The sequence below is a fragment of the Panthera pardus genome, unplaced genomic scaffold, assembly GCF_024362965.1.
Source record: "Panthera pardus isolate Hobbes unplaced genomic scaffold, ASM2436296v1 HiC_scaffold_20, whole genome shotgun sequence".
In the NCBI taxonomy this organism is placed as follows: Eukaryota; Metazoa; Chordata; class Mammalia; order Carnivora; family Felidae; genus Panthera; species Panthera pardus.
In genome coordinates, this window is record NW_026526766.1 from 30,198,800 (window position 1) to 30,342,978 (window position 144,179).

Below are 144,179 nucleotides of genomic sequence, written 5' to 3' on the forward strand. Positions count from 1 at the left end.
TTCTACGGATGCAGATCATCCAGAAATGGAGAACAAGTTTTCCTGAAGAAACACAGAGAACAAACAATTATGTAAAAATTAGCTCCCTGAGGGTGAATTTCTTAAAAGTGATAAGGTTTAGAAAATCTGAGAGGAGAAAGGAACAAAACAAATTATCTCGGGCTTGGGGGTTGTGGATGGTGGAATTGGATGCTGTGTATCTAGTCAGTAATTGAACCGGAACCGTTTGACCAGTGAATCATTCTTTCCTTGGTCAAAGGTAAATTTGTCAGATAGACCCTCAAAGGGTTCAAGGATCCCAAGGGTCATAGCATATGTGTGTCCACTCCTCCTTCTTTGTTTTATAGAAAGAGACCAAGGGCAGGCTGCTCCAAGATGGTTCACTTTGGCATGTAAATTATTCTGAGCAGAAAATAATAAAGGCCCAAAAGTCTCAGAAAGAAACTTTGACCTCTCCCTCACAACTCTGCCTAGAGGAATTTAGAGAGAAGACCTGCTCCAGAAGGAGAGCTGTCACCACAGAGAACTATATCATGATATGAACTAGGTATGGTAGACAAGGAGGAACCTAGCAAGGCCTGTTCTTTAAAAGTTCTCTCTATGTCCCTTTGTTTCTGAGTGGCCCCAGCAAATATTTGGTTTTCCAAACATTTACTCTTCTTGTGAATTGCATTGCTTACCTTTGTAGTCCCAGACCTCTACCCCCTTCTTTTTAGTTCAGGATGGCATATACGGTTAATTTTGCCTGACAGTCTTTGGAATCTCATGTCTATATTTCCCCATACATACAGAGCTAAATTTGATTGTCTTTTGTTAATCTGTCTCTCATGTCCATTTTTTTACATTTATTTATTTATTTTGAGAGACAGCAAGTGTGAGCAGGAGAAGAGCAGAGAATCCCAAGCAGGCTCCACACTATCAGTGCAGAGCCCAATATGGGGCTCAAACACATGAGCCATGAGATCATGACCTGAGCTGAAATCAAGAGTTGGATGCTTAACCAAGTCACCCAGGTGCCTCATGTCTTCTTGGTCCAGCTAACAGAACTTTGAAGGGTAGAGGAAAACTTTTTCCTCCCCAACAGTATCAAAACCCCTCTCCCACTGTTGTCTGCAGGGCTACATTTCCTTGTTTGTGGGGCAGGGTATGGTTGGCTCTAGAGGCTGGAATCAGAAGAGACATTCCTGACTCCTACACACCCATGTTTCTTCCCCATCTTTCAGTGTTGGAAATCTAGGAACCAAATTCAAAATGGCATTTCTGGACTTTCCTGAAACTCTCTGTGCTGTTCTAACAAACAATATCACTGTTATATAGGTGATATAAGGCTGACACATACTGCCCAGGGAAGAAGTACATTTAATGTTTTGATTTCTTCCTTTCTTTTAACAAAAACTTGTTGTTCCCATCCATTTCTGCTAGGGCAGAAATAAAGTCCACTTGGGGAGGAGACCATTTTGTTTGCACTTTAGCCTGGTGCCTGGTCAGGATGTCCCATTGAGTACAGCATAGCCATGGTGGAAATGCACAGTGTGTGTAGGCCTAGGCTTGCACGAACAAGGTGCTCCAGCCTCCACATTGGCTCTCATAAGATTTTCAACCATGGCCAGGTCTTCTTAGTGCAGAATGATTGCAAATTTGATAAAACTTCACTGGATCACATGGTTAGTAGAGCCTTAAGTTAAGAGGTGAGTCTGAATTGAAGAAATACTTTTTGCCTAATAGAGATTACATTTATTATTAAACAGATTGTGAAATCAGTACCCTTTGTGGGATCAGCCTCCTTTCTCCCAGATACCCAGGCTGGAAAAATTAGAGTGCTTGGGAAATTTCTCTCTTTCCTTTATGCAGATAGAAGCAGTCACCAAATCCAATCTTAGAACCAATCTCACCCAGTGATTCTTTCCTTTCCATGCCCTGCCATCTCCATGGTGCAGCTCATGGTCTACAAGGCAGCTGGGAGGAAGCCATAGGCTCTGAGAAAGACATTCTAGATGTGCATTTTGGCTCTGTCATGTGAGTTGGACAAGCTCAACTTTCTGCCTCTCAAGTCATTCTTATAAAATTGATTGATAATACTTCTTACTTTGGAGAGTTATTGCGAAGTTTAAATGAAATAATAACATTATAGAAGTGCAGGTGACTAAACAGTGTAGTCCCAACTGTTCATTTAGACATGACAATTAGTAGAAAAGAAATTATAAGGTTATATACCAAAATGTTAACAATGTTTTTCTAGTGAGATGGTGGATTTAAGGGCTTGTTTTTTCAACTTGCATCTTTGGGCTTTTTTATACTTTTTAAATCTCCACAATTAAATCTCCACAGAGAACATGTACTACTTTTATAACTAAAAATCATAAATTTGAAAAAATAAAATTCCACCAAACCTTTAAGAACTAGCTGAGTTGATACTTCCTTTATTAAAACTTTCCAGATCTTCCCATTGGGAGAGATCCTTCTCTGAGCAAGTTACTGGATCACTCTGAGACATAGCTTGCTCAGCCACAAAATAGGGACTAAAACCTTTAAATGAAAAATATATATACACTATTATGTATATAAAATATACATATATATTATACATAAATATATATTTTATATATTATATATAGATTATATATTACATAGATTTTCAATATATATTTTCTCTATATATATTTTTAAATGTCTGGGCTATAAGAAGTACTTAATAAATGCACTTTTCTTTTTCTGAAAACCAGAAACAAACAAGCAAACAAAAACAAAAAAAAAAACTATGTGAATGTGTTCCAGTAAAATGTAATTTACAAAAACAGTCAGTGGGCCAGATTTGGACTACAGGCCATAGTTTGCCAACTCCTGTCCTAAAGACTTGATAAGATTTGGGGTTCAATTTTTCAGTAAGACTTCTTCATATTCAGTGTTGTGTGTTTCTAGAGGAGATATGTGATGTCCAGTTGTCTCTTTTTCTGACACTAGCAGTCACTGATGATCAATGCCTAGATCCAGTCTTTTTCTTTTTTTTAAGTTTATTTATTTTGAGAGAGAGACAGCACAAGTTGGGGAGGGGCAGAGAGAGATAGGGAGACAGAGAATCCCAAGCAGGTTCCACACTGTCAGCACAGAGACCTGTGTGGGGTTTGAACCCCTGAAACCATGAGATCATTACCTGAGCTGGAACCAAGAGTCAATGCTTAACTGACTGAGTCACCCAGGCACCCCTAGGACCAATCTTTAATTACGAACTGCAAAATGGTGATATTCTAATTCTATCATTTTTCTTCCATTGTTCTAAAAAAAAAAAAGAAACTGAGCTACAGGACTACACTGAACACTGAAGTATAGTTAACACAGAAAAGGTGAAGTAAATGCTTTATTCTTTCTCTTTATTTACTGATTTTAAAGTAATGAATTGGTTCCCTGGTATCCTCCAAGGTGGACCAAAGACCTGGTTGGTTATTTTTTGTGGTTTTTCTGTTTGTTGGGTTTTTTTAAATTTGTTTCAATTGTTTGCAGTTATTGTTCTTATCAGTGCTCAAAGTGGCCCAACTTTGGCCAGGGGGGCCTCTTCACATTCACTCCTAGATTCTTTAGGCAAGATTGACAAGACCCCAGCAGTCTTTGCTAGTGTCCATGTTTTTCTAGAATGACATCTTGTCTAGTTCCTGCTTCAGACAAGAAATGTGTTTTTTCTCAAAGAAGCCTGATCTTTTAGTGGAAAATGAGTATCCATCATTACTAAATTTGTCATTATTTCTAACCCTTCTAGGGCAAAACTGGGAACATTTTTTAAGCAAATATACTTCATGAGTCATTCAGAGTTAGGATTATATGAGTTTTACTTAATATCTTTGATGATTTTATATTTGGATTATTTTCATCTGACACTGAAAATCTTGATTCTTTATGTATTAGCTTTCTCCTCTTGGATGTAAATATACTTGTTTCTTTTGTTTTCATTTTTTCAGAGAGTGGATCTTTTTTAATTCTTTATGGTTTAACTTTATAAATGTGTAAAACATTTACATGGCTTCAAAGACAAATTTACAAAAGTAATTACATTTGGGAAAGTCTTGAGTCTATCCTTTTTTAAAATTGAAATATAGTTTACATACAATGTCATATTAATTTCAGGTGTACAATATAGTAATTTGACAATTTTATACATTATTCTTGCTCACCATGGTACATGCAGTTACCATCTGTTGCCATATAAAGTTACACAATATTTTGGGGTGCCTTGGTGGCTCAGCCGGGTAAGTATCCACCTTTTGGTTTTGGTTCATGTCATGATCTCATGGTCCGTGGGATTGAGCCCCACCTCAGGCTCTGCACTTGCAGTGTGGAGCCTGCTTGCGATTCTCTGTCTCCTTCTCTTTCTGCCCCTCACCCACTCACACAGCCTCTGTCTCTCTCAAAATAAATAGACTTAAAAACATTTTTTAAATTTGTTTTCAAAAAGAAGTTATTACAATATTATTGACTATATACCCTATTCTTCTGGATCACACATATCCTGAGCAAGTAAATGCCTTTTGGGATCCCAGTTTTACGGAGAGATGTTCTTATACCAGACTCTTCTTGAGTCAGTTTTTGTCCCCACACAATCAAAACTGACACTCAAAGTCACTCCATTTAACTAATGTGGTTTCAGTGCTCAGTATACTTCTCTAGACTGAAGCTTACTCCCACAGTGGAATATTTTGCTGTCTTGGTAGCTTTTGATGCTTTTAATAAGATTTTTAAGAATATATCTTCCTATACCCACAAAAAACAAGACTGAAAATCAGACATTTTGTTGAACAAAAGAAACCAGACATCAAAAAGTACTGCACTAGTTATCTATTTTGTAGGAAAATTAAGCCAAAACTTAGGCCCTTACAACATTACTTATTATCTCATGCTTTCTGTGGGTTAGGAATCCAAGCATGGGTTGGCTGGGTGTCTCTGGCTCAAGGTCTTTCACAGGCTGCAATCAAAGTACAGCCATGACTGCAGTCATATCAAGGCTCAGCTCAGAAAAAATGCATTCCAAGTTCACTCATTTTTGTTGTCTGGATTAAGTACACACACACACACACACACACACACACACACACACACACAGCTGTTCCTTGGCAGGTGGGCCTCTCCATAAAGCAGCTCACAAAATGGCAGTTTGCTTCACCAGGTCAGGCAAGTGAGTAGAGTCAGAGAGAGAAAGATAGAAGCCACACTCTTTTATGATCTAGTCTTGAAAGGAACATCACATCACTTTTGCTGTATTCTGTGCATGAGAAGCAAGCCCACATTCCAGCCACATTCAAAGGGAGATTATGCAAAGATGTAAATATAATGAGGTAGGGATCATTGAGATCCACTTTGGAAGCTATCTACCACATGTACATACTATAATTATGCCATTTATAAGAAGTTCAAGAACAGACAAATCTAATCTTCAGGAAATTATTTAGAACACTGCTTTCTTAGTAGAAGTGCAGGATTGACTGGTTAGGGTCATAAGGAACTTTTCTAGGTTGATGAAGATGTTCTATATTTTGTTAAGTGTATGTGTTTCATGGAGTATGCTATTATTAAAACTCATTGTACTGTACACTTAAGGACTGTGTAATTACTGCATGTAAATTATACTTCAATTTTAAACAAATGTTATCCTACAATTAATGGGCAGAGGAAAGATGGGGGTGGATAACTTAGCCTTCCATATTACCAGATATGGAAGCTGCAGCTCACTTCTGTACTTGATTTTGAACCAAAGTTCTCACCTTTACTTCACAATATTAAAAAATATATTCCAAGGCGCCTGGATGGCTCAGTCAGTTAAGTGTCCAACTTCGGCTCAGGTCATGATCTAGTTGTTTGTGAGTTTGAGCCCATGTTGGGCTCTGTGCATCCCATGATTTATTTATTTTATAGCTGGAACTTTGTACCTTTTGACCTCCTTCACCCACCGCCACCCCACCCCTCTAGCAACCACCAATCTGTTCTCTATAAAGAAATTATTTTTTAATATTTATTTATTTATTTTTGAGAGAGAGAGAGAGAGAGTGGCGGAGGGGCAGAGAGAGAGGGAGACAGAGAATCTGAAGGAGGTTCTGCACTGTCAGCACAGAGCCCAATGCTGGGCTTGAACTTACAAACTCCACAAACCTCACAAACAGTGAAATCATGACCTGAGCCAAAGTCAGATGCTTAACTGACTGAGCCACACAGGTGCACCTATAAATAAATTATTTTTTAATGTTTATTTATTTATTTTGAGAGAGAGAGAGAGAGAGAGAGAGAGAGAGAGAGAGAGAGCACATGCACAAGATGGGGAAGGGAAGAGAGAGAATCCCAAGCAGGCTCCACGCACAGCACAGAGCCCAGTGTGGGGCCCAGGTCCCACGACTGCAAGATCTTGCATGACCTGAGCTAAAATCATGAGTCTGACACCCAACTGAGCCAATAAATACATTGTTTTTAAAGCACAATAATTAGTAACAAAAAAATTTCCCTACCATACATATCTAGCAACTCTGCCTGGGTTAGACACAGATAGTTTGAAAATGGGCCTCTGCAACTAGGATCAAAAACTCAAATGCCTAAGGCCTGGCCCAGATAGGAGCCCAAAGGAGGCTCCAGGTTCAGGACATAATGTCGAGCCCAAAGGAGGCTCCAGGTTCAGGACATAATGTCGAGGGCAAAAGCCAAAGAACACCTTGAGGTAAAAGACGTAAACAGAAAATTAAATACAGAGGAAATACAATGAGTGTGCAATTGTGTGGGGTAATATTTAACCTCCTACATCATTAGAAATGCAAATTAAGTGAATAAAATACTACATTTATGTAAATTATTAAGTAGAACTTGAAGCTGTGGCTCAGAATTCATGAGGATGCAGTAAAACTGAACTTTTCCCTCATGTCCTAGTGGTGGTAGATTAACTGGCAAATGTTTTTGACATGTACTATAAACAAAGCAGGTCTGGGGCACCTGGGTGGCTATAGGTTAAGCGTCTGACTTCAGCTCAGGTCATGATCTTGCGGTTCCTGGGTTTGAGCCCTGCGGTGGGTTCTGTGCTTCAGATTCGGCATCTACCTCTCTCTCTGCCCCTCCCCTGCTTGCACTCTGTCTCTCTCTCTCTCAAAAATAAATAAACATTAAAAATATATTTTTTAAAATAAACAAAGCAGCTTAGTGGTTGTCTAGGGCTAGGGCTATGATTAGAAATTGACTGGAAATGGGATGAAGGCTCTTTCTGGGGTGATGATGGATACATTCTCAAATTATTTGGTGATGGGTGCACAACTCTATATATTTACCAACAAATCAGTAAACACTTGCAATTGGTAAATTTTATGGTATTTAAATAATACCTCAATAAATCTGTGTTTTAACATTGACAGAGCTAGGATGTAAACCCAGGCCATCTGATTCCAGAAGCCACCCTCACACAGCTAGTGCCTTCCTATACAACCATAACAAGAGAATAATATCGCAGTTGGAAAATGCAAGTCATCTAGATGTCAGCAATTTCCTCAATTGGTTTCCTAAATAAAACGCACAGTACTGGACCATTCCATTCAAAATTACATACATGGTAACACTATCCGCTCCCTGCTCTTCAAGCCAATACCATGCCAATACCTCAAGTCTGAAACAGGAATGCATGAACAACTCAGTCTAGAAGAGTTGCCCAAAAGGGAAGTCCCCAATCCCCTGGGGAGTTCTGAAAAAAGAAATTACCACCCTCAAGCAATTTTCAGTATCCCTAAAAAGTCAATTGCTCAATAACATCCCATCACAAAGCTGTAAGGGCTAAGAGAGAGCATAGAGTAGAGTCTACCAAATGTGGAACTTCCATTATTCTCTCCATGGAGTCAGGACACATGACTTTCCTAGCATCAGTGTGCGATAATATGCATGGAGTATTGCCAAACCAAACCTCAATGTTCAGAGTTTTACTGGGGCTTCATTACATAGACATGATTGATTGCCCATATGGCTGATGTCAGTCTCCAGCCTCCCCAGGCCTCACCCAGGGTCCCCACCCTAAACCACATTGTTGGTCTTCCTGGTGTGGCCAGCCCCCATCCTAAATCATACTGTCAGACTATCCAGTATGACCCAGAGACACGAGGCAAACAATAACATTTCTATCAGGCATAATATTCCAAGGGCATAGAATTACCTAGAATCCAAGGGCAAAGGCCAGACATCTTTTTGTGTAAGGTCAAATTCTTCACTGCACAGACTGCCTCTTCTGGGCACACTGTCTGAGCCACTACTCTGAATGCTGGGCAAGGTGGTAGCCTCTGGTCTTGTCTGCTTGCCTCTCCCTACATCACACCTCTGCCCTATGATCAAGTTGGGGCAGGGTGATTGGGAACCCAATATTCTTGGCTTCCACACCTGGGTCGACCCTCCATCCTATGGGTGAGGGGTAGTAAATGGAGGCCCTTTCCATCTGCTGAACTCACCAGGAATTGCACCTCTTCTACTTGGAGAAGAGGAGAAACAATGGCGGCCTCCCCTCCTTGTCAGATATAGTAACCCTTGATTGGGAGCAGAGAAGAGAGGGAGCCCCATCTTCTTAGCCACACCTTAGCCCATCTTCTTGATGGATGGAGCTTCCATCAAGCTGAGCTGAGGAAAGGGAAAGGGAGAAAGTGTCAAGGCTCAAATGCCACATTCTCAGTGTTCTTGCCAAGTTTATTAGGCTTTCTTGAATCAATGTTTCCTCATTTGCTACATGCCCTTAGGATAGTTTCCAGAGACCTTAAATGGTTGTTTTTTACAGTTTTCTCTAGTTTTGTGTGTTTCACTGAAGAGTGGGTCCACAAAGCTCCTCACACGGCTGCTCCACCTTTGCATAGACCTTCAACATTATACTCCAGGTAAGCAGTCACAGGATTTGAAGAACAAGGTTCTGTACTGCGACACAATTGAGGATCCGCATTTCTGTTCTGATGTTCGAATGAGGAGGATATGGCAGTGAAGCCTAGCTGCCCTATTCCCATTGTCGGTCGCTCTCTGCTTCTCTCTCCTGCTCTCACGCTGGCCCTCCAGTTGCAGACAACTGACCACCACTGGCTGAAGGATGACCCCCCCCCCCCCACCAGCTGGCAGATACAAGATACCTCTCCTAGGTACCTCTACACCCATTTGGACAACAAACCTCCACTGGTAGAAAGGCCAACAATGTAACAATTTCCTGAGAAAACATAATCTGGAAATTTCTCTTTCCCCCTTTGGCAGGGAATCCTTCCTTTTTCTCAGTGCCATGGACCACAGCAGTAGCTTAGGGATGGTTACAGCCTCCTCCCCTAAATAATGGCTTTAAATGCCTAGAATAAAATACATAAAATTATAAAGGAAACCAATTTCAAAAAAAAAGTTAAATTTTCTAAATATGATGTACTAAAAATATGCTTCTTTATGAACGTATTAAACATCAAGAATGAGTGGAAGGTCTGATAACTTAGAATCCTCAGCAGGGCATAAATGATTTTTCTGCAGAAAGTGTAAGGTGATCTGAAAATATCTCCACTTCCACTGGTAACAAAATCAGAAATACAGCTAATACTACATTGTTTTGTCTACATTTTCAAATGAAAAATGCTAAATTTTGGTTAGGGAGCATCAGGATGTATTCTTTCCCTATCCACATTCACCAGCCCCCTAAATCCTGTGAATCCCTGTCTGAGAACCACCAGTACTAAAAGTATGGCCTGGACCAATAGCCTGGGATGGTGCTTCTCAAATCACCTGGGTCAAAATGCAGATTGTTTGTGTGCACCCCGACATTCCGAATTTCTGACAAGTCCCCAGGTAACGCTGATGTTCTGGTCCAGGCTGTGGAGAAAAGGCTCGGAGGCTTATCACAGGGGGAGTGGAGGTAAGAGTCAGAAGGCACACAGACAGTATTTCCTGACCCTGACCATCTGCAAGGGTGCCTTGGGGTTTCCTGGCTTCATCCCAAGGGGCATGCTTTCTTTTTTCCATGTATTTCAGTATCTTATGACAGAAAAGAAACAGAGATTCTGAACTGCTGGGCACTCTCAGCTTCATGAAAGGTGCCACGGAGCAGCAAGTACCGGTCACCTAGGCTGTTAACCCTCACCAAGTCCCAGCACCCAAAATGGATGCACGAGCACACGCATCCATTCACAGAAAGCAACAATGATTCACAAGTCCAAGTCACCAAGACTTTCAAGTTGAAGTGGTCTTCCACCTTCGTCCTCATCTGATAAATTCCTAGCCATCCTCCCAATACACCTTCTCTGTAGAGCAACACTCTCTCCAGAGTTCTTCCCCACCACAAATAGAAATAAGAATGGTAACAATAATAATCACAACAATAACAAATTTTATTGGTCACTAGGGGCCAAGTAATGCCAAAACATTCTACAGGTGTTATCTCATTGAATTCTAGAATAACTCTTAGAGGAAGTGCTGTCTTCATCTGGTGGATAGGAATGGCTGTGGGTTGAGGGGAAACAAAGGCCTGTGGCCTCTAGCTCGGTGCCTTGCATACCTGCTCTGTGCTGGCACTGACTGCACCCAGCTGGTCACCACCCATGCGCTTCTGTCCTGCATAAGCTTTTGCACACTGGCAAACTGAGAAGTTATCTTCTGGAACACAGGACAGATTACATTAATGCTTATAGCCACATCACGTCTGGGTGTGAGAGGATGACACATATCAGATAGACCAGGGTGCTCAGACATTCGTGAGGATCTGCTCAGAAGCAACTCAGCAACTTAAGACACAAGCCCACAAGGAGATACGTTTCCAGCAAGCACAGGACTGCTGTTTCAGTGTGTTGCACCACGGAGCCTGCTTGGGATTCTCTTTCTCTGCCCCTCCCCAACTGCTCTCACATTCTCTCTCAAAAATAAATAAATAAACTTAAAAAAAAAAAAAAAGACTATGTAAACTTTACTGAGAACAAAGAGCCACTAGAGTTAAACTAGCAGTGATGAGAAAAGATCATGCAAGTTGGAACCAGAACCAAATACAAAGACAAGAGAATTTATGTCTTCTGAGAAAGTTTCACAGAATCCTTCAAAAGACTATGAAAAAAAAAACCTGTCACTGAGGAATACCCAAAATAGACTCCGAACAAAGCACAACCTGAATTGAGCATGTGGGGAGATGGCAAAGGGGAAGATGAATTATCCCCAGAAGAAATACAAATGTTTGAACAAGAAAATCAATGCCTCATTGGTAAAGAGAACAGCCTGTTTGATGAACTGGGGTAAATCAAAGGAATAGTGGTTGAAATTTCCAGTCTCTAAGAGATAGTCACAGACAAGGGTTTACAACAAGAAGCTGAAACTGAAGGCATTCACCAATGGGTTACAGAAGTAACTGAGGATATCAAGGAAAGCGATGAAGAGCAGCCCTTAAGAAAAATGCTGGCTTCCAAGTGTGGGTGCTCTTCTTCTGGTGATGTGCTCCTTCTCCTTGCTCTAACTTGATATGCACCCACCATAGTCTAGGCAACTGCTATGGTGGGTGCTGCCCCATTACTCCTGGCACACGGTATGCTGTCCTGGGTCTCCAACATCAGAGTGTGGTTTGTGACCACATGTTATCCCAGAGCCACTGGGGGGAGGGATGCTGAGATAAATATGTACTCTCACAGAAGGTACACCAAAACCTGTGGTTTTAAGCTTATTTTGTAGCTGAAAAACAATGAACACAAATTGAAAAGAAAGGAGAAAATTAAGTGCAAATGATTGTGCAAAAAAAAAGAAACTAAAGACTATGAAATTATGGACATTTGTACCTTCACTATTTTCCTGAGGGCACAGAAAAATATATATAGAACACTTCTCTAAACTAGGTTCTATTCCCTAAGAAAACTCAGCTGTCCAAAACTCTAGTGCCTCTGTATTTGAGATACATTTAATATGCAGGCAAAATATTAAAAGAGCAGGAAAAAGTCTAAGTTAACAAATGGTGTCACTGTTATTTGCAGTACAACAGCTAGGAGTAAGCAAAATATCAAAGATATTAGTTTATTTTCTTTGTCCCACCCAGAGTGGCTTTTACAACTTCTTCAGTAAGAAAAGAGAAGTCTGAAGATCTGGGGCATTAGGCTGCATTTCCCCTTTAACCTCCTTGAGGCTAATGAATCCCTTTTGCACCACCTCTCTGCCACCCAGCTTCCTCAGCTAATCTTAATTCCAAAGCCAGACCGAGCTCCCACCAACCCCACAGCTGGAGAATCTGGGTCTTTAAAGGTACTGTGGAAATTGCTAATTTCAACCCAGCTACGAGGGCTGCTGAGCTGCTCTTAGGGTGCCCTCTGCTGGCCATGCATGGAAGCAGGAGAAGACGCCTCCATAGGAAGGTAAAAAAAGGGTCATATAAAAAAAGGCCAAGAAAAGTACTCAGGGTGATTACAGAAGAAAAAAAAAAAGTAAATAAGAACACGCAGGAGGCATCCCAACTATGAAAACAAAGGATTAATCATTTTAAGAATAGAAAAACACAAAATCATCTTCCTTTAAGAATTCTGAGAATGAAAATCAGAAAAAACATTTTGAAAGAAAGCAAAAACTTGCTACTTTTGGTTTTGTCACTGAAAACATGAGTTGATGTTTACAGTTGATGTTTTCAAATCTTAGCATTTTTGGCCTCTGGGTTTCAGAACTGGTGTTCATGACACAAGAAAGTGTTACAACAGCTTGGGAGCCCCAAAGGTCAGACTCTAGGAGCCTTTTAAAAGGAAAAGGGAAACAATAAAGGACTCTTGCAACTCAACAACAACAAAACAAACAACCCAATTCAAAAATGGGCAAAGGGTTTAAATAGATTTTTTTTAGAGAGAGAGAGAGAGAGTGCCAGTGGGAAAGGGGAAGTGGGAGAGAGAATTCCAAGCAGAGTCTGATGCAGGGCTCGATCCCAAAACCCTGGGATCATGACCTGAGCCAAAGTCAAGAGTTGGAAACTCATCTGACTGAGCCACCCAGGTGCCTCAAATAGACATTTCTCCAAAGATACAAATGGCCAACAACAGCAACAGAAAAAAACGTTCAATATCACTAAAAATTAGAGAAATACAAATCAAAACTCTTAGGTAGGAGATAACTACCTCACACCCATCAGAATGGCTACTACAAAATAAACAATAATAACAACTGTTAGACAAGACATGGAGAAATTGGAACTTCTGTGTGAATGTAAAATGTTGCAGCAGCTGTAGGAAACAGTAAGGGCACCTAAGCCATGGGGTTTGGAGAGCTCCAGGTTGGTAAACACATCGATGTGTGGGAGGGTGGTGCACCCAGAGAGGGGATGGATGCACCAAGCCCCTTCCCACACACCTTTTCCTACGTATCTCTTCTTTCTGGCTATTCCAGGGCTGTATCCTTTATAATAAACCCTTAAGAGAGAGTAAGGCACTTCCTCTGGGTTCTGTGAGCCATTCTAGCAAACTGTGAAACCCAAGGAAGGGGGTATGGAAACTCCTGATTCATGGCCAGTTGGTCAGAAGCACAACCTGGGACTTGGGATCAGCATCTGAAGTGGGTGGGGGCAACCTTGTGGGACTGAGCCCTTAACCTGCGGGGTCTGCGCTAGCTCCAGGTAGTTAATGTCAGAATTGAATTGTAGGACACCCAGTTGGTGTCCAGAGAATGGGAGAATTCCTTAATATGAGGTCAACACCCCACACATTTGATGTCAGGAGTGTTATGTGTACAAAGGAAATAAATTTTAATATCCAAAAGAATGGAAATCAGGGTCTCAAAGACACATCTGTACTCCCATATTCATAGCAGAATGATTCATAAATAGCCAAACGTCCATTGACAGACAAATGGATAAGCAAAATGTGGTATACCCATCCATATGAAGGAATATAATTCAGCCTTAGAAAGGAATTCTAACACATGCTACAACATGGATGAACTTTGGGGACATGAGTTAGCCTAACTAAGGTAAGCCAAGCACAAAAAGACAAGTACTGTGCAATTCCACTTATATACTTAGAGTAGTCATATTCAAGAGACAGAAAGAATGGTGGTTGCCAGGGGCTATGGGGACCTATTGTTTCATTGGTACAGAGTTTCAGTTTTGCAAGATGAAAATGTTCTAGAGATTGGTTGCACAACATGATAAATATACTTAACACTACTGAATGTATACATTTAGAAATAGTTAACAAATTTTGTGTTGTGTGTTTTACAATTAAAACTAAATTTTTTAAATTTTTTTTATGTTTATTCATTTTCTTTGAGAGAGAGAGACAGAGAGTGAGTGGAGGAGAGGCAGAGAGGGAGACACAGAATCCGAAGCAGACTCCAGGCTCTGAGCTGTCTCAGCACAGGGCCCGATGCAAGGTTCAAACCCAGGAACTGCGAGATCATGACCTAGGCTGAAGTCAGATGTTTAACCGACTGAGCCACCCAGGTGCCCCATCCCAGCTCATTTTTTGATGGAGATAAAAATAACACTCATCCATTCAGGGCTCCTTCCCACACACCACACATCTGGGAGGTTAGACGAGCCTGTGAAGAAATGTACCTTTGGTTAAAGTCCAAGTGATCTGAATGTCAAAGCCCCCTGAACTTAGAGAGATGGGAGAGAAATAAGAGCTACTTAAATGTTAACAGGACACATGGAGTTTTGTTTTTTTTTTCCTGTTGAGTTATTTTACAAGTTTTTTCCAGCATGAGCCTTAAAAGGAAGATCACCCTTGAAGGCACAGTGAATAATTGACTACCTTTCTGCCTATCTCCAATAATGGAACAGTATGAGACATGAGTATAAATTATTTTTTATTTTACTTTGATGACTGGGAAAAGATACCAAAATATAAAATGAAATCAGAGCTAACAAATAACTTGGAGCTAACTGGCTAACTTTATTAAAATAAAGACAAGTCTGCTTAAACTGAAAAAAAAAATGCTCTCACTGGCACTTTGCTTTGGCTGGGACCTTTGAAATTAAGGCCAACGTGCTGATAATAATCACACCATCGACCTTTCCCCTCCTCTTAGCACACATGGTACTGGCAAACAGCAGCACAGATATTTGGATGGGTCACCAACCGTTCAGTGCTCTGCCTGTGCAAGACCTTTGGAAATAATACCTTTAACCAATGGTTACTGTGAAAGATTCACTTTCAGATGGTAAAGCTCTGCCCAAATACATTTCTCAGGGCTGATGAGGGCTCGCCGTGCAGCAGCACGTGAGGTAGATTCTCTCTGCATTTTGCAGACGTTCCTGTGGTGCTTTAAGCAGGGGGGTGAGTGTTGCCCATGACCAGAACATCGGGATCCACATTCCTACATGTGGGAATGCCGCTGCATGTTCCCAGTTTGTAAGCCAGGCTGCGATTCTGCCCCAGATCCTAACTCTTTAAATCCAGAGGGATGCTTTCTTCGTCCACAGATTGTTTAGGGTTTAACTGGCTGCTCAGAGTTAAAAACGAGTATCTCAAGCCCCCTGCCATGCTGAAAGGAGAAAAAAAAAGTGAGAATAAATAAATCTCATAGGTGGTACCACCAGCAATTCCTGACATCTTTATAAGTATAGCCTGCTTAATGTGAAGGGAATTTTTCTCCTCAAGTTTGTGGATTACTTGATGAGAATCACTCCTCTAGAAATCTTTTGGGGAAGAAAAAAAGTAGATCAAATCTAATACAAAACTTTGGAGAGAAACAAATACTTTATTATTGAATAAACTATGCTATTATCTTAAAACAGCACTCCATGTGTAGGACCCCAAAATGCCTTTCAAAAGTATCTCAGCCACTCCTCCCAATATCCTTAGCGGATGGTGCTCTGACACAGCAGGACATCAGTGAGGCCCACTTCACAAGAGGAAGAAACATAATTTAGGAGACTTTTTTTGTGAGAAAGACACATGAATTAAATTTAGATCTCAGCCCCTTGAATTTTCATTATACACGTCCCCATGATCCACGTGAAGGAGCATGTCATTCAAACAGATGAACTGAGTGATTTAAGTAAAATTATCTTAGAAACTGAAATGTCAAAACATCTTGCATTCTTTCACTTATAAATCAGACTTTTTAAAACTCATATTTTACTAAAATGAGTTCATTTAGAAATCCCACTTACCAAATATTTAACCCTACAAAGTTTAACACAGAGAAAATGTAGTCTCCACCAACTAACATCCCAATGTAGGCAATGGATACATTCTGTAGAAAGAGAGAGAGGATTAGTCATTTTATTTTACTTTATTAAAGTTTATTTATTTATTTACTTACTTACTTACTTTCTTATTTAGAGGGAGAGAGAGAGAGAGAGAATGTGAGCAGGGGAGGGGCAGAGAGAGGGAGGGAGAGAATCCCAAGCAGGCTCCATGCTGTCAGCACAGAGCCCAACTTGGGGCTTGATCTCATGAACCACAAGATCATGACCTAAGCTAAAAATCAAGAGTTGGACACTTAACTGACCGAGCCACTCAGGTGCCCCGGATCAGTCATTTTAAAAGTGAAGAATTTAAGGGGGAAATACATGTATATGGTAAAATCTGAAACTAAATATTTTAGCTTTGCTCAGAGACTTTAACTTTGCTCAGAGACTTGTAAGTACAAGTGTTCACATAGGTGTTCACAGAGTGTTGAATGAATAAGTAAAAAACCATTACACATGGCTTTATAAAGAAATAAGGTAAACGATGGCATAATTACAGAACACTGCATCACACACAAAAAAAGATGTATAAGAGTTGACTTGTCATCAGCTTTTCAGATCCCATCTCTTTACCATCATTGGGTAGTGAATTTTAATCATACTGACCCTAAACTCACACAGATCAGACATCCAGCAAATTCCAAGTAGTGCCCTGCCCTGGGTATTCTAGGAGGGTCTGGGCAGCCAACAGACAAGTCAACTGTTAAAGCAGGCAGTCTTTCTCACTCATTTTATTCATGTGAATAGAGAAACAAAGCAACTGTATGAGAGAACACAGAAAACCCATCCTCTTCTTCAGGACTGTGTGGATTCAAACGCACACACGTAAAACACACCTACGCACAATCCATGAGTTTAGAACCTTTTAAGTGAGCATATACCTAGATTGAAAAACAGTTCTTCACGGGGCTTCCCTTTCTTACACATTTTTTAATGCTTATTTATTTGCTTAATTTTTGTTTGAGAGACAGAGAGAGACAGAGCATGAGAAGAGGAGGGGCAGAGAGAAAGGGAGACACAGAATCTGAAGCAGGCTCCAAGCTGTCAGCAGAGAGCCCAACATGGGACTCGAACTCACAAACCACGAGATCATGACCTGAGCCAAAGTCAGTCGCTTAACTGACTGAGCCACCCAGGCGCCTCACCTGGGCTTCTCTTTCCTAGTCAGCAGGCTCTCCCAGAAAACCAAACCGTACTAACAAGGTACCAAACAAGGTATCTTGCTGAGCGCAGAAATTTGGAATTTTTCTCAGTTTTACGTCATTTTCCCAGACCATCCCCTCTCACCACCCCTAACCTTAAAGTGATAATTTGTCTCTCCTTTTTAAATCAACAAGCCCTCCCTCTGTTTTACAGATTGGGGGATGAGAAGACCTAAGAAAGGATCACCCAGGTGCAGCTGAAAATGCCACAAGCCTCCATGCTCACTATCCCACCCGTTAACAACAATAAAATCAAACTCTGTTTCTATCATGAAGACTGGATTCATGGCTGATTTCCCAATTCCCAAGGTGTCACCCCCTTACCTTGATGGCTCCAACCACTGCCGTAGTGAGGGCTGAATTGTAATAGCTGCATAAAACTGTGGAGTACATCAACAGAAACCTGGGGCAAGGAAGGAAACGCTTGGATGTGTGCCTTACTGTGCTGGGTATAATAACAGATTAAGAAGAGTCCCCGTGTGACCCACCCACAAATGCTTTAAACAAATAAAAAAGAAAAACGTACAATAAAGATTTTATAACCTACATCTAAAAACATCCCCTTTGTAACTCCAAATTGTTACAGGAAAATCATCCAGTGGTGAATCAGCCAAACTTTCACCCTTAGGTATGCTTTTCATTCTATCTGTGCACTTCCCATTATATTTCCATGTAAAGGGGGGTAAGGACTGGGAAAGTTTTTGTAATGGTCTGAAATCTTTTGTTTAACAACTATGTCACAACAGTGATCTCTAACCTTCTGTGCATCGGAATCAGCTGGCACACTTTTAACACACAATGATGCCTGACAGAAGTTCTCCTTCCGTTGATTTGAGGTGGGGCCCTTGGCTGCATGCAATATCAAAGCTCCATAGATAATTCTAATGTGCAGCAGCTGAGAACCACTGGTGTTAGAAGGGAAAATCAGGGAAGGGTCACTGGCTTTGGATGAAAAAGAATGAAATTAATGGATCCCACAGCAATGAGACAACAAAAAGAAACAAAAGACATCCAAATTGGTAAGGAAGAAGTAAAATTTTCACTATTTGCAGATGACATGATAATATATAAATTAAACCCAAAAGACTCCACCAAAAAACTGCTAGGACTGATCAACAAATTTAGTAGTATACAGGATACAAAATCAAAATGTATACAAAATGTATAGAAATCTGTTGCTATTCTATACACTAATGAAGCAGCAGAAAGAGAAATTACAACAACAATCCCATTTACAATCGCACCAAAAATAATAAGATACCTAGGAATAAACTTAACCGAAGAGTGAAAGACCTGTCCTCTGAAAACTATAAAACACTGATGAAAGAAACTGAAGATGACACAAAGAAATGGAAAGATACTCCATGCTCCTGGATTGGAAGAACAAATATTGTTAAAATGTCTATACTACCCAAAGCAATCTACAGATTTAATGCAATCCCTATAAAAACACCAACAGCATTTTTCACAGAACTAGAACAAACAATCCTAAAATTTGTATGGAACCGGAAGAGACCCTGACTAGCCAAAGTAATCCTGAAAAAGAAAACCAAAGCTGGAGGTATCATAATTCCAGATTTTAAGTTATATTACAAAGATGTAGTCATCAAAACAGTATGGTACTGGCACAAAAATAGACACATAGATCAACAGTACAGAACAGAAAACCCAGAAATAAACCCACAATTACATGGTCAAGTAATATTCCACAAAGGAGGCAAGAATATACAATGGGAAAGACAGTCTCTTCAACTAATGAAAACTGGATGACAATGTACAAAAGAATGAAACTGAACCACTTTCTTTCACTGTACACAAAAATAAACTCAAAGTGGATTAAGGACCTAAATGTGAGACCTAAAACCATAAAAATCCTAGAAGAGAGCACAGGCAGTAATTTCTTTGACACTGGTCATAGCAACATCTTTCTAATTAGGTCTCCTGAGACAAAGGAAATAAAAGCAAAAGTAAACTACTGGGATTACATCAAAATCAAAAGCTGCATGGCAAAAGATACAATCAATAAAACTAAAAGGCAATGTACTGAATGGGAGAAGATATTTTCAAATGATAGATCTGATAAAGAGTCGGCATCCAAAATCTATAAAGAATTTATTAAACTCAACACCCCCAAAATAAGTAATCCAGTAAAAAATGGGCAGAACACATAAGCAAATATTTCTCCAAAGAAGACATTGAGATGGGCAACAGACAGATTAAAAGATGCTCAACATCCTTGATCATCAGGGAAATGCAAATGAAAACCACAATGAGGTATCATCTCACACCTGTCAGAATGCCTAAAATCCAAAACACAGGAAACAACAAGTGTTGGTAAGGATGTGGAGAAAAGGGAATACTTGTGCACTGTTGGTGGGAATGTAGGCTGGTGTGGCCACTGTGGAAAATGTGGAGGTTCTTCATAAAGTAAAAACAGAACCACCCTATGATCTAGTAATCACACTACTATGTATTTACCCCCAAAATACAAAAGCACTAATTCAAAGGGATACATGCACCCTTATGTTTATTGCAGCATTATTTACAATAGCCGAATTATGGAAGCAGACCAAGTGTCCATCAAGAGATGAATGGATAATGGCAGTTGTAGAATGGGAGGGATGTCTAGCATATCAGGTATGATTGGTGAAAGGGAAATAGCATTGATTCTGATCACTCTTGGTCAGCTTCTTTCTTTTCTTTCTCTTTCCTTCCTTCCTTTCCTCCCTCCCTTCCTTCCTTCTTCCCTTCCTTTCTTTTCTTCCTTCCTTCCTTCCTTCCTTCCTTCCTTCCTTCCTTCCTTCTTCCCTTCCTTTCTTTTCTCCCTCCCTCCCTCTCTCTCTCTCTCTCTCTCTCTCTTTCTTTCTTTCTTTCTTTCTACAAAAGTTAGGGGCACCTATGTGGCTCAGTCAATTAAGCTCCCGACTCTTGATCTCAGTGTTGCAAATTCAAACCCTGCACTGGGCTCCACACTGGGTGTGAAGCCTACTTTAAAAAAATTAAATTTAGGGGCAGCTGGGTGGCTCAGTCGGTTCAGTGTCTGACTTTGGCTCACAGTTCATGGGTTTGAGCCCACAATGGGCTGACAGCTCAGAGCCTGAAGCCTGCTTCAGATTCTCTGTCTCCCTCTCTCTCTGCCCCTCCCCTGCTTGCTCTCTGTGTGTCTGTCCCTCAAAAATAAAAAACATTTAAAAAAATTTTTTTAATTAAAAATAAAAAAAATTACATTTAACAGTTTTGCATTACAGGCTCGTGATTCATGCTTGCTCTAACGTGAAGGTTAAGGTTGTTGTAGAACTTCAAGCTCAGGGGTGCCTGAGTGGCCCAGTTGGTTAGGCGTCCGACTTTGGTTCAGGTCATGATCTAACAGTTCATGAGTTCGAGCCCCTCTGTGCTGACAGCTCAGAGTCTGGAGCCTGCTTTGGATTCTGTGTCTCCCTCTCTATCTGCCCCTTCCCTGCTCACACTCTGTCTCTGTCTCTCAAAAATGAATAAACATTAAAAAAAAAAAGAACTTCAAGCTCAGTAATTTTGAACACTGAAATGTTCATCTGGGATGTAATAGCAATATTCAGTACTGACCATCACTGTTAAAACAATTTTTAGTTTTCCTCAAGTTAGTTATATTGTAGGAGTGTGCCTAAGCAGCAAGTGTGTGTAGGTTAAAACAGTTACACTTATGTTAAATGATGTTTTTTTTTCTTTCTACACCTTTATTTGCTTTTCAGTTAGTTTAAATCCTTGAGGGATACAGCATTACATGGATTCTGTGGCCAATGGCTTTAGCAGGAAGGTTGCTTTGGAATTTGGCACGAACCATGCCACTGTTTCCATGAGCACGAGTTACCTTTCCCCAGATTACTCTGGTTTTATTTGGTTTGCCTTCAGGAGTCACTGTGTTGTTCTTTGCTTTGTACACATAAGCATATCTCTTGCCTAAAGAGAATTCAGTTTCATCTCAAGCATAAAGACCTTCAATTTGAAGAAGAGCTGTGTGCTCCCTCTGGTTCCGGAGACCCTGCTTACAGCCAGCAAAAATGGCTTTGGACCACAGCCTTCCAGATATATTTGTCATTTCAGGAGTCCTGTTCCCAGAAGGCCTCCACAGGTTCCAAGATGGCAGAAAGAGCGAAATGTTGCTCTTATAGCACAATATTCTGAAAGCTTTGGATACATGTTGAGAAATACACTTTTCTGCCAAACTGAAATGTAGGAGCTGTGTCTATGATTCAGAGTGAAAACACCTGGCATGTTTGTTAATTCTAACTGTTTGGTTTAATATCCTATAAGGCATGTAAGTGTACACTTGTATTTTTTTTAAGATCTGGGACAATTTTGAAATTTAATACCAATACTGTAGGAGTTTGGTCATGTTGTTTGTATGAGATGCTGAGGCTTTGATTTAAAACTTTCCTTGTATTGTGATTTCCATTAGATGTACTGTACTAAGTGAAATTTATTAAATAAATCTTTCTTTTAAAAACTGGGGGGAAAAAATGAATGGATAAAGAAGATGTGCTATATACACACATAAATGGAATATTATTCCCCCATAAAAAAGAAAAAGAATGAAATCTTACCATTTGGAATGACATAGATGGAGCTAGAGAGTATTATGCTAAGAGAAATAAGTCAGTCACAGAAAAATAAATACCATATGATTTCACTCGTATGTGGAATTTAAAGAAAACAAGTGAGCACAGGAAAAAGAGAGAGAGACCAAGAAACAGACATTTAACTACAGAGACCAAACTGATGGTTGCCACAGGGAAGGTGGGTGGGGGGATGTGTGAAATAGGTGATGGGGACTCAAGAGTGCATGCGAAAAAGAGAGAGAGAGAGAGAAATTAGTGAATTCCATATGTCAGTGATAATCCTGTACCCTATGACCAAAGTTAATTCACCAGACATTCAACGTTGAGTACTATATTGAAAAGAAAATGACTACAGAACTGTGATCAAGAACCACACAAAAAGCATATATGTACAGGAAAGAATCCAATCAGAAGAAATATGTTCATTTCACTCAAGAAGTGAAGACAATTAGCTGAGGCGTAAGTGGGGTGCAAATTCCATCCACCCAAAAAGAGGGATCATAAGATGTGTTTGATTTTAAAGCTAAACCCCAGTTAGGAGGCATAAGCCTGGACTCCCAGTGACAGAGCAGAGGGAATCAGACTCTTCAGAAAGGGCTCAGCCTGTGTCCCTGTGTCTTAGGGAGGATCTTCCTGCCAGAATTTAGTGCCCAGCTCAGGGTCCAGGTGAAATCTCCAAACTGTTAATAACAGAATCCGGATCACAAATCTTCAACACAGTAACTGCTTTTGGCCTGAGTATGTGTCTTAATAGGGATAGTAGAGAAAAATATTAGAGATAAAGTACACCAGGCTTTCATGTTAAGAAATAAACTCAATTACAAACTTAAATTCTGTAATCTTCAGAATACCATGTCTCTGTTATTAAGATAATTACCACAATTTGACAAGTTAGAGGACCCAACATCTCGGCCTCTGTGGTTTGAAACTGAAATTTGCAATTGGGATTACACTTGCAATTTTCATTTGAAAGAAGTAAGAAAATCTGAGTCCATCTGAACACAGTATCTGATGTTTAAAAGAAGCTGATCTACCACATTTCTAAGTTTGGTTTATTAGATTTCAAAGAGTTGCTTAGGTGTGTTAAGCAACCTGGCTCATAAGCTTTGTTAGGGCTTTATTAGGGCTTAGAATAGCTGGAGAAAAATCAGGTGAATTGTATTTGTAAATGCAGTTTAAAATGCTTAATTTTTTTTGGTAAATGAGACCAACGTACAGTAAATTGCTTAGGAGGTTTTAATCAGCTAAACTTGAGTTAATAAACCATTAATAAATAATGAAAGTAAATGCTATGTTAATACAAAAATTAGTAACTTTATAAAGAGAGCAACAGTATTCATAAACTGAATTTAAAGGCTTAAAAAAATCTAAGTTTTTTATGTTTATAATTTTCATAAATTCAACATTAATTCACAGCCCCAGGAACTATAAATAATCCTATTCATGCGTAAAATAAAAAGATTAAAAAATTCAATATGATGTTACTGAGTGCCTACTCTGCTAGGTCCAGATAGAAAGAGTACATAACCCACAGCATCTGCCCTGGAGGAGGTGAGTCTAATAAAATACCAGAGATTCTAGCACAGAGAAGGGGTCTCACCCAACTTAGCGGATACAGAAAAGTTTCCTGCAGGCTTCCTAAATTAGTACAGACTTAAACCCAAAGCAGTCATAGTTTTTACTTTTATTTTTATTTAAAAATTCCTACCCCAGGGTTCTAATCATGCAACGTTTTCTCCATCCTAATTTTAGTGAAAACACCTCCACTTACATTCAGAATTGGAGAATACCTTGGATATAAGATCTCAGTATCCATGAGTGTGGACAACTAGGGCACAAACTCATCAGCTGGGCAGAGCACAGGAGGAGCTCCCCTCTCCAAGGTCTGGAGGAGTCTGAATTAGCCAATGTCCTAAGTAAAAGATGGCCTCTAGACCAAAAGGCTGCACTTCTCAGTATCACCACCAGGTGTCCCCAGAGGGAAGATAAATAGATACACATAGATCTATAGACATAGATGTATAGATATATATATAGATATATATCCACAAGGATCAAAGTAGTGTATCACAATTTTCTTTCTAAGAAACAATCCTTTCTATATGCAAATATGCACCCTATATAGTCCTTTGGCTAAGAATAAGGTTCTAAACTAAAAGAACTTCTATTAACTCAGTACAAAGGAAACCATACCACTTTTAACACTAAAAATGTCAACCTCCACTTGACAGTAGTTTTGCTTTTAGCATCCGTGGATTAACAAAATGCAGATATTTAAAGGCATTGCTGAATTAGCAGCTTCTTGCCATTCTGTATTTTTTAGATCAGATATCATCTATGTACATTTGAAAAATAATAGCACATATATATGATACACATTCAGACAACAGATGCCAACAGTATATTTGAGCTTACAGGTCTCCAAGAGATGGAGGTGCTCACATGGAAACCCTGGAGCAGAACTCCTGCTCCAAGGTTCTTACCATTTCTGAAAATGACACAAAAAAATAACTGATTTACCCAAAATTGTATGGCAAACCGGCGGCAGTCACAAATAGAACACAAATGATCTCATTTACAACTTGTGCTGGTTATCATTCCATGAATGAGCATATACATAAATTCAACACAAATGTTCAAATAATAATGAGCCACTTTTACAGTCCTTTCACAAACCATAGTGGTACCCTAGCACATTACTCTAATTCCAGATTTCAAAGAATTTCAAGTAATCTCATCTCACCCACCTCTAGTAAGAACACACTCCTACCCAAGCTCTCAGTGGTGTGCCAGGGATGCCAAAATCATGGGATAACTATGGTCCATCCTCCCAAAGCACCAATCTTACACTAAGATTTGATTTGTTGAGAATGTGCGAATATCTGCAGTCTTTAAAGTGCCGTCGCTCCTATGCCCCAGCTACCTGCAGGGTCCTGTTTTCTCTTATCTGTTACATCTTGGTGGGAGAAGTGAAGGTTCAAAGAATAAAACATTTTTTTATCCTGTGATTAGAAAATATTTGATACTTCTGTGTTTTCATTAAGGAATATATTACTGCTTCAGTGGGATCAAAAGATCTGCTACTGGGGCAGAAAGAGACTAGAATAATCACCTCCAAGGCCCAAGGGTTGGGCCAGCCACTGGTATGAAGGAACTGGAGCCTGTAATTTTTCAGCAATATTAAAAAGACTTGCAGAGCGAGCTTTTTAAAATCTAGTTTGTCAACTTAAATTTCAGCCTATATTTTACTTTTGCCTGCATTAAATTATCTTAGGTCCCACAATCCAGTTTACCTTCCTGATATAATTAAACTCAATCATATGTTTTATTTACAAACTCCTGATTACAAACAGCATTTTCAAGAGCTGAATCTTTCTACCATAATTCGAAAAAAAATTAAAATCCTCCCCTTTTCACCATTCCATTCATTTAACATATATTTTTTAAGTGTTATAATTCTGTAATTATATTTCAACAGGGTACAGAGGTTTGGTGGTTAGAAAAAGCAAGTTTGAAATGCAAACTTGAAAGAGTGAAAATAAGTAAGAAGCTGAGCATCATAATCCTCTGGAATCAAGGGTTGGGATGCATATGTATGAGCCCTAAGTCATTCCTTGAGCAGGGGCTAAAGAAAAGGGACAGATGAGCCCAGTACCAATTGTTCTGAAAACCAAGAATGTGCTCAGAAGCTTATAATGGCTTCTCTTACTGTGAAAAAATAAGTGATCCAATGCTTTGAGTGAGAAACTTCGAGAAAGGATTTTGAAAAATACACTATGCCAAAATTGGACTTTCCTTCAAGAGCAGTTTCAGAATTAAAATTTGACCCCTGAAGGTAAAGTAGAGCTGATCCCTGAACAACACAGAAGCTAGGGGTGCCAACCCCACCCCCCAGTCAAAAATCTAGGTATAACTTTTGACTTCCCAAAAACTTAACTGCTAATAGCCTACTGTAGACCAGAAACCTTACTGACAACATAGTCAATTAACACATATTTTGTATATTATATGCATTGAATACTGCATTCTTACAATAAAGTAAGCTAGAGAAAAGAAAATATTATTAAGAAAATCATGAAGTTATTGGGACCTCATCAAGATAAAAAACTTCTGCATAGTGAAGGAAACAATCAACAAAACTAAAAGGCAACCAATGGAATGGGAAAAAAATATTTACAAATGATATATCAGATAAAGGCTTAGTATCCAAAATCTATAAAGAACTGATCAAACTCAGGGAGAAGCCAAGATGGTAGAACAGCATGAAAGTTTTTTGTGTGTCTCACGTCCATGAAATGCAGCCAGATCAACACTAAACCATCCTGCACACCTAGAAAAGGGATTTGAGGATTAACACAACAATCTGCACAACCTGAACCACAGAACTCAGCAGGTACATGGCATGAAGAAGTGAACTGGGGGAGAGAGAAGCCACAGAGGGAAGGGAGCTGTTTTGCTTGTGGAGAGAGGACACAGATAGGGAGAGAGTTCGGGAAAAGTACCTCCCCTCCAAAAGCAGCTGGAAAGTGGAAAACTGGAAACAGCCACAGGGACTGAACTAAAAAGGGAGAAAGGAGAAAGGAGAAAGGAGAAAGGAGAAAGGAGAAAGGAGAAAGGAGAGGGTTTAAATTCCATTAAGACTCTAAAAACAGGGGGAGCACAGAGTCTGAAACTCCACAGCTCAATACTTGGCGGTGCTCTGGTGGGAAGGGCAAATCCCCAGAAGCAGAGTGGAGTCCGGGAGGTTCTCAGGCCACACGGGGAGAAACGGTTCCACTGCTGGAAGGGCATTTGGTAGAGGCTATGCAGCCACCCAGTCCCAGCAGACCCCAGAGAACAACCATATTCACTGGTGCTGGAGCAAGGTCATTAAGGGTGAAGCCTGGTGCCAGATGTGTGTTGTGATTTTCCATAATCCCTGAAACACTGCTGCTACACGATCACGTGAACTTTTTCTGGGGCAGGTTGCCACCCAGCCACAGTCTCTGGGAATCAGCAGCAACACGGTCCCGCGAACATTCCTGGGTGCAGCCGACACTCAGCCATTGCTTGGTGAGACCCTCCCCCCGAGGATCTGAGTGGGTGAAAGCCACAGCCCCTCAGAAGTGAGGGGTTGGGAAACACAGCCACATGTGAGATAAAACTCAGGAAGGAGGTGCAGCCTGACAACCTGATGGCTTGGTCACAGACAGTGTAAAAGCGGGGAGTAGACAGAAGCCGGAGAAAAAGTACAGGTGTGCAGTTGCTCATTGGGGAGAGCACAGAGTTCCAATACTAGAGATTGGGTAGCTGGGTGATGCCATTTTCACCCCTCCTGCACATGCTCATACATATCTACAAGCACCACAACAATCACCCCAGTAATCTAAGCAGCGCCATTTAGTGGAGAATGGAATTGTTGCAATAAGCCCCACCCAACTGGGCCAACCTCGCTCTTCAGGAACATCACAAATCTCTCCGCCTGCCTAGTTTGTGGACTATAAAGTGCTTCATAGTTTGACTTCTAGGGGAAACCAATGTAATTTCAATCATATTTCAGTCTGTTCAAGGGTCCATCTATTCAATTTTCTTTTTTTTTCTTTTTCATTTCTTTTCTTGAATACAGAGAGAAAAAAGTTATTTTTATTTTCAATTTTTATTAAAAATATTTTTATTTTTTTAACTATATTTTTTTACTTTTTTTGTAAATTTTTCAAATTCTATTTTACTTCCATTTCATTTTATTCTATTTCACTGTATTCATTTTCTCAAATTTTTAAACTTTTTTTTTCCTTTTTATTCTATCAAGCTCCTTTCAATAACCAGACCAAAACACACCTAGAATCTAGCATCATACATTTGATTTGCGTGTGTTGTTTTTAATTTTTTAATTTTCTTTTTTTTTTACCTTATCAATTCCTTTTCTTCCTTCAAAATGATGAAATGAAGGAATTCACCACAAAGAAAGAGCTGGAAGAAATGACAGCCAGGGGCTTAAGCAACACACATACAAGCAAGATGTCTGAACCAGAATTTAGAATCACAATAACAAGAATACTAGCTAGGGTCGAAAACAGATTAGAATCCCTCTCTGTGGAGATAAGAAGTAAAAGCTAGTCAGGATGAAATAAAACATGCTATAACTGAGCTGTTATCATGAATGGATGCCACGGCAACAAGGATGGATGAGGCAGAATAGCGAATCAGCGATATAGAAGACAAACTTATGGAGAATAATGAAGCAGAAAAAAAAGAGGGAGACTAAGGCAAAAGAGTACAAGAATTAGAGAAATTGGTGACTCATTAATAAGGAAAAACATTAGAATCATAGGGGTCCCAGAAGATGAAGAAAGAGAAAAAGGGGTAGAAGGGTTATGTGAGCAAATCATAGCAGAAAACTTCCCTAACCCGGGGAAAGACACAGACATCAAAATCCAGGAAACACAAAGGACTCCCATTAGATTCAACAAAAACCGACCATCAATAAGGCATATCACAGTCAAATTCACAAAACACTCAGGCAAGGAGAGAATCGTGAGAGCAGCAAGGGGGAAAAGGTCCTTAAACTACAAGGGAAGATAGATCAGGTTGCAGCAGACCTATCCACAGAAACTTGGCAGGCCAGAAAGGAGTGGCAGGACATATTCAATGTGCTGAATCAGAAAAAATGCAGCCAAGAATTCTTTATCCAGCAAGACTGTCATTCAAAATAGAAGGAGAGATTAAAAGTTTCCCAGACAAACAAAAATTAAAGGATTTCATGACCACTAAACCACCCCTGCAAGAAATTTTAATGGGGGCTCTCTGAAGGGAGAAAAGACGGAAAAAAGAAAAGAAAAAAAAAAAGACCAAAAGCAACAAAGACTAGAAAGGACCAGAGAACACCACCAGAAACTCCAATTCTACAAGAAACATAATGGCAATAAATTCATATCTTTCAGTACTCACTCAACGTCAATGGACTAAATGCTCCAATCAAAAGACATAGGGTAACAGAATGGATAAGAAAACAAGATCCATCTAAATGCTGTTTACAAGAGACCCACTTTAGACCTAAAGACACCTTCAGATTGAAAGCAAGGGGAGGGAGAACCATCTTTCATGGTAACAGTCGACAAAACAAAGCTGGAGTAGCCATATTTATATCAGATTATATCTAGGTTAAAATCTAGACTTTAAAATAAAGACTGTAACAAGAGATGAAGAAAAGCATTATATCATAATTAAGGGGTCTATCCACCAAGAAGATCTAACAATTGTAAACATTTATGCTCCAAATGTGAGAGTACCCAAATATATACATCAATTAATCATAAACATAAACTCACTGATTATAAATACCATAATAGTAGGGGACTTCAACATCCCACTTACAACAATGGACAGATCATCTAAGAAGAAAATCAAGAAGGAAACAATGGCTTTGAATGACACACTGGACCAGATGGGCTTAACAGATTGTTTCAGAACATTTCATCCTAAAGCAGCAGAATATACATTCTTCTCCAGTGCACATGGAACATTCTCCAGAATAGATTACATACTGGGACACAAATCAGCCCTCAACAAGCACAAAAAGATTGAGATTATACTGTGCATAGTTTCAGACCACAACGCTATGAAACTCGAAATCAACCACAAGAAAAAATTTGGAAAGATAACAAATACTTGGAGCCTAAAGAACATCCTACTAAAGAATGAATGGGTTAACCAAGAAGTTAAAGAGGCAATTAAAAAGTACATGGAAGCCAATGAAAATGATAACACCACCACCCAAAACCTCTGGGATGCAAAGGCAGTCATAAGAGGGAAGTATATAGCAATCCAGGTCTTCCTAAAGAAGGAAGAAAGGTCTCAGATACACAATCTAACCTTATATCTTAACGAGCTGGAAAAAGAACAGCAAATAAAACCCAAAGCCAGCAGAAGAAAGAAATAATAATGATTAGAGCAGGAATCAATGCTATTGAAAACAAAAACAAAAACAAACAAACAAAAAACAGTAGAACAGATCAATAAAACCAGAAGCTGGTTCTTTGAAAGAATTAACAAAATTGATAAACCACTATCCAATTTGGTCAAAAAGAAAAAGGAAAGGACCGAAATAAATAAAATCAAGAATGAAAGAGGAGAGATCACAACCAACACAGCAGAAATAAAAATACTAAGAAAATATTATGAGCAATTATATGCCAATAAAATGGGCAATCTGGAAGAAATGGACAAATTCCTAGAAACATATAAACTACCAAAACTGAAACAGGAAGAAATAGAAAATTTTAACAGACCCATAACCAGGAAAGAAATTGAATTAGTAATCAAAAATCTCCTTAAAAAACCAGAGTCCAGGGCTGGATGGCTTTCCAGGGGAATTCTACCAAACATTTAAGGAAGAGTTAACACCTATTCTTTTGAAGCTGTTCCAAAAATTAGAAATGGAAGGAAAACTTCCAAACTCTTTCTATGAAGCCAGCATTACCTTGATTCCAAAACCAGACAAAGACCCCACTAAAAAGGAGAACTACAGACCAATTTCTCTGATGAACACGGATGCAAAATCCTCAACAAGATATTAGCCAACCAGATCCAACAATACATTAAAAAAATTATTCACCACGACCAAGTGGGATTTACATCTGGGATGCAGGGCTGGTTCAATATTTGCAAAACAATCAATGTGATGCATCACATCAATAAAAGAAAGGAAAAGAACCACATGATCCTCTCAATAGATGCAAAGAAAGCATTTGACAAAATACAGCATCCTCTATTGCTAAAAACCCTTAAGAAAGTAGGGATAGAAGAATCATACCTCAAGATCACAAAAGACATATATGAAAGACCTACCACTGATATCATCCTCAATGGAGAAAAATTGAGAGCTTTCCCCCTAAGGTCAGGAACAAGACAGGGATGTCCACTCTCGCCACTGTTATTCAACATAGTATTGGAAGTCTTAGCCTCAGCAATCAGACAATACAAAGAAATAAAAGGCATCCAAATCAGCCAGGGGGAAGCCAAACTTTCACTCTTCACAGATGACATGATACTCTATATGGAAAACCCAAAAGATTCCACCAAAAAACTGCTAGAACTGATCCATGAATTCAGCAAAGTTGCAGGATATAAAATCAATGCACAGAAATCGGTTGCATTCCTATACACCAACAATGAAGCAACAGAAAGAGAAATCAAGGAATTGATTCCATTTACAACTGCACCAAAAACCATAAAATACCTAGGAATAAATCCAACCAAAAGAGGTGAAAAATCTATATACTGAAAACTATAGAAAGCTTATGAAAGAAATTGAAGAAGACACACATAAAAAAGGAAAAATATTCCATGTTCCTGGACTGGCAGAACAAACATCGTTAAAATGTTGATACTACCCAAAGCAATCTACACATTCAATTCAATCCCTATCAAAATAACACCAGCATCTTCACAGAGCTAGAACAAACAATCCTAAAATTTGTATGGAACCAGAAAAGACCCCAAATAGCCAAAGCAATCTTGAAAAAGAAAACCAAAGCAGGAGGCATCACAATCCTGGACTTCAAACTGTACTACAAAGCTGTAATCATCAAGACAGTATGATACTGGCACAAGAACAGACACTCAGGTCAATGGAACAGAATAGAGAATCTAGAAATGGACCCACAAACGTATGGCCAACTAATCTTTGACAAAGCAGGAAAGAATATCCAATGGAATAAAGACAGTCTCTTCAGCAAGTGGTGCTGGGAAAACTGGATAGCGATATGCAAAAAAATGAACCTGGACCACTTCTAAGAAAAAAAAAATTTTTATTTATTTACAAAAATAAACTCAAAATGGACGACAGACCTAAATGTAAGACAGAAAGCCATCAAAATCCTAGAGGAGAAAGCAGGCAAAAACCTCTTTGACCTCGGCCACAGCAACTTCTTACTCAACACGTCTCCAGAGGCAAGGGAAACAAAAGCAAAAATGAACTATTGGGACCTCATAAAAATAAAAAACTTCTGCACAGCAAAGGAAACCATCAGCAAAACTAAAAGGCAACCAACAGAATGGGAGAAGATATTTGCAAATGACATATCAGATAAAGGGTTAGTATCCAAAATCTATAAAGAATTTAGCAAACTCAGCACGCAAAAAACAAATAATCCAGTGAAGAAATGGGCAAAAGACATGAACAGACTCTTCTCCAAAGAAGACATCCAGATGGCCAACAGATACATGAAAAAATGCTCAACATTACGTATCATCAGGGAAATACAAATCAAAACCACAATGAGATACCACCTCACACCTGTCAGAATGGCTAACATTAACAACTCAGGCAACAAGAGATCTTGATGAGGATGTGGAGAAAGAGGATCTCTTTTGCGCTGCTGGTGGGAATGCAAACTGGTGCAGCCACTCTAGAAAACACTATGGAGGTTCCTCAAAAAATTAAAAATAGAACTACCCTAAGACCCAGCAATTGCACTACTAAGTATTTATCCAAGGGATACAGGTATGCTGCTTCGAAGGGACACATGCATCCCAATGTTTATAGCAGCACTATCAACAATAGCCAAAGTGTGGAGAGAGACCAAATGTCCATCCATGGATGAATGGATAAAGAAGATGTGGTGTGTATATAGTGTGTATATATGTATGTATATATATATATACATACATATATACACACATACACATACACACACACACACACACACACACACACACACACACAATGGAGTATTACCCAGAAATCAAAGAGAATGAAATCTTGCCATTTGCAACTACGTGGATGGAACTAGAAGGTATTATGCTAAGCGAAATTAGTCAGAGAAAGACAAATACCATATGATTACACTCATATGAGGACTGTAAGATACAAAACAGATGAACATAGGGAAGGGAAACAAAAATAATATAAAAACAGGGAGGGGGTCAAAACATAAGAGACTCTTAAATATGGAGAACAAACAGAGGGTTATTGGAGGGGTTGTGAGAGGGGGGGTGGGCTAAATGGGTAAGGGGCATTAAGGAATCTACTCCTGAAATCATTGTTGCACCATATGCTAACTAACTTGGATGTAAATTTTTAAAAATTTAATTAATTAAATAAAGACATAAAAAAGAGAGAAGAAAAATAATATAGATCAGATATTCAGATCTACATAAAGAGCATCAAAGAAAAAATAATGAAGGCAAAATAAAAACTTATTTTCCTATTTTCAATATTTTATTTATTTATTTATTTATTTATTTATTTATTTATTTATTTTATCTATCTATCTATCTATCTAGTTAGAGAGATTGTGAGCAGGGTAGGGACAGAGAAAGAGGGAGAGAGAGAATCCCAAGCACACTTCACACTCAGCATAGAGCATGATGCAGGGCTTGATCTCACAACCGTGTGATCATGACCTGAGCCGCAATCCAGGGTCAGACGCTTAACTGAGCCACATGGGTAACCCTATTTTTCCTATTCTTAGCTGATGTAACAGAAAAAAAATTGTTCAAATAATATTAAATAGGAACAAGGTACTCAATTATGTGTGTGTGTGTGTGTGCACTTATGTATGCTATGTATAAGTGAAATGTACGATAATGATACAAGAGACAAAAAGGGGGAGTTAGGATTATTTTATTATTGAATAGTACTCACACTATCTGTGAAGTGGTGTAGTGTTATGTGAAAGTGGATTTAGATTAGCTATAAATGTATATTTCAGACACAAAAGGCAGTAAAAGAGTGGAAGACGAAAAGAGCAACAAATAACAAGAGCAACAAATATAAAGCAGTAAGGAATATAATTGATATTAATCCAACTATGTCAATAATCACGTTGAACCTCAGTGGTCTAACTGCACCAATTTAAAGATACAGACTGACAGAGTGGATCAAAAAACAAGACTCAACTATATATACCTTGTCTACAAGAAACCAGCTTTAAATATAAAGAAACATACAGATTAAAACTAATGGATGGAGAAAAATATAACTAACACTAATCAAAAGAAAGCAGGAATAGATATACTAATTTTAGAGCTGGCTTCAAAGCAAGCAAAGTTATCAGGAATATAGAAGTTCATTACATATTGATAAAGGCATAAATTCTCCAAGAAGATATAACAATCTTTAACTGGTATGTGCCTAATAATGGAGTATAAAATTATATGAGTAAAAAATAACACAATTGCAAGGAGATGAATCTACTATCATAGCTGAAGATATGTCAACATCACTCTATCAGAAATGGACTGATCCAGTTGACAGAAAATCTGTAAGGACATAGTTGAACTCAAAAAAACCATCAATCAACTATATATATTGCCATTTGTAGTCGACTTCATCCAACCAGAGCAGAACACACATCCTTCACAATAGTTCACAAAAATGAACTATTGGGACCTCATCAAAATAAAAAGCTTCTGCACAGCAAAGGAAACAATCAGCAAAACTAAGAGGCAACCAACAGAATGGGAGAAGGTATCTGCAAATGACATATCAGATAAAGGGTTAGTATCCAAAATCTACAAAGAACTTAGCAAACTAAACACCCAAAAATCAAATAATCCTGTGAAGAAATGGCGGAAAGACATGAATAGACACTTCTCCAAAGAAGACATCCAGATGGCCAACTGACACATGAAAAAATGCTCAACATCACTCATCAACAGGGAAATACAAATCAAAACCACAATGAGATACCACCTCACACCTGTCCGAATGGCTAACATTAACAACTCAAGCAACAAGAGATGTTGGCGAGGATCAGAAGAGGACCTCTTTTGCACTGCTGGTGGGAATGCAAACTGGCGCAGCCAATCTGGAAAACAGTGTGGAGGTTCCTCAAAAAATTAAAACTAGAACTACCCTATGACCCAGCAATTGCACTACTAAGTATTTATCCAAGGGATACAGGGATGCTGTTTCAAAGGGACACATGCACCCCAATGTTTATAGAAGCCCTATCAACAGTAGCCAAAGTATGGAAAGAGCCCAAATGTCCATCCATGGATGAATGGATAAAGAAAATGTGGTATATATATACAGTGGAGTATTACTCAGCAATCAAATAGAATGGAATCTTGCCATTTGCAACTACATGGACGGAACTGGAGGGTATTATGCTAAGCAAAATTAGTCAAAGAAAGATAAATATCATATGACTTCACTCACATGAGGACTTTAAGATACAAAACAGATGAACATAGGGAAGGGAAGCAAAAATAGTAAAAAACAGGGAGGGGGACAAAAACATAAGAGACTCTTAAATATGGAGAAGAAACAGAGGGTTACTGGAGAGATTGTAGGGGAGGGGGTGGGCTAAAAGGGTAAGGGGCATTAAGGAATCTACTCCTGAACAATGAAATCATTGTTGCATTATATGTTAACTAACTTGGATGTAAACTTAAAAAATAAATTAAACAAAAATTTTAAAAAAAGAATTTATCAAACTCAACACCCAAAAAACAAATAATCCAATAAAGAAGTAGTCAGAAGACATGAAGAGACACTTTTCCAAAGATGACATCCAGATAGCTAACAGACATATGAAAAGATGCTCCACATCACTCATCATCAGGGAAATACAAATCAAAACCAAAATAAGATACCACCTCACACCTGTTAGGATGGCTAAAATTAACAACTCAGGAAACAACAGATGTTGGCAAGGACACAGAGAAACGGGAACCCTCTTGAACTATTGATGAGAATGCAAACTGGAGTAGCCCCTCTGGAAAATAGTATGGTGGGCCCTCAAAAAATTAAAAATAGAACTACCCTATGACCCAGCAATTGCACTACTAGGTATTTATCCAAAGGATACAAAAATGCTGATTCTGAAGGGGCACATGCACCCCAATGTTTTAGCAGCACTATCAACAATAGCCAAATCATGGAAAGAGCCAAATGGACATCAACTGATGACTGCATAAAGAAGATGTGGTGTATATATATACAATGGAATATTACTCAGTGATCACAAAGAATGAAATCTTGCCATTTGCAACAATGTGGATGGAGCTAGAATGTATTATGCTAAATGAAATAAGTCAGTCAGAGAAAGACAAGTATTGTGGAATTTAATTAACAACACAGATGATCACTGGGGAAGGGAAGGAAAAGTAAGACAAAAACAGAGAGGGAAGCAAACCATAAAAGACTCTTAAACACAGTGAAGAAACTGAGGGTTGGTGTTGGGATGGGCTACATGGGTGATGGGCATTAAGGAGGGCACTTGTTGGATAAGCACTGGGTCTTATATGGAAGTGATGAACCACTGGTTTCTCCTGTATGTTATGTTACTGTATGTTAACAAACTTCAATTTAAATAAATTATGTACTCTAAGAAAAAAAGAAAAGAAAAACCCTAAGTAACAAAGACAAGTCACATGCTGGAATGAGATATTTAAGTATATAAGGCTAATAAAGAGTCAATATCTATAATAAAAATAGAAAATAATAAGGAAGAGAAAATATACTTACAGTACTGTATGTATTTATTGAGAAAATTCACACATAAATGAACCCACACAGTTCATTTACGTGTCGTTCAAGGGTCAACTGTGTATGTAACAGAAAAAAAAACTATTGAAGCCATGCACTATAGGAAGAACCAATTCTCTCTGGGGTGAAAAGAGGTCAGCTCAAAAACAGGCTGACCTCAAGAAATAGAAATATTTAACAACAGTTAACATTACTGGGCATTTTCCGTGTCCAGCATTGTTCTAAGTGCTCATCTCTATTATCTCATTCAATCCACATCCTATGAATCAGATACTTTATCTCATTGTCCACATTTTAAAGATAAGGAAATTGAGGCTCAGAGTGGTTAAATAACTTGTCCAAGGACCCAGAGTTAGTAAGTGGCAAAGCCATGATTCAAACCCAGGCCATCTGATTCCAGAGTTCAGACACTTAGCTGCTGGAATAGTGCCATGATTTTAGTGTCCTCAAAAGACCCACTTAAAAAACAGACCTACCTAGTTTTCATCCTTAAAGTTGGGTAAAACCTGAAATCTTGATGATTTCATCATTTACTGATTTATTTATAATTGATATGCCTTTATGGCATTTTCATTTGCAAAGTGACTACTGATGACAAAAACCTTTATAAAGTATTTATTTTCTAAGAAACACATTATTAAAAAGGAAAAAATGCATGGAGTTATACACAGATAGGGCCAGGCCTATGGCAGGCAAGTCCCAGAGAGTGGCAGCTCACATCCAGACCCCCCCAGCACATCATTCACTAAGGACAGCTGACATTGGAGGGTTTACTTCTTGATTTCCTTCAAGGAATGACTAAGTGGTATAATGCAAGTAAAAAAAACCAAAAATTAAAAAACAAAATAGAAACAGTATCTCATTGAGTTTATAGTGAAATGAGAAAAACTTTGAAATTTAGCTCTGTTGTTCATAGGTGAATCTGGGATTAGCCAGGGAAAAGTGCTAGTCTGAGTTTGTGTGATATGGGTTGAATTTTTTTTAACCAGAGAGAAAAGATGGTTTGACAAAGGGTGATTCACAAGCATGGCTTAGATTTTGTTTTCAAAGTTAAATGTCAGCCAACAACTGGGAAAACTACAAATATTTCACTTATGTTTCTGACAATGGCTACCTAAGTGCCCTAAGGGACCCTCCCATTGCAAAGCAACCTATGCCTGGAAAGGACACACTACTTGAGAGATCACTGGTCTTGAAAGAGGCACAAGAGGTCACCCAAACCCTCCTCCTTTAAAAAAGGAGGAACTGGAATGAAATAAGTCAGTCAGAGAAAGACAAGTATTGTGTTAACAACAGTTAACAGTTAACATCAGTCTGTGGACTGATAAAGTATTAGGGCCAGGCAGGAGTCGGAGCAGAACACAACTGAAACAGAATAGGGGTGCCTTGGGGCAGAGACCTTAGCAGAACAGCACTGTCTGGAAACAGCCTTGAGCCAGACTCCACGTTGGGAGGGACACTTTAGCTCACTGAGCCTAGACCCTCAGAAATGCACACAGCGGTCCAGGTCAGGGGCAATGCCTGGCTGTCAGCAGGACCAGAAACAATTTGTCCCCACAGGAAGGTTTCTCAAATTTGCATTTTGTTATGAGCGTTCAGCCCATAACACTGATTAAGCACTGTGCTCACAATGACAAGTCACCAACCACACACAGTTTGACAGTCACAAACTATATATAACATTTAGATTCTTAAAAACTGCAGATAATTGGAATCATTAAATGAAGAATACAGAACAGCTATGTGTATAACATTTAAAGAAATGAAAGTTACTACAGTCACAAAGATCACCAATGAGAGAATGTTAGGAATGAATAAGTTTGTAAAAAAAAAAAAAAAAAACAAAACATGAAACTCACAAATAAAAAATTGTTAAAATCAAAAAGTCAATCAAGAGGCTCAACATTAAATCAGACACAGCTAAAAAGAGAATTAGTGAAATGGAAGTTATACATAAATGTTTTCATCGTGTGAGACTACATCACTGCAATTAAAATCAAGTTTGAGAATTTTTAAGTGTTGATCAAAGAGACTGAGGTGTTCTTAGCCAATTTAAACATAATGAAAACTGTACTATTGATGGTAAAAAAAAAAAAGGGGGGGGGAGGAAATTCACAGAATTACTTTTGATAAGTAATTCCCTGACATAGTCATTCAAAGCACCTTTCAGTATGGGATAAGATAGGTGTTCGTCTATGCATGTAGCCCCACTCAGGAAAGATATGCCAAAAACTTCAAACAGGGGTCACCTCTGAAGAAGAAAACTGCAGTGCTGGGGGACAGGGAAAAATAGAGTAGCTTTTGTTCCCTGTGAATTCTGTTGCAGTTCTTGGATTATTTAGTTGCGTGTATTACCTATTCATGAAAGGGAATTTTCAAGTTTTCAGAAGATAAAAGACACAGGCTGCAAGGCTTCTCAACAGGAAGACAGACGTAAGGAAAATTTTAAGACAAAAGCCTAAAATTGTTGGACAATACAATGGCTTGGACAATGCTCCTCAGAAATTTCCCTGAATACAGCAGGTACGGCACTAGAGTAAATGGTTGTCATTTCCACATATTTATGTGGGTGGAAGATCTTGAAAACTGAGGGACATTGTAGCAAAGACAACAAATAGCACTGAATGTAATACATCAGCGGACCTCATGCAGACTAACTTTCAGAAATCAATAGACAACATCATATTTTGGAGAAATGTGATGTTAACATGACTCTCAAAAATAACAGTGTTTCATGCTTGCTCCTGGTCTTTTGGGCTGTGTTCCCAGGGATCCTGGGTCTCACTCCACTCCTCTGCTGCAGGGGTACTTTCCAGAGAAAGCTGGAGAAGCATAGACAAAGGGATTTTAACAGAGCATACAGAACGTATATTTCGATTTGACTTGTCAAGAGATGTCATAGACCGAGCTTCTACTTGTCTATGGTTTCTTACCCCAAAAAACAGGAAAGAAGAAACTGTATGATAAATAGAACATTCTTCCATTCATTGAATTCAGTAGCCTATTACAAAAAAGAAAGAAAACTAATGGTTAGACTCATAATACTGCAGTTTAAATTTATGGATTTTACCAAATCGTGTTTTATTACAGGAACCACTTTCCCAAACAAAATACAACTTAAAAAATCCTAGCCAATACCAGCTGTGGGATGTTGGGCATATCACTTTTACTCCCTAAATCTCAGATTCCTTTCACAAAACAGGGATTTTTTTAAAAAAACTTCCTCAAAAAGTCCATGTGAGGATTTAATGAAACTATTGAGAACCTGGCGGGAGCCAAGGATCCAGTATCACTATTGTTGCTGTGACTTTATTAATCTGTAATTAACTCTTTATTAATCTGTAGTCACAAAATCAGGATTGGGTTTACTTTTTATAAATAATCTTAGAAGAAGGGTGCCCAGAGGGCTCAGTCAGTTGAGCACCCAACTTCGGCTCAGGTCATGATCTCACCAGTTTGTGAGTTCAAGCCCCACATTGGGCTCACGCTGTTAGCAAGAGCCCGCTTTGGATCCTCTGTCCCCTTCTCTCTGCCCCACCCCCACTCATGCTTGCTCGCTCTCTCTCAAAAATAAACATTAAAATTTTGTTTTTGGTAATAAATAATCTTAGAAGAAAGCTTATTAGAAAATTAATAATAATGGCTAAGTCCATGAAATATTTTCAAGAATTTACAAATGCTCAGTAAGTATTATGAACAAATAAACTAAATTATTTGCTTTTTGCAAAGCAAGGAAGTAATTGGGGTGGTGGAGTTAAGACAGAAGTTGGGTGCAGGAGTTTCAACTCTCAAGAACTTAGCTGAGAAGATGAAATTAACCCCCTTGAAATGACAGGTAACAATAAAAAGGAGCATTTTATTCATGATTTGCCCTTTGTCTACATCCAAAAATGATTTTAAAGTGACTCAAGACAATAAGCATGTGCTGCACATAAGCATGTGCTGAATAACACAGTTGAACATAAGCTCTATCCACTTCCTACTAGGCAAAACTTGGTTAATCAAGTTTTATAAGTTTACAGATTTAAAACTATTTAAATTCTTGTTAAGTTTAGAATTCAAAAAATTTAAGCCAATTAGAATGGAATTCTCCCCCCATTAATACAATCTTGCCACACTTGTTATTTTTTCATTAGTAAGACTCTGCCCACATCTCTTATCAAAAAGATACACGTTAAATATTGATGATAACTGTTGAAGCTGGTTGGTGGGTATGTGGGGTCTGTTATACTATTTGTTCTCCTTCTGTATAGGTTTGAAAGTTTCCAGCATAAAATTATTTTTTTAATGCTTACTTGTGAAAGGAAAATATAAATATAAAGCTGTCTTACTGTCAAAGGGGCAGAAAACATCCAAGGTAGTCAAAGATCAAAACCAAACAAAAACTATAGAAAACACTCTGTATCTAAAGTTAAAATAAAACTGGAAATAAGAGAAAACCATATGCTCCAAACTCCAAGCCACAGATAGAAAAACATTTATTTGCTCAACAAACTGGAAGTATTTACTCAACAAGCTGAAACTATTTCTGCAAACAGTAAATAAAAACTGTTCTGATACCATATAAACCACTGAGGGCTATGTAGTAATCTTCACAAAAATATCTGGATTCTTTGCCAATCTATATTTTAATAGATTTTAGTTTTATTTTGTTCCTTTAATAATGATGAGGCTGTGCTGGTGGCATTTTAAAAAATAATGTAAAAAATAATGTAGTATGACATTTATTTTAAAACAAATTAATTAAAGGTGAAGAATGATGAAGTGCTGCTTCCTTTAGACTTGCTATTGCTGTGCTCGCTTCGGCAGCACATATACTAGACTTGCTATTTCTCTAGCAGTATGGTGGAGCATGCATCTTTTTTATTTTGCATTTATGCGGTTTTTTTATCAGAAAAATAAATCCTATTATTTACCCTATTCATCAAATGCAATATACCCCATGTACTTTGAGCCTGGTGCAGCAATTCAAATGACTAAAAAAAGGTCACCCAAACAGTATTATCCAGGGGCCCAAACTGTTGACAAGAGGAGCTGGCATCATGGACCTGGACAATCAGAGACAGAGCCAAGGTGCTGTTACCAGGTTTGTTGACCGTGTAAGTCCAAGGTCCCAGAGTGAGTGAATCTCCATGCAGTAAGTCATACACATGAGTCTTAACCACAACTTCTGATCCTCTCCAGCCAACCAGGAAAAATGCTTCACCTAAGTACTTTTTCTATTAACAAGTTAATATTTTGCCCTAATTTATCAATCAATTTCTGCTATAATCAAACCAAACTTGGCAAACAAAATGCAATTTTATAGGCTAACACATCTAATTATATAAGTTCTCTTCTTTATTACATTCGGTTCACAATCTAAAACGGATTCACACATGGTTAAAAGTAACCAATTGGAAGAAGCTTACAATTCAATGGAACGAACACACAGCAGAACAATCTTACTAGTGAAAAATACATTATTTTTTTCCACAGGATTTTAAAAATCACTGATTATAGTGAGTGTCCCATATCTTCTGGATCTCCTATCATACAATACTTTTAAATTAAAATAGAGTCAAATTTTTAACTTCGTGATTTTGTATCTTATCATTTTTACAGAAGGCCCTTTTAACAGTTATAAACACATTCTATTTTTTTCCAATTATAAGTTTCTTATAGATTTTTAAATAAATCTATATATTTAGCTCTGATCCATCTGGAATTTCTGTGGAGAGTAATCACAGCTGGGGCTCTAAGGTACCTAGAGAAACTGTAGATTAGAAGCCTGGTCAAAAAAGAGACTAGATAGGGTACATATTGAGATAGTTCAGCACCAAAAACCAGGATAGGAGCATAACATTCTCCTAGAACACCACTACTTAATAAGTTAAAGTATACGTTAGGCCTCTTGTACTTCCTAAGATATAAGATATGGTTTTTCATGCATGAAGGCAAGAAACACTTTTCATGTACAATAAGGTAACTAAGATTGCAGTGGAGAATGGGTTCCAGAGCAAGACTGCCTGGATCGATCACCTGCTGTCCTTGGATGGTATTTAAACACCGTGCTCTAGATTCCTCATCTACAAGATGAATAGCAAACAGTCCCTTCTCCTCAGAAGGCTGCTGTGGAAAGCAGTGAAATCGTTCATGTACAGTGCTTTAAACAATGTCTGATACAATAAGTCCTCAATAAATATCAGCTGCTATTATTTTTATTATTACCTGAGAAAGTATAATAATTCTGCAGGGATAATCGTTACAAGGAAGAGAAACTTCTGAGAGCCCATGTTACAAGTTATAAAGCAATGGTTTGGGTGTGGGAACATATATTCCTATCAAAACAATGTTATCAATTATTAACATAATACATCTAGTCAATTTAATTCATAAGGTACCTAAACTTCAGTTTCTGGTCTGTTTCCTCTTCTGAACAGGAACTGTACAAATGAAAAGTATAGCTTTGAGAAAGAATATGAAACCCTGACATCCACCCAGGAGCCCACAAGAGCCTGCAGCCTTCTGGAAGTACTCAACCCCCTAAAAGGCGGGGGTTGGATGGGGGGAGATGGAATCAACTCAAACTGTTTGCACCACAGAAACATGCTGATTAGTAAACACAGAAATAACAGTCATGTGGCAGGATCGGGTTACTGCACAAGGCCTCTCTGAACACCCCCTCTCACCCCCACCCCTGTCGGTCCAGCAACAAAAGGGTTGCTGAGGGTTGGTTCTGTGGGTGGAGGCCAGACTGGACCACAATTTTGCCTAGCAAATCTTCTCATGCGAACTTAAACATCTCCCTTAAGATACAGGCAAAATTCTTAGAAGGGGTGTAGCTGGCAACTTTCTGAAAAAGTAGGGCTTGGCAGCGGCTGACACACCTCAAGGTGGCTACTGTGGATGCTACTGGGTGAACATCACCCTTCCTGAATGACTGGTCTTCACTCCCTCCAGCTGGGCCCCCTCTGTTTCTACTCATCTACCATCTTATTTGTCTCTCATGTATGTGCAGCAGACAGATGAGCAGGGCAGATACCAAAAGAGCAACACATTCTCAAAATTCAAATGTACATCCTGGAATATTTAGAGACAAAATCCCATGATATCTGGAATTTGCTTTAAAATATTCCAGAGGAGGGAAAAAATGAAAGCAGATGGGGACAGATGAAATAAGAATGACAAAACGCCGAAAAGTATTGACCCTGGGCGGTGGGTACAGGAGAGTTCATTTAATTATTCTCTGTACTTTGCATATGTTTCAAAATGTGCATTATAAAGGTAATAGATAAATAAATCCATTTTTAAAACTATCAAAATCCCCTTCTAAGTTAGTTTTCCTAGGATCCCCACATCAGCAAACGGGGATACGAAGGCTCAAACTCAGATTTTTACTGTTGTAGTTTTCCAAAATCTTCAAGTCCAGAATTCTTGTGACTACTTCTGCTGCTTGCCAGGTGTCTAAAGATAAACACCAAGGGGCGCCTGGGTGGCTCGGTCGGTTAAGCGTCCGACTTCGGCTCAGGTCATGATCTCACGGTCCGTGGGTTCGAGCCCTGCGTCGGGCTCTGAGCTGACAGCTCAGAGCCTGGAGCCTGTTTCAGATTCTGTGTCTCCCTCTCTCTGTGACCCTCCCCCGTTAATGCTCTGTCTCTCTCTGTCTCAAAAATAAATAAACGTTAAAAAAAAAAAAAAAAAAAGATAAACACCAAAGGAAGGATAGCATCAGAGGTATTACTGGTGATGTCACACATCTCGATTCCATGTACCCTCCTGGTAATCCGACTTACCTTTACGCTTTACACTGCAGTACAAAAAGTTAACTATTAAGACTCTCAGAGGCTGCTCAGCAGGAATGTAATGACTGTCACCAGCTCACCTGCTGAAGGTCTCCAGTAGAGACACTGATGATAAGAGTTGGTATAATCATGAAGCAGGCATTGTAGAAAAGCACTCCATATTTGCCTAACTCCTACAAAAACAAAGAAAACACTGAATTTTAGAAACACAAAGCATCAAATTTCGAAGACATTTATATAACTATGTATTTATGCAGAGTTAAAAATCTATTCTGACCAACTCTGTATTGGAATATTTTCAGTAAATTCCTAATGTAAAATGCTTCACCTCAAGCATATCATGATAGCAAAACATTTCTTTTAAACAAAAATGGCAGATAAAATGGATGAATATGGATGGACTCTGAGGCCCACCCATCTCTCACATTCTAATTGTTTTTTTTTTATCATTTTGTCTGCAAAATGAGAAATCTGGAACAAAATTAAGAACATTTAAAATGTTAATATAAACAGAACTCCTTAAAAACATCTGCTCTTTCTGGTAAGGAACAGCAGTGTTAAAATACAAGGTATCTCATTTTCTAATCTTGCATAAATTTACTTTTCATTAAAGTGGCTTCACTACTTCTCTACCATTTTTCATAAAGGGTGACATACTGTGACCCTCAAAAGGCAAAAAACCTGTTTTTGTAAAACCACCACCAGTAAAAAAACAAAGGGCCCTGCAGAAAAAAACAGTGCAGATAAAAAGCAGCTCACAGAAATGAGTCTGTCCATCAAAGCAAACTCCCTCACTCAACACAAAGAACTTGGAACAAAGCAACATATGCCTGGCTCATCCTCCAGAGCTTCCGGAACAGCTGGGGTGGGGTAAGCACTGTCCCCCCACCCCCACAGACGTGGAGGCGGCCACATGCAAGAAACGCCCATCTGCCCACCAGTCTCTGGGGAGACCGCTCAGTTACTGACCAGGAGAGGCAGTTCCTGCTGGGCAAGACTTTACAAATGATCCATTCCACAGATGATGAAACTGAGGTTTGGAGAAGTTTAAGGGTCCAAGTCACAACAACCAGTAAGCAGCGTAACTTTTATATGTAACCCATACCTTCAGACTCTTAAACTGGAGTGGCTCTCAGAATACCCCTGACTTTGCCTTGGTCACTGATGAGGATAGCAAAAAAACACCTTTTAATTTTAATCTGCCTCTCAAAATAATCTCTTTATATATTCTGACTTTGCATCTAAAATAGTGTCTTATTTTCAACCAAAACTTTGTAAGGTAAGGGATAACAAGAACCCATACAAACAAGATAACTGAAAAGAAATTAGTGACTTATAAAGCATATCATGTAAATTAAATTATGTGCCAACTTTACAAATCCATTTTATTTTTTCATGTAGTTTCAGGGGCCAGAGGACAAAGCCTAAAAATCAAAGGAGTGAAGATCTGGTACCTTTGGGTCCATTTTCTGTTTGGTATAAACTCCATTTGCTGCTGTGAAGATATCATTCAGGAATACAAAAATATAGCCTTCCAAGTTAAAGGCAAGGTCAGAACTGGGAGGGAGAACACAAAAGGATGATTATTCAGAAACTCACAACTTGGCCTTCAAGCCTGCCTGTTTTATCTTGCCCTAATCAAATCCACTTGTGATGCTAGTAACCACCTTCTTTTCCTCTGGCATATTTCCCCCCTGTGGTTAATTCCTCTGCTTTGCCTCCAGACAAAACAAAACCAGGCCATCAGGTGGCTTCAATTTAATCATGAATGGCTTAAAACCAGAGCAACATTAACCACCTTCCTTTAACTGCAAAGCCCTTTCTTTCGCCAACTGATCAAATGGCCAACTAATCAAATGGCGTAATAATCGGTGAGCTCTGTTTTTCTGAGGGGAATGATTTGTCCAACCCACCCAGTGGCTTTGCTTATTGTAATAAACAGGGCCATCTCCAGGGGAGATGCCCTGTGGGGACAGCTGGGCAGTGACTGGGGCAAGAGAGGTCGAAAGAGGAACTGACACCTCCATCTGGTGTCCCGCCGGTCACATCATCCACCAGCACGCCCCCACCCTGTTTGTCAAAAAGGCAAGGCAGCGATCCATTCCTTCTCTGCAATTCCTCTAAGGCTACCTTCTCCTCATTCTTTTGAACATCTTCTTTTCTACTTCCATTTTATATAAATAATACTGGTATAAAAATGTTCGGGGCCACACGGCACAGGGAGAGAAAGAACAGCTGAGCCATGGTATGAGTCACCTACTACGCTTGATCCTACAGACAGTGCCAGACCCATGTCATAATTCATAAATACATATCATCAAGGAGGTTTCCTCTACCCTCTTAGGTTCAGTGACTGGAGCCTGCAAATTTAACTGACAGTAGCTTAACAAGAAAAAAGGAATACAACTTTTATAAAACATTTCACATGTATAGGAGTTCACAAAAAAGAAATGAATCTCAAATAAGTGGTTAGACTCTGCGGCTTATATATCATTTTAACAAAAAAAGACATTTGGATTCCAAGGAACAAATAAATTATGGAGAAAGGACTAGGAAATGCATGGGGGAAACCAATGGAAGATAAGTGTTACTGTAGTAAGGTTTATCTACACAGACTCATCTCGGTGCAGGTCCTCTGTCTCCAGTGAGACCTGCTCTCCTACTCCTGGTGCAGGAGAAGGGGGGCACATTCACAAAGGGAAATTTATGGTCTGCTTTTAGGCAGGAAAGGGGAAGATCGAGAACTCTTCCTACATCTGTTGGTTCTCAATTGCCTTCAGCTCAAAATAATGTTTGTGCCCAAGTGGCATATTTTAGAATGGCATATCCTGATCTCCTGCAACATAAAAATTTGTTTTAAAGAAAGATCATTTCTAACCAAAGAAAAAGAAAGAGAGAGGCAAAAGTTGTGTCAAAATCTGAATGCAAACTAAACCAGATTTGCTTGAGGCTTCTGCCGGCATTATTAACTACAAATATATTTGTGAGAATGTAAATTAACTTTAGATCATCATAAATCAGAATTCTCTGGCTCAATCACACAAAAAATAAAATCTCTTAAAATAAGGGTCTTCCAAATCTCATCCCTACCCACATTTGGCTCCATGTTAAGAAGCGTCTGCTGTTCCGCAAAATGGCAAAGAGTCCAATGGATAAAAGAGCCAGGTTTCTAGGGGAGTGGAAAGGTGTTGCTCACTTCCTAGGAGAGCCCGAGGGAAATTCCCAGAGTTCTCAGATCTGCTCCGGGGGCCTCAAGTTTCCTAGCACCACTTGTTTAGGCCACTGGTAAAAGCACAGAAATTTGAAAAGAATTCATTTGCTTTAATAAATGAGAGCAAATTCATGGTTAACCCTTTAGTTGTCCTTTATGGCTGTTTACAGACATGATATTTTAACTTTATCTGGCCATGTAACTTGCTTCAGCAAACAAAATGTAAGAGGAAGTAATGCATGGCATTTCCAGGAAAAAGCTTGAAGAGCTGGGGCACGATTCCCCACATGCCCTTTTCCCTCCCTTTGAGGCAGGGGTTCCATCAGCTTGGGTCCCTGAGTAGCTACAATGAGCTGAGCACCCTCAGAGCGTTAACTAATGTTGGTCTGAGTAAGTAGTGTGAGCAGAATATACTTGGTATGTTAATGTGGGAGCTGTTTGTTACAGCAGCATAAACTGGCTCATCTGAGTAAATCAGCTCTACAGTTATTTGCATTTAGACGAGGTGATTTGAATGAGCAGAGAGAAGGTTGGGGGTCACAGCTAGCCTGCAGCTAAGAACTGTGCTTGGCACCCACCTAGATAGTATCCATTCTGTGGGTGCTAAGGATGGGAAAGTTTGAGCAGTACTGTTCCAAGCTGGCTCTTGGGGGAAAGTTAGATGTTTTGGGAACACTACCCTTTGAGCTCATTAGAATATCACATGTGCTAATTATGAGCTGAATTTCTATTCACTGGGTCTGGAAATACGCCTCCGTATACACAGCATCTGAAGCACCATTCCTCACGAAAGCCTTATAGACATTTTTATAAACCATTTTTGTAAAAGTATACAATTGACTCTGAGTAGTTTCCAAATCAAGCTCTAAGAAACTTACAAAAAAGAGGCTGCCCAGGGGACACCTCAAAGCACTGTGGGAGGAGGGCACTTTCAACAGAGCACCTCCCTCTTTTAGCTACTTTGCTCCTATGATTATCTTGGAACAAAATCTTCATGACTACAACAGGCTCTAAGTTCTGCTGTTTAAAGTCCACATACCAGAGACCTAAAACAGTGCTGAAAGTAGAGGCCAGCTTGTAGAGGGGCTGAACTCAGCCACAGATACGACTGGGGACAGGGATGTTACAGATGAAAATGTAAATAATAAACTTTGGTTAGGCAAGGGACTAAACACATTTATAATAATAAAAAAACAAAACAAATAAATTGCTAATATCTGTCACCATCTGGCATGATATATTTTCTAATCTGTTTCTTTTACTTATTGTCTGTCTCCACCAACTAGAATGGAAGCTCCGTACAGGCAAGGTTTCTTGTCTGTTTTGTTAACAGCTGGACTCCCCAGCACCTAGAATGATGCCTCGTGTATAGTACACACTCAACACATATTTGGTGAATTTGGCCACATGCTAGAGTAAACCCCAGTTTTCTATCTCATTTCATTCTCACAAAGACACTACTAGGTGGGTCTGTTCTAACCTCCATTGCATAGTCGAAATAACTGGGGTGAGGGCAGGCTAAATCACTTGTCCTGGTTGTACAGCTAGTAAGCAAGGAGACTAGAATAAGAGAATATCCATGCCCTTATTTAATTTGCAATTAATGATCCAGAACTCTTCTTTCTCAATCAGTTAAGGAAACTAATTTAACTGAAATTCATCCAGTCTGCATTCTTCCCTTCACTCAGGTAGGGGTTTGTTTTTTTTTTCTATTCTTTACTGTACACATGAGTAAAACTGAGGCACAGAGAGGCTGAGAAACGGCTGACAAGGGGCTGGGCTAAGTTTTGGACCCAGGGAATATAACTGCACATATGCTTTAAGCACCAGGCTATAAAAGCCAGGAGTCTAGGGCGCCTGGGTGGCTCAGTCAGTTAAGCATCGGACTTCGGCACAGGTCATGATCTCACAGTGAATTCGAGCCCTGCGTCGGGCTTCGTGCTGACAGCTCAGAGCCTGCAGCCTGCTTCAGATTCTGTGTCCCCCTTTCTCTCAGCCCCTCCCCTGCTTGCAATCTGTCTCTCTCTGTCTCTCAAAAATAAATAAACATTTTAAAAAAATCTATTTAAAAGCCAGGAGTCTGAGTGTCTGCTTTCAAATGCAAACTTGGAGTCTGAATTCCTGGTCTTACATATTAACAAAAATGATACTATAATTGACCCTGAACAACACAGGTTTGAACTGTGCTGGTCCATTTATCCATGGATTTTTTTTTTTTCAATAAATACAGTACAATATTGTATTTGTATTTTGTATTTGTATTTGTAAATGTAAATGTATTTTCTCTTCCTTATGATTTTCTTAACATTTTTCTTTAGTTTGCTTTACTTTAGGAATACGGTATATGATACATATAACATACAAAATATGTGTTAATTGACTATGTTATCAGTAAGACTTCCAGTCAACAATAGGCTATTAGTAGTGAAGTTTTTAGGGAGTTGAAAGTTATACTTGGATTTTCCACGGAGGGAGGGGGAGTGGGAGGGAGTGCAGTTGGCACCCTTAATCCCCGTGTTGTTCAAGGGTCAACTTAGTCATGCACTGGTATTGGCTCCTGTCCCAGATATACAAATACATTTAATTAGAGTACCCCACCTGGGAAACAGACTGCTAAGGCATCACAGGTGATAAAACAAATCAGCATACAAGGGCTTTATAAAGCTGTTAATCTTGACCAAATGCCCAAGAACTTTTCAAGTAAATTTTTTGTACTGAAGACAAACATTCAGTAATAAAAGCAAGTAGTTGGGGCGCCTGGGTGGCTCGGTCGGTTAAGCGTCCGGCTTCGGCTCAGGTCATGATCTCATGGTCCGTGAGTGTAAGCCCCGCGTCGGGCTCTGTGCTGACAGCTCAGAGCCTGGAGCCTGTTTCAGATTCTGTGTCTCCCTCTCTCTCTGCCCCTCCCCTGTTCATGCTCTGTCTCTCTGTCTCAAAAATAAATAAACGTTAAAAAAAAAATTAAAAAAAAAAAAAAATAAAAGCAAGTAGTTTACTCCTTTTTATGAAAAAAAGCTGTATTCATATCTTCTAATGTTCCCTTTATACATTCTCAGAAATGTTCCGGCCAAGTTAGAACCCAGTCTGACTTTCACAGGAACACATGGGGAACCCACTAACATCAACAGACTTGTCTCCTGGCTGCTCAATTCAACTGCAGCCAGATGGAAAATGGAAAATGAGGGCGGGGTGGGGCCTATTGTCAAAGGCACAAAGAAGTTACTGAACAGAAACAGTCCAGAGTCTTACCCAGCTGCTATGAAAGCGCCAAGTATGATGGTAAAAACACTGACGATGATGTTCAAGGAATAGTGTTTCCTGGGATAAATAGATGGATAGATGATAGAGAAAGAAAGAAAAAGGAAAAAATATAGATTATAATTCTTAAACTGAAAATACACATTGCTCACAGTTTTATAGCTAAAATCTAACGGACATCGCTTTACAGAGAGGAAGCACTGTAAGTATCTGTAAGAGGATTAATAAATCAGACCAAATGTCTTTTTTAAACAGTTGTCTAATTTAATTATAAGTGTATTTCTCTGTTCTCATTAGAAAGATGCTATGACAGAATGCAGAAGGGCTCCTGCCGACAATTCTAGATGGTCTTATATCAAGCATCCAAAGACTAAGATAAAATTCAACATAGGACTTAGAACATTGGGCCATCATCAAAATTCCATTGCTAAATAATCTTCCTAAGCAAAATCAGGAACTACCTTTTCTGATACTGGCCTGAGTATCTTTATGAGAAATTTTTAAACTAACATTATAAAAATTAATTTATTCCTATGTTCTATTGTAATCACTACATCAGAATGGATTTTCATGACTTCCTGCATTCCTATTCTATATGTACACATGGAGAATTTTTCCTCTGTATTCCTGTCAGGGTATATTCCAGCTAGCTCAGAAAACATACTTACATCTGTTTGGGGATTGTTGGGGTTTTTTTTTTTTATAATTTTCTATTATAAACACATATTATTAGTCTACTATAAAATCACAAGCAAAAAAAATCACTCATGTTCTTATGGAATCATGGAAACAGGAGACTGCTTTTAAATGAATAAACCATTTGTCCTTAAGTTATTGCTACTAGCAATTCAAATTGACTATTTGGAAAAACAATTAGATATTGAGAACTTGCTAAGCAAAAATAATATGGGATGAGGGGAAAGGACATGAGAGGAACAGAGGAAACAGAAAAATCACCCAAGTATGATGGTTTCCAGGAGTAAAGTAAGTGGAATGGTAAATTTCCTGAGCACGGTGAACATCGGCAAACTGTCGGGAAAAGATTCAAGTATAGTAACATCAGACACCAAGTATTTTTTTCACATGCTTTACATTTTTAATTAAGCCCACTAACTTTCCAAATTAAATATAAGAAATTAACCTTAATTCTCACATATAACACCAACAAATCACATTAAATAATAGAAATGGAGATTTAGTAGTTTCATGCCACTTTTGCTTATTAGCAATTTTTTTCACTTGCTAGCAATTTTTAAAAATCATGTTATCCAACTACTGCAAAGATTGTGCTAAAACTACAAAGACTATGCTAAAATACCGTATGCAGTATACACCAACACACCCTTTGGCAAATTAAGTTGGAATTATGTATCAACAGTCATTAAGTGCTAACCTTGGACCTAATGATTTCTTTTTGGGAAATTCAGCCCAAGGTAATAATACAAAAGAAAGAAAAAAACCAGGTGCGCAAATGTGTTCATTACAACAGTGTCTTTGGAGAAAACATCAGAAACAACCTAAAAGTCATACAATAAAGGGCGCCTGGGTGGCTCAGTACATTAAGCATCTGACTTCGGCTCAGGTCATGATACTGTGTTTGCGGGTTTGAGCCCTGCAGCAGGCTCTGTGCTGACAGCTCAGAGCCTGGAGCCTGCTTTGGATTCTGTGTCTCCCTTTCTCTCTGCCCCTCCCCTGCTCACTCTCTCTCTCGGTCTCTTAAAATATAAAATAAAACGTTAAAAAACAGTCACACAATAAGACAGTGATAAAATATATGATAAATCTATTTGAGGGAACATTACACATTAACTCTAGAATGTAAAACTTTATACCACTATTGTAAAATAAATATTAAATAAAACAAGGAGAATACATAACTATGTAGAAGCTACAACTGTAACATGACACATTGTACATATGGGGAAACACTGAAATCAATATTTAAAATAGTATGTTAGAAGATAAAGTTATGAGTTATTTTTTCCTCAAAACTTTATGTAATGAGGCTATATTCATTGCCTTTTAAAAATACTTAAGAACTTTCAGTGGGGCCTCAAAACTCAGAGATTCCAAAACACAGCTCAATGCACACCCAAAAAAACTGACTAGGCTGGAACAGCCAACCTCCACCTGCTTCCAGATGTCACCCTGAGAAGATGGTGACCTGGAGAAAGAAAGTCAGAACCACAGCCAGGACAGCAGTGACCATCTCCTCTGGACCAGACCTGTGGAGGGGTTCCATGTGATCAATGATGCCACAACCAGAGAACAAGTACAGAAAGAATTTTCAGGAACTTTATACCCACACTTAAAGATATCTTATGAGGGGTGCCTGGGTGGCTCAGTTGGTTAAGCGGCCGACTTCGGCTCAGGTCACAATTTCGTGGTCCGTGAGTTTGAGCCCCGCGTTGGGCTCTGTGCTGACAGCTCAGAGCCTGGAGCCCGTTTCAGATTCTGTGTCTCCCTCTCTCTGACCCTCCCCCGTTCATGATCTGTCTCTCTCTGTCTCAAAAATAAATAAATGTTAAAAAAAAAAAAAAAAGATCTCTTATGAGACTGATTAGAACTGCCTTTTTCAAAGCACCCAAAAAGTCAATTAATTCCAAAAAGTATTTTTAATGATGCCTTTTAAAAGCAAGTAAGTTATACTTAATGATGAAAAGCTGACTGTTTTCCCCTTAAGATCAGCAATAAGACCAGAATGTTTGCTCTCAACACTACATCAATTCAACATATACTTGGGATTCTAGAAGAGGCAATTAAACTGAAAAAAAAAAAAAAAAAAAAAAAAAAAAGGATACTGTTTAGAAAGCAAGAAATAAAGTTATCCCTATTTGCAAATGACACATAAAGAAAATCCTAAGGAATCCACTAAAGAGTTATCATAATGAATAGTTAAGTAAGAGTGCAGGAAAAAAATTGCATATACAAAAATCAATTACATTTCTATATATATTGCAATGAGCAATCCAAAAAGGAAATTAAAACAATTCCATTAATGATAGCATCAAAAGAACAAAATTCTTAGGAATAAATTTAAGAAAATAAGTGTAAGACTTGTACACTAAAAACTACAAAATATTGTTAGAGGATTAAAGAAGCGTTAAGTGGAAAGATATTCCATGTTTCTGGATCAATAGGCTTAAAATTGTTAAAGTATTGGAAATACTCCCAAATAGATCTATAGTTTCAACACAATCCTATCAAAATCTCAGTTGGCTTTTTTTTCCCCCCAGAAATTAACAAGCTGATGTTAAAACTGATATGGTGAGGCACCTGGCTGGCTCAGACAGTACAGCATGAGACTCTTGATCTCAGGGTCGTGAGTTCAAGCCCCATACTGGGTATGGAGCCTACTTAAAATAAAGATTGGGGCACCTGAGTGGCTCACTCGGTTGAGTATCTGACTCTTGTTTTCAGTTCAGGTCATGATCCCAGGGTCATGGGATTGAGCCCCACATTGGGCTCTGAGCTGAGCATGGAGCCTACTTAAGATTCTCTCCCTGTCCCTGTCCCTGTCCCTGTCCCTCTCTCTCCCCCACCCACCCCATGCCCCTTTCCCCAGCTTGCACTTTTTCTCTATCTAAAATTTAAAAAATCTATAAAAAATAAAGGTTAAAAAAATCAAAATATGGCCATGCAAGAAAGCTAAAACAAGAAAGCTAAACCAGAAAGCTAGAACAATCTTGAAAAAGAATAAAGTTGGTGGACCCAATGTGAAAACTTATTACAAAGGTACAGTAATTAGCACTATCTAGTTATTGATTATAGACATGTAATCAAAGGAATAGGATTAAGAATCTAGAAATAAATCCATACAATTATGGTCAATTCATTTTCAACAAGGGTTCCAAGACAATACAATGGGGAAAGAAAAGTCTTTTCAACAAATGGTGCTGGGACAACTGAATATGCATCCACATGCAAAAGAATGAATTTGAACCCCTTTCTCACACCATATACAAGAATTTATCACATATCAAAGACCTAAATATGGGAGCTAAAATTATTAAAATTTTTGAAGAAAGCATAGGGATAAATCTTCATGACCTTGGATTAGGCAGTCTTCTTAGATATAATACCAAAAGTATAAGCAGCAAAAGAAAGACTTGATAAATAAGACTTCATCAAAATTTTCAACTTTTATAAATGGATAATCAGAAGGTGATATATACAAACAATAGAATATTATTTAGCCTTAAAAAAGTAATAGGGGTGCCTGGCTGGCACAGTTGGCAGAGCATGTGACTCATGATTTTGGGGTTGTGAGTTCAAGCCCCAGGGTGGATGTAGAGATCACTTTAAAAATAAAATCTTTTAAAAAGAGAATAAAATTCTTATACATGCTACAACATGAGTGAACCTTGAAAACATTATACTGAAATAAGCCGTAACTTAAAAAAAAAAAGACTGTATCATTTCACTTGTATGAAATATCTGGAGTAGGGAAGTTAATTGAGACAGAATGTAATATAAAGGTTACCTGTGGCTGGAAGCATGAGAAAATTGGCAGTTATTTTTTAATGGGTACAGAGCTTCAGTTTAAGATGATGTTAAAGTTCAAGGAATAGATACTGAAGATGGTTGCTCAACATGTGAATATACTGAATGCCAATGAACCATATACTTAAAAATGGTTAAAATGGTAAATTTTATGTTACATATATTTTACCTTAATTGTTAATTCAATTTTTAAAAACCTAAAATTTTTGTGTTTCAAAGTATACCATTAAGAGAGTAAAAAGACAACCTACAAAATAAGAGAAAACTTTGCAATCTTGTGTGTTAAGTGTTAAGGGACTTGTATATAAAATATATAAAGAGGACTTACAGCTTAATAATAAAAAGATGAATAACCATATTAAAAATACGCAGAAGATCTGAATAGATATTTCTCTAAAATATATCTATATCTATATCTATATAGATAGATGGCCAATAAGCACATGAAAAGATGCTCAATACCATTAGTTATCAGAGAAATGGAATCAAAACCATGAGATACTACTTCACAACTACTAGAACAGCCATAATCAGAACAACAGACAATAACAAATTTGGCAAGAATGTAGAGAAGTTGTAGCCCTCTTACATGGCTGGTGGACTGTAAACTGGTATAGCTACTTTGAGAAATAGTTTGACGTTCCACAAAATGTTAAACAGAGAACTGCCATATGACCAGCAATCCTACTCCTAGACATAAATCCAATCAATGGCAATCCCATTCTTCAATGAAGTCATCCTTGTCTCCTTTCTTTCTCCCACACATGTTATTTATCAGGAAATTGTGTTGGCTGGTTCTTCACAATATATCCAGAACCTAGATTGTGGCCTGAACATAACCTTTACCATTAAAAACAACCAGGGGAGGGGTGCCTGGGTGGCTCAGATAGTTGAGCGTCCAACTTTTGATTTTTGCTCAGGTCATAATCCCAGGGTCATGGGATGGAGCCCTACATCAGACCTGCTTAAGATTCTCTCTCTCTCCCCTGCCCCTCTCCCCTGCTCATGTGCTCTCTCTCTCCCTCCAAAATAAATAAAATAAAATAAAATAAAATAAAATAAAATAAAATAAAATAAAATAAAAATAAACAGGGGATCCTTGGAGAATGGCAGGAAAAGTTCAAGACAAGCCTGGGACATCATGTGCCAGAAAGCAAGGAACTAACCAGAGCACTGGGGCACTAGAACATAAAAGCCAACTCATAGGGGCTCCCATTGGCCTGAGATGGGATAATGTGAGCATCAAAAGAATTATTTATATAATTAACTAAAAACATCAAGTAAATGAAATAGATCAATAGAATATACTAGAGCACCCAGAAATAAACCCACACAAATATAGTCAACTGACCTTTGACAAAGGAGCAACCATAATTTAATGGAGAATGGATGGTCTTTTCAACAAACCATGCTAAAACAACTAGACATCTACATGCAAAAAACGGAATCTAGACAGACCCTACACCTTTCACAAATAAACTCAAAATAGACCATATGCTTAAATGTAAAATGCAACCTATCAAATTCCTGGAAGATAGCACAGGACAAAATGTAGGTGATGGGGTACAGCAATGAGTTGGTTTTTTTTTATCTTTAAAGAAATTTTTTTATGTTTTATTTTATTTTTGAGAGTGGGGGGAGAGAGGGAGAGTGGGGGAGGAACAGAGACAGAGGGAGACAGAATCCCAAGCAGGCTCCAGACTGCAAGCTGTCAGCACAAAGCCCAACATGGGGCTCTAACCCACATACCATGAGATCATGACCTGAGCCAAAGTTGGACACTTAACCAACTCAGGCACCCCTAAGATTTTATTAAGTAATCTCTACACCCAACATGGGATTCAAACTTACAACCCCAAGATCAAAAGTCATATGCTCCACCAACTGAGCCAGCCAGACACCCCTCAACAATGAGTTTTTAAATACAACACCAAAAGCATGAACCACGAGAGAAAAAAATGATACGGAACTTCATTAAAATTTAAAACTTCTCTGAAAGATAACACTAAGAGAACAAAAAGACAAAACTACAGACTGAAAGAAAATACTTGCAAAACACAGATCTGACAAAAGACTTCTATCAAGTAAATGGAAATTCATGAGTTTATAATGATTATAGTAAAAAAACCAAACAAGCAAAAACTCCCACTGGTCACCACTGAAGGTGACAGGACACTAATTTATTATACTGAACATGTATAAATAAAGCTTACGCCCTGCCTTTCTTGTGTGAAATGGTGAAAGTTTGTATTTATTAAAGAAGTTTACATAATACATGAAGACAGGGTGATCTGCAACTTGTAATGAAATAATGGATCTAGAAAGTCATCATCAATGAATCTAAAACCATTAGGTGAAAGACTGATGGGAGTGCCTGGGTGGCTCAGTCAGTTAGGCATCTGACTTCAGCTCAGGTCATGATCTCACGGTTTATGACTCTGAGCCCCATGTCGGGCTCTGTGCTGACAGTCAGAGCCAGGAGCCGTCTTTGGATCTGTGTCTCCCTCTCTCTCTGCCCCTCCCTCACTCATTCTCATTCTGTCTCTCTCTCTCTCTCAAAAATGAATAAAACATTAAAAAAGGAAGGAAGGAAGGAAGGAAGGAAGGAAGGAAGGAAGGAAGGAAGAAAGAAAAAGAAAGAAAGAAAAAGAAAGAGAAAGAAAGAGAAGAAAGAAAGAAAGAAAAAGAAAGAAAGAAAGAAAGAAAGAAAGAAAGAAAGAAAGAAAGAAAGAAAGAAAGAAAGAAAGAAAAGACTGGCTGACTGACTGACTGACTGATGGGGCACTTTCTAATGAAGGGACCAGACTGACCCCTTAAAATCATTAAAAGGGGAATCGATCAATGTAATATCATTATAAGTAGGTCACTTGAGGAAATCTTTATGGGTGTTAGATACTGCAGTGATAGATTTCACAGACTTATACACAGGCCAAAACTTATCATTTGTGCATTATAATTATGTACAGTTTATTTTATACCAATTATACCTCAAAAAGGGGTTTTTTAAAAAAGTGGGCTAGGGGTACCTGGGTGGCTCAGTCGGTTAACAGTCCAAAGCTATGATCTCACAGTTCATGGGATCAAGCCCCATGTGCTTGGTATTCTCTCTCTCCCTCTCCCTCTGTCCCTCCTCTGCTCGTGCTCTCTCTCAAAATAAAGAAAATAAACATTTTTTTAAGAAGTGGGCTAAAACATTATGTGCCCCATGATGCAATAGAAAGAACCCAACATCACCAATAAACTGATCTTGTCTGAAAAACTGAACCTAATATGATCAAAGCAGTAGAACCAGCTACCAGTTTACAGAAAATATGAGGCACAGCAGAACACATTACATGACACCACGTGAACAATCTTTCTTCCTCCTTACTCTCATTTTCTGGTTAACTCTCTTCTCCTAGAAACCCCACGGCACTTGAGAAGCCATCTTCTCCAAATGCATGTAGGGAAGTGTTTAAGAACACTTGTAATAAAGATGTTTCTAACATTGCTACCTTGAGAACAGTGTTGTATCAATGAATGGAAGTTATACTCATTCCTCAATGCATGTAGAGCCTTTCAGAACACCTATAATAAGTATGCTTCTAAAATCACTTTAAAAAAAAAAGAAGAGGGGCACCTGGGTGGCTCAGTCGGTTAAGCGTTCAACTCCTGATCTCAGCTCAGGTCTTGAGTTCAAGCCCCTCATTGGGCTCTACACTGGGGGTGAAGCCTACTTTTAAAAAAGAAGAGGACGAAGAAGGTGGGGAGGGGAGGAGGGGGAGGGAGAAGGGAGGAGGGGGAGGGAGAAGGGAGGAGGGGGAGGGGGGAGAAAGAGGGGTGGGGGAAGGAAGAGGAAGAAGAAGGAAACAAAGCCTTCATCTGTGAAGCGGAGACCCCTGATGCAAGGAGTGAGCAGCTGTCAGTGTTAACCGAAACCATTCCCCACAGCTGCAGGTGAACTCACTCAGAGACAAGCCAATAAGATCCATGGTAACACAGCAATAGCACCTAACTCCGGAAGCTTTAATACAAATTTGATACAATTAAGGAAAACCGTCCCAATCCCAGAAAGAAACAAAACAAAAAAAAAAAAACTAAAATGTAGAACTAAAACCAGTATTTCACATTTTATTTTCTACAACTACAATCTGTCCTTTCCAAATAAGAGGAAAGAGGAGAGGTCTACTTTCTGTTGTCAGTTTTATATGTCCTTCTTCTGGTCTACCTTCCACCTGCCCCCTTTTTACTCTCACTATACAAATAGGGCTTTCCTCAATCTCATGTAATATTCTGAAAAAATCAAACTTGGTCTTTGTATTGTACCATTAGAAACAAACGAGTGAAGAACCTCCCATCAACCATTCCCCTGCACCATACCTTAATTTACTTGTGCTTGATAATCCACTTATGTGGTTTCCAACATAGAGGAGAGGCAGAGGAAACAGCTTCCATGAAGAAAAAAAAGAATATTTGATTAGAACTCCAATAATGATTTTCCTTCATATATATAGATGGTGACACTCACTCCCCATCAGTAAGCAAATCATTTCCCTGTAACAACTGTGAATTTTCCACAATCTAAAACACACCACAGGGTGCCTGGGTGGCTTAGTCAGTTAAGCGTCTGCGTTCAGCTCAGGTCATGATCTCACAGTTCGTGAATTCGAGCCCCACGAGCCCCACATCAGGCTCTCTGCTATCCGAGCAGAGCCCGCTTCATACCCTCTGTCCCCGTCTCTTTCTGCCCCTCCCCTGCTTGCTCACACACACACACTCTCTCTCTCTCAAAAATAAATAAAATTAAAACTTTAAATAAATAAAACACACCACTGGAATGTCACAAGGTTGGTGACCCTTTCAAAAAGTTGTGTCTACCACCCACATTACTTTGGAGTTACTTTATTTGTTTTCAAGGTCTAGAATGATTACATATCTACCAAGGTTAAACAACATACCAGTAGTACTTGAATTAGGTTTACTGAGCTCTGACCTCCTGAATTATTTTGTCAAGAGAAATACTGTTCAGAACATACTGAAGAAACATACAAAAGACCTACTCTTCCATAAATGAAAAAAATATATATCCTTTCATAAGGTCACACACTAACTGAGAACTTTTTGACTGATATACAATCCACAGCTATCAAGGGGAGTCCAACATTTTTTTCCCACTAAAAAGACATTAAGTGTGCAATTCAGATAAGACATCCTTTGAAGGATTTTGAAATACTAAGTGTCATTTACCCCCCAAAAATTAGAAAACGTTATTATCAGGAGATTTGTTCAAGAAAGAAAGAGAGGGCCTCACATCCAAGACCTTCCCCTTCATTCACAACATTCTGGTTGACAGCCTACAACTGGCTAAACAATAAAACTTCTGGGATATTACAACTTTAGAGGTTCTTAGGTATTGAAAAGAATCAGTTGCCCTCCTTTCCATGTATAATTCAAAATAAAAACAATACTGACTTCTAGTTCCTGGTAACGGTGAGCTAGATTATCTGTGTTAATCTCCCTGCTAAAAACAATTAAAAATGCTAGGTAAAATAACTTAAAACCTTTATAAAAGCATGAAATATGTGGGAGATAGTGAGTCTCCAAGCCAAAAACTAAAGCAAGAACAGAAACCCAGAAACAATGGAAGGCAGAGGGCAGCAGAACTGCATCATCTTCAAGGGTCTGTCAGATTAGAATGCTACCCCCCAACAAGAATGTCTTTTGAAAGCAAAGGAAAAATATGCAGTCTTTTTCAGACAAAAAAAAAAAAAAAAAAAAAAACTAAGGGAATTTAAGCAGACTATTAGTAAAGGAAATTCTAAAGGAGGTAATTTAATCAGGAGGAAAGTAGAAAGTGTGGGATGCAAAAAGGAGAGAAAAGCAAAGGGAGCAGTAAATACGTGGGTAAATATAAATAAACATTGATGGGTTTTTTTTAAAGAAAATAAAAATATATTGTGAGATCTACATAAAGTTATTCAAGTACCTGTTGAAAACAGCACATTAAATTGGGAGGAGGGGTAAATGTGTAAAAGTCCTTACACTGTTGAAGGGGAAGATACACTTATTTTTTTTTAAGTTTCTTTCTTGTGAGAGAAAGAGAGAGAGAGCATGAGCAAGGGAGGGGCAGAGAGAAAGAGCGAGAGAGAATCCCAAGCAGGCTTCGTGCTGTCAGGAAAGAGCCCAAAGTGGGCTCAATTTCACAAACCATGAGATCATGACCTGAGCTGAAGTCAAGATTTGGACACTTACTGACTGAGCCACCCAGGAGCATGAGGGGGAAGGTACACTTATTAATTTACAGTTTGATAAGTTAGATATGCCTGCTGTAGTTTCCAGGTACACTAAAAGAACTGAAACAGAAGTCCACCTCATATATAGTTGATCCTTGGACAATGTGAAGCTTAGGGATGCCAACACCCTACACAGTCAAAAATCCATGTATAGCTTTTGATTTCCCCAAAACCTAACTGCTAATAGCCTACTGTTGACTGGCGGTCTTAGTAATAACATAAACAGGCACTCATATTTTGTATGTTACATGTGTTATATACTACATTCTTACATAAAGTAAGCTAGAGAAAAGAAAATGTTAAAATCATAAGAAAAAACACATTTACAACCCTGTACTGTATTCATCCAAAATAAAAAAAAAAAATCCACATATGATGAACCTATGCAGTTGAAATCCATGTTGTTTCAGGGTGAGCTGTGATTAAACACTTTACCTGGAAGATTTAGCTAAAGTTTTAGGCACCTAACGATATGGCCTCAAAATAAATTAAACAAAACAAAAAACCTGACATCAATACCAAGAGAAATAGACAAATCCATAATCAGAGATGATGGCTACAATAATATTTTCTATTTCACATGCTCTTAAAATGTGACTTTAACACTTTCTTCCATCCAGAGGTATGATCTAGGTCCCTTCCTCTTAAAACTGCATGAGATTGTTTCAATTAATAATGTACAGATGAAATGCTGCTATGTGACCTTTGAGGCTAGGTCATAAAAAGCAAGGCAGTTTTGCCCTGCTTGCTGGAACACTCACCCTTGAAGAATTCAGCACCATGTGACCACTTTGACTCCCCTGAGCCTGCCATTTTGTAAGGAAGCCCAAATTAGCCTATAGGAGTGACCACACAGAGTGGCCTAAGATTATAGGAAGAGAGGTTTGTGACCAGCTCCCAGCTGCACTAACCAGCAACCCCATCATTGTTTCCACTCTGCTACTGTCTGTCCGAAACTATATAGAAGCCTTAAGCCAGAACTACCCAGTTGACACTGTCCTGAATTCCTGAACCACAGTTACTGTGAGAAATAACACAGTGATTATTATTTTGAGTCACAAGTTATGTAGCAAATGATAACTGGAATAGGCATATAAGGTATCAACAAAAAGCCTACAACAAACAACACAGTAAACGGTGAAATGCCAAAAGCTTCCCCTTGGAGATCAGCCAGTATTACCACTTCTACCAAATTGTACTGAGGGTCCTATACGATACAGTAACCGAAGTAAAAGAATAAAAGTTAGAATGTTGGAAAGAATGAAGCAAAACTGTCATTTGTTGTAGAAGATGACCTGATCGTGAATGTAGAAAAATCTAAAGGAAACCACAAATAAATTATGATTAATATTCTATAATTTTGCAAATATAAAAACAATATATAAATGCAATATAAAAACATATCCATCTAATTTTCCAAATTATATATACATAGATAAATATAGTCATTTATAATATATAAATGAGTAAACATCAAATATATATAAAAAGTATATTATTAAATATATATATAAATAAGTAAAGATTAAATTAAATATATATTTATACATAAATATATAAATAAGTAAACATTAAATATATATATACATTTTGAGAGTGAGCAGGGGAGGGTGAGAGAGAGAGAGAGAGAGAGAGACAGAGAGAGACAGAGAATCCCAAGCAGGCTCCATGCCCAACATGGAGCCCCCACATGGGGCTTGATCTCATGAACCATGAGATCACGACCTGAGCCGAAATCAAGAGTTGGATGCTTAACTGACTGAGCCATCCAGGTGCCCCCAAATAATATATTTTTTAAAGATATATGCAATAGCAAAAACTCAAAAAAAAAATGTTCACAACAGTATTCTCTTTACAGAACACTCAAGAATAGTATGAGTTCAGCAAAACATAATTCAGGGACACATATTAGAATAATTACAAAGAAAGTAAGAAAATTATTATTACGAAAGTCAAAATAGTGGGTAAGGAGGATTCTGTGATCCCATCTCATGATCTAGGTAATGATTACATGCGTTATTATTCATTCAAGTATACATTCATGTATGATGCCTTTTCCCTACATATAGATCATATTTCACAGTGCTTAAAGTGTTTTAAAACTATAGCATATCATAAACTAAGTGTAGCAAGGCCAACGATGTTCTGATTGTTCCTATGATGATTGGGTTAATAGCCTTCGTTATACTTCAATATTTTGTTTTTCTCTTTTTGTGGATGTCCCTGATGCTTAGTCAGACTGATGATTAATCTAGTGACAGATGCCAGCATCTTTCCAGGGCTTAGAGACATGGTAGTGAACAAGCCAGGAGAGGTTCTCACTCTCAAGGAACTGACAGCCTGATTTAACTTCCCTAAATCCAAAAATGTCATCAAAATACAGTTAATACTACCTGTTGTATAGGACTGCTCTAAGAATTAAATGGTTGACTTAAAGCAACTGTTTATTGAGCCAGCAACTGTTTAAAAAAGGTAGCTCTGTTCCTCATTCCCAGGAAGGTAAGGCAGGTTTTATGTTTCTAGTTCCACCACAGAAAAACCCATGTATTTCTATGTGCATCAAATTATATTTTTCATTCTACTCACAGCTTTTATCAATCCAGGCAAAAAATGAAAACTTAAAATAGGATCAGAAAAGAAGGCCCTATGAGCCAAATCTGGCCCATCTTTTGTCTATGTAAATAAAGTTTCATTAGAAGACGATGACAGCAATTTATTTATCTATCATGGTACAGTGGCAGAGCTGAATAATTGCAACAGAGATGGTCTGGCCCACAAAGCCTAAATATTTACTATCTGCTTTTTTACCAAAAAAGCCTACCAAATCCTAATACTATAGGGCTTTGCCATTTCAGAAGACACATAGTATTATTTAGTGTCAGTTGCTAAGCACACACTTTGACTATTACTACATTATGTTAATGAACAACTGCATGAATGATATAAAATCTCTGTTAAGAAGTTTCTACCCAGTGTAGGCAGGAAGCACAGTGTGTATGGAAACCGACATGCATTCTAAGATCAATTTGTAATTCTATAGTATTTTCATATCTTTCACCATAGTTATTTGTACTCGTCATCACATACCTTCACGGGAATTTTCTTGTCAAAATCAGGGAAGTGAATTATTTTATTTAGTTTGGACACATACAGTATCATTATGGTAGCTGCCATCTAAAAAAAAGGGAAGGAGAAACTTCAGCAAAATATCTGGAAAGACTGAGGTACAAAGACACCTTCAGAAGAAAATACATTCATCAAAAAGAATATATTATCCAAAAAAAATCCATTTTCTAGGTTCCAAAAAATAACTATTTCTTGGAATATCAAAATTGTTTTTCTTGCCAATGTATGAATTCTATCAGAACTATAGGCAAAAAGTGTTAAGATCAAATAGACTCACACACATATATGCATATTATCTCAAGGGGTTCAGAGAAAGAAATGGTGTCCCCAAAACTGGCCAGAGTAACCACAGTTGGTGAGGCCAGTCCTTGATCCTGGACCATACTTCCCATGTACTGAACATATGGACACCTTTCCACATAAAGTGAGTCTAGGGGTACTGCAAGGGGGCAAACTCCACACTAACACACTTTTTGTAAAGTCTAATATTCCTATAACACAGAAGACAAATTAAGAGAAAAACAATTTTAAAAGGGATCTAGTTTTCTCTTCAATCTTAGCCGGTACTGCAAAAATGTCTCATTCAAATCCTACTCATCTAGAGTACAAGTATATTAGAAATACTCCAGATTATTATGAAATAAAAAATTTTAATATCATCTTCCTATGCAAATTTTAGAACTTACTCAATTGTTTCCATATTATTATGAAAAAATTTAAGGCATCCTTCAACATGATTATCCCTAAACCCTGAGCCTAATGAATTTACAAATGTAATACTTATGATAGATCGTAACATAAGGCCATCTTGAATTATAATTATAGTTTGTATTTATAACTGACCTTATAATTCTTACAGAAATATACTAACATTTATTTAAAATATTCTGTAACTCAGACTTTTAAATGAGGTCTGCTGCCCTCTTCCCCCACAAATTGTGTATCAGAAAGGCTTTATTTTGAGCACAAGCCAGTGAATTTTTATTTGCCTTGGGGATTACTAAGGGCACATTATCACATATTCACTGATCTTTTAGAGTACTTTTTTCTACATTTTTCACACTGAAACATTAAGATGATGTATTTTTGGCATTAAGGAAATATATTATTATATTTTTTATTCCTAAAATGATATTGCAAAGAGTACCTTATCAGCAAAACATTTAACCAGAATAATGTTTAATCATATAAATGACATCCTTCTCAAGATTCACAATTAAAAAATTAATTAACAGACACAATTTTCACAATTTTATGTTTTTCTCCCTATAAATTAAAGCAAAACCAACCAAACAAAAAAAAAAAAAGGTGCCTTTGGTGCCTGTTACCACTTGCCTACTGGAAATCACCAGCATATGATCAAGATAGTAAACAAGCCACAAATTAATATTAATGGGAAATTTCAGAAGCAGCTAAATGGGGTTAGTCTGAAAGCTTATCCAATCTTGTCTTTATACTTGAGAACAAAAATCACAAACTGCAGGAAACAAAATGCAAACATGTTTAGTTAGGCCCACAGAGAGTTTTGTAAAAATCTGAATGTGTTGCTGGCATTTACAAATTTGATGTAAAAATTCAAAATCCCTGCTTCTCTTGGAAAACGTCCAGAGGTGTTAAAATAAGGGCATAGTGAACCCAATCTCATCTCCTGAGTCCTTTCCTCTCAGCACAGTGGCTTAAACTGAGTCCCAAATGCACACTTCAACTTTGGCAACTATATCCTTGTCCCACTCCAGCCTCCAATTTATTCATTTGTTCCCCACCAGGCCTTGAGGCTTTCAGTCTTCTGGCCCCTTGCTTTAAAGGGTAATTAAATTCAATTAAGAAAGCTGAAACAAGTAATTGCTTTTTCCTACAAATACAACTGTTCCTAAATTATAGAAAGACTTAAAATGTGTGTCAATATTTCATGCTGTTTCACCAAAAGTACCATGATCCTCTGGGCCTCCGTCAGCTGAATAAATTTGTAAACCGCAGTCTTAAACAAAAGCACTTAAAATTTCTTTGTGTATAATGACAACTAATTAAGTGGTTAATTTTTCATTTTCACTTACCTGTCCAATTCCAAGAAAAATTGGTGATGGGAAACTATAAAAAACACAGAATAACAATTTTAGCAACTGATAAAAATTTGCAGTCTATAATATGTAATGGCAGGAGTTATTTAAAAATCTTAGACTTTTTTTTCATTCTTAGACCATTAAAACTTAACATAAAATTCATTGACTTTTCATTTGTTCATTTCTTTTCATTTTTAAACCGATTGTTGCTAAACTTGGCAATTTTCTATTGCCCCTTGTCTGTCATCATATTAACAGATAACATGACTATGTATATAGAAAGCCAAAATAATCTGGGGATAAATTATTAGAACAAATAATTTTTAGCAAGGTCACTGGCTACAAGATGAATATATGAAAAAAACATCATTTCTATATCTACATGCCAGAAGAAACAAAGTGAAAATTTTAAAGAGATCATTTATAATAACACTAAAAGCACATCAAATAATACTAACTGTATATTTTATGATATTAGGAATTACCTTTAGTTTTTTAGGTATGAAAGGTATTGGGGTGGTGTTTTTTTTAAATGAAAGAGCCCTTCTTATAATTTAGAAATACATCTTGAAATGCATATGATGATATGTTTTTAATTTGCCTCAAAATAACTCGGCGGGCGGGAGGGCGCCTGGGTGGCTCAGTCGACTGAGCGTCCAACTTCGGCTCAGGTCATGATTTTGCGGCCTGTGAGTTCAAGCCCCACGTCAGGCTCTGTGCTGACAGCTCAGAGCCTGGAGCCTGCTTCGGATTCTGTGTCTCCCTCTGTCTCTGACCCTCCCCCGCTCATGCTCTGTCTTTCTCTCTCTCTGTGTCAAAAATAAATAAACATTAAAAAAAAATTTTTTTTAAACTCTGGGGGGAAATGGTAGGATTGAGTGCAAGGGGGGATACAAATGTAATGAGTTGTTGACACTGGATGACGGCTACTGGGTGATTCATTAGACAGATATATCTCATTTTATCACTCTTCACTTTATTATGCTTTGCAGACACTGCATTTCTTACAAAGTGAGGGTTTGTGGTAACCCTGCCTTGAGCAAGTTTATCGGCACCATTTTTCCAGCAGCATTTGCTCACTTTGTGTCTCTGTGTCACATTTCGATAATGCTCGTGATATTTCACACTTTTTCATTATTATTATTATTATACTTGTGATGGTGATCTGTGACTAGTGATTATGACTCCCTGAAAACTCAGATGATGGTTAGCATTTTTTTAGCAATAAAGTATTTTTTTAATTAAGGTATGTACATTGTTTTTCAGACATAATGCTATTGCACACTTAACAGACTACAGTATAGTATAAACATAACTTTTATATGCCCTGGAAAACCACAAAATTCAATTGACTCACTTTACTGCAATACTTACTGTATTGTGGTGGTCTAGAACCAAACCCACAACATCTCTGAAGTATGCCTATGCTATTTTTTTTAAATAATATATCCAGGAACAAACCTAACAAAAGATTAATTAAAGATTACAATAAATGCATTCCATTACAACTGGTGAGAGAAAAAATTCTTTAAAGGCCTGGGATATAAGAGAAGCCATTTTGGATTTCTTTCTAAGTCAGCATAACTACACGTACGCTTTGTTGAAACCAAAAGCCTGATTCATGGCCCACCAAGCATACAATGTACCCCTGCTTTGTGAATGAGTAGCCTAAAAGAAGACCATGTTGTTCTTAAGATAGCAATCAATGCTCCTACTCCCTGTTCCTTGACATTAAAACTTGTGATTCTTGCCTATATGCTAATATATAATCTGAGCTTTTACGAGATGTGAAAACTGTAAAAACCCTGTAAAACCTGTTCATTCTCTGGAGCTCTTTCTTCTTTGTAAAGAATATGTTTCCTGGGCAGCTGTCCTAACTTGGGCTTGAATAAAGCTCTTACTTTTAGAGACTCCAAAAGGTTTGTTCATTTTGCATCCACACAATGGAAGAGAACAAAGATGAGGACAGATACACACATACATGACACAGATGACAGTGCACAGCAGTGAGGGAAAGATGGTCTTTCAACAAACGGCATTGGGTAAGTTAGATGATACACTTCACACCACATTTAACAAGGCAGCACATCACCTCACCCTGCTCACTACCCAAACCTGCACTGGCTCCCAGTCATTCTCTCAGAGACTCTCCCACACACACACCCCTAGCTCAGCCCTCAATCTGCATGTCAGAGGAAAACACACCTATTTCAGATAGGGCAAGAAGAGAGTAAAGAGCTGACTCGCCTTATCAAAGAAAACAGAATGAATGTCTGGACAGTAACACCATGAGAATGAAATCCATTCTAGTGGATGGATACCAGTTGTGCCACCCAGATACCCCCTTCTACGCTGAGGTATTCATTCCCCAGTTGCCCAAGAACATCCTCAGCTGAAGAAAGCTACCTTGCCAATGGCAAACACCCTCCCTGTGAGCACCCTGCATTCCAAGCCCCACCCCAACTCAGAATTCTGTTGAGTCCTCTCAGCTCCAGAGCCCCTGGGATCAGGCTTTTAACATTTATTCGTTTTTGAAAGACAGAATGTGAGCAGGAGAGGGGCAGAGAGATAGAGGGAGACAGAGAATAGGAAGCAGGCTCTAGGCTCTGAGCTGTCAGCACAGGGCCCAAGGCTGGGCTGAAACTCACGAACCACCACGAGATCATGACCTGAGCGGAAGTTGGAAGCTTAAGGGACTGAGCCACCCAGGAGCCCCCAACCCCACAAAATAATTTTAATTTTTTTTAATGTTTACTTTTGAGACAGACAGTGTTAGTGGGGGAGGAGCAGCCAAAAAAAATTTAACAGATATTGATTCTAGGTAGGGGGAATATAGATAATTATTTTCTTTGTACTTTTCTGTATTTAAATAATCCCCAATTTTTTAAATGAATTCTTGTAGGAGTGAACGCGAGGAAGTGAAGACAATAAGTGTGTACACAACTGGTAAGACTCAGACTCTGAGAGGAACAGAGAAACGAGGGTCCACGAGGGATCAAAAATGGTTGTTGTTGCTTAAGAAACCTGAACACGTTTTCAGGGCTAGAGCTGCTGAGGCAGAATGAGGAGGGGGTAGAAGGAGTGGAGCATTGCACCCACAGAGAGGAGAGGGGGACCTTAGGTGGATAAAAGCCTCCCTACATATTAGCATAAGGGCACCGTGGGGGCCTCAAATGACACCTTCCACTTTCTCAATAAAGTATCGGAGAAGGGGAGTGGAGGGCGGGGGGAGAGGGGGCGGGTGGGATTCCAGGAGTCAGGAGAAAGCAGAAAGGAGTCAAAGCAAAACCCCAGAAGAAACGAGTGGGCAGGAAGGAGAGTCAGCTGAGCTTTGCGATCACCACTCTAAAGCTCAGAAGTGGTTTCCCTCCCACAACAGTCTGACTTGCTCAGTGAAGGAAGGAGGCATGCGGCAGGCTGTGCCAGACCAGGGCCAGGCCCAGTGGGCCCCAGAAAGGACTCCAAGGTTGGATGTGGACACCAGCAGGAGACAGCACCGGGCGTGAAAAGCTGGTGGGTCACAGCCAAGCATGCACCCCCCGGGGAGTGTCTGCAGGAAGCAAGGCCACATCGACTGCCAGGGTTCCCCGCAAGGAGTCCCTGAGTCCCCAAGGTTGACACCAGTCCAGATGGAGATCAGGCCTCTTCCTTCTGTGAGTGACAGGAGCTCAGAAGCCACCACAAAAGACCATAAGGAGTGGTAAGTCTGGAGCACACAGAGTCTGGGCAGTGGGGAGCCACGAGGACCCCACCCCACCTCCTGGCCACACCTGCGGTGAAACCAACATCCAGCTGCGTCCAGGGGCCAAGGAAGCCAAGGAAGCGGTGTCTTCAGGAGAGAGCAGGTTTTCACCAAAGAAAGAGAAAATTACAAGTTGTTTTTGTTTTTAGTATGGATTTCCAGTTCCCACTGCCCGAGACTCGATACAATATATTTTATAAAAACCTCTCCAAGTAATTCACAGTCCCAGGCAGGTTTGAAAACCACTGTGCTAAATGATCCCAATACCCTAGGATACATAAAGAACTAGACATACAGGAAATACTCATTGAACTGAATACAACTAAGGTCTATATTTTTATTAAGCACCATTAGTAAATTCTTGCATGTCCTAGAGAACAGTGTATTTCAGTGGCAACAAAAAAGCAACTCCAGACCACCCCACCACCCTCATGAATCTGATTCCAAAGACCCACTAGTGTAACCAACTAGCCACAGATTCTTAGGTGACCTTGCTTTTCCCTCCCACCCTAACAGATTCTGAGAGTTCATATCCTTCAAAGATTTCTCTGTCCAACTAGATAAATCTAGCATTACAATGAACCAGATAAGTCTAGCGTAAGAAATAAGGAACACCACTCATCAGACCTGAACCCCAACCAGAAACAATCTGTTCAAAATGCAGGAGAAAAAAAATATTCCTTGAGCTACATTCCCATGACCCTGTGGATTAGGTAATTATCAAAATGCCCTTCTTTCTACTCTACAACACAATATTCTATCTTCAAACATCTAATGTTTGGAGCAGATTTTTGTGGTTTATTGTTGTAACCAAATCAACCCAACCCTCCTCCCCTCAAAGATGTGCTCCTAAAGCATTTTGAGATGAGAGAATGAATGATGTTATTTGAACAGGGTTCTCCAACTGTATATTACATTACGGAAATGTGAAATGTTTACTTCTAAGGATTGAAAGAGTTTTGTCTTACAGAGAAAAAAAAACTCCATTTCCTCCTTTAATCATGGACCTCAACATTTTAAAGATGGAAAGGCTAGAGTGTAAGATATCTCATATAATCCTTCCTGGTTGGAGACTTCCCCTTCATCTTCAAAGCACTTAACCACTGTTTACTGGTCCCTGCTTCCAACAAGAAGACACCTGTTTTTGGAGGCAGTGACTGCCATGGCCAGAGAGCACACGGCTCATTCAAGTGCAGAAAATAGAGACCAACCTTCAAACTTCATCCAACATAACTGCCAACCACTCCCAAACAAGCCTATTAGTAGCATTCTCTTATTATTTTTGGTCAAAAATGTTTAGTTTTCTTTTTTGTTCATTAGCAGTGTTGGTGTTTCCCATGGACACCAGCAAGCATGCTTGCAACACACTGGGAGAGACTTGTAAAGAACATCAACAGCTGTAAGATCACCAAAAAATATCCCAGATCTCTCTCTTCCCTCCATATCTGTCTGCTGCTGCCCCTCCCCACAGTCTAAGACATCTTTTAGAATTATCTAGAATACTAGATAATTCCCTGTGCTTCCACCCTGGTCCTCAAGATCATGTTACTCCTCTGCTCAACACTGGCTGGTGGCTCCCATCTCCTGAGAGCCTCCATGGCAGCTTCATAGGCCCTCCAGGATCTAACAATCCATCACCCTCACCTAGTACCATTTCTACCCAAACACCCTTCTCTTTCACGCTTGGAATGTTCTTTCCTCATTTCCTTCGTGTCACTCATCTCTTGGCTCAACTGTCACCTCCTCAGTGAAGCTTCACTGATCACACTGAGATGGCAAACTCCTTCCCATGCCACACTCCCTAACTCCCTTCCCTGCCTTATTTTTCTCTCCTGACCACACAACTGCATCTGACATAATATAAATTCTATCAGTTTATTTACTGATTCAGTAGAAAGCTCCATGTAAGCTTTAGGAGGATAGATATTTGCTCCATGAGCAGCTTTACTTAAACGGCAGCTCCTGTGAAGCTTTGGAAGGTAATTAACAGGTAATTAACAGGACTGTAATTATCCGGCTTTTGCATTTGAGAAAACTGCTGACTTTGGGTCTGGCCCAACAGGCACAGCTATTAGATGGTGGAACTGGATCTAAATCCACAGTGCTCTCAGTGCTGCTATAAGGATAGCAGAATTAAACAGGATTTTCTAGTCCTTACAAATAGGCTCAAGGAACCAGGAATCTGGTTTACTGCACACTAATCCAAGAAAGTACGTCATGAGAACTTTTTTTCCTCGTCATGTGAACTCCTAATGGTTTTCCCCAGTCTTCTATGAATACACTGGTAATTTGACAATGAATGATCAAACGATAAACATAAACTTATCCGCTTAGGACTCATCTGATTGTTGAACATCTCCACTTGTGTAAACTGTTCGCCTTTAAAGTTCACATTCAGATCACTTGTTTCAGCGCACCGGGGCACTTGAACGCTTTGGGGTGTAGCTCTACAAGCGCGCTACGCAGGGTCTGTCTCGCAGTAGTAGTAAGCGGTGGAGAGGCGTATCCGCGATTACTGAGAGTAAAACGACTTTGTTAGCTTGTGGCTTGGGTTGTGGAAGGTCCCGGCTCGGTAAAAACGCGGTCAGTGTGTCGAGCCCACAGCCACCCACGTTGGCACCGGAGTCAGCAGTGAGACCCCACGCGCTCCGTTCCTGCCAGCCCGCGGACCCCCGCGCGGCCAACGTGCTGGGAGCGCAGGGGCAGCCCCGTCGCGCCCCGAACCCCGGGACCTCACGCGGCGCCGCGAACGGACGGTCCCGGGACCCGGCGCCCCGCGGACCCCGCCCGACCCCCTGGCGCTCTCCTCACCGGTAGGTGGTCAGCAGCGCCTTGTTGACCAGCACGATGAGGAAGGAGCAGGCCCCGTAAAAGAGCGCCGACAGCAGTTTGGCCACCGGGGAAGGCCCCCGCGCGGGCGCGGGATCCGCGTCCGCGCCCTCGGCCTGGCGGCCGGCAGTCATGTCCCGCGGCCGCGCGCCGCCCGCCGGCCTCCGCCACTCTCCGGCCCGCTCCGCCCCAGTTCCGTCCCCGCCCGCGGCCGGCCCGCGAGAGGGCGCGGCCGAAACAGGAAGGGCCGCGGCCGCCCCAAGCGCGCCCCGCCGCTGCGGCGTCGAGGGGCTGGAGCCCGCGTCCCGCAGTGCCCGGGTCTGAGCTCGGCAGAAACGGGGTCCCGAGAGGTGAAAAGTCCTCGCTCCTTCCCAGCGCCCCTCCCGGGGAGACGCTTCAGTTTGGTCTGAACGTTTGTTTTGCCTTTTTTTTTTTTTTCATACATTTTAAACATATAATTAACGTACAACGAAATGCAGGCTTTACGACCCACAGTTCGTTGTTTGGACAAATGCGTACACCCTTGTAACCACCCAATCAACACATTAACATCACCTCAAAAAGTGCCCTTTGTGCCCCCACTGAAACCAACCCCATCTCATTCTGACTTCTATTGCCGAGTTAGAGGTCCCTTTTTCTAGAATTTCATAAATAAATTTCATGTATGTACTCTTTCAAGGCTTTTTTGTACTCTTCTTTATTGCTTTTGCTTCCCACCCTTGTTTCTTTAACTTGCTGAAGAGGACCACAGTTTGCCTATTCACCAGTTGATGGGCATGTTGGTTGTTCCTCGTTTAGGACTATAACCCAAAATGCTTCCATGACCATTCGTGTACAGGTTCTTCCGTGAACCATTTCCATTTCTCTCCGGTAAACACGAAGGAGGAAAGGTTAAGATGGGTGCAAAGTCTCGAGTCTTTTCTTGCCTCTATGTGCTTTATGGCAAGTTGTCTCCTTACACACGGGCCCATTTCTTTTCTAGGCAAAGGGCAACTAGCTCCAGTGTCTGTTGTTCATAGGAATTGAAGAGTCTCCCACAACGGTCTACTTTGACCACACTCTACCTGCTGTAACATTTTGCAGGTAAGTGTCCCCTATTTTCATTCTATAATGAACTTATAAAAATCTTAAAGTCTAAGGGTGCCTGGGTGGCTGAGTCGGTCAGCCATCCGACTTTGGCTCAGGTCATGATCTTGCAGTTCCTTGAGTTTGAGACCCTCATCTGGTTCTGTGCGGATAGCTCAGCCTGGAGCCTGCTCCGGATTCTGTGTCTCCCTCTCTGCCCCTCCCCTGCTGACACTCTGACTCACTCTCTCTCTCAAAAATAAATAAACATTAAAAAAAATTTAAATTAAAAAAATCTGAAACTTTGGCTTTTTAGAAAAGCTGAAGATTTCAAATGAAAGAAAACATTTGAGTGTAACTGTATTCATGCCATGCAATTGTTTGCCATGCAATCTGTAGGCATTGAACAACCAGGAACATTTTCAGCAGTGATAAGAACCAAAGTAGAACTCTTAATGAATAACTAGCTCTTAAAAAGCCATAAAGAGTCCACATTACCCAAAATAAGAAAGCAAACACACATTAAGACCATTTTAAAATAGAAAATGAAGTCAGATTCCAGTTGAACCAAAAACTCAGAACTTGAAGTCATTTTGGATTATTTCCTTTTAAAAAGATCAGTTTAGTTCCCATGAGTCTCCAAATAGTTTTGACTGCAAAACAGTAAAGTCATTTTTAATATTTAATCATATTTGCACTTAATTTGCTTCTACATACATACTTCCAGGACCTTCAGTCACTATTGAAATCTCATCCTGTTTAAATCACAACTCACACTGAAGAGTTGCGTGTGAAATTCTCTTGCTCAAAGCCTGGACAGGCTGAACCTTGCCAATTGCAAGTATACGACTAAAGATAAATAATGAAAAAATTAAACCAATTTGCTTGATTCTTTAAACAGTAAACAGGCCCCGGGGTGCCTGGGTGGCTCAGTCGGTTGAGCTTCTGACTTCGGCTCAGGCCATGGTGAGTTCCAGCCCCGCGTCAGGCTCTGTGCTGACAGCTTAGAGCCTGGAGCCTGCTTCAGATTCTGTGTCTCCCTCTCTCTCTGACCCTCCCCCATCCATGCTCTGTCTCTCTCTGTCTCGAAAATAAAATAAAACATTAAAAAAAATTTAAAACAAAACAGTAAACAGGCCCTGAGCGTCTCCTCAGGGAGGTGACCCCAGATTCAACACATCCTGAATATACGATCTTCAGTCTAATGCTCTCCCAGCTGCGCTATTTCGGCTGCTCAACACATCCTGAATATAAATGAAATGAAATCCCAGGTCCTGATCACCCATCAGGCCTAATATAGAGCTGGCAATACTATCCACACCAGTCTATTTTTAACACTGTAATAATGAACCAGATGAGGAAGTTAAATTTACATCTATAATCTAAAAGGCCATAATTTTAAAGTAAAAAAAGCAATCTACACTATGGTGTCTACTATGCTGAAAAGATACCTGAGATGAGCTCATACTGGAATGAAGTAGAAAATGCACCAAATAATAATGATAGGAGAACGCAGGGCCATAGGTGACATTTCTACCTTTTCAATTTTTTATATTATGGTTATTGTTGACAGGAAAACAAATTATAAAGGGTTCAAGAATGAACATGTACTTTAAACTGTAAATTAAAATAAATTTTTATTCAAAGCATCTTTTAAAATTACAGCATGTTTATTCTTATGCTGTTATCTCTGCCAAACTACATCTTAGCCATATGAAGCATAAAACACTTCAAAAATTTGAATGTAAACCACATTTTTAAAACAAAAAGCAGTCTTAACATACCTCAAATTTTAGATGCCAATGTATTTTTTCCAAGCATATAGCTTATATCAAAAAAGAACATTTTAAATATTTCTATAGTATGTAGTTGTAATAATTTCTTAAACTTCCAATTATACAAATAAAAAATGTTTGCGAATATAACTATTATAGTTGACAAAAGCTGACCAAGAAACAAACAAAAACCCTTACTTTTGAAGGCTGTAAATTTTATTATCTGTGAATTGACAAGTATTTGTATTTTTAAAATTCCTATTGCCCTTCCTTCTTTAGGTAAGTTCATCAAATTTTAAATTTCCCAAGACTGATGAGTGTTGCTTTTCATAGTTCATTTAAGTCATATTTGAGAGCAAAAAATCTAGAGAAAATGTTGAAACCTAAACCAAGAAAATTCAGATGCTACAGTCTCTCTCCCTGTGCTTATAAGTGCTCCAAGTTAAAATTCTATATACCAGATTACAAACAAAATTCTCAGACCATTACAAATATAAATTCTCTTATTACAAAAAAAAAAATCCCTCAAGATTTGTAATTTACTGTACAGAGGAATTACATTTTTAAAGTATGTCCTCATTCATACACATTATTTGTTACTATCATCTCTCACACTTTTGCTTCCTTCCAAGACATTTACATACCTCCCCTTCCCCATGGCTAGTATTTTAAACTATCTGTGTACTGCAACACACTGGGATTTTTGGATAAAGAAGCCTACATTTTAGATAATGTTTAAACTACATCTGTAGGCTACTACTTCAAAAAAAAAAAAAAAAAAAAAGGCGCTGAAGAGCCCATATTGCCCTCTATTACTCTTGAGGTCTACTCCAATTAAGCAATCTATCAAATTACCATGCTATGCATGTTATTTAGTTTCTGCTTAAAACAAAAGCATAAATGATGGAGGTTTATGCCTACATAAAGGAGGTGAACTGCTCTGGTCTTGATTTTTCTGTTCATGCCTCAGTACATAAAGTGGTATTTAAAAACTTCATCTATTTGGAAAAATGGCTTAAAACCACCACACAAGTTAACACACTTGCAGCTGAAACTATTCCAGAAACCTACTTATTTGAGTAGCTAATATTTTCTGCAGTGTTTACCTGATAACTAAATTTAGTGAACACAAAATAGCTTGGCATGTTATTCTGAAGAAAAGCAAGAAGGTGGCTTTATGCACTGAAAATATAAATAGGAGGCTTCCATTTGCTAGTAATTCTAAACAAGCAATACAATTAAAATTTAGTGTTTGCTAACAAAAGATCTAAAACAGTTCACTACAAAACAACCCTGTAGGTGTCCCTTTTATTAATAAAAATCCAAGTGCCAAATCTCTTACAGGGCCCATAATATATATATAAAAAAATACCAATTACCAAGTTACCTAGACTTTGCAAGATTAATCACTCAATTTCAGCAAATGAGAAATATGCAACGTGCAAAAGCTCCCAAGTTAACATAACAGGGATGCCAAGTGCTTTTCAAACCTGAACATCAGAGTGAGCTGTTAAGCCTCGGAAAGACAGAATAAGACTGATATTATCCAATTCTGAAAATTCTCAACTATTGTGCATCTTGCCAAGATCCTCAAATATCTCTTTTCTTCCAAAGTCCATAACTTAGAACATCTTCCAAAATAGTCAGTTTTCCACTTTTCATTAGGCACACTATTTTGCAATTTAAAAATCTATATCTTACACACATATCTTATACTTTCTGGCTTGCCTCAGTGTTTACAGTATTGTTAAACATACTAATATACATTGTTAAAAAATGATCTTATAAATAATCTATTTCAACGTTCTTTGGCTACATGTACCATTCTGTTTTTTCATACAAGTGTCTTATTCAGAAAGTGCTTCCTGTGAGAACTGCTTCCAATGAATGCATTAAACTTGCAAAATCTAGCTTCCCACAATATGTCCTTTTCTACCCTGTACTAGAAGTCCCATATTTACAAAATATTTTAAACTTTACAACAAATCCATTACCATATAAAAAAAGTGCAATTCTCTCTCACCCCATATTCTGGGGCAATGACATTCTTCATAAGTTTCTACAGAATAGCAGCCTATGATAAGCAAATAAGGTGCTTAGCTTATGCCCAAGGATCTACTTTTTAAGTACGCTGGGCAGTACTTTTTGTACAGTGGCAGAGTCAGTGTCGAGGCTACTGGCGGAGCGGCGCCCCGGTCAGGTTGGCGAGCTCTATGAGAGCAAGGGCTCCGTGCAGACGCTCCCGCTGCTCCTGCAGCCGGCGCTGGGCACCGCGCTTCTCGTCGTCCTCCTCATCAGACTGAAGGTACTCCAGAGGGTCCTGCTGCTCCTGATCAGCTTTCTGCACGAGCTTCCCTTTCAAGGTGGGGGCACGCTGCTCTCTTGTCTCCCAATACCTACATGGAACGCAGGCACATTAGCTATTTGTATACACGACCTCCTCAAACCTTTACTTTTCTTTAGCAAACAGGTTCTTTACCACAGTATTGTTTTCTGTGTCTTAGGTTATAAAGTTCTAAAGTGATTCATATACTTTACATATATTTCCCATTATAGAGGGAAAGTTGAGGGACACACTCAGATTTCCAAAATCAAAAACTGGCAGTTCTGGGTCTTATACTCAACTCTCTAATCATAGGTTTTCACCAATTAACTGCCTTTAAGATCATATGTGAAATGGACTACAGTAAAATACACAAACAGTAGAACAAATATTGTCTGTCAATTACACCTCAATAAAAAATTAAACAGAGTAGAACAAATAATCATTAGAAAACTATTTATCCTATTTTTCGGACAGAACTGTAAGAAATTTTAAACCCACAAAATGTGACAGATTAGTGTCTACAACACACAGAGCTTATTCAAAAATCTAAGAGGTACCATGATTATTCTATTACAAAACCAACTGATAATTCATAAGAGAAAATATTCTACCTTTTGGTAACTAAAGAAAGGCATATTTAAAGAACAGTACCACTATATACAAAAATGTCCCATACAAAGACCTGCATATCAATGCTCATATTAGCTTTATTTGTAATGGCCAAAAACAACCCAAAAGCCCAGCAATAGGCAAATGAATAAACAAGCTGAGGTGTATCCATACAATGGTGTACTACTCAACAGTAAGAAGGAATGAGCCTAGGGTTATACGGTGACAGATGGTAGCTACACTTGTGAGCCAGCATAATGCATAGACTTGGAGAATCGCTATGTTGTACACCTGAAACTAATGTAACATTGTGTATGAATTATACTTCAATTAAAAAAATAAACTAAAAAAAGAAAAAGAAATAAACCATTGATAACAGTCAACAACATGGATGAATCCCCAAATAATTACACTGAATAAAAGAAGCCAGACAACAGAAGTGTATACTGTATGACTCCATTTGCATAAAACTGTAGAAAATGCAAACTAGTTTATAATAACAGAAATCAGATCAGTCTGGGGAGCAGGGGAGCAGGAAAGCAGGGAGGGACAAGAGTGATGACTTACAAAGGGGCATGAGGAAACTTTTGAAAGTGACAGATATGTTCACCATCTTAACTGGGATGATGGTTTCACAGGTGTATACATATGTCAAAATGTATCAAATTGTACACTTTATTGTGTGCTGATTACACCTCAGTAAAGCTGTTTTTAAAATTATACAAAAATAACACAACTATTAGATTTCAGGAAATCCAGACATCTCAAACCTGGAAAAACTTGGGCAATACTCAGAGATACAAAAAAAGAACTGCAAACAGTTCAGTATGACTTGAAGGACAACTTGGAACGGAGAATGGCAAAGAAGTTTAACAAGGTCAGCAGGGACCACCAGGCAATGAAGGACTTCGAATCACATGATACCGGGTTTAGACTTTATACTGAGTAGAATCCATTAGTCTGTCATTGAGTAGATGGGAGAATGAGAGGAAAACACAAAGATGACCAACAAGTTTCTGACTTGAGCAAAGTTAGAGCTCATGGGGTGGCAGAGGCCAGCCAGGAGCAAGAGGGAGGGAGGAAGTGACGCAGTAATCCAGACAAACAACGCCTGTCTAAGTGGAGCTTCTGGTCTAACAGGGATGACAGACACTAAACGAATAAATAAATGTGTGATGAAGGTTTTGAAAAAGAAAACACACTGTGTTATAAAAGGATCTATTAAGTCGGTCTAACCTTGTTTGTTCTGGAGGTTAGTGAGCAGGTTAGGGAAGAACTTCCTGACGCAATGTTTGACCTCAGTAAGAAATGAAGAATGAGTAGTGGCTAAACGAAGAGGAAAGCAGCATTCCGGGCAGAGGGAGCAGGGGGCACAGAGGCCTGCAAGCCACAGTGAGGGTGGTGCTGACAAACAGGAAGGCCGGGTAACTGGAGACAGGTGCGAGGCCAGAGGGAGGCAGAGCTAAACAGCACAATGAGGGATTCCAGACTTTTCCTTAGTGCAGAGGAATCTGATGAAGGAGGGGGTGCCCCGAACAGCCAGTGCTGGTTTGTACACAACAGATGACCAGATGACTCCTTAAATCAGAATACCTTTAGAGATACTTTTTCATGCTGGCCCCCTTGTTGCCATTAAAAAAATTCAACCAGGTGCTTTTTAGAACTTTACTTTAGAAGAATCTCTAGCCTATATCCCAGGAATAATCAGCACCTATCAATCAACTGATATGAAGAAAACAAAGACAGGCTGCACGGTAGAGTACAACTCATATAAAACAATCTTTAAGAATGAGGAAAATTCTTGCTTTTAAAATAAATTGTGGTCTGGGCACTCAGACTAATTAATATCGTGTACTTGTTTTCTATGGCACAAAGATCCTCACACCACTCCTAACAATTCTGTGGTTTAAAGAAATAAAGCACCATTTCAAGTTATTTTATAAAATAGGTATAAAAGCAACTTATTTAAAAGGAGAGAACTGTCAAAGCTCCCAGTGCCAGCCCATGTGCAGGGCAGTACTGTGCAGTGGAGTGCAGGGAGAGCCTTACTTCGCCAACCACTCGGCGGCAGCCTGGTTGTCCACAGCCTGGTGCTTACTGAGAGCGTCTGTGGGCTCCTCCCGTTTCAGCCTGGCATAAGGGTGCTTCGGACAGTGGCGGTTTGCATGGGTGAATCTGCTTAGGCAGCCTTCAAAACACAGAGGGAAACACTTATCAGAATCTGGACATCCAGCAGACGTGGAAAATGTTCATTTTCACTGGTATCCAAGAAAAGTGAATTAAGACCATGGGATTTAGCATTCTGTAACTTGGAGGAGAAAAAAAAACCCTAAGGAGAAGCAAGCAGTGCCTTCACCTTTTGGTCATGGCAATATAAATGCATCAACCCCACCAGAAAGTGATTTATTAGCAAAAATGATCAAAACCTCTGACCCAGGAATCCCATTCTTGGAATCCATCATAAGGAAACATCCCATAAGATGAACAAAGCTTTAAGGAGGAAGCCGTGTCCCTCGGCTTTGTTGGCAACAAACAAATTTTAAAAACAAATATTCAATATCCAACATTGAGACAATCATAGTGTATATGCTTACGCAAATGAAAAAGCATATAGACATTCATAACAGCTGACAACAATCAAGAGAACCACACAACAGCAGCACAAAACTATACTGAATTTCAGGTATAACTATGTAAAAAGGTGCATAAGGAAAACATCTCAAGAAATGTGATAAGAGATTTAGAAAATCACTTATGAAAAGTGGTAAGAAATTACTAACAGTGGCAGTAGCAAGATGGTAAAATCTCCCCCTTTGTTGAAAATTAAGACAATGATGTATTTCTTTCCATTTAATAGTTGAAAAGTTTAAAATCAATTAAAAGCCTACTATAAAGGCTGCTTTTACTTCTATAGATCTTTCCACCACCTCTACCTAAATCTACTATTTTTTTTTCTTTTTTTAAGTAATCTCTCCACCCATTGTAGAGCTCAAACTCACAACCTCAAGATCAAGAGATGCATGCTCTGCCAACTGAGCCAGCCAGGTGCTCCCTGAATATACTACTACTTTTAATTACCTTTTAATATTTTCACCTAGAAGGAATATTTTATTTAAAAATCAATTATTCCCAGAAAATGAGCATGGATTTCAATTTAGAAAGAGAACTTATGATGTTTTATAAAATTTACATCGAAATCTCTCCTCCCAAAAATCTTAAGTAAAAGATATTTTAGCTTTTAATTCACAACCAGTTCTTACATAAACTTAACTCTTAACACCATACCATTTTCTGAACAAACAAAAGGTTTCTCTCCGGTGTGAAGACGCTGATGTGTTTTGAGCTGTCCGCTTTGAACAAAGGCTTTTCCACAGTCTGGATAGTCACACAGATAGGGCCTCTCACCTAAGTAGACAAATAGTATATATTATTTCTGAGACAATAATGTAAGAAGAGAAAGGGACAGAGAGAACTGACCTCCATATAGGTCATGACTCCAAACAACAATAAAACATGTCATAGCCTCTACAAAGCTGCAAGTGTTAATGCTAACAACAGCTATCCATGCTACCAAGTAGCTATCCACTTGAAAGCAAAATAATATTTTCGTTAGGCCTTGAGCTTTTAGGCTCCCAGGTTCAAATCCTTGAAGTTATCTTCGGCTTATCCTGTCATTTTTCTCCCCATAATCCAAATCACTAGCTCTTGCTAATTCTTTTTTTTTTTTTTTTTAATGTTTATTTATTTTTGAGAGAGAGACAGACAGACAGACAGCACAAGCAGGGGAGGGGCAGAGAGAGAGGGAGACACAGAATCCGAAGCAGGCTCCAGGCTCCGAGCTGTCAGCAGAGCCCGACACGGGACCCAAACCCACGAACCGAGAGATCATGACCTGAGCCGAAGTCAGACGCTGAGCACCCAGGTGCCCCTCTAGTTAATTCTTTAAAATGTCTCCCACTCCTGATTTCCCATTGCAACTTCCCCACCCCTCCCACCCAGCAGGAACCCTAGCTGGCCTCTATTCTCCACCCCTGCACAGTACTTCTGGAGTGAATGACATAGAACATTTGCTTTTGTCATACAAACTACCTCCTAAATCACTCCAAACCCTACTACACCCCTTGAACAGCTGAAAATTATCTGCTGACTTTTCAGTGGTCCCCTAATATCTGCACTATAGCTACTGCATAAGAGGGCAGGGTTTAACTTTACTTCATTCCATGAGATTCATTCCATCCACAAGGCAGTTAGTTCCTCATGTTGTTGTACTCCTTGAAAATCCAATCTTCTCTGCCCATTCAAATGTTCCCAGTCCTGTAGGCTCTCTCAGTGAATCTCCTTATACCTCCCTGCTACCTCCAAATAATTGAACTATGTATCCCTTCACTACCTCATAATCCACTGTTATTTATGTATCCTGGTACTCTCCTGACACAAAGATGTATAATACTTTGTATTCCATTGCAATTCATATATACAACACAGTGCTAGGCTTGAGAAAGTGCTCAAAAATATTGTTTAACCATAATTAAAATCATTTTTTGAAAAGTCATTCTGTGATCAACAAGTATGCACTGGTACTTCCAATATGACTCAATTAACAGTAACAAGTACTCCCTTAATTTCTCATTATTTAGAAATGTACCAAATGATTGTGATAGACACGTGTTAATAAAACAGGGGTATGGGGGTATTTAAAATAGTAAGAGATGGGGCGCCTGGGTGGCTCAGTCAGTTAAGCATCCAACTTCATCTCAGGTCATAATCTCACGGTTGTTTGTGAGTTCTACCCCTAAGTCGGGCTCTGGGCTGACAGCTTAGAGCCTGGAGCCTGCTTCAGCATCTGTGACTCCCTCTCTCTCTCTCTGCCCCTCCCCCACTCATGCTCTGTCTCTGTCTCAAAAAATAAATGTTTAAAAAATTTTTTTAAGTTAATAAATAATAAAATAGTAAGAGAAAGTTTTTTGCAAACCATATACATACTACTAGAGCTTAACCATACCATGGAGATCTTGGGCTCAGCCCTCTGGCATACAGCATAGTAGGCCAAGGCCTGAAAATACAGGGTGACACATGGTGGACTGGTGGTAGATCAGGCCTGAGACTCAGGGATCTTATCATTACACCACATGGTCCCGAATCTTATCTACACTGGCAATATGTACTCTGTGGCTTGTGAACCAGTTATCTGGGGATATTTCAGACCAATTAGATTGAAAATAAATCTGAAAATTCTCAAAATCATGTATTTCGTTTTGTAATGGTTTTACTGAATGGTTCCTAAAGTCAAAAACCTCTTGGCCACCTTAGTTTGTAATAATTGAAAATTAAAACTTTTACCCTTTTTCAGGGATTTAGCTAAGAAAACTATATTCTAGCATATTATTAAAATGTATCTTTTCAAAAACAAACCAAAAAACCAAACAGGTGGTGCCATAAACACTGCAAAAAAAATAGGGAACTAAGCCTTAACAGCCCAAGTTCTAACTGGTACTGCCCAATGGAAAGAGAATAGGAACCACTTCTAGGAACCACATTAAAAAAGCAAAAATAAACAGGTGGAATTAATTTTGATAATATATTTTATTTAACCCAATATATCTAAAATATAATTTCAACATATAATCAATATCAAAAGTAATTAAGGACATTGTTTACTCTCTTTTATTCATACTCAGCATAGTTTACACATATTGCCCATCTCAATTTAGACTAGCCAAATTTCAACTGCTCAAGAGCAGCATGTGCTACGATATCTGCCAGCACAGCCCTAGACTTAAAGGTATGGGAGGCTGTAAGGCAGTGGTCTTTGCTTTTCTTGATGCCTCAGTTTTATCATCTGTAAATTATTAAATACCATTATTATAACCATAAAGCTCCTTCTTCTGGGGCCAACTTTCTCTATGGAAAGAACAAGGGCTCTTTCTATGTTATTTCTTTGCTCTCTATATGGTATTTAAAATTTAAGTATAATTTCTCTACACAAATAGAGATATGTGATAGTCCTGGGATAGCTACCTATAATACATTTAATTCTGAAAAATTATACTTCACCTTAGATTAAATAGCTAGGTGAAACATTCTGATGGCACACTGGGGATTCTAGTAATTCTGCTAAAAACTGGACACTGTTTTAGTATTTGGCCTACAAATCAGTCTTATCAATTACACAGACAACTGAAGGGCATATCAAATATTGACATTTAAGTAGGCAGAATGATAGAATTCAATTTAGCAATAATATTCCTATGACAACTAGATTAATTACCATGATACTTTTAGAAGTCACATGGTACCAATGCTGAGAAAACCAGTCTTTCCTACCAAAAAAGAAACCGACTATACAGTGCCTGTCTTAAAAAACTTCACAGTAAGGAAATATAAAGCAACTAAAATATTAATTTATGGGCCCAAACATCAAATCAGCTTTTAGTAATACTTCTGCTCAACTTACCTGTATGAGTCCTTTTGTGAGCCTGGAGTGATTTCTCCCGTGGAAACACCCTATTACAGATGTTACAACGGATTCTGCTGGATGAATGCTCTCCTTCATTTATTAAATCCCGGACAGTATCTGCTCTAGGTCTACCACGTCGGATTCCATCCTATTAACAATTTGTATAAATGTTAATGTAATTTCTTAGATCCTCTCATTAAAGTAAAATATCACAATAAATCATTTTTTAAATCTTTCTTGAGTGACATCAGTGAATATAGTAGAATAGGTAGTTCCAAAGGCCCATCCCTCCACAGATCACTGAAAAATTGAGAAAAAACTGTCAAAATCACCTTTATCACAACTCCAGAAAATAGATTTACAGCAACACAGGGAACACTGAACCAAAATACAGGCAACCTAAAACAATAGGAAAGCTTTGCAGTATTTTTATTCCCTGCCCTTGCCTCTCCCTGACCCCCACCAGTGATCTTGAAGAGCCTTCATTCTCACTCAGTCCCTGGCTCCACAAAGAGCAAAGCAGATTTAATTCTAAAAGAATTGTGTTTGTCTGTTTTGATCTGTCAGGGTGCTACTTGAAGAACTAACACAAGGTGTTTGTCTTTGTTTGACCTAACTCAGAACTCTCTCAGGGCAGTAAAGTGGCTAAACAGAGCCGCTCAAAACCTTGTAAGGCTAGGAGCACCTGGGTGGCTCAGTCGGTTAAGCGTCTGACTCTTGATTTCAGCTCAAGTCATGATCCAGCTGACTCTTTGGTCCAATTCTTTGGCAGCTCTGTGTTGGCATTGCAGAGCCTACTTGGGATTCTCTCTTTCTTTCTCTCTCAGTCTCTCTGCTACTCATGTGCGCATACTTTCTCTCTCTCAAAAATAAACAAACATAGAAAGAAAGAAAGAAGTCACCATCTTTAAAAGAGAGAGAAAAAAATAAAAAACCTTGTAAGGTTTCAATAATAACTTGCTGCCACCAGGGGCAAAACGTTTCAACTGAGACAAAAGGACACATCAAAAGCCCGGGAGGAAAAGCTGGAGGGAGAGTTTCTTTGGGTAATTAGGGCATTGAAAATTGCCCTGGTATCCTAAAGATAAAAATTTAGAAAGCCACCGACTTGCCCAGGGCAGGAAGCATGCTCAGAAAAGACCTGAAAAGACCCTGAACTGTCACACCTCTGATCCTCAGCTAGGCACAAGCAGGAAATGAAGGCTAAGACAGAGTTATAATGAGTGTAAGCATTGAGAGAAAGCTACAACACAGAGCCATCTCTGCAAAGTCAGGTATTTGTTCCCTTTCAGTTTTTGGCTACAGGCATTCAAGGCAATCTCTAGCAATCTCTAGCTGAGAACAAACACAACAAATAGAGTTTACAAAAATAGTTTAGAAAATTTGCAAACCAGGAGAACCTGGGTGGCTCAGTCAGTTAAGCTTCTGACTTTGGCTCAGTTCATGATCTCACAGTTCATGGGTTGAAGCCCTGCATCCAGGCCCTGCGCTGATAGCTCAGAGCCTGGCACCTGCTTCGTATTCTGTATCTCCCTCTCTCTCTGACCCTTCCCTACTCACTCTCTCTCTCTCTCAAAAAATAAATAAATAAACATTAAAAAAATAATAATAAAAAAAAAAGAAAAGAAAAAGCAAATTTACAAAACAAGTAACTACAACCCCCAGCACACAACCAAACCAAACTCTGGGGAAACAGAAGAATCTGATTTCCAGAATCACCACAGTAGAATATTCAAAACATCCCATTCTCAACAAAATATTACTAAACATGTAAAGACACAAAGTATGGTCCATACACAAGAGATATTCATAGAAACAGACCAAGAGGAAGTAGATGCAGGTCTAACTAGACAAAGACTTTAAATAAATGGTCTTAAATATGCTGAATGAGGTCATGGAATCCATGGACAAAGGACAAAAGGAAAAACCGAAGAACATTGTTGCAACAAACAGAAAATATCAATAAAGAAACAAATTATAGGGATGCCTGGGTGGCTCAGTCTGTTAAGCATCCAACTCTTGGTTTTAGCTCAGGTCATGATCTCACAGTTTGTGGGTTTGAGCTCCACGTTGGGCTCTGTGCTGACAGTGCAGAATCTGCTTCAGCTCCTCTGTCTCTCTGCCCTTCCCCTTCTCACACACTCTCTCTCAAAAATAAATAAACATTTTTTAAAAGGTGGGGAAGACACTTGGGTGGCTCAGTTGGTTAAACATCCAACTTCAGCTCAAGTCATGGTCTCACAGTTCGTGAGTTTGAGTCCAATGTCGCAGGCTCTGTGCTGAAAGCTCAGAGCCTAGAGCCTGCTTCAGATTCTGTGTCTTCCTCTCTCTCTGCCCCTCCCCCACTTGCACTCTGTCTCTCTCTCTCTCACTCTCAAGAATAAATAACCATTAATTTTTTAAAAAATTATAAAAAGAAACCAAATAGAAATTCTGGAGCTAAAAAAAAAAAGTATGATGACTAAAATGGAAAAATTCACTAGAGAATTTGAATGGCAGATTTGAACTGGCAGGAAGAAAGAATCAGCAAATTTGAAGACTAGTCAATTGAAATTATCCAGTCTGAGGAACTGAAAGAGAAAAGAATGGACAGAGCCCAAGATACCTGTAGGACATCAAGTGTCTTAGTCCATTTGGGCTGCTATAACAAAATACCACAGACTGGGTAACTTACAAACAACAGAAATGTGTTTCTCACAGTCCTGGAGGCTGGAAAGTCCAAGATCAAGGCACCAGTATAGTCAAGTGAGGGCCCTCTTCCTGGCTCATAGATGGTACCCTCTAGCTATGTCTTCACATGGGAGTTCTCTAGAGCCTTTTTCAGAAAGGCATTAATCCCCCGTCAAGAGGGCACCACCCTCATGATACCACCTCCCAATGGCCCCACCTCCTAACAGCATCATCTTTTGGCAGTCAGGATCTCACCACACAAACTTTGGGGTGCATAAACACTCAAACTATAGCATCAAGCATACCAACATACACATAATTGGAGACCCAGAGGCAAGAAAGAAATGGGCAGAGAGAATATTTGAAGAAATAAGGGATGAAAACTTCTCAATTTTGATAAGACATAAGTGTAAACATCTAAGAAGCTCAAAGAACTTCAAGAAGGATAAACGCAAAGAAAGATCACTCTGAGACACATTAGATCAAACTGTCAAGAGACAAAAGGCAGAGAATCACGAAAACAGGAGAAGCAATTCATCAGTTACAAGGAGTCCTCAAGAAGATTAAAAACTGACTTCTCAGGAGAAACTACAGAAAGCAGTAGGATGACATGTCTGAAGTGCTGAAAAGAAAAAAAAGTCAACCAACAATCTTATATCCAACATGATTATCCTTCAAAAATGAAGAAGAAATTAAGACATTTCCAGAGAAACAAAAGTTGAGTTCATGGCTAGTAGACCTGCCCTACAATAAATCTAAAGGAAGTTCTTCAGGCAGAAATGAAAGGACACCTGACAAAGTCAAAGCCATACAAAGAAATAAAGAACCCCAGTAAAGGTATTTACATAAGTAAATACAAATGCCAAAAGTATTGTATTCAGGGCTTGTAACTCTTCTTTTTCTCCTATATAATTTAAAAGACAATTGCCAGGGGCACCTGGCTGGCTCAATCAGAGGAACATGCGACTCTTAGATATTGGGGTCATGAGTTTGGGCACCACAATGGGTGTAGAGATTGCTTACATAAATAAACAAACAAACAAATTTTAAAAAAAAAAAGGCAAATGCCAAATGTATTTTAAAAATTATAAATCCAGGGGCACCTGAGTGGCTCAGTCAAACATCTGACTCTTGATTTGGGCTCAGGTCATAATCTCAGTCAAGGGTTCAAGACCCATGTCAGGCTCTGAGCTGACAGCATGGAGCTTGCTTGGGATTTTCTCTCTCCCTGTCTCTCTGCCCCTTCCCTGCTTGCACTTTCTCTCTCAAAATAAATAAATAAACTTAAAAAAAAAATTATAAATCCGGGGCACCTGGGTGGCTCAGTTGGTTAAGCATCGACTTCAGCTCAGGTCATGATATTAAAGTTCTCAAGGTCAAGCCTGCCTTGGGCTCTGTGCTGACAGCTCAGATCCCGGAGCCTGCATCGGATTCTGTGTCTCCCTCTCTCTCTTCCCCTCTCCTGTTCATGCTCTGTTTCTCTCAAACATAAATGAGCAATAAAAAGAAATTATAAATCCATGTTAGTGGGAACATAATGTAAGAATATGTAATTTGTGACTATAGCAGAGGTTTTGTACACTATTGTAGCTAAGGTGGTTATTAATTCAAAATATATTGTTTTAAGTCTAAGAGATTAATTGAAATTCCCAGGGCAGCCAGTTGAAAAAACAAAAAACAAACAAACAAAAACCCTAAAAATCAAGAAGAAAACAAGAAAGATATGAAAATAGTAAACTAAAAGAAGGCAGTGAGAGGAACTGAGAAATGAAACAGGTAGAAGACATACAGAAAACAGATAACAAAATACCAAAAGTTCTTCCTTAACAGTAACCACTTTAAATATAAATAGATTAAAATCACCAATTAAAAGGCAGAGATGGGCAGAATGGATTTTTCAAAAAATGGTCCAACTATATGCTGCCTCCAACAGACTTCTTTAGATCCAAAAACACAAATAAGTTAGAAGAGTTAGAAGAGAATAGCATGGAAAGGAGGGGCTCCTGCCTGGCTCAGTTGGTAAACCATGTAACTCTTGATCTCAGTGTGGTGAGTTCAAGCACCACCTTAGGCCTAAAGCTTACTTAGAAAAAAAAGAACGGAAAAAGGGATAACAATTATAAACACTCACCTAACAACAGAACCCCCAAAATGCATGAAGCAAAAATTGACAGAATTGAAAGGAGAAAGAATTCAAAATAGTTGGGGTCTGACTTTTAATAATAGATAGAACTAGACAGGTCAACAAAGATATAGAACACTTGAACACTCTAAACCAACTAGACCTAACAGACATATATAGATCACTCAAAATACACAGCAAAATATACATTTTTCTCAAGTGCACATGGAATATTCCCCAGGAAAGACCATGTGTTAGGCCACAAAGCAAGTAACAATAAATTTTAAAAGACTGAGAAAATCATCCAAAGTATCTTCTGTGACAAACATGGAATGAACCTATAAACCAAAAACAAAAACAAAACTGGAAAATTCACAAATATGTGAAATTAAACAATGCAGTCTTAAACAGCAATGGGTCAAAGAAGAAATCACAAAGGAAATTAGAAAATACTTTGACACAAATGTAAACTAAAACACAACATGTCAAAACTTATGGGATACAGTTCTTGGATTTGAAGGCTTCATAGAAGATAACAATGCTACCTAAACTGATGTGCAGATTTGGTGCAATCCCTATTAAAATTACAAAGGCCCAGAAATGGAAAGTGATCCTCCAACTCATGTAAAACTGCAAGAGGCTCCAAATAACAATATTTAAAAAGAACAAAGCAGGACACGTATGTCCCTATTTCAAAACTCACTACAAAGCAGCAACAATCAAGACAGTGTGGTACGAGCCTAAGTAAAGACACACTGAGACAGAATTGAGAGTCAAGAGATAAACCCTTATTGGGTTGCCCGGGTGGCTCAGTTGGTTAAATGTCCAGCTCTTGATATAGGCTCAGGTCATGATCTCCCGTTTGTGAGTTCAAGCCCCACATCAGACTCCATTCCAACAGTGTGGAGCCTACTTGGGATTCTCTCTCTCTCTCTCTCTCTCTCTCTCTCTCTCTCTCTCTCTCTCAAAATAAGTAAGTTAAAAAAAAAAAGAATAAATAAGCTGGACTTAAAATGAAAAAACATTTAAGTATCAAAGGACAGTCTCAAGAAAATGAAAAGACAACCTTACAGAACAGGAAATTAATATTTGCAAATTATATCTAATAAGTGTCTAGTATCCAGAATATGTAAAGAACTTTTACAACTCAACAAAAAGACAAAGAACCCAATTTAATGTGTAAAGATCTTAAAAACACATTTCTCCAAAGTAGTTATACAAATGGCCAGCAAGTTCATGAAAAGATGCCCAACATCATTAGCAAAATGCAAATCAAAACAATTATAAGGTAAATTACATCTCGATAAAATTAATTTTTCAAAAAGCACAATAAGATACTACTTCACACCAACTAGATTATACTCAAAAAAAGAAAAAGAAAAAAATAGGAAATAAAAGTGGTTTTTGGCAAAGAGGTAGAGAAATTGGAGCCCTCAAAATCACTGCTGGTGGGAAAACAATTTCAGAGTATGGTACAATGTCATAAACATACACAATGGAATATTTTCAGCAATAGAAAGGATACATGCTACAAGGTAGACAAACCTCAAAAACAGTAGCTAAATGAAAGAAGGCAGACTCAAAAGGCCAAATATGTAGGATTCCGTGTAATGAAACTTCCAGAATAGTTAAGTGTACAGAAACAGAACTCAGATTGGTTTCCAGAAATTGCATGTAGTGGAGAATAGGAAGTAACTACTGAGGACAGGGCTTTCTTTTGGGGTAATAAAAATGTTCTGAAACTTGATATAGGTGGTAGTTGCACAACATTGTGAATTATTAAATGTTACTGAATTACATTTTAAAATGGTTAATTTTGGGGTGGCTCAGTCAGTTGAGTGTCCGACTTTGGCTCAGGTCATGATCTCGCCATTCCTGAGTTTGAGCTTCACGATGGGCTCTGTGCTGACAGCTCACAGCCTGGAGGCTGCTTTAGATTCTGTGTCTCCCTCTCTGTCTCTGCCCCTCCCCTGCTCATGCTCTCTCTGTCTCTGTGTGTGTGTGTGTCTCTGTCAAAAATAAATAAACATTAAAAAAAAATTTAATGGTTAGTTTTATGTTATGTGAATTTCACTTCAATTTAAAAAAAAAAACTAAGGAAATCTGAATACACTATGGATGTTAGTTAACAATTTATCAAGCTGGTTCATTAATCGTAACACACATACCATGCTAATTTAAGATGTTAGCAATGGGAAAACTGGGTATGTGATTTATGGGAACACCCGGTACTATCTTAACTTTTCCATACATCTAGAACTAATCTAAAATAAACATTCACTTGAAAAAAAAAAAAAACTTTCTCATTTCCCAGGTAAGTTAAATTTTATACATACAAGTTACATGAAAAAAAATCATAAAAGGATTATATACAACTACAAACAAAATGAAGATGTTTTTACTGCCTACAATATAAAAACGTAAAGCCTTCCAAATCCTTAAAAACATCAGGCCAAAGCCTTGATGGATAACAATAAGCTCCAGCAAAATTCCATTCCATCAATTTTCACTTTGAAAGAAAAGCTCAATCTCAACATGGGTGAGTTATCTTAAGGATAAGTCATGTTTAAAAAATTCATAGATATTAAAATCCATTTCCTTAACAGTCAACAGGTGGAAGCAATCTAAATGTCCATTGACAGATTTAAAAGAAAAAAAAGGTGGTATTTACAATACAATGGAAAATTATTCGGTCTTAAAAAAAGAGAATCCTGCCATGTGCTGTAATGTGGATGAACTTTAAAAGGGCTACGCTAAGTGAAATAAACCAGTCACACACACACCACAAACTCTACAGGATTCCACTATGTGAGGTATCGAAACTAGTCAAACTCTTAGAAAGTAGAATGGTGGTTGCTAGGGACTATGGGGAGAGAGAAAAGAAGAGTTCAATGGGTACAGAGTTTCAGTTTTGCAAGATCAATAAGTTCCTGAGATCTGTTATACAACAATGTGCATATAGTTAACACCAAAAAACAATTAAGATGATAAATTTTGTTGTTTTTTTGCCATACACACACCCCAAAAAGGAATGTGGAAAGGCAGTATGGCAGATAATAATACTGTAAAAATATTCACTGCCCCTCTTCTCACTGTGGGTACCAATGAGGCAAACTTGACCATATGATTTGCTTTGGCCAATAAAATGTGAGTGGAAATTATATGTATGACCTCTAAGCAAAAGCTTTAGAAGCCATCACATGACTCTTTCATCTCTCATTTCTCTCTGCCTTGAGACCCAAATGTCCCCAGGTAGGAGATGTTCCTTCGGGGTCCCAGAATGATCAAGACAAGGTGCATACCAGCACAGGACAGAACAACCCTCACAGGACAGAACAACATGAGTCATGATCAGGCTGAAACTGGGATTTCCAAAGTTGCATTCTGCACCATGCTCCAGCCTAAGCTGGAGGCACTTTGTTAATAAATATTTGCTGATGGGATAAAGATCTCATCAATTCTTTTTGATATCAAAATTAACAAAAGAGGCACATAATTGATGTATTTCCTTAACCTTATATAACTCTTTTAGAAGTTTCCATTTATAATGAAGCTAGGAATTGGGAAGGTCCTACCTGGACCCTGACTTAGTGCAAATTAGCAAATCAACTTGTAGCAATTACTGGTCATTACCAAATACTTTCACCTTCACCTTTACTCCTTGGCTGGGACTCTTACTAGCTACACTTTGCTCTAGTCTTGCTTACTGAAACTGTTAATCCAGAGTCAGCAAAGATCTAACCAGGAGTAAAACTAGAGAATCCATTACCATCATTTATTGAGTTACAATAATTGGATTGTTGCTGGTAATGTTTATATGATGAATAATTGGTTTAAATCTTGTTTTAAAAATGTAAAATGCAAAATAAATAAATAAATAATCAATCTATGATCCATAAAAATAGCAGGTGATTTTGTTAAGAAATGGAACATGAAATTAGGTTAATTAAAAACCTTAGTAATATAACTCCTCTGCTATGAAAGGATCTTTTCCTAATATTTTTTTAAATACATAAAAATAATGCAAATGCAAAAACAAAATGATACTAGACCACTTCCTTACACCATACACAAAAATAAACTCAAAATGGACTAAAGACCTAAAAGTGAGATGTGAAACCATAAAATTCTTAGAAGAAAACATAGGTAGTAATTTCTTTGACATTAGCTATAGAAACATTTTTCTAGATGTGTCTCCTAAGGCAAGGGTAACAAAAGCAAAATTAAACTATTGGGATTATATCGAAATATAAAATTTTGCCCAATGAAGGAAACCATCAACAAAATGAAAAGGCAATCCACTGAATGGGAGAAGATATTTGCAAATGATATATCCAAAATATACAAAGAACTTATACAACAACACCCCAAAAAAACAAATAATCTGATTAAAAACAGGCAGAGGACTGACCAGGGCGCCCAGTTGGCTCAGTCAGGTATGCATCCAATTCTTGATTTTGGCACAGGTCATGATCTCACGGTTCATGAGTTCAAGCCCCACATTGGTCTCCAGTCTGGCAGTGTGGAGCCTGCTTGGGATTCTCTCTGCCTCCTCTCTCTTTCAAAAATAAATAAATAAACTTAAAATAAAATGGGAAGAGGACCTGAATAGACATTTTTCCAAAGACATAGATGGCCAACAGAAAAATGAAAAGATGCTCACTATTCATCAGGGAAATACAAATTAAAACTGCAATAAAATACACTTTACCCCTATCAGAATGGCTAAAGTCAAAAAGAAGTAACAGGTGTTGACACGGATGTGGAGAAAAAGGAACACTTTTGGTGGGAATGCAGATTGGTACAGCCACTTTGGAAAACAGTATGGAGGTTCCTCAAAAAATTAAAAATGGAACTACCCTATGATCCAAGAATTCCACTACTAAGTATTTACCTAAAGAAAACAAAAATACTAATTCAAATAGATGCACCAAATATGCACCTCTATGTTTATGGCAGCACTATTTACAACAGCCAAGATATGGAAGCAAACCAAGTATCTATCCATAGATGAATGGATAAAGAAGATATGGTATACATATACACACATACACACAATGGAACGTTACTCAGCCATTAAAAAGAATGAGGTCTTGCCATTTGCTACAACATGGATGGACCTAGAGGCCATAATGCTAAGTAAATACATTACAGAAAGACAAAAACCATATGATTTCACTCATGTGAAATTTATGAAACATAACAAAGGAAAAAAGAGACCAACACAAAACAGATTCTTAAATACAGACAGCAGGGTGCCTGGATGGCTCAGTCGGTTAAGCGTCCGACTTCAGCTAAGGTCATGATCTCATAGTCTGTGAGTTCGAGCCCCACATCAGGCTCTGTGCTGACAGCTCCAAGCCTGGAGCCTGCTTCGGATTCTGTGTCTCCCTCTCTCTCTGTCTCAAAAATAAATAAGAACATTTAAAAAATTAAAAAAACAAATACAGAGAGCAAACTAGTGGTTGCCACAGGGGAGGTAGGTAAGAGGATGAGTGAAATAGATAAAGGGGATTAAGATTACACTTATCTTGATAAGCAATAAGAAATGTATAGACTTGTCAAATCATCATGTTGTACACCTGAAACTAATAATACTGTATGTGTTTAATTTTTAAAAAGCCTTAGTGACACAATTACTCCATGATGAAAGAATCTTTTCGCAGTATTTTTATTTATTTATTTTTTAAATTTTTGAGAGAGTGCACACACACATGAGCAGGGGAGGCTCAGAGGGAGAGAGAGAATCTTGAGCAGGATCCACACCCAGTGTGGGCCCAACTCAGGCTGGATCTCAGGACTCTGGGATCCTGACCTGAGCCAAAATCAAGAGCTGGACATCTAACCAACTGAACAACCCACATGCCCCTTCCCAGTATTTTTAAATACATAAAAGCATACTGTTGCCTCTATTATAATTTGAAATAACTCACTAGTTAATATCAAAATTTTTAGATTATCCATTACTATCTTCTGTTTCCATTAAAAAAACAAAAATAATACAAAACAAAAAATTGTTTTCAATCATGTCTAACGGGGGTTTGAGTATTTATAAAGTTAACAATTTGTTGCTTCCCCGCCTAAATCATATATTTGCAATTTCCAAATGAGAAATAGAGAGCTAAAAAAATAAATAAAATATAATACAACATCCTAGCCATATACAGGTTAAGGCTTCACTAAATATATCATTTCAACTGTGAAAATTAAGCAAGGTAAGTAATCATCTTATGCCCTAAATAAATAAAGAGCATCTTTTTTTAACCATACATACAAAAATGAGCTGCATTACTTAAAGGTCCTTTCCATTTTGGCCTTAGCAATAAGAAAACTATGCATCTAGGTACATTCTGACAATAACAGAGTGTTAACTAACTCCTCAGCAATCCAGTATGCCTGGAGTCTAAGAGACAAATCTTGTCAGGATTGCTTGATGGCTCACAAGAGAAAGTTAAGTTAAAAAGAAATTCAACAGGCACCTGGGTGGCTCAGTCAGTTAAGTGCCCAACTTCAGTTCAAGTCATGATCTCACAGTCAGTGAGTTTGAGCCCTGTGTCAGGCTTTGTGCTGACACCTCAGAGCCTGGAGCCTGCAATGGATTCTGTGTCTCCCTGTCTCTCCGCCCCGTCCTTCTCACACTCTGTCTGTCACACAGAAATAAACATTTTTAAAAAAAAGAAGTTTTTAGTTCTATAAAATATTTTTTAAAAATTTTAAAAACAAATTCAACACATTATTTTGTGGCATCTCCTGCAAAATAAGCTACTAAAAAGAAGCAAAATGATTAAATTACAAAAAAACACTTGCAAACTTTTGTAATTTATTTAGAGAGAGCACAAGATCATGCATGCAAGGTGGGAAGAGGGGCAGAGAGAGACAATCATCAGCAGGCTCCACACTCAGCACAGAGCCCAATGCGGAACCCGAAGCAGAGCTCGGTCCCACGACTCTGGGATTATGACCTGAGCTGAAATCAAGAGTCCAAAGCTCAGCAGAAGGAGCCACCCAGGCATCCCTAAATTTCATTTTTAAGACAGACTTTCAGTACCACCAGATGGTAGATTAGCAATTTTCAAAGTGTTTTCTGAAATATATATGATAAATGTTTTGAGTTTTCAATGTCAATAACTATCTTTAAAAAGTTATTTAAGGGGCCCCTGAGTGGCTCAGTCGGTTAAGCATCCAACTCTTGATTTCGGCTCAGGTCATGATCTCACAGTTTGTCAGTTCAAGCCCCACATCGGGCTCTATGCTGACTGCACAGAGCGTGTTTGAGATTCTCTGTCTCCCTCTCTCTCTGCCCCTGCTCTCTCTCTTTCAAAAATAAATAAACATTTTTTTTAAAGTTACTTAATAGGGGCACCTGGGTGGCTCAGTTGGTTAAGCATCCAACTTTGGCTCAGGTCATGATCTCGTGGTTGGTGAGTTCAAGCCCCGCGCCGGGCTCTGGGCTGACAGCTCAGAGCCTGGAGCCTGCTTCGGATTCTGTGTTTCCCTCTCTCTCTGCCCCTCCCCTGCTCATGCTCTGTCTCTCTCGTCTCAAAAATAAATAAAACATTTAAAAAAAAAAAAAGAAAATCTTTACGAAAAAAAGTTATTTAATAAAATTTGGGTTATTTCTCAAGCCACTTAGAATAATGGACACATTTACCTAGATTTTACAGAAAGTTATACTCAAACTGGGTGATGACAAACCTAAAAGTCCTTGGCACATTTTTATACAAAGTAAAATTCAAATAAAGTGCACAAATATAACCTAGAAGGAAAAGAAAAATAGGTCTCAGAGGAAGGCATGTGGACCTTGACAAGAAAATGAGAAAAATGTAATTGATCATATTTCCCTTTTTAAATTCAGATTTAGATCCAAATTTTCTTTGGCTATCATATCTGCTTCCTCATTCTATCCCCCACCTTGCCTTACCTGCATAACTTTCCAAGTCTTAATTTGCATTTGTCAATTGTATTGTGTGTACCCTCATAAAGCAGGTCAGTTGAGAAACATACATGTGTAAACAATGTGTATTTCATATGTCTACCATCATCAGCTTACTACTAAAAAAATAATAAACCCCTAAAGTCAATTCATACATGATATATACAGAAGCAATACCACATAGGGATTAAGAACACGGGCTCTTGAAAGTGCCAATCAGTTCTGCCACTTACCATACTATGTTAACTAAACAATCTTGGAGACTCTTTTCTCAAATTCCTCCTTGTTCGTTGGATAAACAAGGTTAATTTAATTAAGGAATTCAAAAGCCCAGCAGTTTGCTGTGCTAGGCAATAAACTGTGGCCACTACATTAACAGGTTATGTTTAACATCGTGGTGATCAAAATTATATGTACTAATCTGCTATCTGTAAGACTCTGTGCAGTGTTCAGGTGACAGAAAGGCAAAGTGGAATAGGCAGCTGGCAGGTCCTGAAGAGTGAATGGTATCTGAGGCTATGCACAGAGAAGCCAAACACAGGTCCAACAGTGAAGAGTAACCTCATGAACGTAGTCTGAGTAGATAGGACACAAGGTGCAGAAGCTTGGAAATAACCTAAGGGCAGAGAGAAATTAGACCTGCACCCTCCCCTCCACTCCCCTCTCAGAATTCACAAACTGAGAGAAGATAATGCTAATATATAATTATACCCCAACAGTGCGAAGCAATCTTGTGATGATGGGCCAAAATAAGTTGGTGGATGGTGGATGTTCTCCCCACAGGCAGAAAAGGAAGTGTAGGGCAGGAACAAACAAGAAAGCTGGCAAGAGCTGACACTTAGTGTGAAGGTCTCAGATGTTAACATCTGCCCTTGGGGAGGGGGGGCAATGCCAACAAACAGACAATAAACGAACACAAATGTTTTTCTCAAACTCACAACTGTTATTGCCTCTAACCTATATACTGAGAGAAGGGACTAGGGGAAAACATGTTACTGGTGTCCTATCTTTCCGTAAAGTAAACAGATTCAGTCAGCATGATTCACCCGTGTAGAGATAAAGAACTACAAGTACTTTAGAGAAACAAAACAAAGTAAAGGGGACTGGAATTCCCTACCTTTAGTCTAGAACTGATTACAAACAAAACTAGTTACCATCCTTAAATAAAGGTATATTCCAGACCTTTCCCCTCAAGATGGAAAAGCTAAAATGAATGAATTTTTGCAGCTGTAGCTGATTGCTTCACTGATTAAAGGACAAATTAAAATCAAGTCATCTAGTAATTCTGAAATATGACTGTGTGAGAAAAAAAGTGAAATATAAAACAGCCTTTTTGCTTACATATTCTTCAAAATTTCTGGTATATTTTACCTCTAAAAAGAGGTGGAGAAAGAGGACCTAAAATTCAAACCCACGCACTGTGGGCAACTTTTATATAAGGTTTGTTAAGGTAAGTCTATTTTAGGCCAAAATGAACATACCTATAAATTTCATTTATCTATTATAACACTAATCTTCTTGGATAATCCAAAATTAGATTAGTAAAATAATAAATGCAAAATATTTTACGAGTACCTGTGCACTGTATGCCTTTATGGTTCCAACTATATAACCTAACTTTTTTTTGTTTGCTTTTTTAAAGACTAGGTATGTTAACACAGGAAAGTATCTAGGCTACCCAGCCATCTCACTAAGGGCTACCTAGAGACAGCAACAGGGATTGTTTCCTTCACAAACTCACTCAGCACTATTATGAGTATTTTCACTGCTTGTCCTCTCAAATTTGTTTTAAATTTCTACTGAAGTGCAGCTTCAAGAATTACAAGGGTGTCAAACACAGAGTTTTATAATTCTGTAGTTCTTTAATAACAATGCCATTAGTAACAAAGTATATCAATTTCCTCTGGGCTCAAAACACATGGAGTTTCAACATCTTTGTTACTGCATGTAAAATCATGACCAAGTTAAACTTGTTTCAATTTGTAGATACAGTATTTGCCAATATCCAGGCACTTATCCACTAATTTACGGTTTTTTCTTCAGTAAACTGCTTATCTGACATAGCCACTTAACAAATAGAACCTGAATATTAACCTTGTATTAGCACAATTCATTCATTACACAAATATTTACCGAGCACTTTTATTCAGCATTTGGAGTGTGAGGAATTAAAGTTGAACAGTCTTCCAGAGAAAAATTATCCCGGCTCTCTAGCAGCTTACAGTCTATAGAGATAAGTATGTCAGCAGAGAGGCACCCGTGAATACAAGCTTCAGGACTGCGAGCCACAAAAACTACCATAGTCCCAGTGTTCCCACTACCTAGCTGTGGGACCTTGAGGAGGTCCCTTCACCAATCCCTCTAAGGCTTAGTTGCCTGATCCATAGTAAGCTTGAACCAGGTAGTCCTATCTTTCCCAGCTCTCAACAGTCTGAGCGTAAGCAATTCAAGGTTAACAGCCTCCCATTCCACTGCTTGCTCTCAGCCAACTAGCAAGGTGGTACGCTGGATGCATGAGGGGCAGTGAGGGCCCACTTCCGCTATGGAAGATTGCCCTAAAATCCCTTCTCGCTCTTCGGCTATCTCTGCTGGACATCTTTAGTAGGGCCGGGTTATCTGCATTGATGGAGGGAATCTGAGCAATCCCTCCCGTCCAGCACCCAGAGGAACAGCTGAAGGCCCGCATCCCTTCGCTCCCTCTCCGGCCAGAGAGGACTCAGCGGTCGGCCCAGCGTCTGCACCGCGAGTGGGCCTCCTCCGCGACCCCAGGCTGCGCTCACTGCACCTGCTGCTGGGTGGCCTCGGGTCTGCCCGCCACCCCTCCGCTAGCCTCACGTGACCGTCGCCCCGCCTCCCCCCCCGCGAGGACCCGTTTTTTGGCGCGCGGCAGTGACGTCAGCGTCCTGTCAACCGCCACCGCCCCCGCCGCGGCCAGAGGCGACCTCGCGTTTTAAACTCGGCCCCGCCCCGCCCGCCGCATCCGCGGGCACTGCCGGCTCCCTGGCCGCGCCGTTAACGGGCCTTGGCTGCCCCGCGCTCCTCCCACCCGCCCGCGCCGCTCACCTTGAGGTGGCCGCTGTCCGGGCTGCTCGCTTCCTCCTCGTCCTCACCTCCCGAGGCGGCGGCGGCGGAGGCGGCGGGCGGGGGCGCGCTCCGTCCTCGAAGCCCCGGGTGCTCGGCGGCGGCGGCGGCGGCAGGCAAGGCGGCCGAGGCGGCGCCCCCCGCGGCCCCAGGGCTGAGTGTCACGTTGTGCGCGTTCTCGCCCCAGCGCCACGGGTACACCATGAAGTCGCTGAAGCCGGGGCTGGTGGGGATGAGTGGCGGCGGCGGCTCCGGCTCCCCCCCGCCGCCGCATGTGGGCTTGATCGGGGTCGTCCTGATGACCGACACCAGCACCCGCTTTGGGGAGTCGTGGCAGAAGATGACGGGCGGCGGCTGCGGCGGGTTGTCCGCCATCGGCGCCTCCATGCCCCGGATCATCGCCCGGCCCGGATCCGCAGCTCCGGCAGCCGCACTCCCTAAGCCCCGGCCTGGCCCTTCGCTCCGCTCGCCCGCGCTGCTGCCCAGTCGCCGGCGCTCAGTCCCGCCGGCTCATGGCCGGCGGACGTTTCCCGGAAACCTCTTGCGCGGCGGCCAGCGAAGCAGCGGAGCGGCTCGGCTGGCACCGGGCGGCCAGCGCCAGACCCCCAACCCTGAGTCAGGCCCGCCCTCCGCTCTTTGTACTCCCCAACGCAGGCTGCACCGGCGGGAAGCTGCGGGCGGCCTGCCTCTCGGTGACAGGAAAGCAGGACGTGCTGCGCCGAGCCCCCGAAAATAACAACCTGCCGCCTGGGTCACTGCTCCGGCTTTTCCCGCGTTACATTTCGCGCCTGGGCGGAACCAATCACTGCGAGGCCCCTGCCCGCTGGCCGCAGCGGCGAGTGACAGGTCGCGCGAGCCAATGGCCGGGCCTGGACTTCTTTCTAGCCGAGGGGGGCGGAGCCGGGCCTGCGCGCGGGTCCTTTCTGCCACGCCATTGGCCGCCGTTCTCGTATTTTTTTCTGCCTCGAGGGCCAACTGCGTTCGAAACTCCGGGGGAGCGCGCGACAACGGCACTCGCCCAGACACACCCGCCAGGAGCCCCGGCCCCCGTCATCCCTCTGCGCGGGTTGTCAGGGTCGGAGGCGCGCGGGGCGGGAGGCCAGAGAGGTACGCATTGGAGAGGCTTCGGCGAGGGGATGAGGCCGGGACGGGGGGCGGTCGTTGGCCAGCGGGGGCGCGCGCCCGCCGGCCCCGCCCGTCAGCCCCACCCGCCTAAGGCTGTTGGGCCGCGGTTCCCGCGCGCAGGGAGTTTAAAGGGCTTGGTCCGCGGCCGCCCGCCCCGCCCCCGGCTCCCGCCACCCGCTCTGCGGGACCCAGGCCTTCCTACTGCAGGTCTCTAGTAGACGTCCAGAGGTGCCTAGTTTCTTAACCGGCTCTGCCTGTCCATTTGCTGGATTCGCTGACCCTGTCTGCACCCCCTAACTCCCCGCCCTCAGGCTGAGGTGGGCATCAGCCCTGGCCTTCGCCTTCCCGGGCCTCCGTTTCCCCTCTATAACTGGGGTAGTTAAGACGGTGGTCTTCGAAGTCCCTATGTGCTCTCAGTGCAGAGGGGACAGGAACGCAGGCCTGTGTTCTCACACCCGGGACCGAGGCCCCGAGGACCCCCGCCCCCTTGCCCTGCTTCCCCCCCCTTCCCGGGGCCTACCTCCATTCCCGCGTCTGGATGGGCGTGGAGCTCCGGGCTCTCGGGAGTTTTCCGGTCATTCCTGACTCTGTCTGCCCGCTCTTGCTCAGGGATCCCACCCTGCACCAGAGGGATGCAGGACGACCGGGTTAATCTGACACCCATGAGCGCCAGTGGGTGCTCAAAAGCACCATGCAGCAAAGGATGGGGCAAAAATGGAATGTCCAGCCTCATATTATTAACTAGAATGTGAAAGAAGTGACTGTGTGTCTGTTTTGTTCTTTGATGCATTGCCGGGGCCCAGCGTGACTCATGCTAGGCCTTCACTATTTGTTGAATGAATGAATGAATATCCAGTAGTTAGGGTTAGAATTGGTAATTAAATTGGAACACGCCTATATAATAGATGTGTGTATAAGACATGCACGCATACACACACACAAATACAAACAGCTATGCCTAAATTAATTTAGCCACAACTGTTTAAAAAGAAATTTAACCTATATGAACAACTTCTAAGATACATTTTAAGTGATAAGAAAACTATTCTATGAATAGAAAACTATTCATAGAAAACTATTCTATGGGTTCTATTTCATTCTAGCAAAAAATAAAAAGGTGAGGAAAGTATAAATTTTTGCTATATATTTTGCTATAAATTTTAGATATACAAAATAATCTCTAGCAAGATACACCAGAAATTGATATATTTGACTCCAACCAGGGGAATTATGTGGCTGAGAAAAAGAAGTGAAAATTTTTCAAAAGATGTAACTCTTTGTATCTTCTGCACTTTGAATCAAGTAACAGTATCTTCTCAATAAATAAAATTGTATATAGCTACCATTTCCTGGAGGCCTACTACAATAATATCATATGTCTACTGATATACAACAATATGGATAGATGATTTACTTACATTCTACTACAGTCAACAATTCTGTAAGGTAGATATTACTATAACCATTTTACAGATGAGGAAATATGTCCACGGTCACATACCTCAATAACTAAAAGAGGCCGGGTTTTCTGGACCTAAAAACTGCCTATGAGGGTGCCTGGGTGGCTCAGTCAGTTAAGCATCCAACTTTGGCTCAGGTCATGATCTTGTAGTTGGTGGGTGGGTTTGAGCCCCCAAGCGGGCTCTGTCCTGACATCTCAGAGCCTGGAACTTGCTAAGGATTCTGTTGTCTCCCTCTCTCTCTGCCCCTTCCCCACTCATGCTCTCTTTCTATCTCAAAAATAACACATTAAAAAAAAAAAAAAAACTGCATATGGATTATACTTGAGTCTGCTGAACCAAAAGAAGAAGGCACTGAAAAATGGGGCTCCCACATTTCTAAGAACTCTTTCTCATATTTAAAACCTTCAGGTTTTAGGGGTTAAAACTAATTTGATATTTTAATAAATAGTTGATGTGGAAAGCTGGAAGTCCACTTCTCATTTCACGTAATAAACATTTTGTTTTCACAATTTAATGCCAAATGACTGCACCGTATGCTTCTGGAAGGGAAATCTAACACAACCATTTTATACTTGAAAGATAATAAAAAGAAAAAGTGATATGTCCATCATGGACACTCAAATTATGGATTGAGTAAGATCAAAAGATTAAGCACCAACTAATAGTTACTGTTTAACATGCCCCAGGGTGCAAGATAAATTATTCAGAACCAGGACACTGACTTTCTGTTTCTAAAAACTACTCTTCATCAACAGTAAATGGGCAACTCCACTTGCTCTCTGCCACAAGAGAATGAAAGACATGCCAGGAATGTGTGAAGTGAACCAGAGGGTGATTCCAGGAACAGAGCTGAGGTCATGCAAGATCTGCTTGTTTGGCTCCCTTTTCATGCAACTAGGAAGCTGAAGTGCGTGGATTGCATTCCTGATGTCTTGTTCTACCACAGACATCATCAACATCCCACAGTGGATATTAACTCTGAAGAATACTAAAACCGATCTCAGGATACTGTATTATTACAGTAATCTTTACAACTGTTAAAAATGTAGGCCTCTTCTGATAGTGTTTTTAAAAATTCATCTGGGTAAACTTTAAAAGATCTTATTGATTTTATTCAGTGATTCATGAGTCAGGCAGCATCCCATCTAGCAGAAAGGAATTCTGAAGAGCTGTAGAAAATGAAAGACTTTTATAGGTAAAAGGGAAAGTTAGTAGCCAAGAGGGGATTGTTTGTGTCAAGTCACCTTCTGTAGGGGGCTGTAGAAGTCTATGAGGAGGGTTACCTCACTAGAGTTGACCAAATAATTCTAGATTGACTGGTTTAAGACTTACTTCCCTAGGACCAGTTGAAACTGTGTATTTAAGTCTTGGTTTGGTAAAATAGGCTTAGCACAACTGACTCCATTGGGAGCCTTTGTCTCTTTTCTTAACAATAGCCCCCTTTTGATCAGGCTCTCAGCTTAATTGAGAGATGTGATCAAAATTTAAGGTATTAGTGCCGCTTCCAGCTACCACTCTGAAGTTGTTGCAGTTTTTGCCAGTCCTCTGTGTGGTATTTACAGGTCATGATGTCTTTTTGCTGAATCATTGTGATATTCACACATTACAGCCTCAAGTTCACATTGGTTAAGTTGGTCATTCTCTTTATTCCATTCTTTTTCTGAAGTTCCAGTCTCAAGATTACTTGCTTGGTGGTCTGCAGCTGTGAACGTTCATTTAAAGTTTTTAAGAGAATATAGCACACAAGGAGAATATTCTGATCATTATAAACAAAATAATTCCCAATATATGGAGTGCACTCCAAAGCCATGGTCTCTAAGACTCAAATCAATCAATCAAATAAGTCAAAGAAGTGGGGTGCCTGGGTGGCTCAGTCGGTTGAGCATCCGACTTCAGATCTCATGGTCTGTGGGTTCGAGTCCCGCATCGGGCTCTGTGCTGACAGCTCAGATCCTGGAGCCTGTTTCGGATTCTGTGTCTCCTCTCTCTCTGCCCCTCCCCCACTCTCACTTTGTCTCACTGTGTCTCTCAAAAATAAATAAATGTAAAAATAAGTCAAAGAAGGACCCCCATTGAAGGAGTCATTTTCTTAAGCCAAGTGGCCTACCTATTTAGTGATCTTATGCAGCTGAATTTCAACTTCCCTAGAGATGTCAATCCAAGTGCAGCAAGTGGTGTTACCAGAACACAGATACCTCCTGGTGTAGATAAAAGATAATCAAGAGCTATTTTATTATCAACAACAACATTGGCCAGAGACTATAAGGTTGGTGGGGTGCGGGGTGGCAGGCAGCTATTGCTTTAAGGTAGATCCTAAAGTATTAAAGACTTAAAGAGAGGTTCCTGATCATGACCTCATTTGCACTCCTAGCCCTAGAAGTAAGTGAAATCCTGCCAATGTAAGCAAATCCTGAATATCTCCTGGCAGGTCCTTTCTAATTTGACAGTGTAAATTCAGGGGAATTGACCAATGAGATTTCCCAGTTTGTGAACATTTGGAGGAAGAGTTAAACAACCTAAGAGGCATTGCCTAGTTGTACACCTGCCATGGAGGCATTCACAGGCCCCAGGAGAACAATAACCACCACAGACAAAGACCAAAGACAAACCCTGTCAGGACAAAAACCACTCCTCTTAAGGTGGCACTGTTAACACAATCAGTCATGGGAATTGTTGTGTTTGCCCAGGAGGTCAGTTAGGTTTTCAGTGCACTCAGGAGGTAAATCTCCTAGCCTGAAATTAAAAAAAAAAAAAAAAAGTTGTTCTAAATGCCTTGCCAAGATGGGTGCTGCTGGTAAGATCTTTTCACAATTGGGGGCAGATCTGATTTAGATAATCACAAGAACATGGGGGTGCAAATGTACTACAATTTACAAAGGTATTTGTGTCTAATTGTGCAAGTACAGTTATAATCAGAGAAACTTAAAATCAAGGCACTGTATATTCTGGCCATAAAAGTCAGACTCTGTAAGTGATTTCTAAGAGGGATTGGTTGTAGTTTATGGTGAGATTGGGAATAGAAGAAAAATTGGTCACAGGGAGGACCAAGGGGTCTCTAGCATCCTGGACAGATTGGAGTTTTTGATGATATATCCAATAGTCAGAAAGGTTGCTCCCATTGGCAATGGACTAATACAGATGATAGTGTTATCTTTCCATGCCAATGCCAGAGTAAAGGTAAAAAAGAGAATAAGAAAAAATTTCATTTTAGGTAAAGTATGAAGTCTTGATCCAGGGTCTTGGATAGAAGTAGTCTACCTCAATTCAGCTACTTCTCTTCTTTGTCAAATTGATTTGGTGGTCTCCAGTATTTTCATGAGACCAGAAAGTCAGGTGGAGCCTTCTTCAGTTGTGAAATATGCACTCAAAGTTTAATACCTTGTAATTTAGCAGCAATGTCCATGATCAAGAGTTCTTGGGGAGACTGGGTGGCTCAGTCAGTAAGCATCTGACTTCGGCTCAGGTCATGATCTCATAGTTTGTGGGTTGGAGCCCTGTGTCCAGCTCTGTGCTGACAGCCCAGAGCCCCGAGCCTGCTTTAGATTCTGTGTCTCCCTCTCTCTCTGTCCCTCCCCCACTCATGCTCTGTCTCTTAAAAATAAATAAACATAGAGTTCTTAGTAGGGTCCTTTCCATGAGTCTCACTTTTGCAGAAGCATCACAGTAAAACAGTAACTGTCCGTAAATGACAAAAGACTTTAAAATGGCCATGATTAGGGGTCTGATGAAAGTTCATCATAATGGAACTGAGAGGGAAATTTCATTATTTCTGTAATATACAGCATATTAAGATAATAACTGTTATGATTGATAGCATTATACCAGGACATATCAGATTTCTAGGAATTTTGTACAATTTCTGGAGCACTTATGATATATACCTATACAAATAATACCTATACAAATACAAGATAAAGAAGGCTTAGTATTACTTCTTATTTGACAATGCTTTCCATGGAATTTAGCATATCAAATAAGCCTAATTAGTTTAACATCTCTCTTTTTATAAGGAAAGAGAACAGATTTTTTGAGATATCCCAGGGACACTCTGGAAAATCCCAAAGTTTCATTCAATGTAAAAAAAAAAAATTAGAATTTTAATTTGGGGAAGTTTGTCAAAAATATCAAGAAGGTTTAAAACACTTGATTAGATATGATTATAAGTCACTGTGGAACAATACTTAGTTATACATTTAAAAAAATTTTTTTAAATATTTATTTAGTTTTGAGAGAGAGAGACAGAGCGTGGGTGGGGGAGGGGCAGAGACAGCAGGAGACACAGAATCTGAAGCAGGCTCCAGTCTCTGAGCTGTCAGAGCTGAGCCTGATGTGGTACTCAAACTCCAGAGCTGCAAGATCATGACCTGAGCTGGAGTTCAGAGGTTTAACCGACTGAGCCACCCAGGGGCTGAATTACTTAGTTACCCATTTAACCTAAGTGGCAACAAAAGATGTTAAAGGAAGATTAGGCCTACTTAAGTAAATCAAAGACTTGATGATAAGGAAAACATGAACACAGTAAATTATTGTGGTAAGACACAAAACCTCTGCTTTCCAGGCATATTACTTTTAAGGTAAAGAAAAACCTTTCACAATATCTTATCAAGAACAGACCAATAGTTTGAGAAAACTTTGTTCTTTAAACAGTGAGAAAACCAAATTCTAATTTTGTACTATTTTATATTTGATACTAAAATTCATTCCCTTCATTCCAACCTTAGCCAACTTGACCACACGTAAAATTCCTTTCTGAAGATTCCTTTTTCACAAACCTTCTACAACTTTTTAAATATCCCTTCAAATTTTGTCCTATGTTTTTCTTCTTTCTCATCATGGAACAATTAATCATTTTACTTTCCTTACTTACTTTTTATACATAGTTGTTTTCTTTTACCCTTGTAATTTCTAAGTGGTTTTAGTTGTATATATTGATTAGAATTCTCAACCCTTAAAATCCTTAATTCCCAGTAAACACTAAAAAGTAAGTAACTGTGTACTGCACTTACATTAGCATTCTGTGGATTGGCAAATTTATAAATTCATAATTTCTAGAAGTATATTCTTCCTCATAGTAATGTTTCCAATGTGGCACAAAACATGTTTACTAATAGACCTAAATATCTTTAGTTCTTTTGTAAAAGGAAACCAAAAATAGATAAGACTGTTCAGTGATCAATGTTTCAATATTTTATTTTATTTTATTTTATTTTATTTTATTTTATTTTATTTTATTTTATTTTATTTTATTTGAAAATGACCTAGATATTTAATGAATATCCATCCATCATTTAACTTATTTCCGGATAACTTTAAGTTTTCGAGTAACCAAAGCAATTTTGGAAACTATTTAAGTAGACATACCATAAAGCATAATTATTGATAAAAAGTTGACCTAGAAACACTTATCCCACTTACATCTATTGAATACTTTGTGCTTAACACTTATGTTTAAATCACATATGAAAATTGAGAGACATTACACAAAGTCAGCCATCACCCCAAGCTATTTTTCTTGCTGACAAAATTTTAAAGGGATAACATGAACTTAATTGACCTTTACTAAACTTAGGCAGAATAAAAGAATTATATCTAGGGGCGCCTGGGTGGCTCAGTCGGTTGAGCGTCCGACTTCAGCTCAGGTCACGATCTCACGGTTCGTGAGTTCGAGCCCCGCGTCAGGCTCTGGGCTGATGGCTCAGAGCCTGGAGCCTGCTTCCGATTCTGTGTCTCCCTCTCTCTCTGCCCCTCCCCCATTCATGCTCTGTCTCTCTCTGTCTCAATAAATAAACATTAAAAAAAAAAATTAGAAACATCCACATTGATAGACATTTAAAAAAAAAAAAAAAGAATTATATCTAATATGATAACTCTAAAGACATGCCTGTTTTAATCAAACCAACAAAGTTAAACCACTTTTACTTACTAATAATTAAACCTAGACCACATCAAGTTAAAAACATTTGGGTTAGTTTCTATATTTATGAGAGTTCAGAGAATATTTCATTCATATAAGGAATTTTTCAATTTTCTATAAGTCAATTAAATAGAGCTCTTTTACAAATTAATTTTGGCTATACTATCTGGAAGTAGAAAAATACCCCACATCTACAACACATGCATAGAGAGACACACATAAACATACAGAGAGACACAAACTAAGACTTTTCTAAATAGCTACTGTTGTAAAATTTTACCTGTGAATCAGCTACACTGATACAAAACTCACTACTTACAAAAAAAAGTTGGATCCAAATTGTTTTGGGCAGGTGGAATAAATTAAGATTACCTGCTAAGATGGCTAAAGTTTTTAACTAATATTTGTGGAGAAGAAACCTAAGATTTTCTATTTGCCTAAGTTTACAATAACGTTTCTCCCTTTTGTTTTTCTTCTGATAAGAATTACCTCCTTAAAGTTTTATTTCTAAGAGATGACCTAAAAGGGTGCCTGGAGAAGACCAGGGAGAATATTTACATCTCAAAGCTACAGGGGAAAAGAAAGCAAGTTTCTCCAAGAAGAACTTTTGTTTCCTAAGCTCAGAATTTTTACAATACTTACAAGTTTTTTGTTTGGAGTTTGTTTGTTTGTTTGTTTGTTTGTTTGTTTGTTTTTGAAATAAATAGGGAAGCTTTGGGATTGGTTAAAAGGGATAGGTAGACTTTGAACTGCTCCTAGAACCTGCATTTCTAGTTTTGCCAAGATTTTTAAAGATAAAGATATTAGCTTTTAATTTCTCAAGAAATTGGGTAGCAATTTAAATTATATCATAGGTTAATCTACCCATCCAACTACATTATCCTCAGTTTACTTCTTTATATCAGGGAGAAGATTTTTATCTAAGATAGAAAGCAAAAGGATTCCTAGATTTAGAGCTGTGTGTCTTTGGAATGTTTTAATAAATCCTTTCAGAAAAGCTTCAGAAGTTTTTTGTTTTCTCCTCTTTTCTCTGTGTACATTTAGTGTAGTGAAAACCTAAAAATAAGTTCCTGTCGGGATCTGAATATCAGCTTCCAATTCAGCCAATTTCTGGCCACAAAGCTACTTTCAAAAAAAATATCCTTCCAAATATCTTGTCAGTTTTCAGTTTGGTCAAGCAGTAAAGAAAGGGACAATGTAAAAATTTATTTTCCTCTCTTGATTGGGCAGTGCACACAGAGGTTCAGAGGAGCTGAGTCTGCTAAGAATTTTTTGTTTGTTTTTATTTAAATTACAGTTAGTTACTATACAGTGTAATATTAGTTTCAGGTGTACAGTGTAATTATTCAACAACTCCGTATATCACCCAGTGCTCATCACAAGGGCACTACCATCACCTATTTCACCCATCCCTCCACCCACCTCCCCCTGGGAGCCATCAGTTTGTTCTCTATACTTAAGAGCCTCTTTCTTGGTTTGCCTCTCTTTTTTTCCCCTTCACTCATTTGTTTTGTTTCTTAAATTCCACATATGAATGAAATCATATGATGTTTGGCTATCTCTAACTGACTTATTTCGCTTAGCATAATACTCTCTAGCTCCATCCATGCCATTGCAAATGGAAAGGGATCATTCTTTCTCTTCTTTTCTTTCTTTTCTTTTTTGGCAATAATATTACTATGTATATATATATATATATATATATATATATATATATATATATTGCTATATATATATATATATTGCTATATATATATATTGATAGATATATATATATATATATATTACTATATATATATCACATCTTTATCTACTCATCAGTCAATGGACACTGGGCTGTGTCCATAATTTGGCTATTATAAATAATGTTGCTATAAACATCAGGGTGCCTGTATTCCTTTGAATTAGTATCTTTGTATTCTTTGAGTAAATACCTAGCAATATGATTGCTGGATCATAGGGTAGTTGTATTTTTAACTGTTTGAAGAAACTCCATACTGTTTTCCAGAATGACTGCACCAGTTTGCATTCCCACCAACAGTGCAAGAGAGTTTCCCCTTTCTCCACATCCTCTCCAACATCTGTTGTTTCTTGTGTTCTTGATTTTAGCCATTCTGACAGGTGTGAAGTGATATGACATTGTAGTTTTGATTTATATTTCCTTGATAATGAGTGATGTTGAGCATCTTTTCATGTGTCTGTTATCTTTTCATGTGTCTGTTTCATGTACCATCTGGATATCTTCTTTAGAAAAGAGTCTATTCATGTCTTCTGCCCATTTTTCAATTGAATTATTCATTTTTTTGTGTGTTGAGTTTGCTAAGTTCTTTATGGATTTTAGATACTAACCCTTTATCAGATATGCCATTTACAAATATCTTCTCCCATTCCATAGGCTGTCTTTTAGTTTTGTTGATTGTTTGCCTCACTGTGCAGAAGCTTTTTATTTTGATGTAGTCCCAATAGTTTATTTTTGCTTTAGTTTCCCTTGCTTCAGGAGACATATCTAGAAAAATGTTTCTCTGGCTGATGTCAAAGAAAGTATGGCCTGTGCTTTCTTTTAGGATTTTTATGATTTCAGGTCTCACATTTAGAGTTTATTTTTGTGTTTGGTGAAAGAGAATGGTCTGATTTCTTTTGCATAATGTCGTCCAATTTTCCCAACAACATTTGTTGAAGATATTTTCTTTTTCCATTGGATATTCTTTCCTGCTTTGTCGAAGATTAATTGACCATATAATTGTGGGTTCACTTCTGGGTTTTGTACTCTGTTCTATTGTTATATGTGTCTTTTTTTGTGCCACTACATACTGTTTTGATTACTATAGTTTTGTAATATAACTTGAAGTCTGGAATTCTGATGCCTCCAGCCTTGCTTTTCTTTATCAAGCTTGCTCTGGCTGTTTGGAATCTTTTGTGGGTCCATACAAATTTTAGGATTATTCGTTCTAGCTCTGTGAAATATACTATTGGTATTTTGATAGGGATTGCATTGAATATGTAGATTGCTTTGGATAGTATAGACATTTTAACAATACATCTTCCAATCCATGAGCATGGAATGTCTTTCCTTTTTTGTGTGTCATCTTCAATTTCTTCATCAGTGTGTTCTACTTTTCAGACTACAGGAATTTCACCTCTTTGGTTAGGTTTATTCCTAGGTATCTTACTGTTTTGGGCGCAATTATAAATGGTACTGACTCCTTAACTTCTCTTTCTGCTGTTTTGTTATTAGTGTATAGAAATGTAACAGATTTCAGGGGTGCCTGGGTGGCTCAGTCAATTGAGCATCCAACTCTTGATTTCAGTTCAGGTCATGATCCCAGTGTCGTGGGATCAAGTGCCATGTCAGGCCCTGTGCTGAGCATGGAGCCTGCTTGGGATTCTCTCTTTCTCTCTCTCTGCCCCCCTCCCTGATAACAATCTCTCTCTCCTTCTCTTTCTGTCTCAAATAAATAAAGTAATTAATCTAAAAAAAAAAAAAAAAAGAAATGTAACTGATTTCAGTACATTGATTTTGTATCTGGTGACTTTACTGAATTCATTTATCAGTTCAGTACATTGATTTTGTATCTGGTGACTTTACTGAATTCATTTATCAGTTATAGCAGTTTTTTAGTGGAGTTTTTCAGGTTTTCTATTTATACTTTCATGGCAACAGCAAATAGTGAAAGTTTTACTTCTTCCTTGATGATTTGAATATCTTTTATTTCTTTTTCTTTCTGATTGCTGTGGCTATGTAGTACTTCTAATACTATGTTGAATAAAAGTGGTGAGAGTAGATATCCCTGTCTTGTTCCCAACCAGGAGGAAAAGCTTTGAGTTTTTCCCATTTAGGATAATGTTCACTGTGGGTTTTTTATATATGGCCTTTATTATGTTGAGGTATGTTACCTCTACACCTACTTTGTTGAGGGTTTTTATCATGAAAGTATGTTGTACTTTGTCAAATGCTTTTTCTGCATCTATTGAAATGATTGTGTGATTCTTATCCTTTCTCCTATTAATGTGATGTATCACTTTGATTGGTTTGTGAATATTGAACCACCCTTGCAACCCAGGAATAAATCATGGTGAACTTGATCATGGTGAATGTTTTTTTAATGTGTTCTTGGATTCTGTTTGCTAAGTATTTTGTTGAGGATTTTTGCATCTATGTTCATCAAAGACATTGACCTGTCATATTCCTTTTTTGTGGTGTCTTTATCTGGTTTTGTTATCAGGGTAATGCTGGCCTCATAGAATGAATTTGGAAATTTTCCTTCCTTTTCTATTTTTTGGAATAGTTTGAGAAGAATGTTTAAATGTTTGGCAGAATTCACCTGAGAAACCATCTGGTCCTGGTCTTTTGTTTATTGAGAGCTTTTTGATTACTGAACCAATTTCTTTGCTGGTTATCACCCTGTTCAAATTTTCCATTTATCCATGTTTCAGTTTTGGTAATTTATATGTTTCTAGGAATGTATCCATTTCTTCTAGGTTGTCCAATATGTTGGCATATAGTTTTTCATAATAATCTCTTATAATTGTTTGTATTTTTATGGTGTTTATTGTTATTTCTCCTCTTTCATTTGTGATTTTATTTATTTGGGTCCTTTCCCTTTTCTTTTTGATAAGTCTGGCAGGGGTTTTTCAATTTTATTAATTTTTTCAAAGAACCAGCTCCTGTTTTCATTGATCTTTTCTTTATTTGTTTTTGGTTTCTATATTGTTTATTTCTGCTCTGATCTTCATTAGTCACTTCCTTCTGCTGGCTTTATGCTTTGTTGTTCTTTTTCTAGCTTCTTTAGGAGCAAGGTTAGGTTGTTTATTTGAGATTTTTGTTGCTTTTTGAGGTAGACCTATACTGCTATATACTTCCCTCTTAGAATTGATTTTGCTGCCTCCCAAAGGTTTTGGACCATTTTGTTTTCATTTTCACTTGTTTCTATGTACTTTTTAATTTCTTCTTTTATTTCTGGGTTGACCTATTCATTGTTTAGTAGTATGTTTTTTAGCCTCCATGTATCTGTGATCTTTGCAGATTTTTTTTTTTTTGTGGTTGACTTCTAGTTTCATAGAGTTATGGTTGGAAAAGGTGAATGGTATGACTTTGATTTTCTTGAATTTGTTAAGGCCTGTGCTGTGACCTAATATGTGATCTATTCTGAAGAATGTTTTCTGTGCACTTGAAAAGAATATGTATTCTGCTGATTTTAGATGGAATATTCTAAATATATCTGTTAGGTCCATCTGGTCTAGTGTGTCATTAAAAGCCATTGTTTCGCTGTTGATTTTCTGTTTAGATGATCTGTACATTGATGTAACTGGGGTGTTAAAGTCCCCCACTAAGTTATATTATAATCCATTGGTTCCTTTATGTTTGCTATTGACTGTTTTATGTATTTGGGTGCTTTCATATTGGGTGCATAAATATTTACAATTGTTATATCTTTTTGTTGGATAGTACCTTCTATTATTATATAGTCTCTTGTTTCCATCTTTGTTTTATTTATTTATTTTTAATTTTTTTTAATGTTTATTTATTTTTGAGAGAAAGACAGAGTGAGAACGGGGAAGGAGCAGAGACAGTGGGAGACACACAATCCGAAGCAGGCTCCAGGCTCTGAGCTGTCAGCACAGAACTCCACGTGGGACTCGAACCCACAAACCATAAGATCATGACCTGAGCCCAAAGCTGGATGCTCAACCAACTGAGCAAACCAGGTGCCCCACCATCTTTGTTTTAAATTCTAGTTTGTCTGATATAAGTATTGCTACTTCAGCTTTCTTTTGACATCCATTAGCATGATAAATGGTTCTCCATCCCCTCGCTTTCAATCTGTCTTTAGGTCTAAAATAGGTCTCTTGCAGGCAGCATACAGATGGGTCTTTTTAAAATTCCTTCTGATACCCTATGTCTTTTGATTGGAGCATTTAGTCCATTTCCATTCAAAATAATTATTGCCATTTCATTACTCTTTTTGCGGTTTTTTTTTTTTTCCTGTAGGATTTCTCTGTTCCATTCTTATCTCTCTTTCATGGTTTGCTGATTTTCTTTAAAGATACATTTGTATTTCTTTCTCTTTATTCTTTGCATATATATTAGTGGCTTTTGATTTGTGGTTACCATTAGGTTTGTATATAACAGCTGCAAATAACAGTCTATATTCAGCTAATGGTTGTTTAAGTTTGAGCCCATTCTTTACTCCTCCCTCCCCTTGGTTTAGGTATATGGTGTCATATTTTATATCCTTTTATTTTGTGAGTTCCTTGACTGGTTTTCTTATAGAAATGTTCATTTTTACTGCTTTTGTGTTTCCTACCTTCATATTGTAACTTCTGGTCTTTTTTTTTTTTTTTTTTCATTCACAGAGTACCCTTTAATATTTCTTGTAGGACTGGTTTCAGGGTGATGAACCCCTTAGTTTTTGTTTGTCTGTGAAATTCCTTATTTCTCTTTCAATTCTGAATGACGACCTTGCTGGATAGAGTATTGTTGGCTGCAGATTTTTCCATTCAGTACTTTGAATAGTTCAAGTCATTCCCTTCTGGCTTGGAGAGTTTTTGCTGAAAAATCTGCTGATAGCTTTATGGCTTTTCCCTTATGAGTAACTGTCTTCTTTTGTCTTGCTGCTTTTAAGATATTTTTTCTTATCACTGTATTTTGTCAGTTTAATTATAGTATATCTTGATGTGGATCTGTTTTTGTTGATTTTGCTCATCATTCTCTGTACCTCTTGGATCTGGATATCTGTTTCCTTTCCCAGATGAGGGAAGTTTTCAGCTATTATTTCTTCAAATAAATTTTCTACCCCCTTTTCTCTCTTCCTCTGGGACTCCTATAATATGAATGTTATTATGTTTGATGGAGTCACTGAGATCCCTAAGTCTATTCTCATTTTGCATAATTCTTTCTCTATTTTTTTGAGTTTCATTGCTTTCCATTACTTTGTCTTCTAGGCCATTAATTTGTTCCTCTGCTTCTTCTAGCCTGCCATTCATTGCATCAAGTCTGTTTCTAATCTAGTTTATTGCACTCTTTATCTCTGATTCTTTTTTAACTCTTTTATCTCTGTGGTAGGGGTCTCACTGATATCTTCTATTCTTTTCTTGAACCCAGTGAGTATCCTTATGATAGTTGCTTTAAATTCTCCACCAGATGTGTTATTTATATCTGTTTTGCTTAGATCTCTGGCTGTGGCCTTATCATGTTCTTTGATTTGGAATATATTCTTCATTCTTCTCATTTTGTCTAAGTCTCTGCCTGCTTCTCTGTGTTAGAAAAGCCAGTTATGTCTCCTGCTCCTGAAAGTAATGGCCTTACAAAAGAGAGGTCAGGTAGTTCCCAGGGCCTGGTGCACAGGGCGTGTCTCCAGTGTGTGCTGCATGCACTCTGCTGTTGTATTCTGGCTCTTCTATTCTTCAGGCTAGTCGTGTGTAGAGGTTCTCCTTGCCTTCTGTGGGCAGTGTTTTAGTCCCTGGCCCATATGTGGCAAGTTTTAACTAGGTGTGGTGTTCTCTAGTCTCCTTGTGAAATGAGACCTGTCACCACCTCCACTGGAACCAAGGCCATGCAAAACTGTTTGGTCACTTCCCCAATCAAATGGGGAACCACAGATGTAACCAAGGGCTAGAGACTCAGGTTCCAGGTAGAACCATCTGCCAGGTAGAACCATTTGTGAGCCTAACACAAAAATAGTGGAACTTATAATGGAGAGGAACTTGCCCATCACCCTCAGAAATGATGAGAAAGACAGAGAGCTCAAAGGGTTTGTGTTTCTCATTGTCTCTGAAGCCATCAGAAGTTTCCCTCAGATCGCACCATTGCCACCAATATTGTTTAAAAAAAAACAAACAGATAAACAAAACTCATCTAAGTTTTAAAGACTTTATTGGCTTTATTCAGTGATTCATGAGTCAAGCAGCATCATGTCTAGGGGACACAAAGGAGCTCCAAGGAGTTGTACCAAATGAAAGACTTTTTAGGGAGAAGGAGGGAAGGACAAGAAAGTTAGTAGACATGAATGGATTGTTTCTGACAAGGTCACCTTCCTTTAGAAGATAGCAGGGGTCTATCAGGAAGATTACCACACTAGTGCTGACCAGGTAATTCCAGATTGACTGGTTTAAGATTCCACTCCTGGGAGAAGTTGAAACTATAATTAAGTTAATTATTAAGTCTTGGTTTGGTGATGTGAGAATTAGCACAAGTGACTCCATTTGGGGCTTATTGTCTCTTTTTTTTAACGATGTGTACCACAAAACTGACTTTTTAAAAAATGCATTTTAAAGTTTCAAAATAAATGAAAACCTGAGTGAAACAAAGCAAGATTTTTTTCACCTTGAAAACATACCAATAAGAGCATTTCAAGCTGCTTGATTGTTACAAAATCTTCTATTCTACTTATTGTGGGAGACTGAGCATAACATAAATCCTTTTAAATGATGTCCTTACAGATAAAATTGCAAATAAAATAGCTTTGCAAATAAATGTAGATGAAAAAAGATGAAAGTGCCTGATCACTTGTTTTGAGAATAATAGGAAGATATTTTATCATAAAAATTCTCCTAAATAATTTTCTCAATGTTCTATTTGGCAACAGACTCAAACTTGAGTTCCAAAAGTCCTCTTACAAAGACAAATCTAGGGGGGAGATGGCTTCCCAAAATATTTCAAAGGGATTTTTAAACTCTAACAACAGGAAAGTATCTGCACAAACCAAGTACATTTTTCATCCAAAAGAGCCTTCCCCAAAATATTTTTCAAGAACCTTGCCCGTGACTGTTTCCTCAAGTCAAGAGAATAGGGGAACAATTTTTAGCATCAATTTGCCATATATACTATCCCAAATGTCCAAATATTTCCTTATAAGCGATGATAGTATTGCTAATATTCTTAGCAATAACTCTCAAATAGGAACTCTGACTTGGGTTGTAAGTAATGGTAAGACTGTCAGACCAGCTTAGAGAACAAAGACAGAGTTATTAAAAGGAAACAAGGGTGTCTATTGGACTCCAAAGACAGGGTTAAGACCTGGAATTGGCCATCAGAGCCTACTGGGGACACATGGTTTTTGGCCTCAGTTCCTCTCACTATAGATGTGCTTCATTCTTTTCTCTCTGTAGACACATTTCTTTGCTTCTGCATGTGTATGGCTAAATGTCCATCACTATAAACCAGCACCTGAGTTATTTATGCTGTATTCAGGCCACCAGCAGAAAGAGATTGGCATTTGCAAATTTCAATTTCAAATCACTAAAAGGCAGAATTTGATTGCTCAGCTTGGTTCAGGTGAGCCAATCAGCAGACACAAGTCACTGGTAAAAAGGTGGACTGGGGTCTCTATGGTCTAAGAGACAGTGCCCAGAGAAGAGGGAAATAGCTTATAGACAATACTTACCATGCAAAAAGTAAATCTTTTTCAGTAAGATGTATGGTTTCCACCTAACAATAAATCATGAGTGTGTATTACATGTTGTAAGTATTCTTTCACAGATCTAGGTGTCATTGTATGTAGCTGCATGAGAGCACTCTAACGTCTTGAGCAATGACCTATTATTGAAATTGAAGTTTTTTAGTTTGCTGTTTTCATAATCAACGCTTTAATGACCGTTCATATAGTTAATTCTTTGCACATGTTCATAATTTCCTCATTGTATTTTTCGGAGTAGAATTGATAGATCTGAAAGTTTGCAAAACTTTAAGTCTTTTGATATGTATTAGGATGTTATTTGAGGGGCACCTGGGTGGCTCAGTCGGTTGAGCATACAACAACTCAGGTCATGATCTTGTGGTCCATGAGTTCAAGCCCTGCATTGGGCTCTGTGCTGACAGCTCAGAGCCTGGAGCCTGCTTCAGATTCTGTGTCTCCTTCTCTCTCTGCCCCTCCACCACTCACACTCTTTGTCACTCTCTGTCTCTCAAACATAAATAAATATCAAAAAATTTTTTAAAAAGAGTATTGTTTGATCTTATGTATTCAATTTGATAGTCCCTGAATTCAAGGTATTTGTGTCCTATGCCTTTTTTTCCATCTTCTCCAGCAGTTTTCAAGTTGGAGAGCATATTGTAGGGGTTAAATTAACATTTGTTAATTAACTGACTAGCTTCACAAGTAAATATGTGTGATGTGGTTGGGGAAGCACTAGATTAAAATATATGAAATATGCTTAACACACCAATAGGGATGATTATTGTTAATAATTTATACTGATTATAAGTTGGAATTTGACTCTTAGAAAAAAGACAGACACTAAAAATTTTGTAGTTTTTGCACTTACCCAACTCATTTGATTAACCAGAGGGAATAAAGTATCCAATATGCCATAATGAGCCATTATTACCCTAATATGTAGCAAGAAGCTACATGTTACTCCTTTCTAATTTATAGTGACACTATGGCGCTATCCAACTACCCAAATATCTATTCTTCCCTTCTTTCTTCATATTAAAATCCCTATATTCTAGGTGCATCATTGATTCTACCTAAATCCTGTATCTACCATCCTTCCCTGGAACTAGATATGATGTTCACTGTCAATGAGATATCAGCCAATGCTGTTAAATGGAGTTTCAGAAAGCTTCTTTAAAACATAGACATTTTTGTGTTTTCACCCTTCTTCCCTCTTCAAACCTGAAATGTGAATATATTATCCAGAGATCTAGCAGCCATTTTGAAAAACAGAAGCTAAGAGTTAAGGATGGTAAAGCAGAAAGGTAGAAGGTATCTGAGTTTTTGATGACTTCATGGAACAGCCGTATCTGACGAGACTGCCCAGTTCTGCATATGTTTCATGTGAGAAAGGAATACACTTTGGTCTGGTTTAAGTCACTCTTATTTCTTAAATATATTCCTAGTAGTCCAAAGCCATTCCTAACTGGTAGAATAACTATATCCAAGTTGGATTTTGACTGGATGTCTCTAATGACAGGGTTTGCTGGTGTGGCACACTAGATGTTCACCAAAAATTTGTGTTTCCCTTCTATAGTCTAGAGTTTTGCCACAAAAGGATTACTCAGGTAAAGACTACTGTTTTTTTCATCCCTTACATCTAGATATGGCCATGTGACTTGTTTTGCATAATAAAATGTGAGCAGAAGCGATATGTGTTGTTTTCAGACCAGCAATATTAAGAAGAGGATATACCTAACCCACAGGTCTCTTCTTCTGTCTGTAAGCTAGATGCAGAGAATCAAACCAAGGACACTGAGGCCTTAGGAGATAACAGGCTACAATCCAGCTCTATCACTACAAAGATGGAAGCTGCTAGCCATTAAGAACCTCGTGGAGGGGTGTCTGGGTAACTCAATATGTTAAGCGTCCAACTCTTGATCTGAGTTGAGGTCTTGATCTCACAGTCTTGAGTTTGTGGCCCATATTGGGCTCCACACTGGGCATGAAGCCTACTTTAAAAAAAAAAAAAACAGAAGCAAAAACAAAAAAACAAAACAAGGACGTCTGGGTGGCTCAGTAAGGTAAGCATCTTACTTCAGCTCGGGTCATGATCTCATGGTTTGTGAGTGTGAGCCCTACATCAGGCTCCATGCTGACAGTATGGAGCCTGCTTGGGATTCTCTCTCTCTCTCTCTCTCTCTCTCTCTCTCTCTCTCTCTCTTTCTCTCTCTCTTTCCCTCTTTCTCTCCCTTTCTGTCTCTGCCCCTCTCCACTTGTGTGCATGTGTGCACTCCCTCTCTCTCTCTCTCTCTCTCTCAAAATAAATAAATAAACTTGAAAAACAAACAAACCTTGCAGAACTTAGTGAGAAATAAGCATCTATAACAACTAAGCTGTTATATTTTTTGGTTCATTTGTTATGGCAACCAGATTTACCTTAGCTAATACAGAAATTAGTATCAAAAATAAGATATTAATGTGACAAAAATCTAAAATATGTGAAGCTGTGTTAGTGATCAGGGAAAGCAGTAAAGAAGCTAATACCAAAAGCTGAATAAATACATATTCAGGTCATGTAGCCACAAGACATTTGGCAAAATTGTCTAACTATTGGAAAGAAGACCAGAGTCTACTGAGTCAGTAGCTTTAGCAGAAGTGGTTGGTAAGAGTTGGTGTGATAGTGTATGCTGACATTTACTTTCTGCTTTTAGCAAGTTATTATAAGAAAGAGATGGACTTCTGGAAAGAATTGGCCAGCGTGCAAGCAGAAATGAAAGGTAATAGAGAAAATCCAAACATTTGGCACTTCTAAGGGTTGCAGAAGTGGACTGCTATGGATACATTTCTATGACTGCTGTGTTTCTCCATTATTCTTGCCTGAATGGGTATTTTATCATGTCCCTGATCCACCATTATATATTGTAGAGCAGATAACTTTTGGGTTAATAGGGTGTAAACCATGACAAGCCACTTTTGGGTTTTGTAAAGAGGACCGTGTACCTCTTAGATATAGTCAATTGGATGGGTCTCTAGAGGAACTGAGTATGTACTATATGTGGAAAGACGGGTGCTCTTGGAGTTTTGTTGGATACATGATAGGCTAAGGAGAAGTGGATAGCTGTCCACTAAAATGTTCTACAAAAATTCTTTTTCAATCAAAAGGATAAGATTTCCTAGACCTCTGTGTATCTAGGTGGGGTCATGTGACAAGAAACTTTAGGGATGAGACCCAAAAATCTGTAGCTTATCAAAACCTCCAGGTGATTCTGGTGACTACTCTAATGGTGGGGGTCATTGCCTTACGAGAAAATGGAGCTCAGTTTCTAAAAAGCCAGTGTTTTTCTGTCCCCAAGAAGGAAAACCATCCATTAATCAGGAACACTTATTTTGGACTTTACCTGAGTGAAAAGTAAAGTTCTTCCATATTTGAGCTATCATATATTTGGGTATTTATCTGTTTCAACAGCTAGAATTACTTTAATTTGCTTGGAGAGATTGGAAAGGGGCCAAGAACCAAAATCATCTACACCTCACTCATCCTGGACACTGAGAACAGAAATTACTTCACTTACCTTATTCCCTACATTAACATATTTTTGTTTTCCTGCCTTCATGAATAAATTTTTTTTTATTCCTTACTTCTCTGGGAATTTCTTTCCGTAGCAAGGTTTGAGAGTTCATCACAGGAACTTTCCAAAAGAAAATCTCCAATGGAAGACATCAACAGTTTGTGCCCTACAATTCTTCAAAGCCCTAGCCTCAAAACTATTCCTCGTTGTTTCCACCAATCCTGACTGTTTTATCTGATCCTTATCTAATTCTAATCAAGTTCCTGCATTGAAAGACCTACCTTAATACAACTTTCAAATTCTCAGTAAATTCTGACCTGACATTGCCCTCTTTGAGACACTGCCAAAGCTCTGAGGAAGTGTGGTTCTTACTAGTCCAAGCAATAAACTTAGCTTTATCTTATTAACAAATTGTGTTGGTGATATTTGGGGACCATCACTAGACAGGGCTAACAAAGTCCCGCTATATCCATGAGTTGCTTAGTAAATGGGGCAAGTAGAATTCATGTAGATTAAGAGCATATAATTATGTGCTTATAACTAGAATAAAATCATGACCTCTCATCCTCCTTAGACAGAGTATGATCTTGGCCAAGAATTTACTCAAGAACTTATAAGGACTGATTTTACAGCCTCAGCTAGGCCTAATATAGTTAAGGGAGCAGCCAATAAAAGGTTTAGTTTATGAGCTAACAATAGGATTTCTTTGTCTTCCTAGAAGACCTAAGAGGTCATAATTTGAGAGCAGAGAGTGGAGAAGAGGGAACAAGGGAAAAGAACCAATACTGCTTATATTATAATGTGCAGTAAATAATGTACAGGACAGATTTTATTGATTGAGAAGTGGCTTGTAAATTATGAGTCAGCAGGAAAATACTTCTCTTCCTCCTCATGGGTTTACTGTACTACTTCTGAGAATTAAAATTTGTCCTTGGGAGATGGTATGACATACATGATAATATATTTGTGTATCTTACTCAGTAGTTAGCCTGGACAGTCCAGAGAATGAAAGATAAGTTCAACTTCCACTGGAAGAGAGACATTAAGAGAATTCAATTTTAAGTTACCCACAGCAACGTTGACATGCTTCCAGCGATCTAAACACCAAAGTCTTCCCTGACACCCATGTGCACCTGTTCTGACACTTGGAGAACCACCACCAACACTGGTTCTCAGGCCCTCTTTCCTGGGGTGTAATTCCAATCTAGAAGAAGTAACTCATACTTGAGCAATTATACTGCTGAAAGAGAGGTGTAGATCTTCGGTAAGACCAATTCTTATGGGCTGGGTCTAGGGTTTCTCAGAGTGGCAGGGATGAGGTACATCTATGTATGACAAGGTTTAGAGAGAGGTACTTTCATAGGAAAAACGTGGTCTAATGACAGAGAAGCAAGAGATTCAAACAGGAACAAGGAGTCTATGGAGGGTTTAATCTCTTCGGTTAAATATACACCTAGGACTTCAGGAATACTTTTTAGTGTATACTTTTGGGTTTTTTCCTCTCCTGTGTGATAATCCCAAACGTTTGTAAGCCTGGTGCATTCTCAAAGCATGGGTAATAGTCATATGAGCAATAAGGGACAAGGCAGAAAGGAACATCTGGCTGGCCCCTCACTTATGCTCCCTGCCTGTGTGGACAAAGCAGCATCCCAGCCAGAGCTCATGAGCTCCAGGTGTGACAGGCAGAAAAAATGACAGAACTGATAGGGGCAGGAAGCGACAGCTAATGGGGGACAATTCAGGAGGACTTAAAAAAGAGAGAATTCCCAGGGCACCTGGGTGGCTCACTTGGTTAAGCATGTGGTTAAGCGTCTGACTCTTGATCTGGATTTAGGTCATGATCTCACAGTTCATGTTCAAGCCCCGCATCAGGCTTTGTGCTCACAGTGTGGAGCCAGCTTAGGATTCTGTCTCTCCCTCTTCCTCTGCCCCTTCCCTGCTTGCACTCTCTCTCTCACAACATAAATAAATAAACTTAAGAAATAGAAGATCACTCCCTATAAATACATACTACATTAGCTATTTGCATGTATAACTGTTACTTATTTATTTTTTGAGAGAGAGAGAGAGCATGAGCACACAAGAAGGGGAGGGGCAGAGGGAGAGGGAGAGAGAGAATCTCAAGCAGTCTCCATGCCCAGTGCAATGCCAGAAGTGGGGGCAGTTATATTTCACAACGATGAGCTGAGCTGGACACTTAACCAACTGCACCACCCAGGCACCCCTGCATATATAACTTTGAATATATAGCTGAAAAACCAGGCTAGTTGGGGTGCCTAGTGTCGCAGTCAGTTAAGTGTCCAACTTTGGCTCAGGTCATGATCTCACAGTTCGTGAGTTTGAGCCCCGCATCCAGCTCTGTGCTGATAGCTCAGAGCCTGGAGCCTGCTTCAGATTCTATGTCTCCCTCTCTCTCTACCCCTTGCCCACTCACATTGTGTGTGTGTGTCTCTCTCTCAAAAATAAAACATTAAAAAAATTTTTTTAATAAATAAATAAAAGAAAAAACAGGCTAGTGAATGAATTACATATTTTGATGAAGATCATTAAGAAATTTTTAACCCTCACCCATTACATTGGACATTAATTGTATATGATGATATTGTGAGGTCTCCACAAAGTCTATAAAAATTTTGTTGTATACAATTGCCCTTTTTACAAATCCATGGAGACCAAAAATAAGTTAGTGTTTGACTTGGGCTAAAGGTGGAAATGGGATTAACGGCAGTTAGGCAGAGGGGTGTCCTGGGGGTGAAGCGGAAGCTCTGCAATGAGATTGTAGTAGTGGATGCACCACTTTGTAAACTTTTTAAACTGAATTGTACACTTACAACAGGAGGATTTTGTGGAATGTACATTATTTTTCAATGAAACTGTTTTTACAAAACCCCAAATTACCCTTTTCAGTTAAAAAGAATATTTATTCAAAATCCTCATATTACCAAAGAAAGTGTCCTATGAACATGCATCCTAAGTGCTGCCTGGCCTTCAATCAGAGAAGAATTTAAGAAAAAATAATTCCAGAGCAAATTTGAAGTGCCAAATCGATGACTTCACTGAAAATACAGTACATGTCAACTTTTAAGTAAATAAATAAAAGCACACCTACCTTCGCAATCAGTTGTGAAACATCTACTAATGTAGAGCATTGTTTTCAACTATATACGTACAATATGTTGTTAAAGTTCCTCTAGAATAAACTACTATTATCATTATAATTTTTACATACCTTGGAAAACAGCTAAAGCTGATGATATCTTGCTGTCTCAAAAGTTTTCAAAGCAAATGATCTGAATTAGTTCGTGTTTATATTGTGTGACCTGAATCCTACTGGCTAAAGCTGACCAAAACATGAGCAGAATTTAGAATTGGGTCTGAGAGAGCCAGGCAGTTTGCAGGTAGCTGGCATGTCAGCAGGCACGTTGAGGGGCTGTGGGGCAGCAATCTGCCATGTGGATAGAGAAGTGAAGAAAGATAATCTAAGAGACGAAATCTGACCTACAGAGCCCATGGAGAAGAGATCAGAACGGGGCACACTGCCTGACCTCTCAATGACCCCTCAGCTCCCAGAGTCCTTGGCCCTTTTCTGAGGTCCAGCTACATTGCTCCATATGGTTTCCAGAAGACACCGGGTTTTCTGTTTTCCATTACTTGCAACAAAAAAGTCTTAACTAAGACAGAAATGAAATTACGTGCATAGGAACACATCTGGGAAAGTAGTCACCAAAATGGCAACACCAGCTCCATCTGGGTGGTGGGATTGCTGGTAATGTTCATCTCCTTCCTGTGCTTGTATGAATGTTCTATAATTCAAAAGTTCTATAATTCACCCTGGGGCACCTGGGTGGCTTATGTGGTTAACGTGTCTGACTCTTGATTTCGACTCAAGTCTTCAGCTCAAGTTATGATCTCATGGTTCATAAGTTCGAGTCCTACATTGGGCTCTGTGCTGGCAGTGTGGAGTCGGCTTGAGCTTCTCTCTCTCTTCCTCTCTCTCTCTCTGCCCCTCCCCTGTTCACACTGTCTCTCAAAACACAAACAAATAAATAAAATTAACATTTTGTAATAAGGTTATTTTTTATTGTAGTAAAATACATATAACACAAAACTATCTGTAATCATGTGACAGTGAGAATTCAGTGGCATACAGTACATTCACAATGTGGTGCAACCATCACCACTATCTAGCTCCAGAACTTTTTCCTCATTCCAGAAGGAAACCTTGTCCTCATGGAGCAGCTGCTCCTCATTCTCCTTTCTCTCCCCAGGCCCAGGCAAAAGCTTCTGTCTCTACAGATTTGCCCATTCTAGAAGGTTACATTCATTTTTTTTAAGTTTAACATGCATAAAACAATAGCAGATCCCCTGAAGATTTGTGGCTCCCTTGCTAACCCACACTGAAATGCCTCCAGCATTCACAAGTACTGCTATGGAAATATCTGATCTCTTATAACATTACATTTGTATTAGGCAATAAATTTCAAATTTCTCTAATTAAAAAGCATAAAGTGAATGAATGTTACAGATAAGTTAGTTCAACCACTGATGTTTTCAAATGTATACATACCAAAATAAGAAAAATAATTTCCTAAACATAACGTTCCTGACTCTTTTTGGTATTTTTTAAATGTTTATTTATTTAATTTTGAGTGAGACAGAGTGCAAATGGGGGAAGGGCAGAGAGAGGGAGACACAGAATCCAAAGCAGGATCCAGGCACAGAGCCCAACTGCGGAGCTTGAACCCATGAACCATGAGATCATCACCTGAGCCGAAGTCCGATGCTCAACCAACTGAGCCATTCAGACACCCTCCTGACTTTTTGAATGATCTTTGTCCTTACTACCAATATTTATGTGGCTTTCATGGAGTGGAAGTGTGATGATTGATAGGCTTAATGGTATTGTCTTTTTTTCTGTATCTGGAGTTAAAAACTCTATGACAACATTTTTACTATTATTTAGAGATTCTAAGAATTTTCTCAGGTGTAGTAGATTAAGTGAAAGGACTATATAGGGCAATATATAAATTTCAATGGTAAAAATAAAGCTATTTCACAAAATTTACAATAAGAGACAAAATAAAAGAATAAAAGTATTTGACAAAATTTATAAGAAGTAAAACAAACCAAAACTTTAAAATAAAAATTAAACAGGCATGCCTGGGTAGCTCAGTTGGCTGAGTGTCCAACTTTGGCTCAGGTCATGATCTCGCGATTGGAGTTTGAGCCCCGCATGGGGCTCAGTACTGACAGCTCAGAGCCTGGAGTCTGCTTCGGATTCTGTGCCTCCCTCTCTCTCTGCCCTTCCCCTGCTTGTGCTCTCTCTCTGTCTCTCAAAAATAAATTTTAAAAACTTTAAAAAAAAATTTTAATAAAAAATAAAACAAAATAAAAATTACACCAAAGAACTTCATAAAGGGACCTGTCAATGATCAGACCTATTATATGACACTAATTCTTCTACTTCTACTAAGAGAATTTATAGATGTGAGTAGACACTACCACTAATTTAACTTTGAATGATGGTCTTCAAACTAGAAACTCTCAAAACTCTGATTAGCTACATACAGATGCAGTAGACAATTACTGGTTTTGAAAAAGATTCAGCAGCTATGCACTTCAACTTACAATGGCAAATCAGAAAATGTTAATTTATTTAAAAACAATCCGGGGGCGCCTGGTTGGCGCAGTCGGTTAAGCGTCCGACTTCAGCCAGGTCACGATCTCGCGGTCCGTGAGTTCGAGCCCCGCGTCGGGCTCTGGGCTGATGGCTCGGAGCCTGGAGCCTGTTTCCGATTCTGTGTCTCCCTCTCTCTCTGCCCCTCCCCCGTTCATGCTCTGTCTCTCTCTGTCCCAAAAATAAATAAAAAAAAAAAAAAAAAAAACGTTGAAAAAAAAAAAATAAAAACAATCCAATGTTAAGAAACATTTATAAATGAAACTAGTACCTCCCTCGTGATTGACTCCATTTCCATAACTTTCTCATCAAACCAGACAGGAACTGGGAACTCCATTCCCTCCTCCCCCAGCCTCTGGTAACCTTCCTGTCTTTAAGAGTTTACCTATTCTATGTATATATTCTCATATAAGCATAATCAACCTTTTATTTGCTTATAACCAGAGTGGGGGTGGGGGGCGGAAACACTGTCTTCAACTTTGACTCCACTTTCCTTGATACCCAATGAATTTCCAAATCCTGTAGATCCAATCTCCAGCATGTCTTCTGAATTTATTCCCGCCTTTCTATTCCTGCTGCCAACTGCCCTAGTTCAAACCTTTCTTGTTTCCTCTCTCGCTATTATAAAACCCTTCTTCCCTGGCCCCCCTTCTTTAGCCTCCCTCTCTCAATCCTTTCTAAATTCCTAGAAGAAAGCTTCCTTAAGTATGAAACCAAGAGCTAAGGATATATGTATCTTTGAGTCTGTAGCATTTGGCATTGTGCCCAATACGTGGTAGGTTCTCAATCAATGTTTATTAAATCAAATGAAGTCGAGTAAACTAATTGCCCTTGAGGAGATGACAGTCTAATGGGAAGACCAAAACATAAATAACTTAAATCCAATGTGATTATCTAAAATTGAAGTGTGGTGCAAACTGTGCTAGAACAGATAAGGGATTGATTAATTCTACTTATAAAGATGGACATCCAGAAAGCCTCAAAGAAGAAAGGATATATTTGCTGGTACTAGAAGGATATTATAGAACACACTTGTAGGGGCGCCTGGGTGGCTCAGTCAGTTAAGCCTCCGACTTTAGCTCATGTCATGATCTCTCCATTCGTGGGTTCAAGCACTACGTCAGGCTGTGTGCTGATAACTCAGAGCCTGTAGCTTGCTTCTGATTCTGTGTCTCCCTCTCTCTCTTTGCCCCTCCCTGCTCATGCTCTGTCTCTCTTTCTCTCTCAAAAATAAATAAACATTAAAAACATTAAAAAAAAAAAAAGAACACAGTTGTATATTTAGGGTGATTCCCACCCTACTCCACTCTCAGTAGATTGCAAACTCTTTGAGGATTTTATCCATCTTTGTCAATTACAAATGTAATCACTTATAACTTTAATTGACAAAACTGTGGGGATTTTTGTTTACTGTCTTCCTCCTAGATGGTAAACTCCATAAATATGAGGAACATGTCTTAGGCACTGTTGTCATCCCAGCGCCTGGCACATAGTAAGTGCTTAGTCAATATTTATTGAATAAATAAATGAATTTTGCTAACCCTGCAGAAACTAGGAAGTGCTTTTTGTAATCTCATCTTCAGTTGGAGTCCTTTCTGATGCTTGAGAGGTAAATTAAATTGCTTTGATTCTCCAATTTCACAAGTTGTAGGAGGTCATAATTTTCCCTGAGTTCTTGAGACTGAGACTGGGCTGGGACTACTCCTTCTCTTGGCTGTCTGTCTCCCACATTCTGCCTTCCTCATGTGCAACACCCTGGCCTGGGCTAACGTACACCTCTACCTCTTTTTCAGTTATCACAACTCAAAAATGGAGTTTTTGAGCAATGGATACTAGGAGCTGGGGGAAGAGAGAATGGGAGGTTATTGTTGAATGGGTACAGAGATTCCCAGTGGGATAATGGGATATCCAGTGAGATAATGGAAGAGTTCAGCAGACGGATAGTGGTGAGGGTTGTACAATGTCCCAATATTAGCTGTCTCCCCAGAGGGGATTCTAGAGCCACATGGTAAAGTAATGACATTTTTTCTTTAAAAAAGTATTATTGAAGTACAGTTCACATATAATGTTATGCTACTTTCAGGTATATAACACAGTATTTAATACATGGTTCTATATATTACTCCATGTTCACTATCTGTTACCATATGAGTAATAACATTTTCTTCACTTGGTCACATTGTATGTACTACTTTGAATTTTTAAAATATTTTTATTGATATTTTACTTGTTATTTTGTTCCCTCTGTTGCTATTGCTTTATTATTACAGGTAATATTTTATTTTATTTTATTTTATTTTAAAATCAACTTTAATGAGATATAATTGCACACTAAAAAATTCAGATTTGTGATTTTTGACAACATCTGCCTAACTACCCTCCCAATGAACAGAACACATTTCCATCCTCCCAGAAACTTCTCTTGTGCCCCTTAGCTAGTTTCTAAATTGAAAGTAGTATAAGAGCAAAAGGTATACTACTTTGAATTTAGAGACTCTTTAGCTAAAGAGAAAATGTCCTAAAGATTTCTTACCAATAGATTTTGCCTTATCTTCAGCAATTCCCAAGTTTTCAATCTCCAGAGGACATCCTGCCTGGAAGATTTGGAGAGGGTTTGAGCAGCTGTCTTTGTGCCACATGGCTGGCCTGGAGCAACAGGTGGGAAAATGATCTAACATACTCCCGTGGCAAAAAAAAAAAAAAAAAAAAAAAAAAAAAAAGTTGGGGGGAGAAGGAGGGAGGGAGATAAGAGAGTAGAAAAAAACAAACAAACATGGTTTAGAAAGGACAACGCAAATTGGCTATTGGTAACACACCCAGATACTTCTAAAGCCTAATCCAATGAAGCATCACAAATTCTGCAATTATCACCATCTTAACATTGAGATTTTTGCTTTCTTTAAGCAAGGATATATATGTCTGAGAAACGATACCATCAGAATAATGTAATGTAAAATGTTGCCCGTAACTTCATGTAATATTCATGAATTCATGAATGTAATATTCATATTCATTTTGTATAGTGAGAATTTAAACTAATTTAGCATTATCATGATAGCCAAGGAATTTCATGATTAGAATTACAGAAAACTCAATGCCATTCTTGAAGTGTCCAATTGTGACCAGCCTTTTAATAAAGTAAAAATGCTTTTAGCCATAGATAAAGGACTAATCTATACATCCAAACTGACCCTTTGAGTGGAAATATTTCAGATAAATATGGATGGAGATCTAAATACAACTCTATCTATATTGATCTATCAATCTGTATCTTACATATGCACAATACATGGAGTATATGTTCTCAGTGCCCTGCCCATTTCCCCTCGTACTTATCATTTCAGCACACACCCCTTACTGAACTTTCATCTGCTACAACCTGCAGCTCTTAGCCTGAGAATTTACTCTCCTCCCTGGAATTCCCTTTTTATGCCAGGCTAGTATGTCAGAAGTGCTGGGGAATTGAATACTACTGTCTCCTCCTAGCACCTCTCCAACAATGAAGATATTTGGTATATACATATTCAGCTCCTCTCTGGTGAGATGACTCAGGAGTATGATCTACACCGGTTCCCAGTATTTCCCCAGTGAGATTCAGTTTCATTTGCTCACAGTGTTAATTTGCTTCCCTGAAAAGGCAGACTTTACTGACTGCCTTCCCTTCCTTGTTTCACTTCCCCACTCTCCAGCCAGTGGTTTCTTCTCTTCCCAAATAAACTTGTACTCAGATCCGTCTCAGGATCTACTCTGGCAAACCAAAGATGGCAAGCTATGAAGTCCTTTATGCAGATGTATATGTATGCATAGAAGATAATATGAAATATTGAGCATTGGGGAGATGGAATTAGGATATTGCTTTTCTTCTTTTTGCTTATCTCTATTTACTAATTTTCCTTTAGTGATCACATTATTCATATCATTTATTTTTTTATTGAGCTAAAATACACATGATATTAAGTTTATAATTTTTACCATTTGAAAGTATACAATTCAGGAATTTATAATAAATTCATAATGTTGTGCAACCAGTGCTACTATCAATGTCCAGAACATTTCCATCCCCTCAAAGGAAACCGCACAGTTTCCAATTCTTCTCTTCTCCAGTCTCTTGGGAACCACTAATCTACTTTCTCTGTGGATTTGCCTATTCTGGGCTTTTCAAATAAATGGATTAATACTACATGTGACTTATTGTGTCTGGCTTCTTTCACTTAGTATCTTGTTTTCAAGTCTCACCCATTTATCAGTTGATGAATATTTGGGTTATTTCCACCTTTGGGCTATTATTAATAATGCTGCTATGAACATTCATGTATGTTTTTGTGTCTATATGTGTTTTCAGTTCTCTTGGGCATATACCTAACAGGGAATTGTTGGGTCATATGGTAACTCTATATTTAACTTTTTGGGAACTGCCAAATGGTTACCCTCAGTGGCTATACCATTTTACATTCCCACTAACAGTGTATGAGGGTTCCGATTTCTTCACATCCTCCAATGTTATTTTCCTTTAAAAATTATAGCCATTGTGTCTCATTATAGCCACGGTATCTCACTGTGGCTTTCATTCATACTCCCTTAATGATTAATGATATTACTATCTTTTTATGTGCGTATTGCCCATTTGTGTCTTGTCTTGAGGGAAATGCCTATTGAAATACTTTGCCTAGTTTTAATTGAACTTTGTATCTTTTTATTGGTGAGTTGTAACAGTTCCTTATAAATTCTGAATGTCCTTCAGCTACATGATTGGAAAATATTTTCTCCCATTCTGTGCATCCTTTCAGTCTCTGTATAGTGTCTTTTGATACACAAAAGTTTGTAATTTTGATGAAGTCAATTGGCTTGTTCCTTTGGTGTTGTAGTCAAGAAGTTACTCACTAACCATAGCTTTTTATATCATTTTTTAAAAGTATTTTACACACCTAGTTCTTATATCTTGGCTTCTAATATAAATCTTCAATATTAAGAACCATGCTTCCTTGGAGAAATGGTTGATACTGATAAGACTGGTGCAAGACTAAGATGAGCCTGAAGCATCTTGTAGTGCCAGAAAGTTAGAAAAGTGCTAAAAAAAGATAAATAAAAAAATGAAAACCAAAAAAATCCCTACATTGATATGTGTATGTCAAAGGGACAGAAGAGTAAGTGGAAGAGTTTTCAGTTGTCAAAACTGGAGTGATTTGAGCAACAAAATAAGGTGTATAGTATTATATAGTATAAGAGTATACATATAGTATAAAATAAATATCTATGAGTCCATATTATGTAAAAAAAACTGATTAAATTAATAATGGGGGAGAAGAGACAAATCTTCTATGCAGAACACTTCCAAATAAGAGTGCAGTGTGGAAATGGGAGATCAAAGAGTAACTCAAGAAACACAACAAAGCCTACTTCAGCAGGGGACAAAGTTCAGTATCAACAGTAATAAATCATGTTGATAGTATGTATCCTGATGATGTAATGAAAATGGCACTTTGCCTCTGTGATCTTCCTCCTACAAATCCATATCCTACTCTAGCCATGGGGAAAATATCAGAAAAATTCCACTAGAAGGACATCCTATAATATATCTCCAGAATGCCTCAAAAATGTCACAGTCATAAAACACACACACACACACACACACACACACACACACACACACACAATCTGAGAAACTGTCACAGCCAAGAAAAGCCAAGTTTCCTTGACATAACAATTAAATGTAATGTAGTATCCTGGGTAGATTCATGCATAGAAAAGGACATTAGATAAAAACTAAGGAGATCTGAATAAACTATAGGCTTTAGTTAACAATAATGTATATAATATAATGTATATATAATGTACCCTATATTATAATATTATATATTATATTGTAATATATCTAATATATTTCCCTGATGATGAGTGATGTTGAGCATTTTCTCATCTGTTTGTTAGCCATCTGGATGTCTTCTTTGGAAAAGTGTCTATTCATGTCTTTTGCCTATTTCTTCACTGGATTATTTGTGTTTTGGGTGTTGAGTTTGATAAGTTTTTTATAGGTTTTAGATACCAACCCTTTATTTGATATGTCATTTGCAAATATCTTCTCCCATTCTGTTGGTTGCCTTTTAGTTTTGTTGATTATTTCCTTCTCCGTGCAGAAGCTTTACATCTTGATGAGGTCCCAATAGTTCATTTTTGAAGAAATGTTGAGTAAGAAGTTTCTGTGGCCAAGGTCGAAGACGTTTTTGCCTGCTTTCTCCTCTAGGATTTTGATGGCTTCCTGTCTTACATTGAGGTCTTTCATCCATTTTGAGTTTATTTTTGTGTATGGTGTAAGAAAGTGGTCCAGGTTAATTATTTTGCATGTTGTTGTCCAGTTCTCCCAATACCATTTGTTGAAGAGACTGTCTTTATTCCATTGGATATTCTTTCCTGCTTTGTCAAAGATTAGTTGGCCATACATTTGTGGGTCCATTTCTGGGTTCTCTATTTTGTTCCAATGATCTGTGTGTCTGTTTTTGTGCCAGTTACCATACTGTCTGGATGATTATAGCTTTGTAATACAGCTTGAAGTCCAGAATTATGATGCCTCCAACCTTGGTTTTCTTTTTTCAGGATTGCTTTGGCTATTCAGGATCTTTTCTGGTTCCATACAAATTTTAAGATTGTAGGTTCTAGCTCTGTGAAGAATGTTGGTGTTATTTTGATAGGGATTGCATTGAATATGTAGATTGCTTTGGGTAGTATTGACATTTTAACAATATTTGTTCTTCCTATCCAGGAGCATGGAATGTTTTTCCATTTTTTTGTGTCTTCTTCAATTTCTTTCATAGGTTTTCTATAATCTTCAGTGTTTAGATTTTTCACCTGTTTGGTTAGGTTTATTCCTAGGTATTTTATGGTTTTTGGTGTAATTGTAAATGAGATTGATTCCTTTATTTCTCTTTCTGTTGCTTCATTATTGGTGTATAGGAATGCAACCAATTTCTGTGCAATGATTTTATATCCTGCTGAATTCATGGGTCAGTTTAGCAGGGTTTTTTGGTGGAATCTTTTGGGTTTTCCACATAGAATATCATGTCATCTGTGAAGAGTGAAAGTTTGACTTCCTTCTTCTTGATTTAGATGACTTTTATCTCTTTGTGTCGCCTGATTGCTAAAGCTAGGACTTCCAGCATTAAGTTGAGTAACAGTGGTGAAAGTAGACATCCTTGTCATGTTCCTGACCTTAGGGGGCAGCTCTCAGTTTTTCTCCATTGAGAATGATACTACCAGTGGATCCTTCAGATATCTTGAGGTATGATCCTTATATCCCTACTTTCTTGGGGGTTTTTATCAAGAAAGGGTTTTATCAAGAAAGGCAGCATATGGATGGGTCTTATTTTTTTTTAATCCATTCTGATACCCTTGTCTTTTTATTGCAGCATTTAATCCATTTACATTCACAGTGATTACTGAAGGATATGAATTTAGTGCCATTGTGTTACCTATAGAGTTGGTGTTTCTAATGAAAACTGGAAGTTCAACAAAACTAAGAGCTGGTTCTTTGAAAGAATTAATAAAATTGATAAACTCCTAGCAGGGACTTTTCAAAAAGATATGAGAAAAGACCCAAGTAGATAAAATCAGGAAATAAAGAGGAGAGATCACAACCAACACCACAGAACTACAAACAATTGGGGCGCCTGGGTGGCTCAGTCGGTTAAGCGTCAGACTTCAGCTCAGGTCATGATCTCACAGTCTGTGAGTTCGAGCCCCATGTCAGGCCCTGTGTTGACAGCTCAGAACCTGGAGCCTGCTTCAGATTCTGTGTCTCCCTCTCTCTCTGCCCCTCCCGTGCTCATGCTCTGTCTCTGTCTCAAAAATAAATAAAAACATTAAAAAAAAAAGAAATGCAAACAATTGTAAGAGAATACTGTGAAAAAATTATATGCCAAAAAAACTGAGGAATCTGGAACAAATGGACAAATTTCAAGAAACTTAAAACCTACCAAAACCGAAGCAGGAAGAAATAGAAAATTGGAACAGACCCATAACCAGCAAAGAAACTGAATCAGTAATCAAAAATCTCCCAACAAACAAAAGTCCTGGTCCAGATGGCTTCCCAGGGGAATTCTGACCATATTGTTTTTAATTTAAATTTTAGTTAGTTAGCATGCAGTGCAATATTGGTTTTAGGAGTAGAATTGAATGATTCATCACTTACATACAACAGTGCTCATCATAATAAGTACCCTCCTTAATACCCATCACCCTTCTAGCCCATCCCCCTCCACCTCCCTCCATCAACCCTCAGTTTGTTCTCTGTATTTAAGAGTCTCTTATGGTTTGCCTCCCTCTCTCCTCTTCCCCCCTTTCCCATGTGTTCATCTGTTTTGTTTCTTAAATTCCGCATATGAGTGAAATATATGGTATTTGTTTTTCTCTGATTGAATTATTTTTCTTAGCATAATACACTCTATCTCCATCCATGCCATTGCAAATGACAAGGTTTCATTCTTTTTTATGGCTGAGTAATATTCCATTGTATCTGTATACCACTTCTTCTTTATCCATTCATCAGTGGATGGACATATGGGCTCTCTCCATAGTTTGGTTATTGTGTATAATGTTTCTATAAACATCAGGATACATGTACCCCTTCAAATCTGTATTTTTGAATCCTTTGGGTAAATACCAAGTAGTGTGATTGCTGGATCACAGGGTAGTTCTATTTTCAGTTCTTTGAGAAAACTCCATACTGTTCTCCAGAGTGGCTGCACCATTTTGCATTCCAGTTTGCACCAGCAGTGCAAGAGGGTTCCCCTTTTTCCACATCCCCGCCAACACTGGTTCTTTCTTGTGTTGTTAATTTTAGCCATTCTGACAGGTGTGAGGTGGTATCCCATCACTGAGTGTTGATGGGGATGGAGGGTTAGGGGGTGGGGAAAAAGGGTGATGGGCATTGAGGAGGGCACTTGTTGGGATGAGCACTGGCTGTTGTACGTAAGTAATGAATCATGTGAATCTATTGCTGAAGCCAAGACTACACTGCATGTTAGGTAACTTGACAATAAATTTTAAAAAAAAAAGGACAAAAAAAAAGAAGAAGGAGGGGGAGGAGAAAAGAAACAAAAGGAAAAGAAAAGAAAAAGAAGGAACCAAGAGCTATTTCTTTAAAAAGATAAACAAAATTGATAAACCCTTAGCCTTTGCCAGACTCCTGAAGAAAAAAAGAGAAAGGACACAAATAAAATCAGAAATGACTAAGGAAAAGTAACAACTGACACCACAGTAATACAGATTATGAGACTGCTATGAAAAATTATATGCCAACAAATTAGACAACCTAGAAGAAGCGGATAGTTTCCAAGAAACATACAATCTTCCAAAACTGAATCAGGAAGAAATAGAAATTATAAACAGACAAATTACCAGTAATGAAATTGAACCAATAATTAATTTACTATCAATAAAATGAAATCCAGGACCAGATGGATTCACAGGTGAATCATACCAAACATTTCAAGAAGAATTAATGCCTATTCTCTTCAAACTATTCCAAAAAATAGATGAGAAAAGAAAGCATCTATGTACATTTTACAAGTCCAGCATTACCTTCATACCAAAACCAGATGAAGACACCACACACACAAAAAGAAAACAACAGACCAATATCCCTGACCAACAAAGAAGCAGAAGTCCTCACCAAACTATTAGCAAATTGAATTCAACAACACATTAAAAGAATCGTTCACCACAATCAACTGGGAATTATACCAGGGATGCAAGGACAGTTCAATTTTACAAATCAATCAACACAATACACCACATCAACAAAACGAAAGATAAAAATCAAATGACCATCTCAATAGATACAGAAAAGCATTTGACAATATTCAGCATCGATTTATGATAAAAATTCTCAACAAAGCGACTTTAGAGGAAATATATCTCAACATAATAGAGGCCGTATATGAAAATTCCGCAATTAACATCATGCTTAATGGTAAAAAACTGAGAGCTTTCCCTCTAAGATCAGGAACAAGACAAATATATCTATTCTCACCACTTTTATTCAACATAGTACTGGAAGTCCTAGCCACAGCAACCAGAAAATAAAAAGAAATAAGAGCCATCCATATTGGTAAGGAAGAAGTTAAAATGTTACTATTTGCAAATAAGATGCTATACATAGAAAACTCTAATGACTCACCAAAAAACAGAAGTAATAAATGAATTAAGTAAAGCTGTAGGATACAAAATCAGTAGCATTTGTATACACTAATAATGAAGTAACAGAAAGAGAAATTAAGAAAACAATGCCATTTCAGTTGCACCAAAAGAATAAAATACTTAGGAATAAACTTAACCAAGGAGGTGAAAGACCTGTAATCTGAAAACTATAAAATATTGATAAAAGGAATTAAACATGACACAAACAAATGGAAAGGTATTCCATGTTCATGGATTCTAAGAATTAGTGTTGATAAAATGTCCATACTACCCAAAGTAATCTACAGGTTCAATGCAATCACTATCAAGATACCAACAGCATTTTTCACAGAACTAGAACAAATAATACTAAAATTTAAGTGGGACCACAAAAGACCCTGAATAGTCAAAGCAGTCTTGAGAAAGAAGAACAAACTGGAGGTATCACAATTCCATATATCAAGATATACTACAAAGCTGAAATAACCAAAACAGTTTTGACACATGCAAAAAAAAAAAAAAAAATAGACACATAGATCAACAGAACAGAATAGAGCCCAGAAATAAACCCATGGTTTTATGGTCAATTAATCTATGACAAAGGAGGCAAGAATATACAATGGGGGAAAAGACAGCTTCTTCAATAAATGGTGCTGGGAAAACTGGATATCTACATGCAATAAAATAAAACAGGACCACTTTCTTATGCCAAAATATATAAAATACAAAAAAAATCCTCAAAATGGATTAAAGACCTAATTGTGAGACCTTAAACCATAAAATTCCTAGAAGAAAATACAGACAGTAATTTCTTTGACATCAGCTGTAGAGACATTTTTCTATATATGTCTTCTAAAGCAAATAAAACAAAAGCAAAATTAAACTATTGGGACTACCTCAAAATAAAAATCTTTCATACAATGAAGGAAATCATCACAAAACTAAAATGCAACCTACTCAATGGGACAAGATATTTGCAAATGACATATCTGATAAGGGGTTAATATCCAAAATACGTAAAGAACTTATACGACTCAACAACATCCAATTAAATGAGCAGAGAATATTAATAGATATTTTCCCAAATAAGACATACAGATGGTCAGTAGACACATGAAAAGATGCTCACTATCACTCATCATCAGGAAAATGCAAATTAAAACCACAATATCATTTTATCCCTATCAGAATGGCTAAAATCAAAAAGACAAGAAATAACAAGTATTGGCACTGATATGAAGAAAAAGGAACACTCATGCACTGTTGGTGAGAATGTAAACTGGTACAGTCACTGTGGAAAACAGTTTGGAGTTCCCTCCAAAGATTAAAAGAAGGGCTACCAAATAATCCAATAACTTTACTACTAGTTATTTACACAAAGAAAAAAAAATACTCATTTGAAAAGATATATACCCCTATGTCTATTGCAAAATTATTTACAATAGCTGAGATATAAAAGCTGTCTGAATGTCCATTGATAAATGCCTGAATAAAGATGTAGTATATATGTAAAATGGAATATTACCCAGCCATAATAAGAATGAAATCTTTCCATTTGGCACATCATAGATAGACCTAGAGGGTATAATGCTTAGTGAAATAAGTCTGTCAGAGAAAGACAAATACTATATGATTTCATTCATATGTGGAATTTAAGAAACAAAACAAACAAACATAACAAGAGATAAACAAAAAACAGACTCAAATACAGAGAACAAATTAGTGGCTTCCAGAGAAGAGGTGGGGGGGGGGATGGGTGAAATAGGCGAAGGGGATTAAGAATATACTTATCCTGATGAGCACTGAATAATGTATAGAAGAACTACTGAATCACTGTATTTTACACTCAAAACTAATATAACACTGTCTGTTAATTATACTTCAGTTAAATAAAAATTGGGAGCACTTGGGTGGCTCAGTCAGTTAAGCATCTGATTCTGGATTTCAGCTCAGGTCATGATCTCCCAGTTGTGGCATCAAGCCCCATATCAAGCTCTGTCCTAAGTGTGGAGCTGGCTTGGGATTCTCTCTCTCCCTCTCTCTCTGCCCCTCCCTGCTCACATGCACTCTCTATCTCAAAATAAATAGACTTTAAAAATTAATTAATTAATTAGTTAGTTAATTAATTAAATTGTAGAAGGAAACACAGGCAGTAATTTCTTTGGCTTCAGCCATAGAAATATTTTTCTAGGTATGTCTCCTCAGGCAAGGGAAAGAGAAATGAAATAAATAAGTGGGATACATCAAAATAAAAAGCTTTTGTCAACAAAACAAAAAGGTAACTTACTGAATAGAAGATATTTGCAAATGATCTCTTTGATAAGGGGTTAATATCCAAAATATATAAAAAATTTATGTAACTCAATGTAAAGAAATAATCCAACTAAAAAAAAAATAGGTGGAAGATCTGACTAGGCATTTTTCCAAAGAAGTCATGTAGATGGCCAATAGACACATCACTTGTCATTAGAGAAATGGAAGTCAAAACCGGAACGAGATATCACCTCACACCTGTCAGAATGGCTAAAATCAAAAAGACAAGAAATAACAATTGTTGGCAAAGATGTGGAGAAAATTGGTACAGCCACTGTGGAAAACAGTATGAAGTTTCCTCAAAAAATTAAATACAGAAATACCATATGATCTGAAAATTTCATTATTCAGTATTTATCCAAAGAAAATGAAAACACTAATTTGAAAATATATATTCACCCCTATATTTATTGCAACATTATTTCCAATAGTCAAGACATGGAAGCAACTTCATTGATAGGCGAATGGATCAAAAAGATTGGTATAATGGAATATTACACAGCCATAAAAAAGAATGAGAGCTGGCCATTTGGGACAGCATGGATAGATGTAGAGAGTATTATGATAAGTGAAATAAATCAGACTGAGAAGACAAATACCATATTATTTCACTCATATGTGGAATATAAAAAGAATAAAACAAATGAATAAACAAAGCAGAATTAGATCTATCAATACAAAGAACAAACTAATGGTTGTTTGTTGATGAGAGAAAGGGGTTGGGGGGGTAGGGAAAATGGATGGAATGAAGGGGAGTGTGAGATACAAGCTTCCAGTTATGGAATAAATAAGTCACAAGAATAAAGGGCACATCACAGGGAATAGGGTCAGTGATATTTTAATAGCACTATATGGTAAGAGATGGTAGCTACACTTGTGGTTAGCATAGTATAACATATAAAGAAGTTGAATCACAATGTCGTACACCTGAAACATGTAATATTGTGTGTCAACTACATTCAAATTTAAAATTTTTTAGTAAAATTTCCCAAAAGTGAAAAAAAATCTTGAAAATAGCAAGAGAGACATAAATCATTATGTACACATGAGCCTCAATAACATCAATAGCTGATTTCTCATCAGATACCGTGGAAATCAGAAGGCAGTGGGATGATATATTCTTATCATCTTATCATCTTAAAAAAATTGTCCCCTGCCAAGTTGTTTTCCAGTGTAATTATATAATTTTACATTCCCACCATAAGTTTATGAGTTGTAATTTCTCCACATTCTTGCCAACCTGGTAGTCAGTCCTTTTCATTTTTGTCAGTCATTTTACTGCATGTATAATGTTATCCCATTGTGATTTTAATTTGCATTTTCTTAATGACTAATTATGTTCAGCATCTATGTGCTTATTTGATCTAAGCACATAGATCTTTGGTGAAGTGTCTTCACATCTTTTGCCCAGTTTGTCTTAGTTTTCTTATTATTTAGTTTTGAGAGTTCTTTATGTATACTGTATACAAGTCCATTATCAGATGTGTGATTTGTAATATTTTCTTCTCATCTCTCTTTTTTTATTGAGATATAATTGACATATATTAGTTTCAGGTATATAATATAATAATTCAATATTTCTATATATATTGCAAAATTGTCACAGTAAGTCTACTATCTGTCACCATGCATAGTGACAAATTGTTTCTTGTGATGAGAAATTTTAAGACCTAGTCTCTTAGCGAATTAAAATTTTTTTTCTTAGCAAATTTTAAATATGCAAAATAATATTTTTAACTATAGTCACCATGCTATACATTACATCCCTGGGATTGATTTATTTTATAACTGGAAATTTGTACATTTTGACCCCTTCACCCGTTTTGCCTATCCTCTACCTTCTTCTCTGGCAACTACCAGTCTGTTCTCTATATCTATGAACTCAGATTCTGTTTTGTTTCATTTTGTGGGGGTGTTTGGGGATTTTTTGTTTTTGTTTTGGATTCTAAATGGAAGTAAGATCATGTGGTATTTGTTTTTCTCTGTCTGATTTATTTCATTTAGCATAATGCCCTCAACTTCCATCTATGTTGTCACAAATGGCAAGATTTCCTTCTTTTTATTGCTGAATAATGCTCTATTGTATATGTACAGTATATCTTTTATCGATTGATCCATCAGTGGATGATTAGGTTGTTTCCATATCCTGGTTATTGTATGCTGCAATGAACATTAAGGTGCAGATATCTTTTCAAGTTAGTGTTCTCATTTTTTTTCAGATTAATACCCAGAATTGGAATTGTTGGATCATATGGTAGTTCTTTTAATTTTTTGAGGATATCCATACTGTTTTCCACAGTGGCTACACTAATTTACATTCCTACCAACAGTGCACAAGGATTCCTGTTTTCTTTACATCCTTACCAGTACTTGTTATTTCTTGTCTTTTTGATAATAGCCATTCTCATTACACCTCATCACAATGAGATGATATCTTATTGTGGTTTTGGTTTATATTATATTTTCCCCCAATGATTAATGATGCTGAGCACCTATTCATGTACTTATTGGGTACCTGTGGGTCTACTTTGGAAAAATGTCTATTCAGATCTTCTGCCCATTTTTAAATCAGATTGTTTATTTTATTTTATTTTATTTTTTGCTATTGAGTTTTAGTTCTTTATATATTTTGTATATTAACACCTTAACAGATATATAATTTACAAATATTTTCTCCAATTCAGTAGTTTGCCTTTTTGTTTTGCTGGTGGTTTCCTTTGCTTTGTAGAAGTGTTTCGGTTTAATGTAATCCCATTTTTAAAATTCTTGCTTCTGTTGCCTTTGCTTTTGGTTTCAAATCCAAAACATCATTGCCAACACCAATGTCAAGGAGGTTACCACTAACATTTTCTTCTACGAGTTTTATGGTTTCAGCTCTTATGTTCAAGTCTTTAATTCCCTTTAGTTAATTTTTGTATATGATGTAAATTTTACTCTTTTCATTCTTCTGCATGTGGTTGTCTAGTTTTCCAACACTATTTATTGAAAGACTGTCTTTCCCTGTTGTATAGTCTTGGCTCCTTTGTTGTAAATTAACTGACAATAAATGCATGAGTTTACTTCTGGGCTGTGTATTCTGTTCTCTTGATCTATGTGTCTGTTTTCACACCAATATCATCCTGTTTTGATTACTATAGCATCTAATACAGTTTGAAATCAGGTAGTGTGATGCCTCCAGTTCTCATCTCTTAACAGTATATTTTGCAAGAGTTCTTAATTTTTATTAAGTCCAACTTATCAATTCGCTTTTTTTTAAGACTTTTTAAAAAGTTTTAAGTAAACTTTTTACTCTATACCCAACATGAGGCTGAAACTCACAACCCTGAGA

General features: G+C 38.5%; 2 protein-coding genes and 2 pseudogenes across 6 annotated transcripts; 1 reads left to right on the forward strand and 3 right to left on the reverse strand.

Moving 5' to 3' along the window:
* The first annotated feature begins 6,655 nt into the window (after positions 1–6,655).
* Positions 6,656–11,464, forward strand: LOC109251627 (syntaxin-18-like; annotated as a pseudogene).
* Positions 11,465–14,740: 3,276 nt separating this feature from the next.
* Positions 14,741–73,399, reverse strand: SLC35D2 (solute carrier family 35 member D2). Of its 5 annotated transcripts, none has more exons than XM_019423433.2 (12): positions 73,188–73,399; positions 66,629–66,662; positions 64,536–64,622; positions 59,536–59,603; positions 51,631–51,702; positions 50,665–50,733; positions 45,659–45,761; positions 44,285–44,377; positions 39,354–39,421; positions 17,674–17,752; positions 16,067–16,149; positions 14,741–15,435 (listed from the first exon to the last, which is right to left on the reverse strand). In XM_019423433.2, the coding sequence occupies exons 1-12, from the start codon at positions 73,337–73,339 to the stop codon at positions 15,333–15,335; spliced, it is 1,011 nt and encodes a 336-aa protein (XP_019278978.1). In that variant the 5' UTR covers positions 73,340–73,399; the 3' UTR covers positions 14,741–15,332. The 5 variants fall into 5 exon arrangements, with proteins under 5 accessions (XP_019278978.1, XP_053763842.1, XP_019278980.1 ...); XM_053907867.1 differs by lacking the exon at positions 73,188–73,399 and adding an exon at positions 72,794–72,869; XM_019423435.2 differs by lacking the exons at positions 50,665–50,733; positions 51,631–51,702.
* Positions 21,083–21,424, reverse strand: LOC109251656 (60S ribosomal protein L35a-like; annotated as a pseudogene).
* A 2,489-nt stretch (positions 73,400–75,888) lies between the features above and the next one.
* On the reverse strand, positions 75,889–101,800 carry ZNF367 (zinc finger protein 367). The gene is made up of 5 exons (XM_019423431.2): positions 101,226–101,800; positions 85,435–85,585; positions 82,266–82,385; positions 81,030–81,168; positions 75,889–78,441 (listed from the first exon to the last, which is right to left on the reverse strand). The coding sequence occupies exons 1-5, from the start codon at positions 101,640–101,642 to the stop codon at positions 78,219–78,221; spliced, it is 1,050 nt and encodes a 349-aa protein (XP_019278976.1). The 5' UTR covers positions 101,643–101,800; the 3' UTR covers positions 75,889–78,218.
* Between the last annotated feature and the right edge of the window lie 42,379 nt (positions 101,801–144,179).

Coding starts and splice junctions, on each gene's coding strand:
- ZNF367 (XM_019423431.2), bottom strand. CDS start 101,642: ATGATCCGGGGCATGGAGGCGCCGATGGCGGACAACCCGCCGCAGCCG. Junction 82,386..85,434: donor TCACAAAAGGACTCATACAG/GTAAGTTGAGCA, acceptor TTGTCTACTTAG/GTGAGAGGCCCTATCTGTGT. Junction 81,169..82,265: donor TTTTGTTTGTTCAGAAAATG/GTATGGTGTTAA, acceptor TGTGTTTTGAAG/GCTGCCTAAGCAGATTCACC.
- SLC35D2 (XM_019423433.2), bottom strand. CDS start 73,339: ATGACTGCCGGCCGCCAGGCCGAGGGCGCGGACGCGGATCCCGCGCCC. Junction 59,604..64,535: donor ACAAGAAAATTCCCGTGAAG/GTATGTGATGAC, acceptor TCTTCATGGAAG/CTGTTTCCTCTGCCTCTCCT. Junction 39,422..44,284: donor CTACTGGAGACCTTCAGCAG/GTGAGCTGGTGA, acceptor TTTTTGTAATAG/GCTACTGAATTCAATGAATG.